The sequence below is a fragment of the Schistocerca nitens genome, chromosome 2, assembly GCF_023898315.1.
Source record: "Schistocerca nitens isolate TAMUIC-IGC-003100 chromosome 2, iqSchNite1.1, whole genome shotgun sequence".
NCBI lineage: Eukaryota > Metazoa > Arthropoda > Insecta > Orthoptera > Acrididae > Schistocerca > Schistocerca nitens.
Window position 1 is genome coordinate 1,145,444,381 of NC_064615.1, and position 144,179 is coordinate 1,145,588,559.

The window sequence follows — 144,179 nt, forward strand, 5'->3', positions numbered from 1 at the left end:
AAGAGGTACTCGGAACCCCAAAGAAAATCCTATCGTTTCCGTAGAAACGTATCTCGATTTAGAAGGACAATGCAGGGAATCCAGAGTATTTCATATGGACGCAAATTGTGTGTTAATTCGTCAATGTGAGGGAGCGAGGGATGCAGTAAAGGAGGAATAATGCATCGGCAAAGAGATACTCGGAACCCCAAAGAAAATCCTATCGATTCCATAGAAACGTATCTCGATTTACAAGGACAATGCAGGGAATCCAGAGTATTTCATATGGACGCAAATTGTGTGTTAATTCGTCAATGTGAGGGAGCGAGGGATGCAGTAAAGGAGGAATAATGCATCGGAAAAGAGATGCTCGGAACCCCAAAGAAAATCCTATCGTTTCCGTAGAAACGAATCCCAATTTAGAAGGACAATGCAGGGAATCCAGAGAATTTCATATGGACGCAAATTGTGTGTTAATTTGTCAATGTGATGGAGCGAGGTATGCAGTAAAGGAGGAATAATGCATCAGAAAAGAGATACTCGGAACCCCAAAGAAAATCCTTTCGTTTCCGTAGAAACATATCTTGATTTAGAAGGGCAATGCAGGGAATCCAGAGTATTTCATATGGACGCAAATTGTGTGTTAATTGGTCAATGTGAGGGAGCGAGGGATGCAGTAAAGGAGGAATAATGTATCGGAAAAGAGATACTTGGAACCCCAAAGAAAATCCTATCGTTTCCGTAGAAACGTATCTCGATTTAGAAGGACAATGCAGGGAATCCAGAGTATTTCATATGGACGTTAATGGTGTGTTAATTCGTCAATGTGAGGCAGCGAGGGATGCAGTAAAGGAGGAATAATGCATCGGAAAAGAGATACTCGGAACCCCAAAGAAAATCCTGTCGTTTCCGTAGAAACGAATCCCGATTTAGAAGGACAATGCAGGGAAACCAGAGTATTTCATATGGACGCAAATTGTGTGTTATTCCGTCAATGTGACGGAGCGAGGGATGCAGTAAAGGAGGAAGTATGCATCGGAAAAGAGATACTCGGAACCCCAAAGAAAATCCTCTCATTTCCGTAGAAACGTATCTCGATGTAGAAGGACAATGCAGGGAATCCAGAGTATTTCATATGGACGCAAATTGTGTGTTAATTCGTCAATGTGAGGGAGCGAGGGATGCAGTGAAGGAGGAATAATGCATCGGAAAAGCGATACTCGGAACCCCAAAGAAAATCCTATCGTTTCCGTAGAAAAGTATCTCGATTTAGGAGTACAATGCAGGGAATCCAGAGTATTTCATATGGACGCAAATTGTGTTAATTCGTCAATGTGAGGGAGCGAGGGATGCAGTAAAGGAGGAATAATGCATCGAAAAAGAGATACTCGGCACCCCAAAGAAAATCCTATCTTTTCCGTAGAAACGTATCTCGATTTAGAAGGACAATGCAGGGAATCCAGAGTATTTCATATGGACGCAAATTGTGTGTTAATTCGTCAATGTGAGGGAGCGAGGGATGCAGTAAAGGAGGAATAATGCATCGGAAAAGAGATACTCGGAACCCCAAAGAAAATCCTATCGTTTCCGTAGAAACGTATCTCGATTTAGAAGGACAATGCAGGGAATCCAGAGTATTTCATATGGACGCAAATTGTGTGTTAATTCGTCAATGTGAGGCAGCGAGGGATGCAGTAAAGGAGGAATAATGCATCGGAATAGAGATACTCGGAACCCCAAAGAAAATCCTATCGTTTCCGTAGAAACGTATCTCGATTTTGAAGGACAATGCAGGGAATCCAGAGTATTTCATATGGACGCAAATTGTGTGTTAATTCGTCAATGTGAGGGAGCGAGGGATGCAGTAAAGGAGGAATAATGCATCGGAAAAGAGATACTCGGAACCCCAAAGAAAATCCTATCGTTTCCGTAGAAACGAATCCCGATTTAGAAGGACAATGCAGGGAACCCAGAGTATTTCATATGGACGCAATTTGTGTGTTAATTCGTCATTGTGAGGGAGCGAGGGATGCAGTAAAGGAGGAATAATGCATCGGAAAGGAGATACTCGGAACCCCAAAGAAAATCCTATCGTTTCCATAGAAACGTATCTCGATTTAGAAGGACAATGCAGAGAATCCAGAGTATTACATATGGACGCAAATTGTGTGTTAATTCGTCAATGTGAGGGAGCGAGGGATGCAGTAAAGGAGGAATAATGCATCGGAAAAGAGATACTCGGAACCCCAAAGAAAATCCTATCGTTTCCGTAGAAACGTATCTCGATTTTGAAGGACAATGCAGGGAAACCAGAGTATTTCATATGGACGCAAATTGTGTGTTAATTCGTCAATGTGAGGGAGCGAGGGATGCAGTAAAGGAGGAATAATGCATCGGAAAAGAGATACTCGGAACCCCAAAGAAAATCTTCCCGTTTCCGTAGAAACGTATCTCGATTTAGAAGGACAATGCAGGGCATCCAGAGTATTTCATATGGACGCAAATTGTGTGTTAATTCGTCAATGTGAGGGAGCGAGGGATGCAGTGAAGGAGGAATAATGCATGGGAAAAGAGATACTCGGAACCCCAAAGAAAATCCTATCGTTTCCGTAGAAACGTATCTCGATTTAGAAGGACAATGCAGGGAATCCAGAGTATTTCATATGGACGCAAATTGTGTGTTAATTCGTTAATGTGAGGGAGCGAGGGATGCAGTAAAGGAGGAATAATGCATCGGAAAAGAGATACACGGAACCCCAAAGAAAATCCTATCGTTTCCGAAGAAATGTATCTCGATTTAGGAGGACAATGCAGGGAATCCACAGTATTTCATATGGACGCAAATTGTGTGTTAATTCGTCAATGTGAGGGAGCGAGGGATGCAGTAAAGGAGGAATAATGTATCGGTAAAGAGATACTCGGAACCCCAAAGAAAATCCTATCGTTTCCGTAGAAACGAATCCCGATGTAGAAGGACAATGCAGTGAACCCAGAGTATTTCATATGGACGTTAATTGTGTGTTAATTCGTCAATGTGAGGGAGCGATGGATGCTGTAAAGGAGGAATAATGCATCGGAAAAGAGATACTCGGAACCCCAAAGAAAATGCTATCGTTTCCATAGAAACGTATCTCGATTTAGAAGGAGAATGCAGGGAATCCAGAGTATTTCATATGGACGCAAATTGTGTGTTAATTCGTCAATGTGAGGGAGCGAGGGTTGCAGTAAAGGAGGAATAATGCATCGGAAAAGAGATACTCGGAACCCCAATGAAAATCCTATCGTTTCCGTAGAAACGAATCCCGATTTAGAAGGACAATGCAGGGAAACCAGAGTATTTCATATGGACGCAAATTGTGTGTTATTTCGTCAATGTGAGGGAGCGAGGGATGCAGTAAAGGAGGAAGTATGATCCGGAAAGGAGATTCTCGGAACCCCAAAGAAAATCCTATCGTTTCCGTAGAAACGTATCTCGATATTGAAGGACAATGCAGGGAAACCAGAGTATTTCATATGGACGCAAATTGTGTGTTAATTCGTCAATGTGAGGGAGCGAGGGATGCAGTAAAGGAGGAATAATGCATCGGAAAGGAGATACTCGGAACCCCAAAGAAAATCCTATCGATTCCATAGAAACGTATCTCGATTTAGAAGGACAATGCAGGGAATCCAGAGAATTTCATATGGACGCAAATTGTGTGTTAATTCGTCAATGTGAGGGAGCGAGGGATGCAGTAAAGGAGGAATAATGCATCGGAAAAGAGATACTCGGAACCCCAAAGAAAATCCTATCGTTTTCGTAGAAACGTATCTCGATTTAGAAGGACAATGCAGGGAAACCAGAGTATTTCATATGGACGCAAATTGTGTGTTAATTCGTCAATGTGAGGGAGCGAGGGATGCAGTAAAGGAGGAATAATGCATCGGAAAAGAGATACTCGGAACCCCAAAGAAAATCTTCCGGTTTCCGTGGAAACGTATCTCGATTTAGAAGGACATTGCAGGGAATCCAGAGTATTTCATATGGACGCAAATTGTGTGTTAATTCGTCAATGTGAGGGAGCGAGGGATGCAGTGAAGGAGGAATAATGCATCGGAAAAGAGATACTCGGAACCCCAAAGAAAATCCTATCGTTTCCGTAGAAACGTATCTCGATTTAGAAGGACAATGCAGGGAATCCAGAGTATTTCATATGGACGCAAATTGTGTGTTAATTCGTTAATGTGAGGGAGCGAGGGATGCAGTAAAGGAGGAATAATGCATCGGAAAAGAGATACTCGGAACTCCAAAGAAAATCCTTTCGTTTCCGTAGAAACGTATCTCGATTTAGGAGGACAATGCAGGGAATCCACAGTATTTCATATGGACGCAAATTGTGTGTTAATTCGTCAATGTGAGGGAGCGAGGGATGCAGTAAAGGAGGAATAATGTATCGGTAAGGAGATACTCGGAACCCCAAAGAAAGTCCTATCGTTTCCGTAGAAACGAATCCCGATTTAGAAGGACAATGCAGGGAACACAGAGTATTTCATATGGACGCAATTTGTGTGTTAATTCGTCAATGTGAGGGAGCGATGGATGCTGTAAAGGAGGAATAATGCATCGGAAAAGAGATACTCGGAACCCCAAAGAAAATGCTATCGTTTCCATAGAAACGTATCTCGATTTAGAAGGAGAATACAGGGAATCCACAGTATTTCATATGGACGCAAATTGTGTGTTAATTCGTCAATGTGAGGGAGCGAGGGATGCAGTAAAGGAGGAATAATGCATCGGAAAAGAGATACTCGGAACCCCAAAGAAAATCCTATCGTTTCCGTAGAAACGAATCCCGATTTAGAAGGACAATGCAGGGAACCAGAGTATTTCATATGGACGCAAATTGTGTGTTATTTCGTCAATGTGAGGGAGCGAGGGATGCAGTAAAGGAGGAAGTATGCATCGGAAAAGAGATACTCGGAACCCCAAAGAAAATCCTCTCGTTTCCGTAGAAACGTATCTCGATTTAGAAGGACAATGCAGGGAATCCAGAGTATTTCATATGGACGCAAATTGTGTGTTAATTCGTCAATGTGAGGGAGCGAGGGATGCAGTGAAGGAGGAATAATGCATCGGAAAAAAGATACTCGGAACCCCAAAGAAAATCCTATCGTTTCCGTAGAAAAGTATCTCGATTTAGGAGTACAATGCAGGGAATCCAGAGTATTTCATATGGACGCAAATTGTGTTAATTCGTCAATGTGAGGGAGCGAGGGATGCAGTAAAGGAGGAATAATGCATCGAAAAAGAGATACTCGGAACCCCAAAGAAAATCCTATCTTTTCCGTAGAAACGTATCTCGATTTAGAAGGACAATGCAGGGAATCCAGAGTATTTCATATGGACGCAAATTGTGTGTTAATTCGTCAATGTGAGGGAGCGAGGGATGCAGTAAAGGAGGAATAATGCATCGGAAAAGAGATACTCGGAACCCCAAAGAAAATCCTATCGTTTCCGTAGAAACGTATCTCGATTTAGAAGGACAATGCAGGGAATCCAGAGAATTTCATATGGACGCAAATTGTGTGTTAATTTGTCAATGTGATGGAGCGAGGTATGCAGTAAAGGAGGAATAATGCATCAGAAAAGAGATACTCGGAACCCCAAAGAAAATCCTTTCGTTTCCGTAGAAACATATCTCGATTTAGAAGGGCAATGCAGGGAATCCAGAGTATTTCATATGGACACAAATTGTGTGTTAATTGGTCAATGTGAGGGAGCGAGGGATGCAGTAAAGGAGGAATAATATATCGGAAACGAGATACTTGGAACCCCAAAGAAAATCCTATCGTTTCTGTAGAAACGTATCTCGATTTAGAAGGACAATGCAGGGAATCCAGAGTATTTCATATGGACGTTAATTGTGTGTTAATTCGTCAATGTGAGGCAGCGAGGGATGCAGTAAAGGAGGAATAATGCATCGGAAAAGAGATACTCGGAACCCCAAAAAAAATCCTATCGTTTCCGTAGAAACGTATCTCGATTTAGAAGGACAATGCAGGGAATCCAGAGTATTTCATATGGACGTTAATTGTGTGATAATTCGTCAATGTGAGGCAGCGAGGGATGCAGTAAAGGAGGAATAATGCATCGGAAAAGAGGTACACGGAACCCCAAAGAAAATCCTATCTTTTCCGTAGAAACGTATCTCGATTTAGAAGGACAATGCAGGGAATCCAGAGTATTTCATATGGACGCAAATTGTGTGTTAATTCGTCAATGTGAGGGAGCGAGGGATGCAGTAAAGGAGGAATAAAGCATCGGAAAAGAGATACACGGAACCCCAAAGGAAATCCTATCGTTTCCGTAGAAACGTATCTCGATTTAGGAGGACAATGCAGGGAATCCACAGTATTTAATATGGACGCAAATTGTGTGTTAATTCGTCAATGTGAGGGAGCGAGGGATGCAGTAAAGGAGGAATAATGTATCGGTAAAGAGATACTCGGAACCCCAAAGAAAATCCTATCGTTTCCGTAGAAACGAATCCCGATTTAGAAGGACAATGCAGGGAACCCAGAGTATTTCATATGGACGCAATTTGTGTGTTAATTTGTCAGTGTGAGTGAGCGATGGATGCTGTAAAGGAGGAATAATGCATCGGAAAAGAGATACTCGGAACCCCAAAGAAAATGCTATCGTTTCCATAGAAACGTATCTCGATTTATAAGGAGAATGCAGGGAATCCAGAGTATTTCATATGGACGCAAATTGTGTGTTAATTCGTCAATGTGAGGGAGCGAGGGATGCAGTAAAGGAGGAATAATGCATCGGAAAAGAGATACTCGGAACCCCAATGAAAATCCTATCGTTTCCGTAGAAACGAATCCCGATTTAGAAGGACAATGCAGGAAAACCAGAGTATTTCATATGGACGCAAATTGTGTGTTATTTCGTCAATGTGAGGGAGCGAGGGATGCAGTAAAGGAGGAAGTATGATCCGGAAAAGAGATACTCGGAACCCCAAAGACAATCCTATCGTTTCCGTAGAAACGTATCTCGATTTAGAAGGACAATGCAGGAAAAGCAGAGTATTTCATATGGACGCAAATTGTGTGTTAATTCGTCAATGTGAGGGAGCGAGGGATGCAGTAAAGGAGGAATAATGCATCGGAAAGGAGATACTCGGAACCCCAAAGAAAATCCTATCGATTCCATAGAAACGTATCTCGATTTAGAAGGACAATGCAGGGAATCCAGAGTATTTCATATGGACGCAAATTGTGTGTTAATTCGTCAATGTGAGGGAGCGAGGGATGCAGTAAAAGAGGAATAATGCATCGGAAAGGAGATACTCGGAACCCCAAAGAAAATCCTATCGATTCCATAGAAACGTATCTCGATTTAGAAGGACAATGCAGGGAATCCAGAGTATTTCATATGGACGCAAATTGTGTGTTAATTCGTCAATGTGAGGGAGCGAGGGATGCAGTAAAGGAGGAATAATGCATCGGAAAAGTGATACTCGGAACCCCAAAGAAAATCTTCCGGTTTCCGTAGAAACGTATCTCGATTTAGAAGGACAATGCAGGGAATCCAGAGTATTTCATATGGACGCAAATTGTGTGTTAATTCGTCAATGTGAGGCAGCGAGGGATGCAGTGAAGGGGGAATAATGCATCGGAAAAGAGATACTCGGAACCCCAAAGAAAATCCTATCGTTTCCGTAGAAACGTATCTCGATTTAGAAGGAGAATACAGGGAATCCCGAGTATTTCATCTGGACGCAAATTGTGTGTTAATTCGTCAATGTGAGGGAGCGAGGGATGCAGTAAAGGAGGAATAATGCATCGGAAAAGAGATACTCGGAACCCCAAAGAAAATCCTATCGTTTCCGTAGAAACGAATCCCGATTTAGAAGGACAATGCAGGGAAACCAGAGTATTTCATATGGACGCAAATTGTGTGTTATTTCGTCAATGTGAGGGAGCGAGGGATGCAGTAAAGGAGGAAGTATGCATCGGAAAAGAGATACTCGGAACCCCAAAGAAAATCCCCTCGTTTCCGTAGAAACGTATCTCGATTTAGAAGGACAATGCAGGGAATCCAGAGTATTTCATATGGACGCAAATTGTGTGTTAATTCGTCAATGTGAGGGAGCGAGGGATGCAGTAAAGGAGGAATAATGCATCGGAAAAGAGATACTCGGAACCCCAAAGACAATGCTATCGTTTCCACAGAAACGTATCTCGATTTAGAAGGAGAATACAGGGAATCCAGAGTATTTCATATGGACGCGAATTGTGTGTTAATTCGTCAATGTGAGGGAGCGAGGGATGCAGTAAAGGAGGAATAATGCATCGGAAAAGAGATACTCTGAACCCCAAAGAAAATCCTATCGTTTCCGTAGAAACGAATCCCGATTTAGAAGGACAATGCAGGGAAACCAGAGTATTTCATATGGACGCAAATTGTGTGTTATTTCGTCAATGTGAGGGAGCGAGGGATGCAGTAAAGGAGGAAGTATGCATCGGAAAAGAGATACTCGGAACCCCAAAGAAAATCCCCTCGTTTCCGTAGAAACGTATCTCGATTTAGAAGGACAATGCAGGGAATCCAGAGTATTTCATATGGACGCAAATTGTGTGTTAATTCGTCAATGTGAGGGAGCGAGGGATGCAGTAAAGGAGGAATAATGCATCGGAAAAGAGATGCTCGGAACCCCAAAGAAAATCCTATCGTTTCCGTAGAAACGAATCCCGATTTAGAAGGACAATGCATGGAATCCAGAGAATTTCATATGGACGCAAATTGTGTGTTAATTTGTCAATGTGATGGAGCGAGGTATGCAGTAAAGGAGGAATAATGCATCAGAAAAGAGATACTCGGAACCCCAAAGAAAATCCTTTCGTTTCCGTAGAAACATATCTCGATTTAGAAGGGCAATGCAGGGAATCCAGAGTATTTCATATGGACGCAAATTGTGTGTTAATTGGTCAATGTGAGGGAGCGAGGGATGCAGTAAAGGAGGAATAATGTATCGGAAAAGAGATACTTGGAACCCCAAAGAAAATCCTATCGTTTCCGTAGAAACGTATCTCGATTTAGAAGGACAATGCAGGGAATCCAGAGTATTTCATATGGACATTAATTGTGTGTTAATTCGTCAATGTGAGGCAGCGAGGGATGCCGTAAAGGAGGAATAATGCATCGGAAAAGAGATACTCGGAACCCCAAAAAAAATCCTATCGTTTCCGTAGAAACGTATCTCGATTTAGAAGGACAATGCAGGGAATCCAGAGTATTTCATATGGACGCAAATTGTGTGTTAATTCGTTAATGTGAGGGAGCGAGGGATGCAGTAAAGGAGGAATAATGCATCGGAAAAGAGATACTCGGAACCCCAAAGAAAATACTTTCGTTTCCGTATAAACGTATCTCGATTTAGGAGGACAATGCAGGTAATCCACAGTATTTCATATGGACGCAAATTGTGTGTTAATTCGTCAATGTGAGGGAGCGAGGGATGCAGTAAAGGAGGAATAATGTATCGGTAAAGAGATACTCGGAACCCCAAAGAAAATCCTATCGTTTCCGTAGAAACGAATCCCGATTTAGAAGGACAATGCAGGGAACACAGAGTATTTCATATGGACCCAATTTGTGTGTTAATTCGTCAATGTGAGGGAGCGATGGATGCTGTAAAGGAGGAATAATGCATCGGAAAAGAGATACTCGGAACCCCAAAGAAAATGCTATCGTTTCCATAGAAACGTATCTCGATTTAGAAGGAGAATGCAGGGAATCCAGAGTATTTCATATGGACGCAAATTGTGTGTTAATTCGTCAATGTGAGGGAGCGAGGGATGCAGTAAAGGAGGAATAATGCATCGGAAAAGAGATACTCGGAACCCCAAAGAAAATCCTATCGTTTCCGTAGAAACGAATCCCGATTTAGAAGGACAATGCAGGGAAACCAGAGTATTTCATATGGACGCAAATTGTGTGTTATTCCGTCAATGTGACGGAGCGAGGGATGCAGTAAAGGAGGAAGTATGCATCGGAAAAGAGATACTCGGAACCCCAAAGAAAATCCTCTCGTTTCCGTAGAAACGTATCTCGATTTAGAAGGACAATGCAGGGAATCCAGAGTATTTCATATGGACGCAAATTGTGTGTTAATTCGTCAATGTGAGGGAGCGAGGGGTGCAGTGAAGGAGGAATAATGCATCGGAAAAGCGATACTCGGAACCCCAAAGAAAATCCTATCGTTTCCGTAGAAAAGTATCTCGATTTAGGAGTACAATGCAGGGAATCCAGAGTATTTCATATGGACGCAAATTGTGTTAATTCGTCAATGTGAGGGAGCGAGGGATGCAGTAAAGGAGGAATAATGCATCGAAAAAGAGATACTCGGCACCCCAAAGAAAATCCTATCTTTTCCGTAGAAACGTATCTCGATTTAGAAGGACAATGCAGGGAATCCAGAGTATTTCATATGGACGCAAATTGTGTGTTAATTCGTCAATGTGAGGGAGCGAGGGATGCAGTAAAGGAGGAATAATGCATCGGAAAAGAGGTACTCGGAACCCCAAAGAAAATCCTATCGTTTCCGTAGAAACGTATCTCGATTTAGAAGGACAATGCAGGGAATCCAGAGTATTTCATATGGACGCAAATTGTGTGTTAATTCGTCAATGTGAGGGAGCGAGGGATGCAGTAAAGGAGGAATAATGCATCGGCAAAGAGATACTCGGAACCCCAAAGAAAATCCTATCGATTCCATAGAAACGTATCTCGATTTACAAGGACAATGCAGGGAATCCAGAGTATTTCATATGGACGCAAATTGTGTGTTAATTCGTCAATGTGAGGGAGCGAGGGATGCAGTAAAGGAGGAATAATGCATCGGAAAAGAGATGCTCGGAACCCCAAAGAAAATCCTATCGTTTCCGTAGAAACGAATCCCAATTTAGAAGGACAATGCAGGGAATCCAGAGAATTTCATATGGACGCAAATTGTGTGTTAATTTGTCAATGTGATGGAGCGAGGTATGCAGTAAAGGAGGAATAATGCATCAGAAAAGAGATACTCGGAACCCCAAAGAAAATCCTTTCGTTTCCGTAGAAACATATCTTGATTTAGAAGGGCAATGCAGGGAATCCAGAGTATTTCATATGGACGCAAATTGTGTGTTAATTGGTCAATGTGAGGGAGCGAGGGATGCAGTAAAGGAGGAATAATGTATCGGAAAAGAGATACTTGGAACCCCAAAGAAAATCCTATCGTTTCCGTAGAAACGTATCTCGATTTAGAAGGACAATGCAGGGAATCCAGAGTATTTCATATGGACGTTAATGGTGTGTTAATTCGTCAATGTGAGGCAGCGAGGGATGCAGTAAAGGAGGAATAATGCATCGGAAAAGAGATACTCGGAACCCCAAAGAAAATCCTGTCGTTTCCGTAGAAACGAATCCCGATTTAGAAGGACAATGCAGGGAAACCAGAGTATTTCATATGGACGCAAATTGTGTGTTATTCCGTCAATGTGACGGAGCGAGGGATGCAGTAAAGGAGGAAGTATGCATCGGAAAAGAGATACTCGGAACCCCAAAGAAAATCCTCTCATTTCCGTAGAAACGTATCTCGATGTAGAAGGACAATGCAGGGAATCCAGAGTATTTCATATGGACGCAAATTGTGTGTTAATTCGTCAATGTGAGGGAGCGAGGGATGCAGTGAAGGAGGAATAATGCATCGGAAAAGCGATACTCGGAACCCCAAAGAAAATCCTATCGTTTCCGTAGAAAAGTATCTCGATTTAGGAGTACAATGCAGGGAATCCAGAGTATTTCATATGGACGCAAATTGTGTTAATTCGTCAATGTGAGGGAGCGAGGGATGCAGTAAAGGAGGAATAATGCATCGAAAAAGAGATACTCGGCACCCCAAAGAAAATCCTATCTTTTCCGTAGAAACGTATCTCGATTTAGAAGGACAATGCAGGGAATCCAGAGTATTTCATATGGACGCAAATTGTGTGTTAATTCGTCAATGTGAGGGAGCGAGGGATGCAGTAAAGGAGGAATAATGCATCGGAAAAGAGATACTCGGAACCCCAAAGAAAATCCTATCGTTTCCGTAGAAACGTATCTCGATTTAGAAGGACAATGCAGGGAATCCAGAGTATTTCATATGGACGCAAATTGTGTGTTAATTCGTCAATGTGAGGGAGCGAGGGATGCAGTAAAGGAGGAATAATGCATCGGCAAAGAGATACTCGGAACCCCAAAGAAAATCCTATCGATTCCATAGAGACGTATCTCGATTTACAAGGACAATGCAGGGAATCCAGAGTATTTCATATGGACGCAAATTGTGTGTTAATTCGTCAATGTGAGGGAGCGAGGGATGCAGTAAAGGAGGAATAATGCATCGGAAAAGAGATGCTCGGAACCCCAAAGAAAATCCTATCGTTTCCGTAGAAACGAATCCCAATTTAGAAGGACAATGCAGGGAATCCAGAGAATTTCATATGGACGCAAATTGTGTGTTAATTTGTCAATGTGATGGAGCGAGGTATGCAGTAAAGGAGGAATAATGCATCAGAAAAGAGATACTCGGAACCCCAAAGAAAATCCTTTCGTTTCCGTAGAAACATATCTCGATTTAGAAGGGCAATGCAGGGAATCCAGAGTATTTCATATGGACGCAAATTGTGTGTTAATTGGTCAGTGTGAGGGAGCGAGGGATGCAGTAAAGGAGGAATAATGTATCGGAAAAGAGATACTTGGAACCCCAAAGAAAATCCTATCGTTTCCGTAGAAACGTATCTCGATTTAGGAGGACAATGCAGGGAATCCAGAGTATTTCATATGGACGTTAATTGTGTGTTAATTCGTCAATGTGAGGCAGCGAGGGATGCAGTAAAGGAGGAATAATGCATCGGAAAAAAGATACTCGGAACCCCAAAAAAAATCCTATCGTTTCCGTAGCAACGTATCTCCATTTAGAAGGACAATGCAGGGAATCCAGAGTATTTCATATGGACGCAAATTGTGTGTTAATTCGTTAATGTGAGGGAGCGAGGGATGCAGTAAAGGAGGAATAATGCATCGGAAAAGAGATACTCGGAAACCCAAAGAAAATCCTTTCGTTTCCGTAGAAACATATCTCGATTTAGGAGGACAATGCAGGGAATTCACAGTATTTCATATGGACGCAAATTGTGTGTTAATTCGTCAATGTGAGGGAGCGAGGGATGCAGTAAAGGAGGAATAATGTATCGGTAAAGAGATACTCGGAACCCCAAAGAAAATCCTATCGTTTCCGTAGAAACGTATCTCGATTTAGAAGGACAATGCAGGGAACCCAGAGTATTTCATATGGACGCAATTTGTGTGTTAATTCGTCAATGTGAGGGAGCGATGGATGCTGTAAAGGAGGAATAATGCATCGGAAAAGAGATACTCGGAACCCCAAAGAAAATGCTATCGTTTCCATAGAAACGTATCTCGATTTAGAAGGAGAATGCAGGGAATCCAGAGTATTTCATATGGACGCAAATTGTGTGTTAATTCGTCAATGTGAGGGAGCGAGGGATGCAGTAAAGGTGGAATAATGCATCGGAAAAGAGATACTCGGAACCCCAAAGAAAATCCTATCTTTTCCGTAGAAACGTATTTCGATTTAGAAGGACAATGCAGGGAATCCAGAGTATTTCATATGGACGCAAATTGTGTGTTAATTCGTCAATGTGAGGGAGCGAGGGATGCAGTAAAGGAGGAATAATGCATCGGAAAAGAGATACTCGGAACCCCAAAGAAAATACTTTCGTTTCCGTAGAAACGTATCTCGATTTAGAAGGACAATGCAGGGAATCCAGAGTATTTCATATGGACGCAAATTGTGTGTTAATTCGTCAATGTGAGGGAGCGAGGGATGCAGTAAAGGAGGAATAATGCATCGGCAAAGAGATACTCGGAACCCCAAAGAAAATCCTATCGATTCCATAGAAACGTATCTCGATTTACAAGGACAATGCAGGGAATCCAGAGTATTTCATATGGACGCAAATTGTGTGTTAATTCGTCAATGTGAGGGAGCGAGGGATGCAGTAAAGGAGGAATAATGCATCGGAAAAGAGATACTCGGAACCCCAAAGAAAATCCTATCGTTTCCGTAGAAACGAATCCCGATTTAGAAGGACAATGCAGGGAATCCAGAGAATTTCATATGGACGCAAATTGTGTGTTAATTTGTCAATGTGATGGAGCGAGGTATGCAGTAAAGGAGGAATAATGCATCAGAAAAGAGATACTCGGAACCCCAAAGAAAATCCTTTCGTTTCCGTAGAAACATATCTCGATTTAGAAGGGCAATGCAGGGAATCCAGAGTATTTCATATGGACGCAAATTGTGTGTTAATTGGTCAATGTGAGGGAGCGAGGGATGCAGTAAAGGAGGAATAATGTATCGGAAAAGAGATACTTGGAACCCCAAAGAAAATCCTTTCGTTTCCGTAGAAACATATCTCCATTTAGGAGGCAATGCAGGGAATCCACAGTATTTCATATGGACGCAAATTGTGTGTTAATTCGTCAATGTGAGGGAGCGAGGGATGCAGTAAAGGAGGAATAATGTATCGGTAAAGAGATACTCGGAACCCCAAAGAAAATCCTATCGTTTCCGTAGAAACGAATCCCGATTTAGAAGGACAATGCAGGGAACACAGAGTATTTCATATGGACGCAAATTGTGTGTTAATTGGTCAATGTGAGGGAGCGAGGGATGCAGTAAAGGAGGAATAATGTATCGGAAAAGAGATACTTGGAACCCCAAAGAAAATCCTATCGTTTCCGTAGAAACGTATCTCGATTTAGAAGGACAATGCAGGGAATCCAGAGTATTTCATATGGACGTTAATTGTGTGTTAATTCGTCAATGTGAGGCAGCGAGGGATGCAGTAAAGGAGGAATAATGCATCGGAAAAGAGATACTCGGAACCCCAAAGAAAATCCTATCGTTTCCGTAGAAACGAATCCCGATTTAGAAGGACAATGCAGGGAAACCAGAGTATTTCATATGGACGCAAATTGTGTGTTATTCCGTCAATGTGACGGAGCGAGGGATGCAGTAAAGGAGGAAGTATGCATCGGAAAAGAGATACTCGGAACCCCAAAGAAAATCCTCTCGTTTCCGTAGAAACGTATCTCGATTTAGAAGGACAATGCAGGGAATCCAGAGTATTTCATATGGACGCAAATTGTGTGTTAATTCGTCAATGTGAGGGAGCGAGGGATGCAGTGAAGGAGGAATAATGCATCGGAAAAGCGATACTCGGAACCCCAAAGAAAATCCTATCGTTTCCGTAGAAAAGTATCTCGATTTAGGAGTACAATGCAGGGAATCCATAGTATTTCATATGGACGCAAATAGTGTTAATTCGTCAATGTGAGGGAGCGAGGGATGCAGTAAAGGAGGAATAATGCATCGGAAAAGAGATACTCGGAACCCCAAAGAAAATCCTATCGTTTCCGTAGAAACGTATCTCGATTTAGAAGGACAATGCAGGGAATCCAGAGTATTTCATATGGACGCAAATTGTGTGTTAATTCGTCAATGTGAGGGAGCGAGGGATGCAGTAAAGGAGGAATAATGCATCGGAAAAGAGATACTCGGAACCCCAAAGAAAATCCTATCGTTTCCGTAGAAACGTATCTCGATTTAGAAGGACAATGCAGGGAATCCAGAGTATTTCATATGGACGCAAATTGTGTGTTAATTCGTCAATGTGAGTGAGCGAGGGATGCAGTAAAGGAGGAATAATGCATCGGAAAAGAGATGCTCGGAACCCCAAAGAAAATCCTATCGTTTCCGTAGAAACGAATCCCAATTTAGAAGGACAATGCAGGGATTCCAGAGAATTTCATATGGACGCAAATTGTGTGTTAATTTGTCAATGTGATGGAGCGAGGTATGCAGTAAAGGAGGAATAATGCATCAGAAAAGAGATACTCGGAACCCCAAAGAAAATCCTTTCGTTTCCGTAGAAACATATCTCGATTTAGAAGGGCAATGCAGGGAATCCAGAGAATTTCATATGGACGCAAATTGTGTGTTAATTTGTCAATGTGATGGAGCGAGGTATGCAGTAAAGGAGGAATAATGCATCAGAAAAGAGATACTCGGAACCCCAAAAAAAATCCTATCGTTTCCGTAGCAACGTATCTCCATTTAGAAGGACAATGCAGGGAATCCAGAGTATTTCATATGGACGCAAATTGTGTGTTAATTCGTTAATGTGAGGGAGCGAGGGATGCAGTAAAGGAGGAATAATGCATCGGAAAAGAGATACTCGGAAACCCAAAGAAAATCCTTTCGTTTCCGTAGAAACGTATCTCGATTTAGGAGGACAATGCAGGGAATCCACAGTATTTCATATGGACGCAAATTGTGTGTTAATTCGTCAATGTGAGGGAGCGAGGGATGCAGTAAAGGAGGAATAATGTATCGGTAAAGAGATACTCGGAACCCCAAAGAAAATCCTATCGTTTCCGTAGAAACGTATCTCGATTTAGAAGGACAATGCAGGGAACCCAGAGTATTTCATATGGACGCAATTTGTGTGTTAATTCGTCAATGTGAGGGAGCGATGGATGCTGTAAAGGAGGAATAATGCATCGGAAAAGAGATACTCGGAACCCCAAAGAAAATGCTATCGTTTCCATAGAAACGTATCTCGATTTAGAAGGAGAATGCAGGGAATCCAGAGTATTTCATATGGACGCAAATTGTGTGTTAATTCGTCAATGTGAGGGAGCGAGGGATGCAGTAAAGGAGGAATAATGCATCGGAAAAGAGATACTCGGAACCCCAAAGAAAATCCTATCTTTTCCGTAGAAACGTATTTCGATTTAGAAGGACAATGCAGGGAATCCAGAGTATTTCATATGGACGCAAATTGTGTGTTAATTCGTCAATGTGAGGGAGCGAGGGATGCAGTAAAGGAGGAATAATGCATCGGAAAAGAGATACTAGGAACCCCAAAGAAAATCCTTTCGTTTCCGTAGATACGTATCTCGATTTAGAAGGACAATGCAGGGAATCCAGAGTATTTCATATGGACGCAAATTGTGTGTTAATTCGTCAATGTGAGGGAGCGAGGGATGCAGTAAAGGAGGAATAATGCATCGGCAAAGAGATACTCGGAACCCCAAAGAAAATCCTATCGATTCCATAGAAACGTATCTCGATTTCCAAGGACAATGCAGGGAATCCAGAGTATTTCATATGGACGCAAATTGTGTGTTAATTCGTCAATGTGAGGGAGCGAGGGATGCAGTAAAGGAGGAATAATGCATCGGAAAAGAGATACTCGGAACCCCAAAGAAAATCCTATCGTTTCCGTAGAAACGAATCCCGATTTAGAAGGACAATGCAGGGAATCCAGAGAATTTCATATGGACGCAAATTGTGTGTTAATTTGTCAATGTGATGGAGCGAGGTATGCAGTAAAGGAGGAATAATGCATCAGAAAAGAGATACTCGGAACCCCAAAGAAAATCCTTTCGTTTCCGTAGAAACATATCTCGATTTAGAAGGACAATGCAGGGAATCCAGAGTATTTCATATGGACGCAAATTGTGTGTTAATTGGTCAATGTGAGGGAGCGAGGGATGCAGTAAAGGAGGAATAATGTATCGGAAAAGAGATACTTGGAACCCCAAAGAAAATCCTATCGTTTCCGTAGAAACGTATCTCGATTTAGAAGGACAATGCAGGGAATCCAGAGTATTTCATATGGACGTTAATTGTGTGTTAATTCGTCAATGTGAGGCAGCGAGGGATGCAGTAAAGGAGGAATAATGCATCGGAAAAGAGATACTCGGAACCCCAAAAAAAATCCTATCGTTTCCGTAGAAACGTATATCGATTTAGAAGGACAATGCAGGGAATCCAGAGTATTTCATATGGACGCAAATTGTGTGTTAATTCGTCAATGTGAGGGAGCGAGGGATGCAGTAAAGGAGGAATAATGCATCGGAAAAGAGATACTCGGAACCCCAAAGAAAATCCTATCGTTTCCGTAGAAACGTATCTCGATTTAGAAGGACAATGCAGGGAATCCAGAGTATTTCATATGGACGCAAATTGTGTGTTAATTCGTCAATGTGAGGGAGCGAGGGATGCAGTAAAGGAGGAATAATGCATCGGAAAAGAGATGCTCGGAACCCCAAAGAAAATCCTATCGTTTCCGTAGAAACGAATCCCAATTTAGAAGGACAATGCAGGGAATCCAGAGAATTTCATATGGACGCAAATTGTGTGTTAATTTGTCAATGTGATGGAGCGAGGTATGCAGTAAAGGAGGAATAATGCATCAGAAAAGAGATACTCGGAACCCCAAAGAAAATCCTTTCGTTTCCGTAGAAACATATCTCGATTTAGAAGGGCAATGCAGGGAATCCAGAGAATTTCATATGGACGCAAATTGTGTGTTAATTTGTCAATGTGATGGAGCGAGGTATGCAGTAAAGGAGGAATAATGCATCAGAAAAGAGATACTCGGAACCCCAAAAAAAATCCTATCGTTTCCGTAGCAACGTATCTCCATTTAGAAGGACAATGCAGGGAATCCAGAGTATTTCATATGGACGCAAATTGTGTGTTAATTCGTTAATGTGAGGGAGCGAGGGATGCAGTAAAGGAGGAATAATGCAACGGAAAAGAGATACTCGGAAACCCAAAGAAAATCCTTTCGTTTCCGTAGAAACGTATCTCGATTTAGGAGGACAATGCAGGGAATCCACAGTATTTCATATGGACGCAAATTGTGTGTTAATTCGTCAATGTGAGGGAGCGAGGGATGCAGTAAAGGAGGAATAATGTATCGGTAAAGAGATACTCGGAACCCCAAAGAAAATCCTATCGTTTCCGTAGAAACGTATCTCGATTTAGAAGGACAATGCAGGGAACCCAGAGTATTTCATATGGACGCAATTTGTGTGTTAATTCGTCAATGTGAGGGAGCGATGGATGCTGTAAAGGAGGAATAATGCATCGGAAAAGAGATACTCGGAACCCCAAAGAAAATGCTATCGTTTCCATAGAAACGTATCTCGATTTAGAAGGAGAATGCAGGGAATCCAGAGTATTTCATATGGACGCAAATTGTGTGTTAATTCGTCAATGTGAGGGAGCGAGGGATGCAGTAAAGGAGGAATAATGCATCGGAAAAGAGATACTCGGAACCCCAAAGAAAATCCTATCTTTTCCGTAGAAACGTATTTCGATTTAGAAGGACAATGCAGGGAATCCAGAGTATTTCATATGGACGCAAATTGTGTGTTAATTCGTCAATGTGAGGGAGCGAGGGATGCAGTAAAGGAGGAATAATGCATCGGAAAAGAGATACTAGGAACCCCAAAGAAAATCCTTTCGTTTCCGTAGATACGTATCTCGATTTAGAAGGACAATGCAGGGAATCCAGAGTATTTCATATGGACGCAAATTGTGTGTTAATTCGTCAATGTGAGGGAGCGAGGGATGCAGTAAAGGAGGAATAATGCATCGGCAAAGAGATACTCGGAACCCCAAAGAAAATCCTATCGATTCCATAGAAACGTATCTCGATTTACAAGGACAATGCAGGGAATCCAGAGTATTTCATATGGACGCAAATTGTGTGTTAATTCGTCAATGTGAGGGAGCGAGGGATGCAGTAAAGGAGGAATAATGCATCGGAAAAGAGATACTCGGAACCCCAAAGAAAATCCTATCGTTTCCGTAGAAACGAATCCCGATTTAGAAGGACAATGCAGGGAATCCAGAGAATTTCATATGGACGCAAATTGTGTGTTAATTTGTCAATGTGATGGAGCGAGGTATGCAGTAAAGGAGGAATAATGCATCAGAAAAGAGATACTCGGAACCCCAAAGAAAATCCTTTCGTTTCCGTAGAAACATATCTCGATTTAGAAGGACAATGCAGGGAATCCAGAGTATTTCATATGGACGCAAATTGTGTGTTAATTGGTCAATGTGAGGGAGCGAGGGATGCAGTAAAGGAGGAATAATGTATCGGAAAAGAGATACTTGGAACCCCAAAGAAAATCCTATCGTTTCCGTAGAAACGTATCTCGATTTAGAAGGACAATGCAGGGAATCCAGAGTATTTCATATGGACGTTAATTGTGTGTTAATTCGTCAATGTGAGGCAGCGAGGGATGCAGTAAAGGAGGAATAATGCATCGGAAAAGAGATACTCGGAACCCCAAAAAAAATCCTATCGTTTCCGTAGAAACGTATCTCGATTTAGAAGGACAATGCAGGGAATCCAGAGTATTTCATATGGACACAAATTGTGTGTTAATCCGTTAATGTGAGGGAGCGAGGGATGCAGTAAAGGAGGAATAATGCATCGGAAAAGAGATACTCGGAACCCCAAAGAAAATACTTTCGTTTCCGTATAAACGTATCTCGATTTAGGAGGACAATGCAGGGAATCCACAGTATTTCATATGGACGCAAATTGTGTGTTATTCCGTCAATGTGACGGAGCGAGGGATGCAGTAAAGGAGGAAGTATGCATCGGAAAAGAGATACTCGGAACCCCAAAGAAAATCCTCTCGTTTCCGTAGAAACGTATCTCGATTTAGAAGGACAATGCAGGGAATCCAGAGTATTTCATATGGACGCAAATTGTGTGTTAATTCGTCAATGTGAGGGAGCGAGGGATGCAGTGAAGGAGGAATAATGTATCGGAAAAGCGATACTCGGAACCCCAAAGAAAATCCTATCGTTTCCGTAGAAAAGTATCTCGATTTAGGAGTACAATGCAGGGAATCCAGAGTATTTCATATGGACGCAAATTGTGTTAATTCGTCAATGTGAGGGAGCGAGGGATGCAGTAAAGGAGGAATAATGCATTGAAAAAGAGATACTCGGCACCCCAAAGAAAATCCTATCTTTTCCGTAGAAACGTATCTCGATTTAGAAGGACAATGCAGGGAATCCAGAGTATTTCATATGGACGCAAATTGTGTGTTAATTCGTCAATGTGAGGGAGCGAGGGATGCAGTAAAGGAGGAATAATGCATCGGAAAAGAGATACTCGGAACCCCAAAGAAAATCCTATCGTTTCCGTAGAAACGTATCTCGATTTAGAAGGACAATGCCGGGAATCCAGAGTATTTCATATGGACGCAAATTGTGTGTTAATTCGTCAATGTGAGGGAGCGAGGGATGCAGTAAAGGAGGAATAATGCATCGGCAAAGAGATACTCGGAACCACAAAGAAAATCCTATCGATTCCATAGAAACGTATCTCTATTTACAAGGACAATGCAGGGAATCCAGAGTATTTCATATGGACGCAAATTGTGTGTTAATTGGTCAATGTGAGGGAGCGAGGGATGCAGTAAAGGAGGAATAATGTATCGGAAAAGAGATACTTGGAACCCCAAAGAAAATCCTATCGTTTACGTAGAAACGTATCTCGATTTAGAAGGACAATGCAGGTAATCCAGAGTATTTCATATGGACGTTAATTGTGTGTTAATTCGTCAATGTGAGGCAGCGAGGGATGCAGTAAAGGAGGAATAATGCATCGGAAAAGAGATACTCGGAACACCAAAGAAAATCCTATCGTTTCCGTAGAAACGTATCTCGATTTAGAAGGACAATGCAGGGAAACCAGAGTATTTCATATGGACGCAAATTGTGTGTTAATTCGTCAATGTGAGGGAGCGAGGGATGCAGTAAAGGAGGAATAATGCATCGGAAAACAGATACTCGGAACCCCAAAGAAAATCTTCCGGTTTCCGTAGAAACGTATCTCGATTTAGAAGGACAATGCAGGGAATCCGGAGAATTTCATATGGACGCAAATTGTGTGTTAATTCGTCAATGTGAGGGAGCGAGGGATGCAGTAAAGGAGGAATAATGCATCGGAAAGGAGATACTCGGAACCCCAAAGAAAATCCTATCGATTCCATAGAAACGTATCTCGATTTAGAAGGACAATGCAGGGAATCCAGAGTATTTCATATGGACGCAAATTGTGTTTTATTTCGTCAATGTGAGGGAGCGAGGGATGCAGTAAAGGAGGAAGTATGATCCGGAAAAGAGATACACGGAACCCCAAAGAAAATCCTATCGTTTCCGTAGAAACGTATCTCGATTTAGAAGGACAATGCAGGGAAACCAGAGTATTTCATATGGACGCAAATTGTGTGTTAATTCGTCAATGTGAGGGAGCGAGGGATGCAGTAAAGGAGGAATAATGCATCGGAAAGGAGATACTCGGAACCCCAAAGAAAATCCTATCGATTCCATAGAAACGTATCTCGATTTACAAGGACAATGCAGGGAATCCAGAGTATTTCATATGGACGCAAATTGTGTGTTAATTCGTCAATGTGAGGGAGCGAGGGATGCAGTAAAGGAGGAATAATGCATAGGAAAAGAGATACTCGGAACCCCAAAGAAAATCATATCGTTTCCGTAGAAACGTATCTCGATTTAGAAGGACAATGCGGGGAAACCAGAGTATTTCATAAGGACGCAAATTGTGTGTTAATTCGTCAATTTGAGGGAGCGAGGGATGCAGTAAAGGAGGAATAATGCATCGGAAAAGAGATACTCGGAACCCCAAAGAAAATCTTCCGGTTTCCGTTGAAACGTATCTCGATTTAGAAGGACAATGCAGGGAATCCAGAGTATTTCATATGGACGCAAATTGTGTGTTAATTCGTCAATGTGAGGGAGCGAGGGATGCAGTGAAGGAGGAATAATGCATCGGAAAAGAGATACTCGGAACCCCAAAGAAAATCCTATCGTTTCCGTAGAAACGTATCTCGATTTAGAAGGACAATGCAGGTAATCCAGAGTATTTCATATGGACACAAGTTGTGTGTTAATTGGTCAATGTGAGGGAGCGAGGGATGCAGTAAAGGAGGAATAATGTATCGGAAAAGAGATACTTGGAACCCCAAAGAAAATCCTATCTTTTCCGTAGAAACGTATCTCGATTTAGAAGGACAATGCAGGGAACCCAGAGTATTTCATATGGACGCAATTTGTGTGTTAATTCGTCAATGTGAGGGAGCGATGGATGCTGTAAAGGAGGAATAATGCATCGGAAAAGAGATACTCGGAACCCCAAAGAAAATGCTATCGTTTCCATAGAAACGTATCTCGATTTAGAAGGAGAATGCAGGGAATCCAGAGTATTTCATATGGACGCAAATTGTGTGTTAATTCGTCAATGTGAGGGAGCGAGGGATGCAGTAAAGGAGGAATAATGCATCGGAAAAGAGATACTCGGAACCCCAAAGAAAATCCTATCTTTTCCGTAGAAACGTATTTCGATTTAGAAGGACAATGCAGGGAATCCAGAGTATTTCATATGGACGCAAATTGTGTGTTAATTCGTCAATGTGAGGGAGCGAGGGATGCAGTAAAGGAGGAATAATGCATCGGAAAAGAGATACTAGGAACCCCAAAGAAAATCCTTTCGTTTCCGTAGATACGTATCTCGATTTAGAAGGACAATGCAGGGAATCCAGAGTATTTCATATGGACGCAAATTGTGTGTTAATTCGTCAATGTGAGGGAGCGAGGGATGCAGTAAAGGAGGAATAATGCATCGGCAAAGAGATACTCGGAACCCCAAAGAAAATCCTATCGATTCCATAGAAACGTATCTCGATTTACAAGGACAATGCAGGGAATCCAGAGTATTTCATATGGACGCAAATTGTGTGTTAATTCGTCAATGTGAGGGAGCGAGGGATGCAGTAAAGGAGGAATAATGCATCGGAAAAGAGATACTCGGAACCCCAAAGAAAATCCTATCGTTTCCGTAGAAACGAATCCCGATTTAGAAGGACAATGCAGGGAATCCAGAGAATTTCATATGGACGCAAATTGTGTGTTAATTTGTCAATGTGATGGAGCGAGGTATGCAGTAAAGGAGGAATAATGCATCAGAAAAGAGATACTCGGAACCCCAAAGAAAATCCTATCGTTTCCGTAGAAACGTATCTCGATTTAGAAGGACAATGCAGGGAATCCAGAGTATTTCATATGGACGCAAATTGTGTGTTAATTCGTCAATGTGAGGGAGCGAGGGATGCAGTGAAGGAGGAATAATGTATCGGAAAAGCGATACTCGGAACCCCAAAGAAAATCCTATCGTTTCCGTAGAAAAGTATCTCGATTTAGGAGTACAATGCAGGGAATCCAGAGTATTTCATATGGACGCAAATTGTGTTAATTCGTCAATGTGAGGGAGCGAGGGATGCAGTAAAGGAGGAATAATGCATTGAAAAAGAGATAGTCGGCACCCCAAAGAAAATCCTATCTTTTCCGTAGAAACGTATCTCGATTTAGAAGGACAATGCAGGGAATCCAGAGTATTTCATATGGACGCAAATTGTGTGTTAATTCGTCAATGTGAGGGAGCGAGGGATGCAGTAAAGGAGGAATAATGCATCGGAAAAGAGATACTCGGAACCCCAAAGAAAATCCTATCGTTTCCGTAGAAACGTATCTCGATTTAGAAGGACAATGCCGGGAATCCAGAGTATTTCATATGGACGCAAATTGTGTGTTAATTCGTCAATGTGAGGGAGCGAGGGATGCAGTAAAGGAGGAATAATGCATCGGCAAAGAGATACTCGGAACCACAAAGAAAATCCTATCGATTCCATAGAAACGTATCTCTATTTACAAGGACAATGCAGGGAATCCAGAGTATTTCATATGGACGCAAATTGTGTGTTAATTGGTCAATGTGAGGGAGCGAGGGATGCAGTAAAGGAGGAATAATGTATCGGAAAAGAGATACTTGGAACCCCAAAGAAAATCCTATCGTTTACGTAGAAACGTATCTCGATTTAGAAGGACAATGCAGGTAATCCAGAGTATTTCATATGGACGTTAATTGTGTGTTAATTCGTCAATGTGAGGCAGCGAGGGATGCAGTAAAGGAGGAATAATGCATCGGAAAAGAGATACTCGGAACACCAAAGAAAATCCTATCGTTTCCGTAGAAACGTATCTCGATTTAGAAGGACAATGCAGGGAAACCAGAGTATTTCATATGGACGCAAATTGTGTGTTAATTCGTCAATGTGAGGGAGCGAGGGATGCAGTAAAGGAGGAATAATGCATCGGAAAACAGATACTCGGAACCCCAAAGAAAATCTTCCGGTTTCCGTAGAAACGTATCTCGATTTAGAAGGACAATGCAGGGAATCCAGAGAATTTCATATGGACGCAAATTGTGTGTTAATTCGTCAATGTGAGGGAGCGAGGGATGCAGTAAAGGAGGAATAATGCATCGGAAAGGAGATACTCGGAACCCCAAAGAAAATCCTATCGATTCCATAGAAACGTATCTCGATTTAGAAGGACAATGCAGGGAATCCAGAGTATTTCATATGGACGCAAATTGTGTGTTATTTCGTCAATGTGAGGGAGCGAGGGATGCAGTAAAGGAGGAAGTATGATCCGGAAAAGAGATACACGGAACCCCAAAGAAAATCCTATCGTTTCCGTAGAAACGTATCTCGATTTAGAAGGACAATGCAGGGAAACCAGAGTATTTCATATGGACGCAAATTGTGTGTTAATTCGTCAATGTGAGGGAGCGAGGGATGCAGTAAAGGAGGAATAATGCATCGGAAAGGAGATACTCGGAACCCCAAAGAAAATCCTATCGATTCCATAGAAACGTATCTCGATTTACAAGGACAATGCAGGGAATCCAGAGTATTTCATATGGACGCAAATTGTGTGTTAATTCGTCAATGTGAGGGAGCGAGGGATGCAGTAAAGGAGGAATAATGCATAGGAAAAGAGATACTCGGAACCCCAAAGAAAATCATATCGTTTCCGTAGAAACGTATCTCGATTTAGAAGGACAATGCAGGGAAACCAGAGTATTTCATAAGGACGCAAATTGTGTGTTAATTCGTCAATTTGAGGGAGCGAGGGATGCAGTAAAGGAGGAATAATGCATCGGAAAAGAGATACTCGGAACCCCAAAGAAAATCTTCCGGTTTCCGTTGAAACGTATCTCGATTTAGAAGGACAATGCAGGGAATCCAGAGTATTTCATATGGACGCAAATTGTGTGTTAATTCGTCAATGTGAGGGAGCGAGGGATGCAGTGAAGGAGGAATAATGCATCGGAAAAGAGATACTCGGAACCCCAAAGAAAATCCTATCGTTTCCGTAGAAACGTATCTCGATTTAGAAGGACAATGCAGGTAATCCAGAGTATTTCATATGGACACAAGTTGTGTGTTAATTGGTCAATGTGAGGGAGCGAGGGATGCAGTAAAGGAGGAATAATGTATCGGAAAAGAGATACTTGGAACCCCAAAGAAAATCCTATCTTTTCCGTAAAAACGTATCTCGATTTAGAAGGACAATGCAGGGAACCCAGAGTATTTCATATGGACGCAATTTGTGTGTTAATTCGTCAATGTGAGGGAGCGATGGATGCTGTAAAGGAGGAATAATGCATCGGAAAAGAGATACTCGGAACCCCAAAGAAAATGCTATCGTTTCCATAGAAACGTATCTCGATTTAGAAGGAGAATGCAGGGAATCCAGAGTATTTCATATGGACGCAAATTGTGTGTTAATTCGTCAATGTGAGGGAGCGAGGGATGCAGTAAAGGAGGAATAATGCATCGGAAAAGAGATACTCGGAACCCCAAAGAAAATCCTATCTTTTCCGTAGAAACGTATTTCGATTTAGAAGGACAATGCAGGGAATCCAGAGTATTTCATATGGACGCAAATTGTGTGTTAATTCGTCAATGTGAGGGAGCGAGGGATGCAGTAAAGGAGGAATAATGCATCGGAAAAGAGATACTAGGAACCCCAAAGAAAATCCTTTCGTTTCCGTAGATACGTATCTCGATTTAGAAGGACAATGCAGGGAATCCAGAGTATTTCATATGGACGCAAATTGTGTGTTAATTCGTCAATGTGAGGGAGCGAGGGATGCAGTAAAGGAGGAATAATGCATCGGCAAAGAGATACTCGGAACCCCAACGAAAATCCTATCGATTCCATAGAAACGTATCTCGATTTACAAGGACAATGCAGGGAATCCAGAGTATTTCATATGGACGCAAATTGTGTGTTAATTCGTCAATGTGAGGGAGCGAGGGATGCAGTAAAGGAGGAATAATGCATCGGAAAAGAGATACTCGGAACCCCAAAGAAAATCCTATCGTTTCCGTAGAAACGAATCCCGATTTAGAAGGACAATGCAGGGAATCCAGAGAATTTCATATGGACGCAAATTGTGTGTTAATTTGTCAATGTGATGGAGCGAGGTATGCAGTAAAGGAGGAATAATGCATCAGAAAAGAGATACTCGGAACCCCAAAGAAAATCCTTTCGTTTCCGTAGAAACATATCTCGATTTAGAAGGACAATGCAGGGAATCCAGAGTATTTCATATGGACGCAAATTGTGTGTTAATTGGTCAATGTGAGGGAGCGAGGGATGCAGTAAAGGAGGAATAATGTATCGGAAAAGAGATACTTGGAACCCCAAAGAAAATCCTATCGTTTCCGTAGAAACGTATCTCGATTTAGAAGGACAATGCAGGGAATCCAGAGTATTTCATATGGACGTTAATTGTGTGTTAATTCGTCAATGTGAGGCAGCGAGGGATGCAGTAAAGGAGGAATAATGCATCGGAAAAGAGATACTCGGAACCCCAAAAAAAATCCTATCGTTTCCGTAGAAACGTATCTCGATTTAGAAGGACAATGCAGGGAATCCAGAGTATTTCATATGGACACAAATTGTGTGTTAATCCGTTAATGTGAGGGAGCGAGGGATGCAGTAAAGGAGGAATAATGCATCGGAAAAGAGATACTCGGAACCCCAAAGAAAATACTTTCGTTTCCGTATAAACGTATCTCGATTTAGGAGGACAATGCAGGGAATCCACAGTATTTCATATGGACGCAAATTGTGTGTTATTCCGTCAATGTGACGGAGCGAGGGATGCAGTAAAGGAGGAAGTATGCATCGGAAAAGAGATACTCGGAACCCCAAAGAAAATCCTCTCGTTTCCGTAGAAACGTATCTCGATTTAGAAGGACAATGCAGGGAATCCAGAGTATTTCATATGGACGCAAATTGTGTGTTAATTCGTCAATGTGAGGGAGCGAGGGATGCAGTGAAGGAGGAATAATGTATCGGAAAAGCGATACTCGGAACCCCAAAGAAAATCCTATCGTTTCCGTAGAAAAGTATCTCGATTTAGGAGTACAATGCAGGGAATCCAGAGTATTTCATATGGACGCAAATTGTGTTAATTCGTCAATGTGAGGGAGCGAGGGATGCAGTAAAGGAGGAATAATGCATTGAAAAAGAGATACTCGGCACCCCAAAGAAAATCCTATCTTTTCCGTAGAAACGTATCTCGATTTAGAAGGACAATGCAGGGAATCCAGAGTATTTCATATGGACGCAAATTGTGTGTTAATTCGTCAATGTGAGGGAGCGAGGGATGCAGTAAAGGAGGAATAATGCATCGGAAAAGAGATACTCGGAACCCCAAAGAAAATCCTATCGTTTCCGTAGAAACGTATCTCGATTTAGAAGGACAATGCCGGGAATCCAGAGTATTTCATATGGACGCAAATTGTGTGTTAATTCGTCAATGTGAGGGAGCGAGGGATGCAGTAAAGGAGGAATAATGCATCGGCAAAGAGATACTCGGAACCACAAAGAAAATCCTATCGATTCCATAGAAACGTATCTCTATTTACAAGGACAATGCAGGGAATCCAGAGTATTTCATATGGACGCAAATTGTGTGTTAATTGGTCAATGTGAGGGAGCGAGGGATGCAGTAAAGGAGGAATAATGTATCGGAAAAGAGATACTTGGAACCCCAAAGAAAATCCTATCGTTTACGTAGAAACGTATCTCGATTTAGAAGGACAATGCAGGTAATCCAGAGTATTTCATATGGACGTTAATTGTGTGTTAATTCGTCAATGTGAGGCAGCGAGGGATGCAGTAAAGGAGGAATAATGCATCGGAAAAGAGATACTCGGAACACCAAAGAAAATCCTATCGTTTCCGTAGAAACGTATCTCGATTTAGAAGGACAATGCAGGGAAACCAGAGTATTTCATATGGACGCAAATTGTGTGTTAATTCGTCAATGTGAGGGAGCGAGGGATGCAGTAAAGGAGGAATAATGCATCGGAAAACAGATACTCGGAACCCCAAAGAAAATCTTCCGGTTTCCGTAGAAACGTATCTCGATTTAGAAGGACAATGCAGGGAATCCAGAGAATTTCATATGGACGCAAATTGTGTGTTAATTCGTCAATGTGAGGGAGCGAGGGATGCAGTAAAGGAGGAATAATGCATCGGAAAGGAGATACTCGGAACCCCAAAGAAAATCCTATCGATTCCATAGAAACGTATCTCGATTTAGAAGGACAATGCAGGGAATCCAGAGTATTTCATATGGACGCAAATTGTGTGTTATTTCGTCAATGTGAGGGAGCGAGGGATGCAGTAAAGGAGGAAGTATGATCCGGAAAAGAGATACATGGAACCCCAAAGAAAATCCTATCGTTTCCGTAGAAACGTATCTCGATTTAGAAGGACAATGCAGGGAAACCAGAGTATTTCATATGGACGCAAATTGTGTGTTAATTCGTCAATGTGAGGGAGCGAGGGATGCAGTAAAGGAGGAATAATGCATCGGAAAGGAGATACTCGGAACCCCAAAGAAAATCCTATCGATTCCATAGAAACGTATCTCGATTTACAAGGACAATGCAGGGAATCCAGAGTATTTCATATGGACGCAAATTGTGTGTTAATTCGTCAATGTGAGGGAGCGAGGGATGCAGTAAAGGAGGAATAATGCATAGGAAAAGAGATACTCGGAACCCCAAAGAAAATCATATCGTTTCCGTAGAAACGTATCTCGATTTAGAAGGACAATGCAGGGAAACCAGAGTATTTCATAAGGACGCAAATTGTGTGTTAATTCGTCAATTTGAGGGAGCGAGGGATGCAGTAAAGGAGGAATAATGCATCGGAAAAGAGATACTCGGAACCCCAAAGAAAATCTTCCGGTTTCCGTTGAAACGTATCTCGATTTAGAAGGACAATGCAGGGAATCCAGAGTATTTCATATGGACGCAAATTGTGTGTTAATTCGTCAATGTGAGGGAGCGAGGGATGCAGTGAAGGAGGAATAATGCATCGGAAAAGAGATACTCGGAACCCCAAAGAAAATCCTATCGTTTCCGTAGAAACGTATCTCGATTTAGAAGGACAATGCAGGTAATCCAGAGTATTTCATATGGACACAAGTTGTGTGTTAATTGGTCAATGTGAGGGAGCGAGGGATGCAGTAAAGGAGGAATAATGTATCGGAAAAGAGATACTTGGAACCCCAAAGAAAATCCTATCTTTTCCGTAGAAACGTATCTCGATTTAGAAGGACAATGCAGGGAATCCAGAGTATTTCATATGGACGTTAATTGTGTGTTAATTCGTCAATATGAGGCAGCGAGGGATGCAGTAAAGGAGGAATGATGCATCGGAAAAGAGATACTCGGAACCCCCAAAAAAATCCTATCGTTTCCGTAGAATCGTATCTCGATTTAGAAGGACAATGCAGGGAATCCAGAGTATTTCATATGGACGCAAATTGTGTGTTAATTCGTTAATGTGAGGGAGCGAGGGATGCAGTAAAGGAGGAATAATGCATCGGAAAAGAGATACTCGGAACCCCAAAGAAAATCCTTTCGTTTCCGTAGAAACGTATCTCGATTTAGGAGGACAATGCAGGGAATCCACAGTATTTCATATGGACGCAAATTGTGTGTTAATTCGTCAATGTGAGGGAGCGAGGGATGCAGTAAAGGAGGAATAATGCATCGGAAAAGAGATACTCGGAACCCCAAAGAAAATCCTATCGTTTCCGTAGAAACGAATCCCGATTTAGAAGGACAATGCAGGGAAACCAGAGTATTTCATATGGACGCAAATTGTGTGTTATTTCGTCAATGTGAGGGAGCGAGGGATGCAGTAAAGGAGGAAGTATGCATCGGAAAAGAGATACTCGGAACCCCAAAGAAAATCCTCTCGTTTCCGTAGAAACGTATCTCGATTTAGAAGGACAATGCAGGGAATCCAGAGTATTTCATATGGACGCAAATTGTGTGTTAATTCGTCAATGTGAGGGAGCGAGGGATGCAGTGAAGGAGGAATAATGCATCGGAAAAGAGATACTCGGAACCCCAAAGAAAATCCTATCGTTGCCGTAGAAAAGTATCTCGATTTAGGAGTACAATGCAGGGAATCCAGAGTATTTCATATGGACGCAAATTGTGTTAATTCGTCAATGTGAGGGAGCGAGGGATGCAGTAAAGGAGGAATAATGCATTGAAAAAGAGATACTCGGCACCCCAAAGAAAATCCTATCTTTTCCGTAGAAACGTATCTCGATTTAGAAGGACAATGCAGGGAATCCAGAGTATTTCATATGGACGCAAATTGTGTGTTAATTCGTCAATGTGAGGGAGCGAGGGATGCAGTAAAGGAGGAATAATGCATCGGAAAAGAGATACTCGGAACCCCAAAGAAAATCCTATCGTTTCCGTAGAAACGTATCTCGATTTAGAAGGACAATGCCGGGAATCCAGAGTATTTCATATGGACGCAAATTGTGTGTTAATTCGTCAATGTGAGGGAGCGAGGGATGCAGTAAAGGAGGAATAATGCATCGGCAAAGAGATACTCGGAACCACAAAGAAAATCCTATCGATTCCATAGAAACGTATCTCTATTTACAAGGACAATGCAGGGAATCCAGAGTATTTCATATGGACGCAAATTGTGTGTTAATTGGTCAATGTGAGGGAGCGAGGGATGCAGTAAAGGAGGAATAATGTATCGGAAAAGAGATACTTGGAACCCCAAAGAAAATCCTATCGTTTACGTAGAAACGTATCTCGATTTAGAAGGACAATGCAGGTAATCCAGAGTATTTCATATGGACGTTAATTGTGTGTTAATTCGTCAATGTGAGGCAGCGAGGGATGCAGTAAAGGAGGAATAATGCATCGGAAAAGAGATACTCGGAACACCAAAGAAAATCCTATCGTTTCCGTAGAAACGTATCTCGATTTAGAAGGACAATGCAGGGAAACCAGAGTATTTCATATGGACGCAAATTGTGTGTTAATTCGTCAATGTGAGGGAGCGAGGGATGCAGTAAAGGAGGAATAATGCATCGGAAAACAGATACTCGGAACCCCAAAGAAAATCTTCCGGTTTCCGTAGAAACGTATCTCGATTTAGAAGGACAATGCAGGGAATCCAGAGAATTTCATATGGACGCAAATTGTGTGTTAATTCGTCAATGTGAGGGAGCGAGGGATGCAGTAAAGGAGGAATAATGCATCGGAAAGGAGATACTCGGAACCCCAAAGAAAATCCTATCGATTCCATAGAAACGTATCTCGATTTAGAAGGACAATGCAGGGAATCCAGAGTATTTCATATGGACGCAAATTGTGTGTTATTTCGTCAATGTGAGGGAGCGAGGGATGCAGTAAAGGAGGAAGTATGATCCGGAAAAGAGATACACGGAACCCCAAAGAAAATCCTATCGTTTCCGTAGAAACGTATCTCGATTTAGAAGGACAATGCAGGGAAACCAGAGTATTTCATATGGACGCAAATTGTGTGTTAATTCGTCAATGTGAGGGAGCGAGGGATGCAGTAAAGGAGGAATAATGCATCGGAAAGGAGATACTCGGAACCCCAAAGAAAATCCTATCGATTCCATAGAAACGTATCTCGATTTACAAGGACAATGCAGGGAATCCAGAGTATTTCATATGGACGCAAATTGTGTGTTAATTCGTCAATGTGAGGGAGCGAGGGATGCAGTAAAGGAGGAATAATGCATAGGAAAAGAGATACTCGGAACCCCAAAGAAAATCATATCGTTTCCGTAGAAACGTATCTCGATTTAGAAGGACAATGCAGGGAAACCAGAGTATTTCATAAGGACGCAAATTGTGTGTTAATTCGTCAATTTGAGGGAGCGAGGGATGCAGTAAAGGAGGAATAATGCATCGGAAAAGAGATACTCGGAACCCCAAAGAAAATCTTCCGGTTTCCGTTGAAACGTATCTCGATTTAGAAGGACAATGCAGGGAATCCAGAGTATTTCATATGGACGCAAATTGTGTGTTAATTCGTCAATGTGAGGGAGCGAGGGATGCAGTGAAGGAGGAATAATGCATCGGAAAAGAGATACTCGGAACCCCAAAGAAAATCCTATCGTTTCCGTAGAAACGTATCTCGATTTAGAAGGACAATGCAGGTAATCCAGAGTATTTCATATGGACACAAGTTGTGTGTTAATTGGTCAATGTGAGGGAGCGAGGGATGCAGTAAAGGAGGAATAATGTATCGGAAAAGAGATACTTGGAACCCCCAAAAAAATCCTATCGTTTCCGTAGAATCGTATCTCGATTTAGAAGGACAATGCAGGGAATCCAGAGTATTTCATATGGACGCAAATTGTGTGTTAATTCGTTAATGTGAGGGAGCGAGGGATGCAGTAAAGGAGGAATAATGCATCGGAAAAGAGATACTCGGTACCCCAAAGAAAATCCTTTCGTTTCCGTAGAAACGTATCTCGATTTAGGAGGACAATGCAGGGAATCCACAGTATTTCATATGGACGCAAATTGTGTGTTAATTCGTCAATGTGAGGGAGCGAGGGATGCAGTAAAGGAGGAATAATGCATCGGAAAAGAGATACTCGGAACCCCAAAGAAAATCCTATCGTTTCCGTAGAAACGAATCCCGATTTAGAAGGACAATGCAGGGAAACCAGAGTATTTCATATGGACGCAAATTGTGTGTTATTTCGTCAATGTGAGGGAGCGAGGGATGCAGTAAAGGAGGAAGTATGCATCGGAAAAGAGATACTCGGAACCCCAAAGAAAATCCTCTCGTTTCCGTAGAAACGTATCTCGATTTAGAAGGACAATGCAGGGAATCCAGAGTATTTCATATGGACGCAAATTGTGTGTTAATTCGTCAATGTGAGGGAGCGAGGGATGCAGTGAAGGAGGAATAATGCATCGGAAAAGAGATACTCGGAACCCCAAAGAAAATCCTATCGTTGCCGTAGAAAAGTATCTCGATTTAGGAGTACAATGCAGGGAATCCAGAGTATTTCATATGGACGCAAATTGTGTTAATTCGTCAATGTGAGGGAGCAAGGGATGCAGTAAAGGAGGAATAATGCATCGAAAAAGAGATACTCGGAACCCCAAAGAAAATCCTATCTTTTCCGTAGAAACGTATCTCGATTTAGAAGGACAATGCAGGGAATCCAGAGTATTTCATATGGACGCAAATTGTGTGTTAATTCGTCAATGTGAGGGAGCGAGGGATGCAGTAAAGGAGGAATAATGCATCGGAAAAGAGATACTCGGAACCCCAAAGAAAATCCTTTCGTTTCCGTAGAAACGTATCTCGATTTAGAAGGGCAATGCAGGGAATCCTGAGTATTTCATATGGACGCAAATTGTGTGTTAATTCGTCAATGTGAGGGAGCGAGGGATGCAGTAAAGGAGGAATAATGCATCGGCAAAGAGATACTCGGAACCCCAAAGAAAATCCTATCGATTCCATAGAAACATATCTCCATTTACAAGGACAATGCAGGGAATCCAGAGTATTTCATATGGACGCAAATTGTGTGTTAATTCGTCAATGTGAGGGAGCGAGGGATGCAGTAAAGGAGGAATAATGCATCGGAAAAGAGATGCTCGGAACCCCAAAGAAAATCCTATCGTTTCCGTAGAAACGAATCCCGATTTAGAAGGACAATGCAGGGAATCCAGAGAATTTCATATGGACGCAAATTGTGTGTTAATTTGTCAATGTGAGGGAGCGAGGTATGCTGTAAAGGAGGAATAATGCATCAGAAAAGGGATACTCGGAACCCCAATGAAAATCCTTTCGTTTCCGTAGAAACATATCTCGATTTAGAAGGGCAATGCAGGGAATCTAGAGTATTTCATATGGACGCAAATTGTGTGTTGATTGGTCAATGTGAGGGAGCGAGGGATGCAGTAAAGGAGGAATAATGTATCGGAAAAGAGATACTTGGAACCCCAAAGAAAATCCTATCGTTTACGTAGAAACGTATCTCGATTTAGAAGGACAATGCAGGGAATCCAGAGTATTTCATATGGACGTTAATTGTGTGTTAATTCGTCAATGTGAGGCAGCGAGGGATGCAGTAATGGAGGAATAATGCATCGGAAAAGAGATACTCGGAACCCCAAAGAAAATCCTATCGTTTCCGTAGAAACGTATCTCGATTTAGAAGGACAATGCAGGGAATCCAGAGTATTTCATATGGACGCAAATTGTGTGTTAATTCGTCAATGTGAGGGAGCAAGGGATGCAGTAAAGGAGGAATAATGCATCGGAAAAGAGATACTCGGAACCCCAAAGAAAATCCTATCGTTTCCGTAGAAACGAATCCCGATTTAGAAGGTCAATGCAGGGAACCCAGTTTATTTCAGATGGACGCAATTTGTGTGTTAATTCGTCAATGTGAGGGAGCGAGGGATGCAGTAAAGGAGGAATAATGCATCGGAAAAGAGATACTCGGAACCCCAAAGAAAATCCTATCGTTTCCATAGAAACGTATCTCGATTTAGAAGGACAATGCAGGGAATCCACAGTATTTCATATGGACGCAAATTGTGTGTTAATTCGTCAATGTGAGGGAGCGAGGGATGCAGTAAAGGAGGAATAATGCATCGGAAAAGAGATACTCGGAACCCCAAAGAAAATCCTATCGTTTCCGTAGAAACGTATCTCGATTTAGAAGGACAATGCAGGGAAACCAGAGTATTTCATATGGACGCAAATTGTGTGTTAATTCGTCAATGTGAGGGAGCGAGGGATGCAGTAAAGGAGGAATAATGCATCGGAAAAGAGATACTCGAACCCCAAAGAAAATCTTCCCGTTTCCGTAGAAACGTATCTCGATTTAGAAGGACAATGCAGGGAATCCAGAGTATTTCATATGGACGCAAATTGTGTGTTAATTCGTCAATGTGAGGGAGCGAGGGATGCAGTGAAGGAGGAATAATGCATCGGAAAAGAGATAGTCGGAACCCCAAAGAAAGTCCTATCGTTTCCGTAGAAACGTATCTCGATTTAGAAGGACAATGCAGGGAAACCAGAGTATTTCATATGGACGCAAATTGTGTGTTAATTCGTCAATGTGAGGGAGCGAGGGATGCAGTAAAGGAGGAATAATGCTTCGGAAAAGAGATACTCGGAACCCCAAAGAAAATCCTCTCGTTTCCTGAGAAACGTATCTCGATTTAGAAGGACAATGCAGGGAAACCAGAGTATTTCATATGGACGCAAATTGTGTGTTAATTCGTCAATGTGAGGGAGCGAGGGATGCAGTAAAGGAGGAATAATGCTTCGGAAAAGAGATACTCGGAACCCCAAAGAAAATCCTCTCGTTTCCTGAGAAACGTATCTCGATTTAGAAGAACAATGCAGGGAATCCAGAGTATTTCATATGGACGCAAATTGTGTGTTACTTCGTCAATGTGAGGGAGCGAGGGATGCAGTGAAGGAGGAATAATGCATCGGAAAATAGATACTCGGAACCCCAAAGAAAATCCTATCGTTTCCGTAGAAACGTATCTCGATTTAGAAGGACAATGCAGGGAATCCAGAGTATCTCATATGGACGCAAATTGTGTGTTAATTCGTCAATGTGAGGGAGCGAGGGATCCAGTAAAGGAGGAGTAATGCATCGGAAAAGAGATACTCGGAACCCCAAAGAAAATCCTATCGTATCCATAGAAACGTATCTCGATTTAGAAGGACAATGCAGGGAATCCAGAGTATTTCATATGGACGCAAATTGTGTGTTAATTCGTCAATGTGAGGGAGCGAGGGATGCAGTAAAGGAGGAATAATGCATCGGAAAAGAGTTACCCGGAACCCCAAAGAAAATCCTATCGTTTCCGTAGAAACGTATCTCGATTTAGAAGGACAGTGCAGGGAATCCAGAGTATTTCGTATGGACGTAAATTGTGTGTTAATTCGTCAATGTGAGGGAGCGAGGGATGCAGTAAAGGGGGAATAATGCATCGGAAATGAGATACTCGGAACCCCAAAGAAAATCCTGTCGTTTCTGTAGAAACGAATCTCGATTTAGAAGGACAATGCAGGGAATCCAGAGTATTCCATATGGACGCAAATTGTGTGTTAATTCGTCAATGTGAGGGAGCGAGGGATGCAGTAAAGGAGGAAAAATGCATCGGATAAGCGATACACGGAACCCCAAAGAAAATCCTATCGTTTCCGTAGAAACGTATCAGATTTAGAAGGACAATGCAGGGAATCCAGAGTATTTCATATGGACGCAAATTGTGTGTTAATTCGTCAATGTGAGGAAGCAAGAAATGCAGTAAAGGAGGAATAATGCATTGGAAAAGAGATACTCGGAACCCCAAAGAAAATCCTATCGTTTCTGTTGAAACGTATCTCAATTTAGAAGGACAATGCAGGGAATCCAGACTATATCATATGGACGCAAATTGTGTGTTAATTCGTCAATGTGAGGGAGCGAGGGATGCAGTAAAGGCGGAATAATGCATCGGAAAAGAGATACTCGACTCCCAAAAGAAAATCCTATAGTTTTCGTAGAAACGTATCTCGCTTTAGAAATATAATGCACGGAACCCAGAGTATTACATATGGACGCAAATTGTGTGGTAATTCGTCAATGTGAGGGAGCGAGGGATGCAGTAAAGGAGGAATAATGCATCGGAAAAGAGATACTCGGAACCCCAAAGAAAATCCTATCGTTTCCGTAGAAACGTATCTCGATTTAGAAGGACAATGCAGGGAAACCAGAGTATTTCATATGGACGCAAATTGTGTGTTAATTCGTCAATGTGAGGGAGCGAGGGATGCAGTAAAGGAGGAATAATGCATCGGAAAAGAGATACTCGAACCCCAAAGAAAATCTTCCCGTTTCCGTAGAAACGTATCTCGATTTAGAAGGACAATGCAGGGAATCCAGAGTATTTCATATGGACGCAAATTGTGTGTTAATTCGTCAATGTGAGGGAGCGAGGGATGCAGTGAAGGAGGAATAATGCATCGGAAAAGAGATACTCGGAACCCCAAAGAAAATCCTATCCTTTCCGTAGAAACGTATCTCGATTTAGAAGGACAATGCAGGGAATCCAGAGTATTTCATATGGACGCAAATTGTGTGTTAATTCGTCAATGTGAGGGAGGGGGGGATGCAGTAAAGGAGGAATAATGCATCGGAAAAGAGATGCTCGGAACCCCAAAGAAAATCCTATCGTTTCCGTAGAAACGTGTCTCGATTAAGAGGGACAATGCAGGGAATATAGAGTAATTCATATGGACGCAAATTGTGTGTTAATTCGTCAATGTGAGGGAGCGAGGGATGCAGTAAAGGAGGAATAATGCATCGGAAAAGAGATAGTCGGAACCCCAAAGAAAATCCTATCGTTTCCGTAGAAACGTATCTCGATTTAGAAGGACAATGCAGGGAAACCAGAGTATTTCATATGGACGCAAATTGTGTGTTAATTCGTCAATGTGAGGGAGCGAGGGATGCAGTAAAGGAGGAATAATGCATCGGAAAAGAGTTACCCGGAACCCCAAAGAAAATCCTATCGTTTCCGTAGAAACGTATCTCGATTTAGAAGGACAATGCAGGGAATCCAGAGTATTTCGTATGGACGTAAATTGTGTGTTAATTCGTCAATGTGAGGGAGCGAGGGATGCAGTAAAGGGGGAATAATGCATCGGAAATGAGATACTCTTAACCCCAAAGAAAATCCTGTCGTTTCTGTAGAAACGAATCTCGATTTAGAAGGACAATGCAGGGAATCCAGAGTATTCCATATGGACGCAAATTGTGTGTTAATTCGTCAATGTGAGGGAGCGAGGGATGCAGTAAAGGAGGAAAAATGCATCGGATAAGCGATACACGGAACCCCAAAGAAAATCCTATCGTTTCCGTAGAAACGTATCTCGATTTCGAAGGACAATGCAGGGAATCCAGAGTATTTCATATGGACGCAAATTGTGTGTTAATTCGTCAATGTGAGGAAGCAAGAAATGCAGTAAAGGAGGAATAATGCATTGGAAAAGAGATACTCGGAACCCCAAAGAAAATCCTATCGTTTCCGTTGAAACGTATCTCAATTTAGAAGGACAATGCAGGGAATCCAGACTATATCATATGGACGCAAATTGTGTGTTAATTCGTCAATGTGAGGGAGCGAGGGATGCAGTAAAGGAGGAATAATGCATCGGAAAAGAGATACTCGACTCCCAAAAGAAAATCCTATAGTTTCCGTAGAAACGTATCTCGCTTTAGAAATATAATGCACGGAACCCAGAGTATTACATATGGACGCAAATTGTGTGGTAATTCGTCAATGTGAGGGAGCGAGGGATGCAGTAAAGGAGGAATAATGCATCGGAAAAGAGATACTCGGAACCCCAAAGAAAATCCTATCGTTTCCGTAGAAACGTATCTCGATTTAGAAGGACAATGCAGGGAATCCAGACTATATCATATGGACGCAAATTGTGTGTTAATTCGTCAATGTGAGGGAGCGAGGGATGCAGTAAAGGAGGAATAATGCATTGGAAAAGAGATACTCGGAACCCCAAAGAAAATCCTATCGTTTCCGTTGAAACGTATCTCAATTTAGAAGGACAATGCAGGGAATCCAGACTATATCATATGGACGCAAATTGTGTGTTAATTCGTCAATGTGAGGGAGCGAGGGATGCAGTAAAGGAGGAATAATGCATCGGAAAAGAGATACTCGACTCCCAAAAGAAAATCCTATAGTTTCCGTAGAAACGTATCTCGCTTTAGAAATATAATGCACGGAACCCAGAGTATTACATATGGACGCAAATTGTGTGGTAATTCGTCAATGTGAGGGAGCGAGGGATGCAGTAAAGGAGGAATAATGCATCGGAAAAGAGATACTCGGAACCCCAAAGAAAATCCTATCGTTTCCGTAGAAACGTATCTCGATTTAGAAGGACAATGCAGGGAAACCAGAGTATTTCATATGGACGCAAATTGTGTGTTAATTCGTCAATGTGAGGGAGCGAGGGATGCAGTAAAGGAGGAATAATGCATCGGAAAAGAGATACTCGAACCCCAAAGAAAATCTTCCCGTTTCCGTAGAAACGTATCTCGATTTAGAAGGACAATGCAGGGAATCCAGAGTATTTCATATGGACGCAAATTGTGTGTTAATTCGTCAATGTGAGGGAGCGAGGGATGCAGTGAAGGAGGAATAATGCATCGGAAAAGAGATACTCGGAACCCGAAAGAAAATCCTATCGTTTCCGTAGAAACGTATCTCGATTTAGAAGGACAATGCAGGGAATCCAGAGTATTTCATATGGACGCAAATTGTGTGTTAATTCGTCAATGTGAGGGAGCGAGGGATGCAGTAAAGGAGGAATAATGCATCGGAAAAGAGATGCTCGGAACCCCAAAGAAAATCCTATCGTTTCCGTAGAAACGTGTCTCGATTAAGAGGGACAATGCAGGGAATATAGAGTATTTCATATGGACGCAAATTGTGTGTTAATTCGTCAATGTGAGGGAGCGAGGGATGCAGTAAAGGAGGAATAATGCATCGGAAAAGAGATAGTCGGAACCCCAAAGAAAGTCCTATCGTTTCCGTAGAAACGTATCTCGATTTAGAAGGACAATGCAGGGAAACCAGAGTATTTCATATGGACGCAAATTGTGTGTTAATTCGTCAATGTGAGGGAGCGAGGGATGCAGTAAAGGAGGAATAATGCTTCGGAAAAGAGATACTCGGAACCCCAAAGAAAATCCTCTCGTTTCCTGAGAAACGTATCTCGATTTAGAAGAACAATGCAGGGAATCCAGAGTATTTCATATGGACGCAAATTGTGTGTTACTTCGTCAATGTGAGGGAGCGAGGGATGCAGTGAAGGAGGAATAATGCATCGGAAAATAGATACTCGGAACCCCAAAGAAAATCCTATCGTTTCCGTAGAAACGTATCTCGATTTAGAAGGACAATGCAGGGAATCCAGAGTATCTCATATGGACGCAAATTGTGTGTTAATTCGTCAATGTGAGGGAGCGAGGGATCCAGTAAAGGAGGAATAATGCATCGGAAAAGAGATACTCGGAACCCCAAAGAAAATCCTATCGTTTCCATAGAAACGTATCTCGATTTAGAAGGACAATGCAGGGAATCCAGAGTATTTCATATGGACGCAAATTGTGTGTTAATTCGTCAATGTGAGGGAGCGAGGGATGCAGTAAAGGAGGAATAATGCATCGGAAAAGAGTTACCCGGAACCCCAAAGAAAATCCTATCGTTTCCGTAGAAACGTATCTCGATTTAGAAGGACAGTGCAGGGAATCCAGAGTATTTCGTATGGACGTAAATTGTGTGTTAATTCGTCAATGTGAGGGAGCGAGGGATGCAGTAAAGGGGGAATAATGCATCGGAAATGAGATACTCGGAACCCCAAAGAAAATCCTGTCGTTTCTGTAGAAACGTGTCTCGATTAAGAGGGACAATGCAGGGAATATAGAGTATTTCATATGGACGCAAATTGTGTGTTAATTCGTCAATGTGAGGAAGCAAGAAATGCAGTAAAGGAGGAATAATGCATTGGAAAAGACATACTCGGAACCCCAAAGAAAATCCTATCGTTTCTGTTGAAACGTATCTCAATTTAGAAGGACAATGCAGGGAATCCAGACTATATCATATGGACGCAAATTGTGTGTTAATTCGTCAATGTGAGGGAGCGAGGGATGCAGTAAAGGCGGAATAATGCATCGGAAAAGAGATACTCGGAACCCCAAAGAAAATCCTATCGTTTCCGTTGAAACGTATCTCAATTTAGAAGGACAATGCAGGGAATCCAGACTATATCATATGGACGCAAATTGTGTGTTAATTCGTCAATGTGAGGGAGCGAGGGATGCAGTAAAGGAGGAATAATGCATCGGAAAAGAGATACTCGGAACCCCAAAGAAAATCCTATCGTTTCCATAGAAACGTATCTCGATTTAGAAGGACAATGCAGGGAATCCACAGTATTTCATATGGACGCAAATTGTGTGTTAATTCGTCAATGTGAGGGAGCGAGGGATGCAGTAAAGGAGGAATAATGCATCGGAAAAGAGATACTCGGAACCCCAAAGAAAATCCTATCGTTTCCGTAGAAACGTATCTCGATTTAGAAGGACAATGCAGGGAAACCAGAGTATTTCATATGGACGCAAATTGTGTGTTAATTCGTCAATGTGAGGGAGCGAGGGATGCAGTAAAGGAGGAATAATGCATCGTAAAAGAGATACTCGAACCCCAAAGAAAATCTTCCCGTTTCCGTAGAAACGTATCTCGATTTAGAAGGACAATGCAGGGAATCCAGAGTATTTCATATGGACGCAAATTGTGTGTTAATTCGTCAATGTGAGGGAGCGAGGGATGCAGTGAAGGAGGAATAATGCATCGGAAAAGAGATACTCGGAACCCCAAAGAAAATCCTATCGTTTCCGTAGAAACGTGTCTCGATTAAGAGGGACAATGCAGGGAATATAGAGTATTTCATATGGACGCAAATTGTGTGTTAATTCGTCAATGTGAGGGAGCGAGGGATGCAGTAAAGGAGGAATAATGCATCGGAAAAGAGATAGTCGGAACCCCAAAGAAAGTCCTATCGTTTCCGTAGAAACGTATCTCGATTAAGAGGGACAATGCAGGGAATATAGAGTATTTCATATGGACGCAAATTGTGTGTTAATTCGTCAATGTGAGGGAGCGAGGGATGCAGTAAAGGAGGAATAATGCATCGGAAAAGAGATACTCGAACCCCAAAGAAAATCTTCCCGTTTCCGTAGAAACGTATCTCGATTTAGAAGGACAATGCAGGGAATCCAGAGTATTTCATATGGACGCAAATTGTGTGTTAATTCGTCAATGTGAGGGAGCGAGGGATGCAGTGAAGGAGGAATAATGCATCGGAAAAGAGATACTCGGAACCCGAAAGAAAATCCTATCGTTTCCGTAGAAACGTATCTCGATTTAGAAGGACAATGCAGGGAATCCAGAGTATTTCATATGGACGCAAATTGTGTGTTAATTCGTCAATGTGAGGGAGCGAGGGATGCAGTAAAGGAGGAATAATGCATCGGAAAAGAGATGCTCGGAACCCCAAAGAAAATCCTATCGTTTCCGTAGAAACGTGTCTCGATTAAGAGGGACAATGCAGGGAATATAGAGTATTTCATATGGACGCAAATTGTGTGTTAATTCGTCAATGTGAGGGAGCGAGGGATGCAGTAAAGGAGGAATAATGCATCGGAAAAGAGATAGTCGGAACCCCAAAGAAAGTCCTATCGTTTCCGTAGAAACGTATCTCGATTTAGAAGGACAATGCAGGGAAACCAGAGTATTTCATATGGACGCAAATTGTGTGTTAATTCGTCAATGTGAGGGAGCGAGGGATGCAGTAAAGGAGGAATAATGCTTCGGAAAAGAGATACTCGGAACCCCAAAGAAAATCCTCTCGTTTCCTGAGAAACGTATCTCGATTTAGAAGAACAATGCAGGGAATCCAGAGTATTTCATATGGACGCAAATTGTGTGTTACTTCGTCAATGTGAGGGAGCGAGGGATGCAGTGAAGGAGGAATAATGCATCGGAAAATAGATACTCGGAACCCCAAAGAAAATCCTATCGTTTCCGTAGAAACGTATCTCGATTTAGGAGGACAATGCAGGGAATCCAGAGTATCTCATATGGACGCAAATTGTGTGTTAATTCGTCAATGTGAGGGAGCGAGGGATCCAGTAAAGGAGGAATAATGCATCGGAAAAGAGATACTCGGAACCCCAAAGAAAATCCTATCGTTTCCATAGAAACGTATCTCGATTTAGAAGGACAATGCAGGGAATCCAGAGTATTTCATATGGACGCAAATTGTGTGTTAATTCGTCAATGTGAGGGAGCGAGGGATGCAGTAAAGGAGGAATAATGCATCGGAAAAGAGTTACCCGGAACCCCAAAGAAAATCCTATCGTTTCCGTAGAAACGTATCTCGATTTAGAAGGACAGTGCAGGGAATCCAGAGTATTTCGTATGGACGTAAATTGTGTGTTAATTCGTCAATGTGAGGGAGCGAGGGATGCAGTAAAGGGGGAATAATGCATCGGAAATGAGATACTCGGAACCCCAAAGAAAATCCTGTCGTTTCTGTAGAAACGTGTCTCGATTAAGAGGGACAATGCAGGGAATATAGAGTATTTCATATGGACGCAAATTGTGTGTTAATTCGTCAATGTGAGGAAGCAAGAAATGCAGTAAAGGAGGAATAATGCATTGGAAAAGACATACTCGGAACCCCAAAGAAAATCCTATCGTTTCTGTTGAAACGTATCTCAATTTAGAAGGACAATGCAGGGAATCCAGACTATATCATATGGACGCAAATTGTGTGTTAATTCGTCAATGTGAGGGAGCGAGGGATGCAGTAAAGGCGGAATAATGCATCGGAAAAGAGATACTCGGAACCCCAAAGAAAATCCTATCGTTTCCGTCGAAACGTATCTCAATTTAGAAGGACAATGCAGGGAATCCAGACTATATCATATGGACGCAAATTGTGTGTTAATTCGTCAATGTGAGGGAGCGAGGGATGCAGTAAAGGAGGAATAATGCATCGGAAAAGAGATACTCGGAACCCCAAAGAAAATCCTATCGTTTCCATAGAAACGTATCTCGATTTAGAAGGACAATGCAGGGAATCCACAGTATTTCATATGGACGCAAATTGTGTGTTAATTCGTCAATGTGAGGGAGCGAGGGATGCAGTAAAGGAGGAATAATGCATCGGAAAAGAGATACTCGGAACCCCAAAGAAAATCCTATCGTTTCCGTAGAAACGTATCTCGATTTAGAAGGACAATGCAGGGAAACCAGAGTATTTCATATGGACGCAAATTGTGTGTTAATTCGTCAATGTGAGGGAGCGAGGGATGCAGTAAAGGAGGAATAATGCATCGGAAAAGAGATACTCGAACCCCAAAGAAAATCTTCCCGTTTCCGTAGAAACGTATCTCGATTTAGAAGGACAATGCAGGGAATCCAGAGTATTTCATATGGACGCAAATTGTGTGTTAATTCGTCAATGTGAGGGAGCGAGGGATGCAGTGAAGGAGGAATAATGCATCGGAAAAGAGATACTCGGAACCCCAAAGAAAATCCTATCGTTTCCGTAGAAACGTGTCTCGATTAAGAGGGACAATGCAGGGAATATAGAGTATTTCATATGGACGCAAATTGTGTGTTAATTCGTCAATGTGAGGGAGCGAGGGATGCAGTAAAGGAGGAATAATGCATCGGAAAAGAGATAGTCGGAACCCCAAAGAAAGTCCTATCGTTTCCGTAGAAACGTATCTCGATTTAGAAGGACAATGCAGGGAAACCAGAGTATTTCATATGGACGCAAATTGTGTGTTAATTCGTCAATGTGAGGGAGCGAGGGATGCAGTAAAGGAGGAATAATGCTTCGGAAAAGAGATACTCGGAACCCCAAAGAAAATCCTCTCGTTTCCTGAGAAACGTATCTCGATTTAGAAGAACAATGCAGGGAATCCAGAGTATTTCATATGGACGCAAATTGTGTGTTACTTCGTCAATGTGAGGGAGCGAGGGATGCAGTGAAGGAGGAATAATGCATCGGAAAATAGATACTCGGAACCCCAAAGAAAATCCTATCGTTTCCGTAGAAACGTATCTCGATTTAGAAGGACAATGCAGGGAATCCAGAGTATCTCATATGGACGCAAATTGTGTGTTAATTCGTCAATGTGAGGGAGCGAGGGATCCAGTAAAGGAGGAGTAATGCATCGGAAAAGAGATACTCGGAACCCCAAAGGAAATCCTATCGTATCCATAGAAACGTATCTCGATTTAGAAGGACAATGCAGGGAATCCAGAGTATTTCATATGGACGCAAATTGTGTGTTAATTCGTCAATGTGAGGGAGCGAGGGATGCAGTAAAGGAGGAATAATGCATCGGAAAAGAGTTACCCGGAACCCCAAAGAAAATCCTATCGTTTCCGTAGAAACGTATCTCGATTTAGAAGGACAGTGCAGGGAATCCAGAGTATTTCGTATGGACGTAAATTGTGTGTTAATTCGTCAATGTGAGGGAGCGAGGGATGCAGTAAAGGGGGAATAATGCATCGGAAATGAGATACTCGGAACCCCAAAGAAAATCCTATCGTTTCCGTAGAAACGTATCTCGATTTAGAAGGACAATGCAGGGAATCCAGAGTATTTCATATGGACGCAAATTGTGTGTTAATTCGTCAATGTGAGGAAGCAAGAAATGCAGTAAAGGAGGAATAATGCATTGGAAAAGAGATACTCGGAACCCCAAAGAAAATCCTATCGTTTCTGTTGAAACGTATCTCAATTTAGAAGGACAATGCAGGGAATCCAGACTATATCATATGGACGCAAATTGTGTGTTAATTCGTCAATGTGAGGGAGCGAGGGATGCAGTAAAGGCGGAATAATGCATCGGAAAAGAGATACTCGACTCCCAAAAGAAAATCCTATAGTTTTCGTAGAAACGTATCTCGCTTTAGAAATATAATGCACGGAACCCAGAGTATTACATATGGACGCAAATTGTGTGGTAATTCGTCAATGTGAGGGAGCGAGGGATGCAGTAAAGGAGGAATAATGCATCGGAAAAGAGATACTCGGAACCCCAAAGAAAATCCTATCGTTTCCGTAGAAACGTATCTCGATTTAGAAGGACAATGCAGGGAAACCAGAGTATTTCATATGGACGCAAATTGTGTGTTAATTCGTCAATGTGAGGGAGCGAGGGATGCAGTAAAGGAGGAATAATGCATCGGAAAAGAGATACTCGAACCCCAAAGAAAATCTTCCCGTTTCCGTAGAAACGTATCTCGATTTAGAAGGACAATGCAGGGAATCCAGAGTATTTCATATGGACGCAAATTGTGTGTTAATTCGTCAATGTGAGGGAGCGAGGGATGCAGTGAAGGAGGAATAATGCATCGGAAAAGAGATACTCGGAACCCCAAAGAAAATCCTATCGTTTCCGTAGAAACGTATCTCGATTTAGAAGGACAATGCAGGGAATCCAGAGTATTTCATATGGACGCAAATTGTGTGTTAATTCGTCAATGTGAGGGAGGGGGGGATGCAGTAAAGGAGGAATAATGCATCGGAAAAGAGATGCTCGGAACCCCAAAGAAAATCCTATCGTTTCCGTAGAAACGTGTCTCGATTAAGAGGGACAATGCAGGGAATATAGAGTAATTCATATGGACGCAAATTGTGTGTTAATTCGTCAATGTGAGGGAGCGAGGGATGCAGTAAAGGAGGAATAATGCATCGGAAAAGAGATAGTCGGAACCCCAAAGAAAATCCTATCGTTTCCGTAGAAACGTATCTCGATTTAGAAGGACAATGCAGGGAAACCAGAGTATTTCATATGGACGCAAATTGTGTGTTAATTCGTCAATGTGAGGGAGCGAGGGATGCAGTAAAGGAGGAATAATGCATCGGAAAAGAGTTACCCGGAACCCCAAAGAAAATCCTATCGTTTCCGTAGAAACGTATCTCGATTTAGAAGGACAATGCAGGGAATCCAGAGTATTTCGTATGGACGTAAATTGTGTGTTAATTCGTCAATGTGAGGGAGCGAGGGATGCAGTAAAGGGGGAATAATGCATCGGAAAAGAGATACTCGGAACCCCAAAGAAAATCCTGTCGTTTCTGTAGAAACGAATCTCGATTTAGAAGGACAATGCAGGGAATCCAGAGTATTCCATATGGACGCAAATTGTGTGTTAATTCGTCAATGTGAGGGAGCGAGGGATGCAGTAAAGGAGGAAAAATGCATCGGATAAGCGATACACGGAACCCCAAAGAAAATCCTATCGTTTCCGTAGAAACGTATCTCGATTTCGAAGGACAATGCAGGGAATCCAGAGTATTTCATATGGACGCAAATTGTGTGTTAATTCGTCAATGTGAGGAAGCAAGAAATGCAGTAAAGGAGGAATAATGCATTGGAAAAGAGATACTCGGAACCCCAAAGAAAATCCTATCGTTTCCGTTGAAACGTATCTCAATTTAGAAGGACAATGCAGGGAATCCAGACTATATCATATGGACGCAAATTGTGTGTTAATTCGTCAATGTGAGGGAGCGAGGGATGCAGTAAAGGAGGAATAATGCATCGGAAAAGAGATACTCGACTCCCAAAAGAAAATCCTATAGTTTCCGTAGAAACGTATCTCGCTTTAGAAATATAATGCACGGAACCCAGAGTATTACATATGGACGCAAATTGTGTGGTAATTCGTCAATGTGAGGGAGCGAGGGATGCAGTAAAGGAGGAATAATGCATCGGAAAAGAGATACTCGGAACCCCAAAGAAAATCCTATCGTTTCCGTAGAAACGTATCTCGATTTAGAAGGACAATGCAGGGAAACCAGAGTATTTCATATGGACGCAAATTGTGTGTTAATTCGTCAATGTGAGGGAGCGAGGGATGCAGTAAAGGAGGAATAATGCATCGGAAAAGAGATACTCGAACCCCAAAGAAAATCTTCCCGTTTCCGTAGAAACGTATCTCGATTTAGAAGGACAATGCAGGGAATCCAGAGTATTTCATATGGACGCAAATTGTGTGTTAATTCGTCAATGTGAGGGAGCGAGGGATGCAGTGAAGGAGGAATAATGCATCGGAAAAGAGATACTCGGAACCCGAAAGAAAATCCTATCGTTTCCGTAGAAACGTATCTCGATTTAGAAGGACAATGCAGGGAATCCAGAGTATTTCATATGGACGCAAATTGTGTGTTAATTCGTCAATGTGAGGGAGCGAGGGATGCAGTAAAGGAGGAATAATGCATCGGAAAAGAGATGCTCGGAACCCCAAAGAAAATCCTATCGTTTCCGTAGAAACGTGTCTCGATTAAGAGGGACAATGCAGGGAATATAGAGTATTTCATATGGACGCAAATTGTGTGTTAATTCGTCAATGTGAGGGAGCGAGGGGTGCAGTAAAGGAGGAATAATGCATCGGAAAAGAGATAGTCGGAACCCCAAAGAAAGTCCTATCGTTTCCGTAGAAACGTATCTCGATTTAGAAGGACAATGCAGGGAAACCAGAGTATTTCATATGGACGCAAATTGTGTGTTAATTCGTCAATGTGAGGGAGCGAGGGATGCAGTAAAGGAGGAATAATGCTTCGGAAAAGAGATACTCGGAACCCCAAAGAAAATCCTCTCGTTTCCTGAGAAACGTATCTCGATTTAGAAGAACAATGCAGGGAATCCAGAGTATTTCATATGGACGCAAATTGTGTGTTACTTCGTCAATGTGAGGGAGCGAGGGATGCAGTGAAGGAGGAATAATGCATCGGAAAATAGATACTCGAAACCCCAAAGAAAATCCTATCGTTTCCGTAGAAACGTATCTCGATTTAGAAGGACAATGCAGGGAATCCAGAGTATCTCATATGGACGCAAATTGTGTGTTAATTCGTCAATGTGAGGGAGCGAGGGATCCAGTAAAGGAGGAATAATGCATCGGAAAAGAGATACTCGGAACCCCAAAGAAAATCCTATCGTTTCCATAGAAACGTATCTCGATTTAGAAGGACAATGCAGGGAATCCAGAGTATTTCATATGGACGCAAATTGTGTGTTAATTCGTCAATGTGAGGGAGCGAGGGATGCAGTAAAGGAGGAATAATGCATCGGAAAAGAGTTACCCGGAACCCCAAAGAAAATCCTATCGTTTCCGTAGAAACGTATCTCGATTTAGAAGGACAGTGCAGGGAATCCAGAGTATTTCGTATGGACGTAAATTGTGTGTTAATTCGTCAATGTGAGGGAGCGAGGGATGCAGTAAAGGGGGAATAATGCATCGGAAATGAGATACTCGGAACCCCAAAGAAAATCCTGTCGTTTCTGTAGAAACGTGTCTCGATTAAGAGGGACAATGCAGGGAATATAGAGTATTTCATATGGACGCAAATTGTGTGTTAATTCGTCAATGTGAGGAAGCAAGAAATGCAGTAAAGGAGGAATAATGCATTGGAAAAGACATACTCGGAACCCCAAAGAAAATCCTATCGTTTCTGTTGAAACGTATCTCAATTTAGAAGGACAATGCAGGGAATCCAGACTATATCATATGGACGCAAATTGTGTGTTAATTCGTCAATGTGAGGGAGCGAGGGATGCAGTAAAGGCGGAATAATGCATCGGAAAAGAGATACTCGGAACCCCAAAGAAAATCCTATCGTTTCCGTTGAAACGTATCTCAATTTAGAAGGACAATGCAGGGAATCCAGACTATATCATATGGACGCAAATTGTGTGTTAATTCGTCAATGTGAGGGAGCGAGGGATGCAGTAAAGGAGGAATAATGCATCGGAAAAGAGATACTCGGAACCCCAAAGAAAATCCTATCGTTTCCGTAGAAACGTATCTCGATTTAGAAGGACAATGCAGGGAAACCAGAGTATTTCATATGGACGCAAATTGTGTGTTAATTCGTCAATGTGAGGGAGCGAGGGATGCAGTAAAGGAGGAATAATGCATCGGAAAAGAGATACTCGAACCCCAAAGAAAATCTTCCCGTTTCCGTAGAAACGTATCTCGATTTAGAAGGACAATGCAGGGAAACCAGAGTATTTCATATGGACGCAAATTGTGTGTTAATTCGTCAATGTGAGGGAGCGAGGGATGCAGTGAAGGAGGAATAATGCATCGGAAAAGAGATACTCGGAACCCCAAAGAAAATCCTATCGTTTCCTTAGAAACGTATCTCGATTTAGAAGGACAATGCAGGGAATCCAGAGTATTTCATATGGACGCAAATTGTGTGTTAATTCGTCAATGTGAGGGAGGGGGGTATGCAGTAAAGGAGGAATAATGCATCGGAAAAGAGATGCTCGGAACCCCAAAGAAAATCCTATCGTTTCCGTAGAAACGTGTCTCGATTAAGAGGGACAATGCAGGGAATATAGAGTATTTCATATGGACGCAAATTGTGTGTTAATTCGTCAATGTGAGGGAGCGAGGGATGCAGTAAAGGAGGAATAATGCATCGGAAAAGAGATAGTCGGAACCCCAAAGAAAATCCTATCGTTTCCGTAGAAACGTATCTCGATTTAGAAGGACAATGCAGGGAAACCAGAGTATTTCATATGGACGCAAATTGTGTGTTAATTCGTCAATGTGAGGGAGCGAGGGATGCAGTAAAGGAGGAATAATGCATCGGAAAAGAGTTACCCGGAACCCCAAAGAAAATCCTATCGTTTCCGTAGAAACGTATCTCGATTTAGAAGGACAATGCAGGGAATCCAGAGTATTTCGTATGGACGTAAATTGTGTGTTAATTCGTCAATGTGAGGGAGCGAGGGATGCAGTAAAGGGGGAATAATGCATCGGAAATGAGATACTCGGAACCCCAAAGAAAATCCTGTCGTTTCTGTAGAAACGAATCTCGATTTAGAAGGACAATGCAGGGAATCCAGAGTATTCCATATGGACGCAAATTGTGTGTTAATTCGTCAATGTGAGGGAGCGAGGGATGCAGTAAAGGAGGAAAAATGCATCGGATAAGCGATACACGGAACCCCAAAGAAAATCCTATCGTTTCCGTAGAAACGTATCTCGATTTCGAAGGACAATGCAGGGAATCCAGAGTATTTCATATGGACGCAAATTGTGTGTTAATTCGTCAATGTGAGGAAGCAAGATATGCAGTAAAGGAGGAATAATGCATTGGAAAAGAGATACTCGGAACCCCAAAGAAAATCCTATCGTTTCCGTTGAAACGTATCTCAATTTAGAAGGACAATGCAGGGAATCCAGACTATATCATATGGACGCAAATTGTGTGTTAATTCGTCAATGTGAGGGAGCGAGGGATGCAGTAAAGGAGGAATAATGCATCGGAAAAGAGATACTCGACTCCCAAAAGAAAATCCTATAGTTTCCGTAGAAACGTATCTCGCTTTAGAAATATAATGCGCGGAACCCAGAGTATTACATATGGACGCAAATTGTGTGGTAATTCGTCAATGTGAGGGAGCGAGGGATGCAGTAAAGGAGGAATAATGCATCGGAAAAGAGATACTCGGAACCCCAAAGAAAATCCTATCGATTCCGTAGAAAGGTATCTCGATTAAGAAGGACAATGTAGGGAATCCAGAGTATTTCATATGGACGCAAATTGTGTGTTAATTCGTCAATGTGAGGGAGCAAGGGATGCAGTAAAGGAGGAATAATGCATCGGAAAAGAGATACTCGGAACCCCAAAGAAAATCCTGTCGTTTCCATACAAACGTATCTCGATTTAGGAGGACAATGCAGGGAAACCAGAGTATTTCATATGGACGCAAATTGTGTGTTAATTCGTCAATGTGAGGGAGCGAGGGATGCAGTAAGGGAGGAATAATGCATCGGAAAAGAGATACTCGGAAACCCAAAGAAAATCCTCTCGTTTCCGTAGAAACGTATCTCGATTTAGAAGGACAATGCATGGAATCCAGAGTATTTCATATGGACGCAAATTGTGTGTTAATTCGTCAATGTGAGGGAGCGAGGGATGCAGTAAAGGAGGAATAATGCATCGGAAAATAGATACTCGGAACCCCAAAGAAAATCCTATCGTTTCCGTAGAAACGTATCTCGATTTAGAAGGACAATGCAGGGAATCCAGAGTATTTCATATGGACGCAAATTGTGTGTTAATTCGTCAATGTGAGGGAGCGAGGGATGCAGTGAAGGAGGAATAATGCATCGGAAAAGAGATACTCGGAACCCCAAAGAAAATCCCATCGTTTCCTTAGAAACGTATCTCGATTTAGAAGGACAATGCAGGGAATCCAGAGTATTTCATATGGACGCAAATTGTGTGTTAATTCGTCAATGTGAGGGAGGGGGGTATGCAGTAAAGGAGGAATAATGCATCGGAAAAGAGATGCTCGGAACCCCAAAGAAAATCCTATCGTTTCCGTAGAAACGTGTCTCGATTAAGAGGGACAATGCAGGGAATATAGAGTATTTCATATGGACGCAAATTGTGTGTTAATTCGTCAATGTGAGGGAGCGAGGGATGCAGTAAAGGAGGAATAATGCATCGGAAAAGAGATAGTCGGAACCCCAAAGAAAATCCTATCGTTTCCGTAGAAACGTATCTCGATTTAGAAGGACAATGCAGGGAAACCAGAGTATTTCATATGGACGCAAATTGTGTGTTAATTCGTCAATGTGAGGGAGCGAGGGATGCAGTAAAGGAGGAATAATGCATCGGAAAAGAGTTACCCGGAACCCCAAAGAAAATCCTATCGTTTCCGTAGAAACGTATCTCGATTTAGAAGGACAATGCAGGGAATCCAGAGTATTTCGTATGGACGTAAATTGTGTGTTAATTCGTCAATGTGAGGGAGCGAGGGATGCAGTAAAGGGGGAATAATGCATCGGAAATGAGATACTCGGAACCCCAAAGAAAATCCTGTCGTTTCTGTAGAAACGAATCTCGATTTAGAAGGACAATGCAGGGAATCCAGAGTATTCCATATGGACGCAAATTGTGTGTTAATTCGTCAATGTGAGGGAGCGAGGGATGCAGTAAAGGAGGAAAAATGCATCGGATAAGCGATACACGGAACCCCAAAGAAAATCCTATCGTTTCCGTAGAAACGTATCTCGATTTCGAAGGACAATGCAGGGAATCCAGAGTATTTAATATGGACGCAAATTGTGTGTTAATTCGTCAATGTGAGGAAGCAAGATATGCAGTAAAGGAGGAATAATGCATTGGAAAAGAGATACTCGGAACCCCAAAGAAAATCCTATCGTTTCCGTTGAAACGTATCTCAATTTAGAAGGACAATGCAGGGAATCCAGACTATATCATATGGACGCAAATTGTGTGTTAATTCGTCAATGTGAGGGAGCGAGGGATGCAGTAAAGGAGGAATAATGCATCGGAAAAGAGATACTCGACTCCCAAAAGAAAATCCTATAGTTTCCGTAGAAACGTATCTCGCTTTAGAAATATAATGCGCGGAACACAGAGTATTACATATGGACGCAAATTGTGTGGTAATTCGTCAATGTGAGGGAGCGAGGGATGCAGTAAAGGAGGAATAATGCATCGGAAAAGAGATACTCGGAACCCCAAAGAAAATCCTATCGTTTCCGTAGAAAGGTATCTCGATTAAGAAGGACAATGTAGGGAATCCAGAGTATTTCATATGGACGCAAATTGTGTGTTAATTCGTCAATGTGAGGGAGCAAGGGATGCAGTAAAGGAGGAATAATGCATCGGAAAAGAGATACTCGGAACCCCAAAGAAAATCCTGTCGTTTCCATACAAACGTATCTCGATTTAGGAGGACAATGCAGGGAAACCAGAGTATTTCATATGGACGCAAATTGTGTGTTAATTCGTCAATGTGAGGGAGCGAGGGATGCAGTAAGGGAGGAATAATGCATCGGAAAAGAGATACTCGGAAACCCAAAGAAAATCCTCTCGTTTCCGTAGAAACGTATCTCGATTTAGAAGGACAATGCATGGAATCCAGAGTATTTCATATGGACGCAAATTGTGTGTTAATTCGTCAATGTGAGGGAGCGAGGGATGCAGTAAAGGAGGAATAATGCATCGGAAAGTAGATACTCGGAACCCCAAAGAAAATCCTATCGTTTCCGTAGAAACGTATCTCGATTTAGAAGGACAATGCAGGGAATCCAGAGTATCTCATATGGACGCAAATTGTGTGTTAATTCGTCAATGTGAGGGAGCGAGGGATCCAGTAAAGGAGGAATAATGCATCGGAAAAGAGATACTCGGAACCCCAAAGAAAATCCTATCGTTTCCATAGAAACGTATCTCGATTTAGAAGGACAATGCAGGGAATCCAGAGTATTTCATATGGACGCAAATTGTGTGTTAATTCGTCAATGTGAGGGAGCGAGGGATGCAGTAAAGGAGGAATAATGCATCGGAAAAGAGTTACCCGGAACCCCAAAGAAAATCCTATCGTTTCCGTAGAAACGTATCTCGATTTAGAAGGACAGTGCAGGGAATCCAGAGTATTTCGTATGGACGTAAATTGTGTGTTAATTCGTCAATTTGAGGGTGCGAGGGATGCAGTAAAGGGGGAATAATGCATCGGAAATGAGATACTCGGAACCCCAAAGAAAATCCTGTCGTTTCTGTAGAAACGAATCTCGATTTAGAAGGACAATGCAGGGAATCCAGAGTATTCCACATGGACGCAAATTGTGTGTTAATTCGTCAATGTGAGGGAGCGAGGGATGCAGTAAAGGAGGAAAAATGCATCGGATAAGCGATACACGGAACCCCAAAGAAAATCCTATCGTTTCCGTAGAAACGTATCTCGAATTAGAAGGACAATGCAGGGAATCCAGAGTATTTCATATGGACGCAAATTGTGTGTTAATTCGTCAATGTGAGGAAGCAAGAAATGCAGTAAAGGAGGAATAATGCATTGGAAAAGAGATACTCGGAAGCCCAAAGAAAATCCTATCGTTTCTGTTGAAACGTATCTCAATTTAGAAGGACAATGCAGGGAATCCAGACTATATCATATGGACGCAAATTGTGTGTTAATTCGTCAATGTGAGGGAGCGAGGGATGCAGTAAAGGCGGAATAATGCATCGGAAAAGAGATACTCGACTCCCAAAAGAAAATCCTATAGTTTTCGTAGAAACGTATCTCGCTTTAGAAATATAATGCACGGAACCCAGAGTATTACATATGGACGCAAATTGTGTGGTAATTCGTCAATGTGAGGGAGCGAGGGATGCAGTAAAGGAGGAATAATGCATCGGAAAAGAGATACTCGGAACCCCAAAGAAAATCCTATCGTTTCCGTAGAAACGTATCTCGATTTAGAAGGACAATGCAGGGAAACCAGAGTATTTCATATGGACGCAAATTGTGTGTTAATTCGTCAATGTGAGGGAGCGAGGGATGCAGTAAAGGAGGAATAATGCATCGGAAAAGAGATACTCGAACCCCAAAGAAAATCTTCCCGTTTCCGTAGAAACGTATCTCGAATTAGAAGGACAATGCAGGGAATCCAGAGTATTTCATATGGACGCAAATTGTGTGTTAATTCGTCAATGTGAGGGAGCGAGGGATGCAGTGAAGGAGGAATAATGCATCGGAAAAGAGATACTCGGAACCCCAAAGAAAATCCTATCGTTTCCTTAGAACCGTATCTCGATTTAGAAGGACAATGCAGGGAATCCAGAGTATTTCATATGGACGCAAATTGTGTGTTAATTCGTCAATGTGAGGGAGCGAGGGATGCAGTAAAGGAGGAATAATGCATCGGAAAAGAGATGCTCGGAACCCCAAAGAAAATCCTATCGTTTCCGTAGAAACGTGTCTCGATTAAGAGGGACAATGCAGGGAATATAGAGTATTTCATATGGACGCAAATTGTGTGTTAATTCGTCAATGTGAGGGAGCGAGGGATGCAGTAAAGGAGGAATAATGCATCGGAAAAGAGATAGTCGGAACCCCAAAGAAAATCCTATCGTTTCCGTAGAAACGTGTCTCGATTAAGAGGGACAATGCAGGGAATATAGAGTATTTCATATGGACGCAAATTGTGTGTTAATTCGTCAATGTGAGGGAGCGAGGGATGCAGTAAAGGAGGAATAATGCATCGGAAAAGAGATACTCGAACCCCAAAGAAAATCTTCCCGTTTCCGTAGAAACGTATCTCGATTTAGAAGGACAATGCAGGGAAACCAGAGTATTTCATATGGACGCAAATTGTGTGTTAATTCGTCAATGTGAGGGAGCGAGGGATGCAGTGAAGGAGGAATAATGCATCGGAAAAGAGATACTCGGAACCCCAAAGAAAATCCTATCGTTTCCTTAGAAACGTATCTCGATTTAGAAGGACAATGCAGGGAATCCAGAGTATTTCATATGGACGCAAATTGTGTGTTAATTCGTCAATGTGAGGGAGGGGGGTATGCAGTAAAGGAGGAATAATGCATCGGAAAAGAGATGCTCGGAACCCCAAAGAAAATCCTATCGTTTCCGTAGAAACGTGTCTCGATTAAGAGGGACAATGCAGGGAATATAGAGTATTTCATATGGACGCAAATTGTGTGTTAATTCGTCAATGTGAGGGAGCGAGGGATGCAGTAAAGGAGGAATAATGCATCGGAAAAGAGATAGTCGGAACCCCAAAGAAAATCCTATCGTTTCCGTAGAAACGTATCTCGATTTAGAAGGACAATGCAGGGAAACCAGAGTATTTCATATGGACGCAAATTGTGTGTTAATTCGTCAATGTGAGGGAGCGAGGGATGCAGTAAAGGAGGAATAATGCATCGGAAAAGAGTTACCCGGAACCCCAAAGAAAATCCTATCGTTTCCGTAGAAACGTATCTCGATTTAGAAGGACAATGCAGGGAATCCAGAGTATTTCGTATGGACGTAAATTGTGTGTTAATTCGTCAATGTGAGGGAGCGAGGGATGCAGTAAAGGGGGAATAATGCATCGGAAATGAGATACTCGGAACCCCAAAGAAAATCCTGTCGTTTCTGTAGAAACGAATCTCGATTTAGAAGGACAATGCAGGGAATCCAGAGTATTCCATATGGACGCAAATTGTGTGTTAATTCGTCAATGTGAGGGAGCGAGGGATGCAGTAAAGGAGGAAAAATGCATCGGATAAGCGATACACGGAACCCCAAAGAAAATCCTATCGTTTCCGTAGAAACGTATCTCGATTTCGAAGGACAATGCAGGGAATCCAGAGTATTTCATATGGACGCAAATTGTGTGTTAATTCGTCAATGTGAGGAAGCAAGATATGCAGTAAAGGAGGAATAATGCATTGGAAAAGAGATACTCGGAACCCCAAAGAAAATCCTATCGTTTCCGTTGAAACGTATCTCAATTTAGAAGGACAATGCAGGGAATCCAGACTATATCATATGGACGCAAATTGTGTGTTAATTCGTCAATGTGAGGGAGCGAGGGATGCAGTAAAGGAGGAATAATGCATCGGAAAAGAGATACTCGACTCCCAAAAGAAAATCCTATAGTTTCCGTAGAAACGTATCTCGCTTTAGAAATATAATGCGCGGAACCCAGAGTATTACATATGGACGCAAATTGTGTGGTAATTCGTCAATGTGAGGGAGCGAGGGATGCAGTAAAGGAGGAATAATGCATCGGAAAAGAGATACTCGGAACCCCAAAGAAAATCCTATCGTTTCCGTAGAAAGGTATCTCGATTAAGAAGGACAATGTAGGGAATCCAGAGTATTTCATATGGACGCAAATTGTGTGTTAATTCGTCAATGTGAGGGAGCAAGGGATGCAGTAAAGGAGGAATAATGCATCGGAAAAGAGATACTCGGAACCCCAAAGAAAATCCTGTCGTTTCCATACAAACGTATCTCGATTTAGGAGGACAATGCAGGGAAACCAGAGTATTTCATATGGACGCAAATTGTGTGTTAATTCGTCAATGTGAGGGAGCGAGGGATGCAGTAAGGGAGGAATAATGCATCGGAAAAGAGATACTCGGAAACCCAAAGAAAATCCTCTCGTTTCCGTAGAAACGTATCTCGATTTAGAAGGACAATGCATGGAATCCAGAGTATTTCATATGGACGCAAATTGTGTGTTAATTCGTCAATGTGAGGGAGCGAGGGATGCAGTAAAGGAGGAATAATGCATCGGAAAATAGATACTCGGAACCCCAAAGAAAATCCTATCGTTTCCGTAGAAACGTATCTCGATTTAGAAGGACAATGCAGGGAATCCAGAGTATTTCATATGGACGCAAATTGTGTGTTAATTCGTCAATGTGAGGGAGCGAGGGATGCAGTGAAGGAGGAATAATGCATCGGAAAAGAGATACTCGGAACCCCAAAGAAAATCCCATCGTTTCCTTAGAAACGTATCTCGATTTAGAAGGACAATGCAGGGAATCCAGAGTATTTCATATGGACGCAAATTGTGTGTTAATTCGTCAATGTGAGGGAGGGGGGTATGCAGTAAAGGAGGAATAATGCATCGGAAAAGAGATGCTCGGAACCCCAAAGAAAATCCTATCGTTTCCGTAGAAACGTTTCTCGATTAAGAGGGACAATGCAGGGAATATAGAGTATTTCATATGGACGCAAATTGTGTGTTAATTCGTCAATGTGAGGGAGCGAGGGATGCAGTAAAGGAGGAATAATGCATCGGAAAAGAGATAGTCGGAACCCCAAAGAAAATCCTATCGTTTCCGTGGAAACGTATCTCGATTTAGAAGGACAATGCAGGGAAACCAGAGTATTTCATATGGACGCAAATTGTGTGTTAATTCGTCAATGTGAGGGAGCGAGGGATGCAGTAAAGGAGGAATAATGCATCGGAAAAGAGTTACCCGGAACCCCAAAGAAAATCCTATCGTTTCCGTAGAAACGTATCTCGATTTAGAAGGACAATGCAGGGAATCCAGAGTATTTCGTATGGACGTAAATTGTGTGTTAATTCGTCAATGTGAGGGAGCGAGGGATGCAGTAAAGGGGGAATAATGCATCGGAAATGAGATACTCGGAACCCCAAAGAAAATCCTGTCGTTTCTGTAGAAACGAATCTCGATTTAGAAGGACAATGCAGGGAATCCAGAGTATTCCATATGGACGCAAATTGTGTGTTAATTCGTCAATGTGAGGGAGCGAGGGATGCAGTAAAGGAGGAAAAATGCATCGGATAAGCGATACACGGAACCCCAAAGAAAATCCTATCGTTTCCGTAGAAACGTATCTCGATTTCGAAGGACAATGCAGGGAATCCAGAGTATTTAATATGGACGCAAATTGTGTGTTAATTCGTCAATGTGAGGAAGCAAGATATGCAGTAAAGGAGGAATAATGCATTGGAAAAGAGATACTCGGAACCCCAAAGAAAATCCTATCGTTTCCGTTGAAACGTATCTCAATTTAGAAGGACAATGCAGGGAATCCAGACTATATCATATGGACGCAAATTGTGTGTTAATTCGTCAATGTGAGGGAGCGAGGGATGCAGTAAAGGAGGAATAATGCATCGGAAAAGAGATACTCGACTCCCAAAAGAAAATCCTATAGTTTCCGTAGAAACGTATCTCGCTTTAGAAATATAATGCGCGGAACACAGAGTATTACATATGGACGCAAATTGTGTGGTAATTCGTCAATGTGAGGGAGCGAGGGATGCAGTAAAGGAGGAATAATGCATCGGAAAAGAGATACTCGGAACCCCAAAGAAAATCCTATCGTTTCCGTAGAAAGGTATCTCGATTAAGAAGGACAATGTAGGGAATCCAGAGTATTTCATATGGACGCAAATTGTGTGTTAATTCGTCAATGTGAGGGAGCGAGGGATGCAGTAAGGGAGGAATAATGCATCGGAAAAGAGATACTCGGAAACCCAAAGAAAATCCTCTCGTTTCCGTAGAAACGTATCTCGATTTAGAAGGACAATGCATGGAATCCAGAGTATTTCATATGGACGCAAATTGTGTGTTAATTCGTCAATGTGAGGGAGCGAGGGATGCAGTAAAGGAGGAATAATGCATCGGAAAGTAGATACTCGGAACCCCAAAGAAAATCCTATCGTTTCCGTAGAAACGTATCTCGATTTAGAAGGACAATGCAGGGAATCCAGAGTATCTCATATGGACGCAAATTGTGTGTTAATTCGTCAATGTGAGGGAGCGAGGGATCCAGTAAAGGAGGAATAATGCATCGGAAAAGAGATACTCGGAACCCCAAAGAAAATCCTATCGTTTCCATAGAAACGTATCTCGATTTAGAAGGACAATGCAGGGAATCCAGAGTATTTCATATGGACGCAAATTGTGTGTTAATTCGTCAATGTGAGGGAGCGAGGGATGCAGTAAAGGAGGAATAATGCATCGGAAAAGAGTTACCCGGAACCCCAAAGAAAATCCTATCGTTTCCGTAGAAACGTATCTCGATTTAGAAGGACAGTGCAGGGAATCCAGAGTATTTCGTATGGACGTAAATTGTGTGTTAATTCGTCAATTTGAGGGTGCGAGGGATGCAGTAAAGGGGGAATAATGCATCGGAAATGAGATACTCGGAACCCCAAAGAAAATCCTGTCGTTTCTGTAGAAACGAATCTCGATTTAGAAGGACAATGCAGGGAATCCAGAGTATTCCATATGGACGCAAATTGTGTGTTAATTCGTCAATGTGAGGGAGCGAGGGATGCAGTAAAGGAGGAAAAATGCATCGGATAAGCGATACACGGAACCCCAAAGAAAATCCTATCGTTTCCGTAGAAACGTATCTCGAATTAGAAGGACAATGCAGGGAATCCAGAGTATTTCATATGGACGCAAATTGTGTGTTAATTCGTCAATGTGAGGAAGCAAGAAATGCAGTAAAGGAGGAATAATGCATTGGAAAAGAGATACTCGGAAGCCCAAAGAAAATCCTATCGTTTCTGTTGAAACGTATCTCAATTTAGAAGGACAATGCAGGGAATCCAGACTATATCATATGGACGCAAATTGTGTGTTAATTCGTCAATGTGAGGGAGCGAGGGATGCAGTAAAGGCGGAATAATGCATCGGAAAAGAGATACTCGACTCCCAAAAGAAAATCCTATAGTTTTCGTAGAAACGTATCTCGCTTTAGAAATATAATGCACGGAACCCAGAGTATTACATATGGACGCAAATTGTGTGGTAATTCGTCAATGTGAGGGAGCGAGGGATGCAGTAAAGGAGGAATAATGCATCGGAAAAGAGATACTCGGAACCCCAAAGAAAATCCTATCGTTTCCGTAGAAACGTATCTCGATTTAGAAGGACAATGCAGGGAAACCAGAGTATTTCATATGGACGCAAATTGTGTGTTAATTCGTCAATGTGAGGGAGCGAGGGATGCAGTAAAGGAGGAATAATGCATCGGAAAAGAGATACTCGAACCCCAAAGAAAATCTTCCCGTTTCCGTAGAAACGTATCTCGAATTAGAAGGACAATGCAGGGAATCCAGAGTATTTCATATGGACGCAAATTGTGTGTTAATTCGTCAATGTGAGGGAGCGAGGGATGCAGTGAAGGAGGAATAATGCATCGGAAAAGAGATACTCGGAACCCCAAAGAAAATCCTATCGTTTCCTTAGAACCGTATCTCGATTTAGAAGGACAATGCAGGGAATCCAGAGTATTTCATATGGACGCAAATTGTGTGTTAATTCGTCAATGTGAGGGAGCGAGGGATGCAGTAAAGGAGGAATAATGCATCGGAAAAGAGATGCTCGGAACCCCAAAGAAAATCCTATCGTTTCCGTAGAAACGTGTCTCGATTAAGAGGGACAATGCAGGGAATATAGAGTATTTCATATGGACGCAAATTGTGTGTTAATTCGTCAATGTGAGGGAGCGAGGGATGCAGTAAAGGAGGAATAATGCATCGGAAAAGAGATAGTCGGAACCCCAAAGAAAATCCTATCGTTTCCGTAGAAACGTGTCTCGATTAAGAGGGACAATGCAGGGAATATAGAGTATTTCATATGGACGCAAATTGTGTGTTAATTCGTCAATGTGAGGGAGCGAGGGATGCAGTAAAGGAGGAATAATGCATCGGAAAAGAGTTACCCGGAACCCCATAGAAAATCCTATCGTTTCCGTAGAAACGTATCTCGATTTAGAAGGACAATGCAGGGAATCCAGAGTATTTCGTATGGACGTAAATTGTGTGTTAATTCGTCAATGTGAGGGAGCGAGGGATGCAGTAAAGGGGGAATAATGAATCGGAAATGAGATACTCGGAACCCCAAAGAAAATCCTGTCGTTTCTGTAGAAACGAATCTCGATTTAGAAGGACAATGCAGGGAATCCAGAGTATTCCATATGGACGCAAATTGTGTGTTAATTCGTCAATGTGAGGGAGCGAGGGATGCAGTAAAGGAGGAAAAATGCATCGGATAAGCGATACACGGAACCCCAAAAAAATCCTATCGTTTCCGTAGAAACGTATCTCGATTTCGAAGGACAATGCAGGGAATCCAGAGTATTTCATATGGACGCAAATTGTGTGTTAATTCGTCAATGTGAGGAAGCAAGAAATGCAGTAAAGGAGGAATAATGCATTGGAAAAGAGATACTCGGAACCCCAAAGAAAATCCTATCGTTTCCGTTGAAACGTATCTCAATTTAGAAGGACAATGCAGGGAATCCAGACTATATCATATGGACGCAAATTGTGTGTTAATTCGTCAATGTGAGGGAGCGAGGGATGCAGTAAAGGAGGAATAATGCATCGGAAAAGAGATACTCGACTCCCAAAAGAAAATCCCATAGTTTCCGTAGAAACGTATCTCGCTTTAGAAATATAATGCACGTAACCCAGAGTATTACATATGGACGCAAATTGTGTGGTAATTCGTCAATGTGAGGGAGCGAGGGATGCAGTAAAGGAGGAATAATGCATCGGAAAAGAGATACTCGGAACCCCAAAGAAAATCCTATCGTTTCCGTAGAAAGGTATCTCGATTAAGAAGGACAATGTAGGGAATCCAGAGTATTTCATATGGACGCAAATTGTGTGTTAATTCGTCAATGTGAGGGAGCAAGGGATGCAGTAAAGGAGGAATAATGCATCGGAAAAGAGATACTCGGAACCCCAAAGAAAATCCTGTCGTTTCCATACAATTGTATGTCGATTTAGGAGGACAATGCAGGGAAACCAGAGTATTTCATATGGACGCAAATTGTGTGTTAATTCGTCAATGTGAGGGAGCGAGGGATGCAGTAAGGGAGGAATAATGCATCGGAAAAGAGATACTCGGAACCCCAAAGAAAATCCTCTCGTTTCCGTAGAAACGTATCTCGATTTAGAAGGACAATGCATGGAATCCAGAGTATTTCATATGGACGCAAATTGTGTGTTAATTCGTCAATGTGAGGGAGCGAGGGATGCAGTAAAGGAGGAATAATGCATCGGAAAATAGATACTCGGAACCCCAAAGAAAATCCTATCGTTTCCGTAGAAACGTATCTCGATTTAGAAGGACAATGCAGGGAATCCAGAGTATCTCATATGGACGCAAATTGTGTGTTAATTCGTCAATGTGAGGGAGCGAGGGATCCAGTAAAGGAGGAATAATGCATCGGAAACGAGATACTCGGAACCCCAAAGAAAATCCTATCGTTTCCATAGAAACGTATCTCGATTTAGAAGGACAATGCAGGGAATCCAGAGTATTTCATATGGACGCAAATTGTGTGTTAATTCGTCAATGTGAGGGAGCGAGGGATGCAGTAAAGGAGGAATAATGCATCGGAAAAGAGTTACCCGGAACCCCAAAGAAAATCCTATCGTTTCCGTAGAAACGTATCTCGATTTAGAAGGACAGTGCAGGGAATCCAGAGTATTTCGTATGGACGTAAATTGTGTGTTAATTCGTCAATGTGAGGGAGCGAGGGATGCAGTAAAGGGGGAATAATGCATCGGAAATGAGATACTCGGAACCCCAAAGAAAATCCTGTCGTTTCTGTAGAAACGAATCTCGATTTAGAAGGACATTGCAGGGAATCCAGAGTATTCCATATGGACGCAAATTGTGTGTTAATTCGTCAATGTGAGGGAGCGAGGGATGCAGCAAAGGAGGAAAAATCCATCGGATAAGCGATACACGGAACCCCAAAGAAAATCCTATCGTTTCCGTAGAAACGTATCTCGATTTAGAAGGACAATGCAGGGAATCCAGAGTATTTCATATGGACGCAAATTGTGTGTTAATTCGTCAATGTGAGGAAGCAAGAAATGCAGTAAAGGAGGAATAATGCATTGGAAAAGAGATACTCGGAACCCCAAAGAAAATCCTATCGTTTCTGTTGAAACGTATCTCAATTTAGAAGGACAATGCAGGGAATCCAGACTATATCATATGGACGCAAATTGTGTGTTAATTCGTCAATGTGAGGGAGCGAGGGATGCAGTAAAGGCGGAATAATGCATCGGAAAAGAGATACTCGACTCCCAAAAGAAAATCCTATAGTTTTCGTAGAAACGTATCTCGCTTTAGAAATATAATGCACGGAACCCAGAGTATTACATATGGACGCAAATTGTGTGGTAATTCGTCAATGTGAGGGAGCGAGGGATGCAGTAAAGGAGGAATAATGCATCGGAAAAGAGATACTCGGAACCCCAAAGAAAATCCTATCGTTTCCGTAGAAACGTATCTCGATTTAGAAGGACAATGCAGGGAAACCAGAGTATTTCATATGGACGCAAATTGTGTGTTAATTCGTCAATGTGAGGGAGCGAGGGATGCAGTAAAGGAGGAATAATGCATCGGAAAAGAGATACTCGAACCCCAAAGAAAATCTTCCCGTTTCCGTAGAAACGTATCTCGATTTAGAAGGACAATGCAGGGAATCCAGAGTATTTCATATGGACGCAAATTGTGTGTTAATTCGTCAATTTGAGGGAGCGAGGGATGCAGTGAAGGAGGAATAATGCATCGGAAAAGAGATACTCGGAACCCCAAAGAAAATCCTATCGTTTCCGTAGAAACGTATCACGATTTAGAAGGACAATGCAGGGAATCCAGAGTATTTCATATGGACGCAAATTGTGTGTTAATTCGTCAATGTGAGGGAGCGAGGGATGCAGTAAAGGAGGAATAATGCATCGGAAAAGAGATGCTCGGAACCCCAAAGAAAATCCTATCGTTTCCGTAGAAACGTGTCTCGATTAAGAGGGACAATGCAGGGAATATAGAGTATTTCATATGGACGCAAATTGTGTGTTAATTCGTCAATGTGAGGGAGCGAGGGATGCAGTAAAGGAGGAATAATGCATCGGAAAAGAGATAGTCGGAACCCAAAAGAAAATCCTATCGTTTCCGTAGAAACGTATCTCGATTTAGAAGGACAATGCAGGGAAACCAGAGTATTTCATATGGACGCAAATTGTGTGTTAATTCGTCAATGTGAGGGAGCGAGGGATGCAGTAAAGGAGGAATAATGCATCGGAAAAGAGTTACCCGGAACCCCATAGAAAATCCTATCGTTTCCGTAGAAACGTATCTCGATTTAGAAGGACAATGCAGGGAATCCAGAGTATTTCGTATGGACGTAAATTGTGTGTTAATTCGTCAATGTGAGGGAGCGAGGGATGCAGTAAAGGGGGAATAATGCATCGGAAATGAGATACTCGGAACCCCAAAGAAAATCCTGTCGTTTCTGTAGAAACGAATCTCGATTTAGAAGGACAATGCAGGGAATCCAGAGTATTCCATATGGACGCAAATTGTGTGTTAATTCGTCAATGAGAGGGAGCGAGGGATGCAGTAAAGGAGGAAAAATGCATCGGATAAGCGATACACGGAACCCCAAAGAAAATCCTATCGTTTCCGTAGAAACGTATCTCGATTTCGAAGGACAATGCAGGGAATCCAGAGTATTTCATATGGACGCAAATTGTGTGTTAATTCGTCAATGTGAGGAAGCAAGAAATGCAGTAAAGGAGGAATAATGCATTGGAAAAGAGATACTCGGAACCCCAAAGAAAATCCTATCGTTTCCGTTGAAACGTATCTCAATTTAGAAGGACAATGCAGGGAATCCAGACTATATCATATGGACGCAAATTGTGTGTTAATTCGTCAATGTGAGGGAGCGAGGGATGCAGTAAAGGAGGAATAATGCATCGGAAAAGAGATACTCGACTCCCAAAAGAAAATCCTATAGTTTCCGTAGAAACGTATCTCGCTTTAGAAATATAATGCACGGAACCCAGAGTATTACATATGGACGCAAATTGTGTGGTAATTCGTCAATGTGAGGGAGCGAGGGATGCAGTAAAGGAGGAATAATGCATCGGAAAAGAGATACTCGGAACCCCAAAGAAAATCCTATCGTTTCCGTAGAAAGGTATCTCGATTAAGAAGGACAATGTAGGGAATCCAGAGTATTTCATATGGACGCAAATTGTGTGTTAATTCGTCAATGTGAGGGAGCAAGGGATGCAGTAAAGGAGGAATAATGCATCGGAAAAGAGATACTCGGAACCCCAAAGAAAATCCTGTCGTTTCCATACAAACGTATCTCGATTTAGGAGGACAATGCAGGGAATACAGAGTATTTCATATGGACGCAAATTGTGTGTTAATTCGTCAATGTGAGGGAGCGAGGGATGCAGTAAGGGAGGAATAATGCATCGGAAAAGAGATACTCGGAACCCCAAAGAAAATCCTCTCGTTTCCGTAGAAACGTATCTCGATTTAGAAGGACAATGCATGGAATCCAGAGTATTTCATATGGACGCAAATTGTGTGTTAATTCGTCAATGTGAGGGAGGGAGGGATGCAGTAAAGGAGGAATAATGCATCGGAAAAGAGATACTCGGAACCCCAAAGAAAATCCTATCGTTTCCGTAGAAACGTACCTCGATATAGAAGGACAATGCAGGGAATCCGGAGTATATCATATGGTTGCAAATTGTGTGTTAATTCGTCAATGTGAGGGAGCGAGGGATGCAGTAAAGGAGGAATAGATGCAGTAAAGGAGGAATAATGCATCGGAAAAGAGATACTCGACTCCCAAAAGAAAATCCTATCGTTTCCGTAGAAACGTATCTCGTTTTAGAAAGATAATGCAGGGAACACAGAGTATTTCATGTGGACGCAAATTGTGTGTTAATTCGTCAATGTGAGGGTGCGAGGGATGCAGTAAAGGAGGAATAATGCATCGGAAAAGAGAAACTCGGAACCCCACAGAAAATCCTATCGTTTCCGTAGAAACGTATCTCGATTTAGAAGGACAATGCAGGGAATCCAGAGTATTTCATATGGACGCAAATTGTGTGTTAATTCGTCAATGTGAGGAAGCGAGGGATGCAGTAAAGGAGGAATAATGCATCGGAAAAGAGATACGTGGAACCCCAAAGAAAATCCTATCGTTTCCGTAGAAACGTATCTCGATTTAGAAGGACAATGCAGGGAATCCAGAGTATTTCATATGGACGCAAATTGTGTGTTAATTCGTCAATGTGAGGGAGCGAGGGATGCAGTAAAGGAGGAATAATGCATCGGAAAAGAGATACTCGACTCCCAAAAGCAAATCCTATCGTTTCCGTAGAAACGTATCTCGATTTAGAAAGATAATGCAGGGAACCCAGAGTATTTCATATGGACGCAATTTGTGTGGTAATTCGGCAATATGAGGGAGCGAGGGATGCAGTAAAGGAGGAATAATGCATCGGAAAAGAGATACTCGGAACCCCAAAGAAAATCCTATCGTTTCCGTAGAAACGTATCTCGATTTAGATGGACAATGCTGGGAATCCTGAGTATTTCATATGGACGCAAATTGTGTGTTAATTCGTCAATGTGAGGGAGCGAGGGATGCAGTAAAGGGGGAATAATGCATCGGAAAAGAGATACTCGCAGCCCCAAAGAAAATCCTTTCGTTTCCGTTGAAACGTATCTCGATTTAGAAGGACAATGCAGGGAATCCAGAGTATTTCATATGGACGCAAATTGTGTGTTAATTCGTCAATGTGAGGGAGCGAGAAATGCAGTAAAGGAGGAATAATGCATTGGAAAAGAAATACTCGGAACCCCAAAGAAAATCCTATCGTTTCCGTAGAAACGTATCTCAATTTAGAAGGACAATGCAGGGAATCCAGACTATATCATATGGACGCAAATTGTGTGTTAATTCGTCAATGTGAGGGAGCGAGGGATGCAGTAAAGGAGGAATAGATGCAGTAAAGGAGGAATAATGCATCGGAAAAGAGATACTCGACTCCCAAAAGAAAATCCTATCGTTTCCGTAGAAACGTATCTCGTTTTAGAAAGATAATGCAGGGAACACAGAGTATTTCATGTGGACGCAAATTGTGTGTTAATTCGTCAATGTGAGGGTGCGAGGGATGCAGTAAAGGAGGAATAATGCATCGGAAAAGAGAAACTCGGAACCCCACAGAAAATCCTATCGTTTCCGTAGAAACGTATCTCGATTTAGAAGGACAATGCAGGGAATCCAGAGTATTTCATATGGACGCAAATTGTGTGTTAATTCGTCAATGTGAGGAAGCGAGGGATGCAGTAAAGGAGGAATAATGCATCGGAAAAGAGATACGTGGAACCCCAAAGAAAATCCTATCGTTTCCGTAGAAACGTATCTCGATTTAGAAGGACAATGCAGGGAATCCAGAGTATTTCATATGGACGCAAATTGTGTGTTAATTCGTCAATGTCAGGGAGCGAGGGATGCAGTAAAGGAGGAATAATGCATCGGAAAAGAGATACTCGACTCCCAAAAGAAAATCCTATCGTTTCCGTAGAAACGTATCTCGATTTAGAAAGATAATGCAGGGAACCCAGAGTATTTCATATGGACGCAATTTGTGTGGTAATTCGGCAATGTGTGGGAGCGAGGGATGCAGTAAAGGAGGAATAATGCATCGGAAAAGAGATACTCGGAACCCCAAAGAAAATCCTATCGTTTCCGTAGAAACGTATCTCGATTTAGAAGGACAATGCAGGGAATCCTGAGTATTTCATATGGACGCAAATTGTGTGTTAATTCGTCAATGTGAGGGAGCGAGGGATGCAGTAAAGGGGGAATAATCCATCGGAAAAGAGATACTCGGAGCCCCAAAGAAAATCCTTTCGTTTCCGTTGAAACGTATCTCGATTTAGAAGGACAATGCAGGGAATCCAGAGTATTCCATATGGACGCAAATTGTGTGTTAATTCGTCAATGTGAGGGAGCTAGGGATGCAGTAAAGGAGGAAAAATACATCGGATAAGCGATACACGGAACCCCAAAGAAAATCCTATCGTTTCCGTAGAAACGTATCTCGATTTAGAAGGACAATGCAGGGAATCCAGAGTATTTCATATGGACGCAAATTGTGTGTTAATTCGTCAATGTGAGGGAGCGAGAAATGCAGTAAAGGAGGAATAATGCATTGGAAAAGAAATACTCGGAACCCCAAAGAAAATCCTATCGTTTCCGTAGAAACGTATCTCAATTTAGGAGGACAATGCAGGGAATCCAGACTATATCATATGGACGCAAATTGCGTGTTAATTCGTCAATGTGAGGGAGCGAGGGATGCAGTAAAGGATGAATAATGCATCGGAAAAGAGATACTAGACTCCCAAATGAAAATCCTATCGTTGCTGTAGAAACGTATCTCGTTTTAGGAAGATAATGCAGGGACCCAGAGTATTTCATATGGACGCAAATTGGGTGTTAATTCGTCAGTGTGAGGGAGCGAGGGATGCAGTAAAGGAGGAATAATGCATCGGAAAAGAGATACTCGGAATCCCAAAGATAATTCTATCGTTTCCGTAGAAACGTATCTCGATTAAGGAGGACAATGCAGGGAATCCAGAGTATTTCATATGGACGCAAATTGTGTGTTAATTCGTCATTGTGAGGGAGCGAGGGATGCAGTAAAGGAGGAATAGATGCAGTAAAGGAGGAATAATGCATCGGAAAAGAGATACTCGACTCCCAAAAGAAAATCGTATCGTTTCCGTAGAAACGTATCTCTTTTTAGAAAGATAATGCAGGGAAGCCAGAGTATTTCATATGGACGCAAATTGTCTGTTAATTCGTCAATGTGAGGGAGCGAGGGATGCAGTAACGGAGGAATAATGCATCGGAAAAGAGATACTCGGATCCCCACAGAAAATCCTATCGTTTCCGTATAAACGTATCTCGATTTAGAAGGACAATGCAAGGAATCCAGAGTATTTCATATGGACGCAAATTGTGTGTTAATTCGTCAATGTGTGGGAGCGAGGAATGCAGTAAAGGAGGAATAATGCATCGGAAAATAGATACTCGAAACCCAAAAGAAAATCCTATCGTTTCCGTAGAAACGTATCTCGATTTAGAAGGACAATGCAGGGAATCCACAGTATTTCATATGGACGCAAATTGTGTGTTAATTCGTCAATGTGAGGAAGCAAGAAATGCAGTAAATGAGGAATAATGCATTGGAAAAGAGATACTCGGAACCCCAAAGAAAATCCTATCGTTTCCGTTGAAACGTATCTCAATTTAGAAGGGCAATGCAGGGAATCCAGACTATATCATATGGACGCAAATTGTGTGTTAATTCGTCAATGTGAGGGAGCGAGGGATGCAGTAAAGGAGGAATAATGCATCGGAAAAGAGATACTCGACTCCCAAAAGAAAATCCAATAGTTTCCGTAGAAACGTATCTCGCTTTAGAAATATAATGCACGGAACCCAGAGTATTACATATGGACGCAAATTGTGTGGTAATTCGTCAATGTGAGGGAGCGAGGGATGCAGTAAAGGAGGAATAATGCATCGGAAAAGAGATACTCGGAACCCCAAAGAAAATCCTATCGTTTCCGTAGAATGGTATCTCGATTAAGAAGGACAATGTAGGGAATCCAGAGTATTTCATATGGACGCAAATTGTGTGTTAATTCGTCAATGTGAGGGAGCAAGGGATGCAGTAAAGGAGGAATAATGCATCGGAAAAGAGATACTCGGAACCCCAAAGAAAATCCTGTCGTTTCCATACAAACGTATCTCGATTTAGGAGGACAATGCAGGGAAACCAGAGTATTTCATATGGACGCAAATTGTGTGTTAATTCGTCAATGTGAGGGAGCGAGGGATGCAGTAAGGGAGGAATAATGCATCGGAAAAGAGATACTCGGAACCCCAAAGAAAATCCTCCGTTTCCGTAGAAACGTATCTCGATTTAGAAGGACAATGCATGGAATCCAGAGTATTTCATATGGACGCAAATTGTGTGTTAATTCGTCAATGTGAGGGAGCGAGGGATGCAGTAAAGGAGGAATAATGCATCGGAAAAGAGATACTCGGAACCCCAAAGAAAATCCTATCGTTTCCGTAGAAACGTACCTCGATATAGAAGGACAATGCAGGGAATCCGGAGTATATCATATGGACGCAAATTGTGTGTTAATTCGTCAATGTGAGGGAGCGAGGGATGCAGTAAAGGAGGAATAGATGCAGTAAAGGAGGAATAATGCATCGGAAAAGAGATACTCGACTCCCAAAAGAAAATCCTATCGTTTCCGTAGAAACGTATCTCGTTTTTGAAAGATAATGCAGGGAACACAGAGTATTTCATGTGGACGCAAATTGTGTGTTAATTCGTCAATGTGAGGGTGCGAGGGATGCAGTAAAGGAGGAATAATGCATCGGAAAAGAGAAACTCGGAACCCAGAAAATCCTATCGTTTCCGTAGAAACGTATCTCGATTTAGAAGGACAATGCAGGGAATCCAGAGTATTTCATATGGACGCAAATTGTGTGTTAATTCGTCAATGTGAGGAAGCGAGGGATGCAGTAAAGGAGGAATAATGCATCGGAAAAGAGATACGTGGAACCCCAAAGAAAATCCTATCGTTTCCGTAGAAACGTATCTCGATTTAGAAGGACAATGCAGGGAATCCAGAGTATTTCATATGGACGCAAATTGTGTGTTAATTCGTCAATGTGAGGGAGCGAGGGATGCAGTAAAGGAGGAATAATGCATCGGAAAAGAGATACTCGGAACCCGAAAGAAAATCCTATCGTTTCCGTAGAAACGTATCTCGATTTATAATATCAATGCAGGGAATCCAGAGTATTTCATATGGACGCAATTTGTGTGGTAATTCGGCAATATGAGGGAGCGAGGGATGCAGTAAAGGCGGAATAATGCATCGGAAAAGAGATACTCGGAACCCCAAAGAAAATCCTATCGTTTCCGTAGAAACGTATCTCGATTTAGAAGGACAATGCAGGGAATCCTGAGTATTTCATATGGACGCAAATTGTGTGTTAATTCGTCAATGTGAGGGAGCGAGGGATGCAGTAAAGGGGGAATAATGCATCGGAAAAGAGATACTCGCAGCCCCAAAGAAAATCCTTTCGTTTCCGTTGAAACGTATCTCGATTTAGAAGGACAACGCAGGGAATCCAGAGTATTTCATATGGACGCAAATTGTGTGTTAATTCGTCAATGTGAGGGACCGAGAAATGCAGTAAAGGAGGAATAATGCATTGGAAAAGAAATACTCGGAACCCCAAAGAAAATCCTATCGTTTCCGTAGAAACGTATCTCAATTTAGAAGGACAATGCAGGGAATCCAGACTATATCATATGGACGCAAATTGTGTGTTAATTCGTCAATGTGAGGGAGCGAGGGATGCAGTAAAGGAGGAATAGATGCAGTAAAGGAGGAATAATGCATCGGAAAAGAGATACTCGACTCCCAAAAGAAAATCCTATCGTTTCCGTAGAAACGTATCTCGTTTTAGAAAGATAATGCAGGGAACACAGAGTATTTCATGTGGACGCAAATTGTGTGTTAATTCGTCAATGTGAGGGTGCGAGGGATGCAGTAAAGGAGGAATAATGCATCGGAAAAGAGAAACTCGGAACCCCACAGAAAATCCTATCGTTTCCGTAGAAACGTATCTCGATTTAGAAGGACAATGCAGGGAATCCAGAGTATTTCATATGGACGCAAATTGTGTGTTAATTCGTCAATGTGAGGAAGCGAGGGATGCAGTAAAGGAGGAATAATGCATCGGAAAAGAGATACGTGGAACCCCAAAGAAAATCCTATCGTTTCCGTAGAAACGTATCTCGATTTAGAAGGACAATGCAGGGAATCCAGAGTATTTCATATGGACGCAAATTGTGTGTTAATTCGTCAATGTCAGGGAGCGAGGGATGCAGTAAAGGAGGAATAATGCATCGGAAAAGAGATACTCGACTCCCAAAAGAAAATCCTATCGTTTCCGTAGAAACGTATCTCGATTTAGAAAGATAATGCAGGGAACCCAGAGTATTTCATATGGACGCAATTTGTGTGGTAATTCGGCAATGTGTGGGAGCGAGGGATGCAGTAAAGGAGGAATAATGCATCGGAAAAGAGATACTCGGAACCCCAAAGAAAATCCTATCGTTTCCGTAGAAACGTATCTCGATTTAGAAGGACAATGCAGGGAATCCTGAGTATTTCATATGGACGCAAATTGTGTGTTAATTCGTCAATGTGAGGGAGCGAGGGATGCAGTAAAGGGGGAATAATGCATCGGAAAAGAGATACTCGGAGCCCCAAAGAAAATCCTTTCGTTTCCGTTGAAACGTATCTCGATTTAGAAGGACAATGCCGGGAATCCAGAGTATTCCATATGGACGCAAATTGTGTGTTAATTCGTCAATGTGAGGGAGCTAGGGATGCAGTAAAGGAGGAGAAATGCATCGGATAAGCGATACACGGAACCCCAAAGAAAATCCTATCGTTTCCGTAGAAACGTATCTCGATTTAGAAGGACAATGCAGGGAATCCAGAGTATTTCATATGGACGCAAATTGTGTGTTAATTCGTCAATGTGAGGGAGCGAGAAATGCAGTAAAGGAGGAATAATGCAATGGAAAAGAAATACTCGGAACCCCAAAGAAAATCCTATCGTTTCCGTAGAAACGTATCTCAATTTAGGAGGACAATGCAGGGAATCCAGACTATATCATATGGACGCAAATTGCGTGTTAATTCGTCAATGTGAGGGAGCGAGGGATGCAGTAAAGGATGAATAATGCATCGGAAAATAGATACTAGACTCCCAAAAGAAAATCCTATCGTTTCTGTAGAAACGTATCTCGTTTTAGGAAGATAATGCAGGGACCCAGAGTATTTCATATGGACGCAAATTGGGTGTTAATTCGTCAATGTGAGGGAGCGAGAAATGCAGTAAAGGAGGAATAATGCAATGGAAAAGAAATACTCGGAACCCCAAAGAAAATCCTATCGTTTCCGTAGAAACGTATCTCGATTTAGAAGGACAATGCCGGGAATCCAGAGTATTCCATATGGACGCAAATTGTGTGTTAATTCGTCAATGTGAGGGAGCGAGGGATGCAGTAAAGGAGGAATAATGCATCGGAAAAGAGATACTCGGAATCCCAAAGATAATTCTATCGTTTCCGTAGAAACGTATCTCGATTAAGGAGGACAATGCAGGGAATCCAGAGTATTTCATATGGACGCAAATTGTGTGTTAATTCGTCATTGTGAGGGAGCGAGGGATGCAGTAAAGGAGGAATAGATGCAGTAAAGGAGGAATAATGCATCGGAAAAGAGATACTCGACTCCCAAAAGAAAATCGTATCGTTTCCGTAGAAACGTATCTCTTTTTAGAAAGATAATGCAGGGAACCCAGAGTATTTCATATGGACGCAAATTGTCTGTTAATTCGTCAATGTGAGGGAGCGAGGGATGCAGTAACGGAGGAATAATGCATCGGAAAAGAGATACTCGGAACCCCACAGAAAATCCTATCGTTTCCGTATAAACGTATCTCGATTTAGAAGGACAATGCAAGGAATCCAGAGTATTTCATATGGACGCAAATTGTGTGTTAATTCGTCAATGTGTGGGAGCGAGGAATGCAGTAAAGGAGGAATAATGCATCGGAAAATAGATACTCGGAACCCCAAAGAAAATCCTATCGTTTCCGTAGAAACGTATCTCGATTTAGAAGGACAATGCAGGGAATCCACAGTATTTCATATGGACGCAAATTGTGTGTTAATTCGTCAATGTGAGGGAGAGAGGGATGCAGTGAAGGAGGAATAATGCATCGGAAAAGAGATACTCGGAACCCCAAAGAAAATCCTATCGTTTCCGTAGAAACGTATCTCGATTTAGAAGGACAATGCAGGGAATCCAGAGTATTTCATATGGACGCAAATTGTGTGTTAATTCGTCAATGTGAGGAAGCGAGGGATGCAGTAAAGGAGGAATAATGCATCGGAAAAGAGATACGTGGAACCCCAAAGAAAATCCTATTGTTTCCGTAGAAACGTATCTCGATTTAGAAGGACAATGCAGGGAATCCAGAGTATTTCATATGGACGCAAATTGTGTGTTAATTCGTCAATGTGAGGGAGCGAGGGATGCAGTAAAGGAGGAATAATGCATCGGAAAAGAGATACTCGGAACCCCAAAGAAAATCCTATCGTTTCCGTAGAAACGTATCTCCATTTAGATGGACAAAGCAGGGAATCGAGAGTATTTCATATGGACGCAAATTGTGTGTTAATTCGTCAATGTGAGGGAGCGAGGGATGCAGTAAAGGAGGAATAATGCATCGGAAAAGAGATACTCGACTCCCAAAAGAAAATCCTATCGTTTCCGTAAAAACGTATCTCGATTTAGAAAGATAATGCAGGGAACCCAGAGTATTTCATATGAACGCAATTTGTGTGTTAATTCGGCAATGTGAGGGAGCGAGGGATGCAGTAAAGGAGGAATAATGCATCGGAAAAGAGATACTCGGAACCCCAAAGAAAATCCTGTCGTTTCCGTAGAAACGTATCTCGATTTAGAAGGACAATGCAGGGAATCCAGAGTATTTCATGTTGACGCAAATTGTGAGTTAATTCGTCAATGTGAGGGAGCGAGGGATGCAGTAAAGGAGGAATAATGCATCGGAAAAGAGATACTCGGAACCCCAAAGAAAATCCTATCGTTTCCGTAGAAACGTATCTTGATTTAGAAGGAAAATGCAGGGAATCCAGAGTATTTCATATGGACGCAAATTGTGTGTTAATTCGTCAATGTGAGTTAGCGAGGGATGCAGTAAAGGAGGAATAATGCATCGGAAAAGAGATACTCGGAACCCCAAAGAGAATCCAATCGTTTCCGTAGAAACATATCTCGATTTAGAAGGACAATGCAGGGAATCCAGAGTATTCCATATGGACGCAAATTGTGTGTTAATTCGTCAATGTGAGGGAGCGAGGGATGCAGTAAAGGAGGAAAAATGCATCGGATACGCGATACACGGAACCCCAAAGAAAATCCTATCGTTTCCGTAGAAATGTATCTCGATTTAGAAGGACAATGCAGGGAATCCAGAGTATTTCATATGGATGCAAATTGTGTGTTAATTTGTCAATGTGAGGGAGCGAGAAATGCAGTAAAGGAGGAATAATGCATCGGAAAAGAGATACTCGGAACCCCAAAGAAAATCCTATCGTTTCCGTAGAAACGTATCTCAATTTAGAAGGACAATGCAGGAAATCGAGACTATATCATATGGACGCAAATTGTGTGTTAATTCGTCAATGAGAGGGAGCGAGGGATGCAGTAAAGGAGGAATAATGCATCGGAAAAGAGATACTCGACTCAAAAAGTAAATCCTATCGTTTCCGTAGAAACGCATCTCGTTTTAGAAAGATAATGCAGGGAACCCAGAGTATTTCATATGGACGCAAATTGTGTGTTAATTCGTCAATGTGAGGGAGCGAGGGATGCAGTAAAGGAGGAATAGATGCAGTAAAGGAGGAATAATGCATCGGAAAAGAGATACTCGACTCCCAAAAGAAAATCCTATCGTTTCCGTAGAAACGTATCTCGTTTTAGAAAGATAATGCAGGGAACACAGAGTATTTCATATGGACGCAAATTGTGTGTTAATTCGTCAATGTGAGGGTGCGAGGGATGCAGTAAAGGAGGAATAATGCGTCGGAAAAGAGAAACTCGGAACCCCAAAGAGAATCCAATCGTTTCCGTAGAAACATATCTCGATTTAGAAGGACAATGCAGGGAATCCAGAGTATTCCATATGGACGCAAATTGTGTGTTAATTCGTCAATGTGAGGGAGCGAGGGATGCAGTAAAGGAGGAAAAATGCATCGGATACGCGATACACGGAACCCCAAAGAAAATCCTATCGTTTCCGTAGAAATGTATCTCGATTTAGAAGGACAATGCAGGGAATCCAGAGTATTTCATATGGATGCAAATTGTGTGTTAATTTGTCAATGTGAGGGAGCGAGAAATGCAGTAAAGGAGGAATAATGCATCGGAAAAGAGATACTCGGAACCCCAAAGAAAATCCTATCGTTTCCGTAGAAACGTATCTCAATTTAGAAGGACAATGCAGGAAATCGAGACTATATCATATGGACGCAAATTGTGTGTTAATTCGTCAATGAGAGGGAGCGAGGGATGCAGTAAAGGAGGAATAATGCATCGGAAAAGAGATACTCGACTCAAAAAGTAAATCCTATCGTTTCCGTAGAAACGCATCTCGTTTTAGAAAGATAATGCAGGGAACCCAGAGTATTTCATATGGACGCAAATTGTGTGTTAATTCGTCAATGTGAGGGAGCGAGGGATGCAGTAAAGGAGGAATAGATGCAGTAAAGGAGGAATAATGCATCGGAAAAGAGATACTCGACTCCCAAAAGAAAATCCTATCGTTTCCGTAGAAACGTATCTCGTTTTAGAAAGATAATGCAGGGAACACAGAGTATTTCATATGGACGCAAATTGTGTGTTAATTCGTCAATGTGAGGGTGCGAGGGATGCAGTAAAGGAGGAATAATGCGTCGGAAAAGAGAAACTCGGAACCCCACAGAAAATCCTATCGTTTCCGTAGAAACGTATCTCGATTTAGAAGGACAATGCAGGGAATCCACAGTATTTCATATGGACGCAAATTGTGTGTTAATTCGTCAATGTGAGGAAGCGAGGGATGCGGTAAAGCAGGAATAATGCATCGGAAAAGAGATACGTGGAACCCCAAAGAAAATCCTATCGTTTCCGTAGAAACGTATCTCGATTTAGAAGGACAATGCAGGGAATCCAGAGTATTTCATATGGACGCAAATTGTGTGTTAATTCGTCAATGTGAGGGAGCGAGGGATGCAGTAAAGGAGGAATAATGCATCGGAAAAGAGATACTCGACTCCCAAAAGAAAATCCTATCGTTTCCGTAGAAACGTATCTCGATTTAGAAAGATAATGCAGGGAACCCAGAGTATTTCATATGGACGCAATTTGTGTGGTAATTCGGCAATATGAGGGAGCGAGGGATGCAGTAAAGGAGGAATAATGCATCGGAAAAGAGATACTCGGAACCCGAAAGAAAATCCTATCGTTTCCGTAGAAACGTATCTCCATTTAGAAGGACAATGCAGGGAATCCTGAGTATTTCATATGGACGCAAATTGTGTGTTAATTCGTCAATGTGAGGGAGCGAGGGATGCAGTAAAGGGGGAATAATGCATCGGAAAAGAGATACTCGGAGCCCCAAAGAAAATCCTATCGTTTCCGTTGAAACGTATCTCGATTTAGAAGGACAATGCAGGGAATCCAGAGTATTCCATATGGACGCAAATTGTGTGTTAATTCGTCAATGTGAGGGAGCTAGGGATGCAGTAAAGGAGGAAAAATTCATCGGATAAGCGATACACGGAACCCCAAAGAAAATCCTATCGTTTCCGTAGAAACGTATCTCGATTTAGAAGGACAATGCAGGGAATCCAGAGTATTTCATATGGACGCAAATTGTGTGTTAATTCGTCAATGTAAGGGAGCGAGAAATGCAGTAAAGGAGGAATAATGCATTGGAAAAGAAATACTCGGAACCCCAAAGAAAATCCTGTCGTTTCCATACAAACGTATCTCGATTTAGGAGGACAATGCAGGGAAACCAGAGTATTTCATATGGACGCAAATTGTGTGTTAATTCGTCAATGTGAGGGAGCGAGGGATGCAGTAAGGGAGGAATAATGCATCGGAAAAGAGATACTCGGAACCCCAAAGAAAATCCTCCGTTTCCGTAGAAACGTATCTCGATTTAGAAGGACAATGCATGGAATCCAGAGTATTTCATATGGACGCAAATTGTGTGTTAATTCGTCAATGTGAGGGAGCGAGGGATGCAGTAAAGGAGGAATAATGCATCGGAAAAGAGATACTCGGAACCCCAAAGAAAATCCTATCGTTTCCGTAGAAACGTACCTCGATATAGAAGGACAATGCAGGGAATCCGGAGTATATCATATGGACGCAAATTGTGTGTTAATTCGTCATTGTGAGGGAGCGAGGGATGCAGTAAAGGAGGAATAGATGCAGTAAAGGAGGAATAATGCATCGGAAAAGAGACACTCGACTCCCAAAAGAAAATCCTATCGTTTCCGTAGAAACGTATCTCTTTTTAGAAAGATAATGCAGGGAACCCAGAGTATTTCATATGGACGCAAATTGTGTGTTAATTCGTCAATGTGAGGGAGCGACGGATGCAGTAAAGGAGGAATAATGCATCGGAAAAGAGATACTCGGAACCCCAAAGAAAATCCTGTCGTTTCCATAGAAACGTATCTCGATTTAGAAGGACAATGCAGGGAATACAGAGTATTTCATATGGACGCAAATTGTGTGTTAATTCGTCAATGTGGGGGAGCGAGGGATGCAGTAAAGGAGGAATAATGCATCGGAAAAGAGATACTCGGAACCCCAAAGAAAATCCTATCGTTTCCGTAGAAACGTATCTCGATATAGAAGGACAATGCAGGGAATCCGGAGTATATCATATGGACGCAAATTGTGTGTTAATTCGTCAATGTGAGGGAGCGAGGGATGCAGTAAAGGGGGAATAATGCATCGGAAAAGAGATACACGGAACCCCAAAGAAAATCCTATCGTTTCCGTAGAAACGTATCTCGATTTAGAAGGACAATGCAGGGAATCCAGAGTATTTCATATGGACGCAAATTGTGTATTAATTCGTCAATGTGAGGGAGCGAGAAATGCAGTAAAGGAGGAATAATGCATTGGAAAAGAAATACTCGGAACCCCAAAGAAAATCCTATCGTTTCCGTAGAAACGTATCTCAATTTAGAAGGACAATGCAGGGAATCCAGACTATATCATATGGACGCTAATTGTGTGTTATTTCGTCAATGTGAGGGAGCGAGGGATGCAGTAAAGGAGGAATAATGCATCGGAAAAGAGATACTAGACTCCCAAAAGAAAATCCTATCGTATCTGTAGAAACGTATCTCGTTTTAGGTAGATAATGCAGGGACCCAGAGTATTTCATATGGACGCAAATTGGGTGTTAATTCGTCAATGTGAGGGAGCGAGGGATGCAGTAAAGGAGGAATAATGCATCGGAAAAGAGATACTCGGAACCCCAAAGATAATCCTATCGTTTCCGTAGAAACGTATCCTGATTAAGGAGGACAATGCAGGGAATCCATAGTATTTCATATGGACGCAAATTGTGTGTTAATTCGTCATTGTGAGGGAGCGAGGGATGCAGTAAACTAGGAATAGATGCAGTAAAGGAGGAATAATGCATCGGAAAAGAGATACTCGACTCCCAAAAGAAAATCCTATCGTTTCCGTAGAAACGTATCTCTTTTTAAAAAGATAATGCAGGGAACCCAGAGTATTTCATATTGACGCAAATTGTCTGTTAATTCGTCAATGTGAGGGAGCGAGGGATGCAGTAAAGGAGGAATAATGCATCGGAAAAGAGATACTCGGAACCCCACAGAAAATCCTATCGTTTCCGTATAAACGTATCTCGATTTAGAAGGACAATGCAAGGAATCCAGAGTATTTCATATGGACGCAAATTGTGTGTTAATTCGTCAATGTGAGGGAGCGAGGGATGCAGTAAAGGAGGAATAATGCATCGGAAAATAGATACTCGGAACCCCAAAGAAAATCCTATCGTTTCCGTAGAAACGTATCTCGATTTAGAAGGACAATGCAGGGAATCCACAGTATTTCATATGGACGCAAATTGTGTGTTAATTCGTTAATGTGAGGGAGAGAGGGATGCAGTAAAGGAGGAATAATGCAACGGAAAAGAGATACTCGGAACCCCAAAGAAAATCCTGTCGTTTCCGTAGAAACGTATCTCGATTTAGAAGGACAGTGCAGGGAATCCAGAGTATTTCATGTGGACGCAAATTGTGAGTTAATTCGTCAATGTGAGGGAGCGAGGGATGCAGTAAAGGAGGAATAATGCATCGGAAAAGAGATACTCGGAACCCCAAAGAAAATCCTATCGTTTCCGTAGAAACGTATCTCGATTTAGAAGGAAAATGCAAGGAATCCAGAGTATTTCATATGGACGCAAATTGTGTGTTAATTCGTCAATGTGAGTTAGCGAGGGATGCAGTAAAGGAGGAATAATGCATCGGAAAAGAGATACTCGGAACCCCAAAGAGAATCCTATCGTTTCCGTAGAAACATATCTCGATTTAGAAGGACAATGCAGGGAATCCAGAGTATTCCATATGGACGCAAATTGTGTGTTAATTCGTCAATGTGAGGGAGCGAGGGATGCAGTAAAGGAGGAAAAATGCATCGGATAAGCGATACACGGAACCCCAAAGAAAATCCTATCGTTTCCGTAGAAATGTATCTCGATTTAGAAGGACAATGCAGGGAATCCAGAGTATTTCATATGGACGCAAATTGTGTGATAATTTGTCAATGTGAGGGAGCGAGAAATGCAGTAAAGGAGGAATAATGCATCGGAAAAGAGATACTCGGAACCCCAAAGAAAATCCTATCGTTTCCGTAGAAACGTATCTCAATTTAGAAGGACAATGCAGGAAATCCAGACTATATCATATGGACGCAAATTGTGTGTTAATTCGTCAATGTGAGGGAGCGAGGGATGCAGTAAAAGAGGAATAATGCATCGGAAAAGAGATACTCGACTCCCAAAAGTAAATCCTATCGTTTCCGTAGAAACGCATCTCGTTTTCGAAAGATAATGCAGGGAACCCAGAGTATTTCATAGGGACGCAAATTGTGTGTTAATTCGACAATGTGAGGGAGCGAGGGATGCAGTAAAGGAGGAATAATGCATCGGAAAATAGATACTCGGAACCCCAAAGAAAATCCTATCGTTTCCGTAGAAATGTATCTCGATATAGAAGGACAATGCAGGGAATCCGGAGTATATCATATGGACGCAAATTGTGTGTTAATTCGTCAATGTGAGGGAGCGAGGGATGCAGTAAAGGAGGAATAGATGCAGTAAAGGAGGAATAATGCATCGGAAAAGAGATACTCGACTCCCAAAAGAAAATCCTGTAGTTTCCGTAGAAACGTATCTCGTTTTAGAAAGATAATGCAGGGAACCCAGAGTATTTCATATGGACGCAAATTGTGTGTTAATTCGTCAATGTGAGGGAGCGAGGGATGCAGTAAAGGAGGAATAATGCATCGGAAAAGAGATACTCGGAACCCCACAGAAAATCCTATCGTTTCCGTAGAAAGGTATCTCGATTTAGAAGGACCATGCAAGGAATCCAGAGTATTTCATATGGACGCAAATTGTGTGTTAATTCGTCAATGTGAGGGAGCGAGGGATGCAGTAAAGGAGGAATAATGCATCGGAAAATAGATACTCGGAACCCCATAGAAAATCCTACCGTTTCCGTAGAAACGTATCTCGATTTAGAAGGACAATGCAGGGAATCCACAGTATTTCATATGGACGCAAATTGTGTGTTAATTCGTCAATGTAAGGGAGCGAGGGATGCAGTTAAGGAGGAATAATGCATCGGAAAATAGATACTCGGAACCCCAAAGAAAATCCTATCGTTTCCGTAGAAACGTATCTCGATTTAGAAGGACAATGCAGGGAATCCAGAGTATTTCATATGGACGCAAATTGTGTGTTAATTCGTCAATGTGAGGAAGCGAGGGATGCAGTAAAGGAGGAATAATGCATCGGAAAAGAGATACTCGACTCCCAAAGGAAAATCCTATCGTTTCTGTAGAAACGCATCTCGTTTTAGAAAGATAATGCAGGGAACCCAGATTATTTCATATGGACGCAAATTGTGTGTAAATTCGTCAATGTGAGGGAGCGAGGGATGCAGTAAAGGAGGAATAATGCATCGGAAAATAGATACTCGGAACCCCAAAGAAAATCCTATCGTTTCCGTAGAAACGTATCTCGATTAAGAAGGACAATGCAGGGAATCCAGGGTATTTCATATGGACGCAAATTGTGTGATAATTCGTCAATGTGAGGGAGCGAGGGATTCAGTAAAGGAGGAATAATGCTTCGGAAAAGAGATTCACGGAACCCCAAAGAAAATCCTATCGTTTCCGTAGAAACGTATCTCGATTTAGAAGGAGAATTCAGGGAAACCAGAGTATTTCATATGGACGCAAATTGTGTGTTAATTCGTCAGTGTGAGGGAGCGAGAGATGCAGTAAAGGAGGAATAATGCATCGGAAAAGAGATACTCGGAACCCCAAAGAAAATCCTCTCGTTTCCGTAGAAACGTATCTCGATTTAGAAGGACAATGCAGGGAATCCAGAGTATTTCATATGGACGCAAATTGTGTGTTAATTCGTCAATGTGAGTGAGCGAGGGATGCAGTAAAGGAGGAATAATGCATCGGAAAAGAGATACTCGGAACCCCAAAGAAAATCCTATCGTTTCCATAGTAACGTATCTCGATTTAGAAGGACAATGCAGGGAATACAGAGTATTTCATATGGACGCAAATTGTGTGCTAATTCGTCAAAGTGAGGGAGCGAGGGATGCAGTAAAGGAGGAATAATGCATCGGAAAAGAGATACTCGGAACCCCAAAGAAAATCCTATCGTTTCCGTAGAAATGTATCTCGATGTAGAAGGACAATGCAGGGAATCCGGAGTATATCATATGGACGCAAATTGTGTGTTAATTCGTCAATGTGAGGGAGCGAGGGATGCAGTAAAGGAGGAAATGATGCAGTAAAGGAGGAATAATGCATCGGAAAAGAGATACTCGACTCCCAAAAGAAAATCCTATAGTTTCCGTAGAAACGTATCTCGTTCTAGAAAGATAATGCAGGGAACCCAGAGTATTTCATATGGACGCAAATTGTGTGTTAATTCGTCAATGTGAGGGAGCGAGGGGTGCAGTAAAGGAGGAATAATGCATCGGAAAAGAGATACTCGGAACCCCACAGAAAATCCTATCGTTTCCGTAGAAAGGTATCTCGATTTAGAAGGACAATGCAAGGAATCCAGAGTATTTCATATGGACGCAAATTGTGTCTTAATTCGTCAATGTGAGGGAGCGAGGGATGCAGTAAAGGAGGAATAATGCATCGGAAAAGAGATACTCGACTCCCAAAAGTAAATCCTATCGTTTCCGTAGAAACGCATCTCGTTTTAGAAAGATAATGCAGGGAACCCAGAGTATTTCATATGGACGCAAATTGTGTGTTAATTCGTCAATGTGAGGGAGCGAGGGATGCAGTAAAGGAGGAATAATGCATCGGAAAATAGATACTCGGAACCCCAAAGAAAATACTATCGTTTCCGTAGAAATGTATCTCGATATAGAAGGACAATGCAGGGAATCCGGAGTATATCATATGGACGCAAATTGTGTGTTAATTCGTCAATGTGAGGGAGCGAGGGATGCAGTAAAGGAGGAATAGATGCAGTAAAGGAGGAATAATGCATCGGAAAAGAGATACTCTACTCCCAAAAGAAAATCCTATAGTTTCCGTAGAAACGTATTTCGTTTTAGAAAGATAATGCAGGGAACCCAGAGTATTTCATATGGACGCAAATTGTGTGTTAATTCGTCAATGTGAGGGAGCGAGTAATGCAGTAAAGGAGGAATAATGCATCGGAAAAGAGATACTCGGAACCCCACAGAAAATCCTATCGTTTCCGTAGAAAGGTATCTCGATTTAGAAGGACAATGCAGGGAATCCAGAGTATTTCATATGGACGCAAATTGTGTGATAATTTGTCAATGTGAGGGAGCGAGAAATGCAGTAAAGGAGGAATAATGCATCGGAAAAGAGATACTCGGAACCCCAAAGAAAATCCTATCGTTTCCGTAGAAACGTATCTCAATTTAGAAGGACAATGCAGGAAATCCAGACTATATCATATGGAGGCAAATTGTGTGTTAATTCGTCAATGTGAGGGAGCGAGGGATGCAGTAAAAGAGGAATAATGCATCGGAAAAGAGATACTCGACTCCCAAAAGTAAATCCTATCGTTTCCGTAGAAACGCATCTCGTTTTCGAAAGATAATGCAGGGAACCCAGAGTATTTCATAGGGACGCAAATTGTGTGTTAATTCGACAATGTGAGGGAGCGAGGGATGCAGTAAAGGAGGAATAATGCATCGGAAAATAGATACTCGGAACCCCAAAGAAAATCCTATCGTTTCCGTAGAAATGTATCTCGATATAGAAGGACAATGCAGGGAATCCGGAGTATATCATATGGACGCAAATTGTGTGTTAATTCGTCAATGTGAGGGAGCGAGGGATGCAGTAAAGGAGGAATAGATGCAGTAAAGGAGGAATAATGCATCGGAAAAGAGATACTCGACTCCCAAAAGAAAATCCTGTAGTTTCCGTAGAAACGTATCTCGTTTTAGAAAGATAATGCAGGGAACCCAGAGTATTTCATATGGACGCAAATTGTGTGTTAATTCGTCAATGTGAGGGAGCGAGGGATGCAGTAAAGGAGGAATAATGCATCGGAAAAGAGATACTCGGAACCCCACAGAAAATCCTATCGTTTCCGTAGAAAGGTATCTCGATTTAGAAGGACCATGCAAGGAATCCAGAGTATTTCATATGGACGCAAATTGTGTGTTAATTCGTCAATGTGAGGGAGCGAGGGATGCAGTAAAGGAGGAATAATGCATCGGAAAATAGATACTCGGAACCCCATAGAAAATCCTACCGTTTCCGTAGAAACGTATCTCGATTTAGAAGGACAATGCAGGGAATCCACAGTATTTCATATGGACGCAAATTGTGTGTTAATTCGTCAATGTAAGGGAGCGAGGGATGCAGTTAAGGAGGAATAATGCATCGGAAAATAGATACTCGGAACCCCAAAGAAAATCCTATCGTTTCCGTAGAAACGTATCTCGATTTAGAAGGACAATGCAGGGAATCCAGAGTATTTCATATGGACGCAAATTGTGTGTTAATTCGTCAATGTGAGGAAGCGAGGGATGCAGTAAAGGAGGAATAATGCATCGGAAAAGAGATACTCGACTCCCAAAGGAAAATCCTATCGTTTCTGTAGAAACGCATCTCGTTTTAGAAAGATAATGCAGGGAACCCAGATTATTTCATATGGACGCAAATTGTGTGTAAATTCGTCAATGTGAGGGAGCGAGGGATGCAGTAAAGGAGGAATAATGCATCGGAAAATAGATACTCGGAACCCCAAAGAAAATCCTATCGTTTCCGTAGAAACGTATCTCGATTAAGAAGGACAATGCAGGGAATCCAGGGTATTTCATATGGACGCAAATTGTGTGTTAATTCGTCAATGTGAGGGAGCGAGGGATTCAGTAAAGGAGGAATAATGCTTCGGAAAAGAGATTCACGGAACCCCAAAGAAAATCCTATCGTTTCCGTAGAAACGTATCTCGATTTAGAAGGAGAATTCAGGGAAACCAGAGTATTTCATATGGACGCAAATTGTGTGTTAATTCGTCAGTGTGAGGGAGCGAGAGATGCAGTAAAGGAGGAATAATGCATCGGAAAAGAGATACTCGGAACCCCAAAGAAAATCCTCTCGTTTCCGTAGAAACGTATCTCGATTTAGAAGGACAATGCAGGGAATCCAGAGTATTTCATATGGACGCAAATTGTGTGTTAATTCGTCAATGTGAGTGAGCGAGGGATGCAGTAAAGGAGGAATAATGCATCGGAAAAGAGATACTCGGAACCCCAAAGAAAATCCTATCGTTTCCATAGTAACGTATCTCGATTTAGAAGGACAATGCAGGGAATACAGAGTATTTCATATGGACGCAAATTGTGTGCTAATTCGTCAAAGTGAGGGAGCGAGGGATGCAGTAAAGGAGGAATAATGCATCGGAAAAGAGATACTCGGAACCCCAAAGAAAATCCTATCGTTTCCGTAGAAATGTATCTCGATGTAGAAGGACAATGCAGGGAATCCGGAGTATATCATATGGACGCAAATTGTGTGTTAATTCGTCAATGTGAGGGAGCGAGGGATGCAGTAAAGGAGGAAATGATGCAGTAAAGGAGGAATAATGCATCGGAAAAGAGATACTCGACTCCCAAAAGAAAATCCTATAGTTTCCGTAGAAACGTATCTCGTTCTAGAAAGATAATGCAGGGAACCCAGAGTATTTCATATGGACGCAAATTGTGTGTTAATTCGTCAATGTGAGGGAGCGAGGGGTGCAGTAAAGGAGGAATAATGCATCGGAAAAGAGATACTCGGAACCCCACAGAAAATCCTATCGTTTCCGTAGAAAGGTATCTCGATTTAGAAGGACAATGCAAGGAATCCAGAGTATTTCATATGGACGCAAATTGTGTCTTAATTCGTCAATGTGAGGGAGCGAGGGATGCAGTAAAGGAGGAATAATGCATCGGAAAAGAGATACTCGTCTCCCAAAAGTAAATCCTATCGTTTCCGTAGAAACGCATCTCGTTTTAGAAAGATAATGCAGGGAACCCAGAGTATTTCATATGGACGCAAATTGTGTGTTAATTCGTCAATGTGAGGGAGCGAGGGATGCAGTAAAGGAGGAATAATGCATCGGAAAATAGATACTCGGAACCCCAAAGAAAATACTATCGTTTCCGTAGAAATGTATCTCGATATAGAAGGACAATGCAGGGAATCCGGAGTATATCATATGGACGCAAATTGTGTGTTAATTCGTCAATGTGAGGGAGCGAGGGATGCAGTAAAGGAGGAATAGATGCAGTAAAGGAGGAATAATGCATCGGAAAAGAGATACTCTACTCCCAAAAGAAAATCCTATAGTTTCCGTAGAAACGTATTTCGTTTTAGAAAGATAATGCAGGGAACCCAGAGTATATCATATGGACGCAAATTGTGTGTTAATTCGTCAATGTGAGGGAGCGAGTAATGCAGTAAAGGAGGAATAATGCATCGGAAAAGAGATACTCGGAACCCCACAGAAAATCCTATCGTTTCCGTAGAAAGGTATCTCGATTTAGAAGGACCATGCAAGGAATCCAGAGTATTTCATATGGACGCAAATTGTGTGTTAATTCGTCAATGTGAGGGAGCGAGGGATGCAGTAAAGGAGGAATAATGCATCGGAAAATAGATACTCGGAACCCCATAGAAAATCCTACCGTTTCCGTAGAAACGTATCTCGATTTAGAAGGACAATGCAGGGAATCCACAGTATTTCATATGGACGCAAATTGTGTGTTAATTCGTCAATGTGAGGGAGCGAGGGATGCAGTAAAGGAGGAATAATGCATCGGAAAATAGATACTCGGAACCCCAAAGAAAATCCTATCGTTTCCGTAGAAACGTATCTCGATTAAGAAGGACAATGCAGGGAATCCAGGGTATTTCATATGGACGCAAATTGTGTGTTAATTCGTCAATGTGAGGGAGCGAGGGATTCAGTAAAGGAGGAATAATGCTTCGGAAAAGAAATTCTCGGAACCCCAAAGAAAATCCTATCGTTTCCGTAGAAACGTATCTCGATTTAGAAGGAGAATTCAGGGAAACCAGAGTATTTCATATGGACGCAAATTGTGTGTTAATTCGTCAGTGTGAGGGAGCGAGAGATGCAGTAAAGGAGGAATAATGCATCGGAAAAGAGATACTCGGAACCCCAAAGAAAATCCTCTCGTTTCCGTAGAAACGTTTCTCGATTTAGAAGGACAATGCAGGGAATCCAGAGTATTTCATATGGACGCAAATTGTGTGTTAATTCGTCAATGTGAGGGAGCGAGGGATGCAGTAAAGGAGGAATAATGCATCGGAAAAGAGATACTCGGAACCCCAAAGAAAATCCTATCGTTTCCATAGTAACGTATCTCGATTTAGAAGGACAATGCAGGGAATCCGGAGTATATCATATGGACGCAAATTGTGTGTTAATTCGTCAATGTGAGGGAGCGAGGGATGCAGTAAAGGAGGAATAGATGCAGTAAAGGAGGAATAATGCATCGGAAAAGAGATACTCGACTCCCAAAAGAAAATCCTGTAGTTTCCGTAGAAACGTATCTCGTTTTAGAAAGATAATGCAGGGAACCCAGAGTATTTCATATGGACGCAAATTGTGTGTTAATTCGTCAATGTGAGGGAGCGAGGGATGCAGTAAAGGAGGAATAATGCATCGGAAAAGAGATACTCGGAACCCCACAGAAAATCCTATCGTTTCCGTAGAAAGGTATCTCGATTTAGAAGGACCATGCAAGGAATCCAGAGTATTTCATATGGACGCAAATTGTGTGTTAATTCGTCAATGTGAGGGAGCGAGGGATGCAGTAAAGGAGGAATAATGCATCGGAAAATAGATACTCGGAACCCCATAGAAAATCCTACCGTTTCCGTAGAAACGTATCTCGTTTTAGGTAGATAATGCAGGGACCCAGAGTATTTCATATGGACGCAAATTGGGTGTTAATTCGTCAATGTGAGGGAGCGAGGGATGCAGTAAAGGAGGAATAATGCATCGGAAAAGAGATACTCGGAACCCCAAAGATAATCCTATCGTTTCCGTAGAAACGTATCCTGATTAAGAAGGACAATGCAGGGAATCCATAGTATTTCATATGGACGCAAATTGTGTGTTAATTCGTCATTGTGAGGGAGCGAGGGATGCAGTAAACTAGGAATAGATGCAGTAAAGGAGGAATAATGCATCGGAAAAGAGATACTCGACTCCCAAAAGAAAATCCTATCGTTTCCGTAGAAACGTATCTCTTTTTAAAAAGATAATGCAGGGAACCCAGAGTATTTCATATTGACGCAAATTGTCTGTTAATTCGTCAATGTGAGGGAGCGAGGGATGCAGTAAAGGAGGAATAACGCATCGGAAAAGAGATACTCGGAACCCCACAGAAAATCCTATCGTTTCCGTATAAACGTATCTCGATTTAGAAGGACCATGCAAGGAATCCAGAGTATTTCATATGGACGCAAATTGTGTGTTAATTCGTCAATGTGAGGGAGCGAGGGATGCAGTAAAGGAGGAATAATGCATCGGAAAATAGATACTCGGAACCCCAAAGAAAATCCTATCGTTTCCGTAGAAACGTATCTCGATTTAGAAGGACAATGCAGGGAATCCACAGTATTTCATATGGACGCAAATTGTGTGTTAATTCGTTAATGTGAGGGAGAGAGGGATGCAGTAAAGGAGGAATAATGCAACGGAAAAGAGATACTCGGAACCCCAAAGAAAATCCTATCGTTTCCGTAGAAACGTATCTCGATTTAGAAGGACAATGCAGGGAATCCAGAGTATTTCATATGGACGCAAATTGTGTGTTAATTCGTCAATGTGAGGAAGCGAGGGATGCAGTAAAGGAGGAATAATGCATCGGAAAAGAGATACGTGGAACCCCAAAGAAAATCCTCTCGTTTCCGTAGAAACGTATCTCGATTTAGAAGGACAATGCAGGGAATCCAGAGTATTTCATATGGACGCAAATTGTGTGTTAATTCGTCAATGTGAGGGAGCGAGGGATGCAGTAAAGGAGGAATAATGCATCGGAAAAGAGATACTCGGAACCCCAAAGAAAATCCTATCGTTTCCATAGAAACGTATCTCCATTTAGAAGGACAAAGCAGGGAATCGAGAGTATTTCATATGGACGCAAATTGTGTGTTAATTCGTCAATGTGAGGGAGCGAGGGATGCAGTAAAGGAGGAATAATGCATCGGAAAAGAGATACTCGACTCCCAAAAGAAAATCCTATCGTTTCCGTAAAAACGTATCTCGATTTAGAAAGATAATGCAGGGAACCCAGAGTATTTCATATGAACGCAATTTGTGTGTTAATTCGGCAATGTGAGGGAGCGAGGGATGCAGTAAAGGAGGAATAATGCATCGGAAAAGAGATACTCGGAACCCCAAAGAAAATCCTGTCGTTTCCGTAGAAACGTATCTCGATTTAGAAGGACAATGCAGGGAATCCAGAGTATTTCATGTGGACGCAAATTGTGAGTTAATTCGTCAATGTGAGGGAGCGAGGGATGCAGTAAAGGAGGAATAATGCGTCGGAAAAGAGATACTCGGAACCCCAAAGAAAATCCTATCGTTTCCGTAGAAACGTATCTCGATTTAGAAGGAAAATGCAAGGAATCCAGAGTATTTCATATGGACGCAAATTGTGTGTTAATTCGTCAATGTGAGTTAGCGAGGGATGCAGTAAAGGAGGAATAATGCATCGGAAAAGAGATACTCGGAACCCCAAAGAGAATCCTATCGTTTCCGTAGAAACATATCTCGATTTAGAAGGACAATGCAGGGAATCCAGAGTATTCCATATGGACGCAAATTGTGTGTTAATTCGTCAATGTGAGGGAGCGAGGGATGCAGTAAAGGAGGAAAAATGCATCGGATAAGCGATACACGGAACCCCAAAGAAAATCCTATCGTTTCCGTAGAAATGTATCTCGATTTAGAAGGACAATGCAGGGAATCCAGAGTATTTCATATGGACGCAAATTGTGTGATAATTTGTCAATGTGAGGGAGCGAGAAATGCAGTAAAGGAGGAATAATGCATCGGAAAAGAGATACTCGGAACCCCAAAGAAAATCCTATCGTTTCCGTAGAAACGTATCTCAATTTAGAAGGACAATGCAGGAAATCCAGACTATATCATATGGACGCAAATTGTGTGTTAATTCGTCAATGTGAGGGAGCGAGGGATGCAGTAAAGGAGGAATAGATGCAGTAAAGGAGGAATAATGCATCGGAAAAGAGATACTCGACTCCCAAAAGTAAATCCTATCGTTTCCGTAGAAACGCATCTCGTTTTCGAAAGATAATGCAGGGAACCCAGAGTATTTCATATGGACGCAAATTGTGTGTTAATTCGACAATGTGAGGGAGCGAGGGATGCAGTAAAGGAGGAATAATGCATCGGAAAATAGATACTCGGAACCCCAAAGAAAATCCTATCGTTTCCGTAGAAATGTATCTCGATATAGAAGGACAATGCAGGGAATCCGGAGTATATCATATGGACGCAAATTGTGTGTTAATTCGTCAATGTGAGGGAGCGAGGGATGCAGTAAAGGAGGAATAGATGCAGTAAAGGAGGAATAATGCATCGGAAAAGAGATACTCGACTCCCAAAAGAAAATCCTGTAGTTTCCGTAGAAACGTATCTCGTTTTAGAAAGATAATGCAGGGAACCCAGAGTATTTCATATGGACGCAAATTGTGTGTTAATTCGTCAATGTGAGGGAGCGAGGGATGCAGTAAAGGAGGAATAATGCATCGGAAAAGAGATACTCGGAACCCCACAGAAAATCCTATCGTTTCCGTAGAAAGGTATCTCGATTTAGAAGGACCATGCAAGGAATCCAGAGTATTTCATATGGACGCAAATTGTGTGTTAATTCGTCAATGTGAGGGAGCGAGGGATGCAGTAAAGGAGGAATAATGCATCGGAAAATAGATACTCGGGACACCATAGAAAATCCTACCGTTTCCGTAGAAACGTATCTCGATTTAGAAGGACAATGCAGGGAATCCACAGTATTTCATATGGACGCAAATTGTGTGTTAATTCGTCAATGTAAGGGAGCGAGGGATGCAGTTAAGGAGGAATAATGCATCGGAAAATAGATACTCGGAACCCCAAAGAAAATCCTATCGTTTCCGTAGAAACGTATCTCGATTTAGAAGGACAATGCAGGGAATCCAGAGTATTTCATATGGACGCAAATTGTGTGTTAATTCGTCAATGTGAGGAAGCGAGGGATGCAGTAAAGGAGGAATAATGCATCGGAAAAGAGATACTCGACTCCCAAAGGAAAATCCTATCGTTTCTGTAGAAACGCATCTCGTTTTAGAAAGATAATGCAGGGAACCCAGATTATTTCATATGGACGCAAATTGTGTGTAAATTCGTCAATGTGAGGGAGCGAGGGATGCAGTAAAGGAGGAATAATGCATCGGAAAATAGATACTCGGAACCCCAAAGAAAATCCTATCGTTTCCGTAGAAACGTATCTCGATTAAGAAGGACAATGCAGGGAATCCAGGGTATTTCATATGGACGCAAATTGTGTGTTAATTCGTCAATGTGAGGGAGCGAGGGATTCAGTAAAGGAGGAATAATGCTTCGGAAAAGAGATTCACGGAACCCCAAAGAAAATCCTATCGTTTCCGTAGAAACGTATCTCGATTTAGAAGAAGAATTCAGGGAAACCAGAGTATTTCATATGGACGCAAATTGTGTGTTAATTCGTCAGTGTGAGGGAGCGAGAGATGCAGTAAAGGAGGAATAATGCATCGGAAAAGAGATACTCGGAACCCCAAAGAAAATCCTCTCGTTTCCGTAGAAACGTATCTCGATTTAGAAGGACAATGCAGGGAATCCAGAGTATTTCATATGGACGCAAATTGTGTGTTAATTCGTCAATGTGAGTGAGCGAGGGATGCAGTAAAGGAGGAATAATGCATCGGAAAAGAGATACTCGGAACCCCAAAGAAAATCCTATCGTTTCCATAGTAACGTATCTCGATTTAGAAGGACAATGCAGGGAATACAGAGTATTTCATATGGACGCAAATTGTGTGCTAATTCGTCAAAGTGAGGGAGCGAGGGATGCAGTAAAGGAGGAATAATGCATCGGAAAAGAGATACTCGGAACCCCAAAGAAAATCCTATCGTTTCCGTAGAAATGTATCTCGATGTAGAAGGACAATGCAGGGAATCCGGAGTATATCATATGGACGCAAATTGTGTGTTAATTCGTCAATGTGAGGGAGCGAGGGATGCAGTAAAGGAGGAAATGATGCAGTAAAGGAGGAATAATGCATCGGAAAAGAGATACTCGACTCCCAAAAGAAAATCCTATAGTTTCCGTAGAAACGTATCTCGTTCTAGAAAGATAATGCAGGGAACCCAGAGTATTTCATATGGACGCAAATTGTGTGTTAATTCGTCAATGTGAGGGAGCGAGGGGTGCAGTAAAGGAGGAATAATGCATCGGAAAAGAGATACTCGGAACCCCACAGAAAATCCTATCGTTTCCGTAGAAAGGTATCTCGATTTAGAAGGACAATGCAAGGAATCCAGAGTATTTCATATGGACGCAAATTGTGTCTTAATTCGTCAATGTGAGGGAGCGAGGGATGCAGTAAAGGAGGAATAATGCATCGGAAAAGAGATACTCGACTCCCAAAAGTAAATCCTATCGTTTCCGTAGAAAGGCATCTCGTTTTAGAAAGATAATGCAGGGAACCCAGATTATTTCATATGGACGCAAATTGTGTGTTAATTCGTCAATGTGAGGGAGCGAGGGATGCAGTAAAGGAGGAATAATGCATCGGAAAATAGATACTCGGAACCCCAAAGAAAATACTATCGTTTCCGTAGAAATGTATCTCGATATAGAAGGACAATGCAGGGAATCCGGAGTATATCATATGGACGCAAATTGTGTGTTAATTCGTCAATGTGAGGGAGCGAGGGATGCAGTAAAGGAGGAATAGATGCAGTAAAGGAGGAATAATGCATCGGAAAAGAGATACTCTACTCCCAAAAGAAAATCCTATAGTTTCCGTAGAAACGTATTTCGTTTTAGAAAGATAATGCAGGGAACCCAGAGTATTTCATATGGACGCAAATTGTGTGTTAATTCGTCAATGTGAGGGAGCGAGTAATGCAGTAAAGGAGGAATAATGCATCGGAAAAGAGATACTCGGAACCCCACAGAAAATCCTATCGTTTCCGTAGAAAGGTATCTCGATTTAGAAGGACCATGCAAGGAATCCAGAGTATTTCATATGGACGCAAATTGTGTGTTAATTCGTCAATGTGAGGGAGCGAGGGATGCAGTAAAGGAGGAATAATGCATCGGAAAATAGATACTCGGAACCCCATAGAAAATCCTACCGTTTCCGTAGAAACGTATCTCGATTTAGAAGGACAATGCAGGGAATCCACAGTATTTCATATGGACGCAAATTGTGTGTTAATTCGTCAATGTGAGGGAGCGAGGGATGCAGTAAAGGAGGAATAATGCATCGGAAAATAGATACTCGGAACCCCAAAGAAAATCCTATCGTTTCCGTAGAAACGTATCTCGATTAAGAAGGACAATGCAGGGAATCCAGGGTATTTCATATGGACGCAAATTGTGTGTTAATTCGTCAATGTGAGGGAGCGAGGGATTCAGTAAAGGAGGAATAATGCTTCGGAAAAGAAATTCTCGGAACCCCAAAGAAAATCCTATCGTTTCCGTAGAAACGTATCTCGATTTAGAAGGAGAATTCAGGGTTACCAGAGTATTTCATATGGACGCAAATTGTGTGTTAATTCGTCAGTGTGAGGGAGCGAGAGATGCAGTAAAGGAGGAATAATGCATCGGAAAAGAGATACTCGGAACCCCAAAGAAAATCCTCTCGTTTCCGTAGAAACGTTTCTCGATTTAGAAGGACAATGCAGGGAATCCAGAGTATTTCATATGGACGCAAATTGTGTGTTAATTCGTCAATGTGAGGGAGCGAGGGATGCAGTAAAGGAGGAATAATGCATCGGAAAAGAGATACTCGGAACCCCAAAGAAAATCCTATCGTTTCCATAGTAACGTATCTCGATTTAGTAGGACAATGCAGGGAATACAGAGTATTTCATATGGACGCAAATTGTGTGTTAATTCGTCAATGTGAGGGAGCGAGGGATGCAGTAAAGGAGGAATAATGCATCGGAAAAGAGATACTCGGAACCCCAAAGAAAATCCTATCGTTTCCGCAGAAATGTATCTCGATATAGAAGGACAATGCAGGGAATCCGGAGTATATCATATGGACGCAAATTGTGTGTTAATTCGTCAATGTGAGGGAGCGAGGGATGCAGTAAAGGAGGAATAGATGCAGTAAAGGAGGAATAATGCATCGGAAAAGAGATACTCGACTCCCAAAAGAAAATCCTATAGTTTCCGTAGAAACGTATCTCGTTTTAGAAAGATAATGCAGGGAACCCAGAGTATTTCATATGGACGCAAATTGTGTGTTAATTCGTCAATGTGAGGGAGCGAGGGGTACAGTAAAGGAGGAATAATGCATCGGAAAAGAGATACTCGGAACCCCACAGAAAATCCTATCGTTTCCGTAGAAAGGTATCTCGATTTAGAAGGACAATGCAAGGAATCCAGAGTATTTCATATGGACGCAAATTGTGTGTTAATTCGTCAATGTGAGGGAGCGAGGGATGCAGTAAAGGAGGAATAATGCATCGCAAAAGAGATACTCGGAGCCCCAAAGAAAATCCTATCGTTTCCGTAGAAATGTATCTCGATATAGAAGGACAATGCAGGGAATCCGGAGTATATCATATGGACGCAAATTGTGTGTTAATTCGTCAATGTGAGGGAGCGAGGGATGCAGTAAAGGAGGAATAGATGCAGTAAAGGAGGAATAATGCATCGGAAAAGAGATACTCGACTCCCAAAAGAAAATCCTATCTTTTCCGTAGAAACGTATCTCGATTTAGAAAGATAATGCAGGGAACCCAGAGTATTTCATATGGACGCAAATTGTGTGTTAATTCGTCAATGTGAGGGAGCGAGGGGTGCAGTAAAGGAGGAATAATGCATCGGAAAAGAGATACTCGGAACCCCACAAAAAATCCTATCGTTTCCGTAGAAAGGTATCTCGATTTAGAAGGACAATGCAAGGAATCCAGAGTATTTCATATGGACGCAAATTGTGTGTTAATTCGTCAATGTGAGGGAGCGAGGGATGCAGTAAAGGAGGAATAATGCATCGGAAAATAGATACTCGGAACCCCAAAGAAAATCCTTCAGTTTCCGTAGAAACGTATCTCGATTTAGAAGGACAATGCAGGGAATCCACAGTATTTCATATGGACGCAAATTGTGTGTTAATTCGTCAATGTGAGGGAGCGAGGGATGCAGTAAAGGAGGAATAATGCATCGGAAAATAGATACTCGGAACCCCAAAGAAAATCCTATCGTTTCCGTAGAAACGTATCTCGATTTAGAAGGACAATGCAGGGAATCCAGAGTATTTCATATGGACGCAAATTGTGTGTTAATTCGTCAATGTGAGGAAGCGAGGGATGCAGTAAAGGAGGAATAATGCATCGGAAAAGAGATACGTGGAACCCCAAAGAAAATCCTATCGTTTCCGTAGAAACGTATCTCGATTTAGAAGGACAATGCAGGGAATCCAGAGTATTTCATTTGGACGCAAATTGTGTGTTAATTCGTCAATGTGAGGGAGCGAGGGATGCAGTAAAGGAGGAATAATGCATCGGAAAAGAGATACTCGGAACCCCAAAGAAAATCCTATCGTTTCTGTAGTAACATGTCTCCATTTAGAAGGACAAAACAGGGAATCCAGAGTATTTCATATGGACGCAAATTGTGTGTTAATTCGTCAATGTGAGGGAGCGAGGGATGCAGTAAAGGAGGAATAATGCATCGGAAAAGAGATACTCGACTCCCAAAAGAAAATCCTATCGTTTCCGTAGAAACGTATCTCGATTTAGAAAGATAATGCAGGGAACCCAGAGTATTTCATATGGACGCAATTTGTGTGTTAATTCGGCAATGTGAGGGAGCGACGGTTGCAGTAAAGGAGGAATAATGCATCGGAAAAGAGATACTCGGAACCCCACAGTAAATCCTGGCGTTTCCGTAGAAACGTATCTCGATTTAGAAGGACAAAATTCAGGGAATCCAGAGTATTTCATGTGGACGCAAATTGTGAGTTAATTCGACAATGTGAGGGAGCGAGGGATGCAGTAAAGGAGGAATAATGCATCGGAAAAGAGATACTCGGAACCCCAAAGAAAATCCTATCGTTTCCGTAGAAACGTATCTCGATTTTGAAGGACAATTCAGGGAATCCAGAGTATTTCATATGGACGCAAATTGTGTGTTAATTCGTCAATGTGAGTTAGCGAGGGATGCAGTAAAGGAGGAATAATGCATCGGAAAAGAGATACTCGGAACCCCAAAGAAAATCCTATCGTTTCCGTAGAAACGTATCTCGATGTAGAAGGACAATGCAGGGAATCCGGAGTATATCATATGGACGCAAATTGTGTGTTAATTCGTCAATGTGAGGGAGCGAGGGATGCAGTAAAGGAGGAAATGATGCAGTAAAGGAGGAATAATGCATCGGAAAAGAGATACTCGACTCCCAAAAGAAAATCCTATAGTTTCCGTAGAAACGTATCTCGTTCTAGAAAGATAATGCAGGGAACCCAGAGTATTTCATATGGACGCAAATTGTGTGTTAATTCGTCAATGTGAGGGAGCGAGGGGTGCAGTAATGGAGGAATAATGCATCGGAAAAGAGATACTCGGAACCCCACAGAAAATCCTATCGTTTCCGTAGAAAGGTATCTCGATTTAGAAGGACAATGCAAGGAATCCAGAGTATTTCATATGGACGCAAATTGTGTGTTAATTCGTCAATGTGAGGGAGCGAGGGATGCAGTAAAGGAGGAATAATGCATCGGAAAAGAGATACTCGACTCCCAAAAGTAAATCCTATCGTTTCCGTAGAAACGCATCTCGTTTTAGAAAGATAATGCAGGGAACCCAGAGTATTTCATATGGACGCAAATTGTGTGTTAATTCGTCAATGTGAGGGAGCGAGGGATGCAGTAAAGGAGGAATAATGCATCTGAAAATAGATACTCGGAACCCCAAAGAAAATACTATCGTTTCCGTAGAAATGTATCTCGATATAGAAGGACAATGCAGGGAATCCGGAGTATATCATATGGACGCAAATTGTGTGTTAATTCGTCAATGTGAGGGAGCGAGGGATGCAGTAAAGGAGGAATAGATGCAGTAAAGGAGGAATAATGCATCGGAAAAGAGATACTCGACTCCCAAAAGAAAATCCTATAGTTTCCGTAGAAACGTATTTGGTTTAGAAAGATAATGCAGGGAACCCAGAGTATTTCATATGGACGCAAATTGTGTGTTAATTCGTCAATGTGAGGGAGCGAGTTATGTAGTAAAGGAGGAATAATGCATCGGAAAAGAGATACTCGGAACCCCACAGAAAATCCTATCGTTTCCGTAGAAAGGTATCTCGATTTAGAAGGACCATGCAAGGAATCCAGAGTATTTCATATGGACGCAAATTGTGTGTTAATTCGTCAATGTGAGGGAGCGAGGGATGCAGTAAAGGAGGAATAATGCATCGGAAAATAGATACTCGGAACCCCATAGAAAATCCTACCGTTTCCGTAGAAACGTATCTCGATTTAGAAGGACAATGCAGGGAATCCACAGTATTTCATATGGACGCAAATTGTGTGTTAATTCGTCAATGTGAGGGAGCGAGGGATGCAGTAAAGGAGGAATAATGCATCGGAAAATAGATACTCGGAACCCCAAAGAAAATCCTATCGTTTCCGTGGAAACGTATCTCGATTAAGAAGGACAATGCAGGGAATCCAGGGTATTTCATATGGACGCAAATTGTGTGTTAATTCGTCAATGTGAGGGAGCGAGGGATTCAGTAAAGGAGGAATAATGCTTCGGAAAAGAGATTCTCGGAACCCCAAAGAAAATCCTATCGTTTCCGTAGAAACGTATCTCGATTTAGAAGGAGAATTCAGGGAAACCAGAGTATTTCATATGGACGCAAATTGTGTGTTAATTCGTCAGTGTGAGGGAGCGAGAGATGCAGTAAAGGAGGAATAATGCATCGGAAAAGAGATACTCGGAACCCCAAAGAAAATCCTCTCGTTTCCGTAGAAACGTTTCTCGATTTAGAAGGACAATGCAGGGAATCCAGAGTATTTCATATGGACGCAAATTGTGTGTTAATTCGTCAATGTGAGGGAGCGAGGGATGCAGTAAAGGAGGAATAATGCATCGGAAAAGAGATACTCGGAACCCCAAAGAAAATCCTATCGTTTCCATAGTAACGTATCTCGATTTAGAAGGACAATGCAGGGAATACAGAGTATTTCATATGGACGCAAATTGTGTGTTAATTCGTCAATGTGAGGGAGCGAGGGATGCAGTAAAGGAGGAATAATGCATCGGAAAAGAGATACTCGGAACCCCAAAGAAAATCCTATCGTTTCCGCAGAAATGTATCTCGATATAGAAGGACAATGCAGGGAATCCGGAGTATATCATATGGACGCAAATTGTGTGTTAATTCGTCAATGTGAGGGAGCGAGGGATGCAGTAAAGGAGGAATAGATGCAGTAAAGGAGGAATAATGCATCGTAAAAGAGATACTCGACTCCCAAAAGAAAATCCTATAGTTTCCGTAGAAACGTATCTCGTTTTAGAAAGATAATGCAGGGAACCCAGAGTATTTCATATGGACGCAAATTGTGTGTTAATTCGTCAATGTGAGGGAGCGAGGGGTGCAGTAAAGGAGGAATAATGCATCGGAAAAGAGATACTCGGAACCCCACAGAAAATCCTATCGTTTCCGTAGAAAGGTATCTCGATTTAGAAGGACAATGCAAGGAATCCAGAGTATTTCATATGGACGCAAATTGTGTGTTAATTCGTCAATGTGAGGGAGCGAGGGATGCAGTAAAGGAGGAATAATGCATCGGAAAAGAGATACTCGGAACCCCAAAGAAAATCCTATCGTTTCCGTAGAAATGTATCTCGATATAGAAGGACAATGCAGGGAATCCGGAGTATATCATATGGACGCAAATTGTGTGTTAATTCGTCAATGTGAGGGAGCGAGGGATGCAGTAAAGGAGGAATAGATGCAGTAAAAGAGGAATAATGCATCGGAAAAGAGATACTCGACTCCCAAAAGAAAATCCTATCTTTTCCGTAGAAACGTATCTCGATTTAGAAAGATAATGCAGGGAACCCAGAGTATTTCATATGGACGCAAATTGTGTGTTAATTCGTCAATGTGAGGGAGCGAGGGGTGCAGTAAAGGAGGAATAATGCATCGGAAAAGAGATACTCGGAACCCCACAAAAAATCCTATCGTTTCCGTAGAAAGGTATCTCGATTTAGAAGGACAATGCAAGGAATCCAGAGTATTTCATATGGACGCAAATTGTGTGTTAATTCGTCAATGTGAGGGAGCGAGGGATGCAGTAAAGGAGGAATAATGCATCGGAAAATAGATACTCGGAACCCCAAAGAAAATCCTTCAGTTTCCGTAGAAACGTATCTCGATTTAGAAGGACAATGCAGGGAATCCACAGTATTTCATATGGACGCAAATTTTGTGTTAATTCGTCAATGTGAGGGAGCGAGGGATGCAGTAAAGGAGGAATAATGCATCGGAAAATAGATACTCGGAACCCCAAAGAAAATCCTATCGTTTCCGTAGAAACGTATCTCGATTTAGAAGGACAATGCAGGGAATCCAGAGTATTTCATATGGACGCAAAATGTGTGTTAATTCGTCAATGTGAGGAAGCGAGGGATGCAGTAAAGGAGGAATAATGCATCGGAAAAGAGATACGTGGAACCCCAAAGAAAATCCTATCGTTTCCGTAGAAACGTATCTCGATTTAGAAGGACAATGCAGGGAATCCAGAGTATTTCATTTGGACGCAAATTGTGTGTTAATTCGTCAATGTGAGGGAGCGAGGGATGCAGTAAAGGAGGAATAATGCATCGGAAAAGAGACACTCGGAACCCCAAAGAAAATCCTATCGTTACTGTAGTAACATGTCTCCATTTAGAAGGACAAAACAGGGAATCCAGAGTATTTCATATGGACGCAAATTGTGTGTTAATTCGTCAATGTGAGGGAGCGAGGGATGCAGTAAAGGAGGAATAATGCATCGGAAAAGAGATACTCGACTCCCAAAAGAAAATCCTATCGTTTCCGTAGAAACGTATCTCGATTTAGAAGGACAAAATTCTGGGAATCCAGAGTATTTCATGTGGACGCAAATTGTGAGTCAATTCGTCAATGTGAGGGAGCGAGGGATGCAGTAAAGGAGGAATAATGCATCGGAAAAGAGATACTCGGAACCCCAAAGAAAATCCTATCGTTTCCGCAGAAACGTATCTCGATTTAGAAGGACAATGCAGGGAATCCAGAGTATTTCATATGGACGCAAATTGTGTGTTAATTCGTCAATGTGAGTTAGCGAGGGATGCAGTAAAGGAGGAATAATGCATCGGAAAAGAGATACTCGGAACCCCAAAGAAAATCCTATCGTTTCCGTATAAACGTATCTCGGTTTAGAAGGACAATGCAGGGAATACAGAGTATTTCATATGGACGCAAATTGTATGTTAATTCGTCAATGTGAGGGAGCGAGGGATGCAGTAAAGGAGGAATAATGCATCGGAAAAGAGATACTCGGAACCCCAAAGAAAATCCTATCGTTTCCGTAGAAACGTATCTCGATTTAGGAGGACAATGCAGGGAATACAGAGTATTACATATGGACGCAAATTGTGTGTTAATTCGTCAATGTGAGGGAGCGAGGGATGCAGTGAAGGAGGAATAATGCATCGGAAAAGAGATACTCGGAACCCCAAAGAAAATCCTATCGTTTCCGTAGAAACGTATCTCGATTTAGAAGGACAATGCAGGTAATCCAGAGTATTCCATATGGACGCAAATTGTGTGTTAATTCGTCAATGTGAGGGAGCGAGGGATGCAGTAAAGGAGGAAAAATGCATCGGATAAGCGATACACGGAACCCCAAAGGAAATCCTATCGTTTCCGTAGAAATGTTTCTCGATTTAGAAGGACAATGCAGGGAATCCAGAGTATTTCATATGGACGCAAATTGTGTGTTAATTTGTCAATGTGAGGGAGCGAGAAATGCAGTAAAGGAGGAATAATGCATCGGAAAAGAGATACTCGGAACCCCAAAGAAAATTCTATCGTTTCCGTAGAAACGTATCTCAATTTAGAAGGACAATGCAGGAAATCCAGACTATATCATATGGACGCAAATTGTGTGTTAATTCGTCAATGTGAGGGAGCGAGGGATGCAGTAAAGGAGGAATAATGCATCGGAAAAGAGATACTCGACTCCCAAAAGTAAATCCTATCGTTTCCGTAGAAACGCATCTCGTTTTAGAAAGATAATGCAGGGAACCCTGAGTATTTCATATGGACGCAAATTGTGTGTTAATTCGTCAATGTGAGGGAGCGAGGGATGCAGTAAAGGAGGAATAATGCATCGGAAAATAGATACTCGGAACCCCAAAGAATATCCTATCGTTTCCGTAGAAACGTATCTCAATTAAGAAGGACAATGCAGGGAATCCAGGGTATTTCATATGGACGCAAATTGTGTGTTAATTCGTCAATGTGAGGGAGCGAGGGATGCAGTAAAGGAGGAATAATGCTTCGGAAAAGAGATACTCGGAACCCCAAAGAAAATCCTATCGTTTCCGTAGAAACGTATCTCGATTTAGAAGGAGAATTCAGGGAAACCAGAGTATTTCATATGGACGCAAATTGTGTGTTAATTCGTCAGTGTGAGGGAGCGAGAGATGCAGTAAAGGAGGAATAATGCATCGGAAAAGAGATACTCGGAACCCCAAAGAAAATCCTCTCATTTCCGTAGAAACGTATCTCGATTTAGAAGGACAATGCAGGGAATCCAGAGTATTTCATATGGACGCAAATTGTGTGTTAATTCGTCAATGTGAGGGAGCGAGGGATGCAGTGAAGGAGGAATAATGCATCGGAAAAGAGATACTCGGAACCCCAAAGAAAATCCTATCGTTTCCGTATAAACGTTTCTCGATTTAGAAGGACAATGCAGGGAATGCAGAGTATTTCATATGGACGCAAATTGTGTGTTAATTCGTCAATGTGAGGGAGCGAGGGATGCAGTAAAGGAGGAATAATGCATCGGAAAAGAGATACTCGGAACCCCAAAGGAAATCCTATCGTTTGCATAGAAACGTATCTCGATTTAGAAGGACAATGCAGGGAATACAGAGTATTTCATATGGACGCAAATTGTGTGTTAATTCGTCAATGTGAGGGAGCGAGGGATGCAGTAAAGGAGGAATAATGCATCGGAAAAGAGATACTCGGAACCCCAAGGAAAATCCTATCATTTCCGTAGAAATGTATCTCGATATAGAAGGACAATGCAGGCAATCCGGAGTATATCATATGGACGCAAATTGTGTGTTAATTCGTCAATGTGAGGGAGCGAGGGATGCAGTAAAGGAGGAATAGATGCAGTAAAGGAGGAATAATGCATCGGAAAAGAGATACTCGACTCCCAAAAGAAAATCCTATAGTTTCCGTAGAAACGTATCTCGTTTTAGAAAGATAATGCCGGGAACCCAGAGTATTTCATATGGACGCAAATTTTGTGTTAATTCGTCAGTGTGAGGGAGCGAGGGATGCAGTAAAGGAGGAATAATGCATCGGAAAAGAGATACTCGGAACCCCACAGAAAATCCTATCGTTTCCGTAGAAAGGTATCTCGATTTAGAAGGACAATGCAAGGAATCCAGAGTATTTCATATGGACGCAAATTGTGTGTTAATTCGTCAATGTGAGGGAGCGAGGGATGTAGTAAAGGAGGAATAATGCATCGGAAAATAGATACTCGGAACCCCAAAGAAAATCCTACCGTTTCCGTAGAAACGTATCTCGATTTAGAAGGACAATGCAGGGAATCCACAGTATTTCATATGGACGCAAATTGTGTGTTAATTCGTCAATGTGAGGGAGCGAGGGATGCAGTAAAGGAGGAATAATGCATCGGAAAATAGATACTCGGAACCCCAAAGAAAATCCTATCGTTTCCGTAGAAACGTATCTCGATTTAGAAGGACAATGCAGGGAATCCAGAGTATTTCATATGGACGCAAATTGTGTGTTAATTCGTCAATGTGAGGAAGCGAGGGATGCAGTAAAGGAGGAATAATGCATCGGAAAAGAGACACGTGGAACCCCAAAGAAAATCCTATCGTTTCCGTAGAAACGTATCTCGATTTAGAAGGACAATGCAGGGAATCCAGAGGATTTCATTTGGACGCAAATTGTGTGTTAATTCGTCAATGTGAGGGAGCGAGGGATGCAGTAAAGGAGGAATAATGCATCCGAAAAGAGACACTCGGAACCCCAAAGAAAATCCTATCGTTTCCGTAGTAACATGTCTCCATTTAGAAGGACAAAACAGGGAATCCAGAGTATTTCATATGGACGCAAATTGTGTGTTAATTCGTCAATGTGAGGGAGCGAGGGATGCAGTAAAGGAGGAATAATGCATCGGAAAAGAGATACTCGACTCCCAAAAGAAAATCCTATCGTTTCCGTAGAAACGCATCTCGATTCAGAAAGATAATGCAGGGAACCCAGAGTATTTCATATGGACGCAATTTGTGTGTTAATTCGGCAATGTGAGGGAGCGAGGGATGCAGTAAAGGAGGAATAATGCATCGGAAAAGAGATACTCGGAACCCCACAGAAAATCCTGTCGTTTCCGTAGAAACATATCTCGATTTAGAAGGACAAAATTCAGGGAATCCAGAGTATTTCATGTTGACGCAAATTGTGAGTTAATTCGTCAATGTGAGGGAGCGAGGGATGCAGTAAAGGAGGAATAATGCATCGGAAAAGAGATACTCGGAACCCCAAAGAAAATCCTATCGTTTCTGTAGAAACGTATCTCGATTTAGAAGGACAATGCAGGGAATCCAGAGTATTTCATATGGACGCAAATTGTGTGTTAATTCGTCAGTGTGAGTTAGCGAGGGATGCAGTAAAGGAGGAATAATGCATCGGAAAAGAGATACTCGGAACCCCCAAAGAAAATCCTATCGTTTCCGTATAAACGTATCTTGGTTTAGAAGGACAATGCAGGGAAACCAGAGTATTTCATATGGACGCAAATTGTGTGTTAATTCGTCAGTGTGAGGGAGCGAGAGATGCAGTAAAGGAGGAATAATGCATCGGAAAAGAGATACTCGGAACTCCAAAGAAGATCCTCTCGTTTCCGTAGAAACGTATCTCGATTTAGAAGGACAATGCAGGGAATCCAGAGTATTTCATATGGACGCAAATTGTGTGTTAATTCGTCAATGTGAGGGAGCGAGGGATGCAGTGAAGGAGGAATAATGCATCGGAAAAGAGATACTCGGAACCCCAAAGAAAATCCTATCGTTTCCGTAGAAACGTATCTCGATTTAGAAGGACAATGCAGGTAATCCAGAGTATTCCATATGGACGCAAATTGTGTGTTAATTCGTCAATGTGAGGGAGCGAGGGATGCAGTAAAGGAGGAAAAATGCATCGGATAAGCGATACACGGAACCCCAAAGGAAATCCTATCGTTTCCGTAGAAATGTTTCTCGATTTAGAAGGACAATGCAGGGAATCCAGAGTATTTCATATGGACGCAAATTGTGTGTTAATTTGTCAATGTGAGGGAGCGAGAAATGCAGTAAAGGAGGAATAATGCATCGGAAAAGAGATACTCGGAACCCCAAAGAAAATTCTATCGTTTCCGTAGAAACGTATCTCAATTTAGAAGGACAATGCAGGAAATCCAGACTATATCATATGGACGCAAATTGTGTGTTAATTCGTCAATGTGAGGGAGCGAGGGATGCAGTAAAGGAGGAATAATGCATCGGAAAAGAGATACTCGACTCCCAAAAGTAAATCCTATCGTTTCCGTAGAAACGCATCTCGTTTTAGAAAGATAATGCAGGGAACCCTGAGTATTTCATATGGACGCAAATTGTGTGTTAATTCGTCAATGTGAGGGAGCGAGGGATGCAGTAAAGGAGGAATAATGCATCGGAAAATAGATACTCGGAACCCCAAAGAATATCCTATCGTTTCCGTAGAAACGTATCTCAATTAAGAAGGACAATGCAGGGAATCCAGGGTATTTCATATGGACGCAAATTGTGTGTTAATTCGTCAATGTGAGGGAGCGAGGGATGCAGTAAAGGAGGAATAATGCTTCGGAAAAGAGATACTCGGAACCCCAAAGAAAATCCTATCGTTTCCGTAGAAACGTATCTCGATTTAGAAGGAGAATTCAGGGAAACCAGAGTATTTCATATGGACGCAAATTGTGTGTTAATTCGTCAGTGTGAGGGAGCGAGAGATGCAGTAAAGGAGGAATAATGCATCGGAAAAGAGATACTCGGAACCCCAAAGAAAATCCTCTCATTTCCGTAGAAACGTATCTCGATTTAGAAGGACAATGCAGGGAATCCAGAGTATTTCATATGGACGCAAATTGTGTGTTAATTCGTCAATGTGAGGGAGCGAGGGATGCAGTGAAGGAGGAATAATGCATCGGAAAAGAGATACTCGGAACCCCAAAGAAAATCCTATCGTTTCCGTATAAACGTTTCTCGATTTAGAAGGACAATGCAGGGAATGCAGAGTATTTCATATGGACGCAAATTGTGTGTTAATTCGTCAATGTGAGGGAGCGAGGGATGCAGTAAAGGAGGAATAATGCATCGGAAAAGAGATACTCGGAACCCCAAAGGAAATCCTATCGTTTGCATAGAAACGTATCTCGATTTAGAAGGACAATGCAGGGAATACAGAGTATTTCATATGGACGCAAATTGTGTGTTAATTCGTCAATGTGAGGGAGCGAGGGATGCAGTAAAGGAGGAATAATGCATCGGAAAAGAGATACTCGGAACCCCAAGGAAAATCCTATCATTTCCGTAGAAATGTATCTCGATATAGAAGGACAATGCAGGCAATCCGGAGTATATCATATGGACGCAAATTGTGTGTTAATTCGTCAATGTGAGGGAGCGAGGGATGCAGTAAAGGAGGAATAGATGCAGTAAAGGAGGAATAATGCATCGGAAAAGAGATACTCGACTCCCAAAAGAAAATCCTATAGTTTCCGTAGAAACGTATCTCGTTTTAGAAAGATAATGCCGGGAACCCAGAGTATTTCATATGGACGCAAATTTTGTGTTAATTCGTCAGTGTGAGGGAGCGAGGGATGCAGTAAAGGAGGAATAATGCATCGGAAAAGAGATACTCGGAACCCCACAGAAAATCCTATCGTTTCCGTAGAAAGGTATCTCGATTTAGAAGGACAATGCAAGGAATCCAGAGTATTTCATATGGACGCAAATTGTGTGTTAATTCGTCAATGTGAGGGAGCGAGGGATGTAGTAAAGGAGGAATAATGCATCGGAAAATAGATACTCGGAACCCCAAAGAAAATCCTACCGTTTCCGTAGAAACGTATCTCGATTTAGAAGGACAATGCAGGGAATCCACAGTATTTCATATGGACGCAAATTGTGTGTTAATTCGTCAATGTGAGGGAGCGAGGGATGCAGTAAAGGAGGAATAATGCATCGGAAAATAGATACTCGGAACCCCAAAGAAAATCCTATCGTTTCCGTAGAAACGTATCTCGATTTAGAAGGACAATGCAGGGAATCCAGAGTATTTCATATGGACGCAAATTGTGTGTTAATTCGTCAATGTGAGGAAGCGAGGGATGCAGTAAAGGAGGAATAATGCATCGGAAAAGAGACACGTGGAACCCCAAAGAAAATCCTATCGTTTCCGTAGAAACGTATCTCGATTTAGAAGGACAATGCAGGGAATCCAGAGGATTTCATTTGGACGCAAATTGTGTGTTAATTCGTCAATGTGAGGGAGCGAGGGATGCAGTAAAGGAGGAATAATGCATCCGAAAAGAGACACTCGGAACCCCAAAGAAAATCCTATCGTTTCCGTAGTAACATGTCTCCATTTAGAAGGACAAAACAGGGAATCCAGAGTATTTCATATGGACGCAAATTGTGTGTTAATTCGTCAATGTGAGGGAGCGAGGGATGCAGTAAAGGAGGAATAATGCATCGGAAAAGAGATACTCGACTCCCAAAAGAAAATCCTATCGTTTCCGTAGAAACGCATCTCGATTCAGAAAGATAATGCAGGGAACCCAGAGTATTTCATATGGACGCAATTTGTGTGTTAATTCGGCAATGTGAGGGAGCGAGGGATGCAGTAAAGGAGGAATAATGCATCGGAAAAGAGATACTCGGAACCCCACAGAAAATCCTGTCGTTTCCGTAGAAACATATCTCGATTTAGAAGGACAAAATTCAGGGAATCCAGAGTATTTCATGTTGACGCAAATTGTGAGTTAATTCGTCAATGTGAGGGAGCGAGGGATGCAGTAAAGGAGGAATAATGCATCGGAAAAGAGATACTCGGAACCCCAAAGAAAATCCTATCGTTTCTGTAGAAACGTATCTCGATTTAGAAGGACAATGCAGGGAATCCAGAGTATTTCATATGGACGCAAATTGTGTGTTAATTCGTCAGTGTGAGTTAGCGAGGGATGCAGTAAAGGAGGAATAATGCATCGGAAAAGAGATACTCGGAACCCCCAAAGAAAATCCTATCGTTTCCGTATAAACGTATCTTGGTTTAGAAGGACAATGCAGGGAAACCAGAGTATTTCATATGGACGCAAATTGTGTGTTAATTCGTCAGTGTGAGGGAGCGAGAGATGCAGTAAAGGAGGAATAATGCATCGGAAAAGAGATACTCGGAACTCCAAAGAAGATCCTCTCGTTTCCGTAGAAACGTATCTCGATTTAGAAGGACAATGCAGGGAATCCAGAGTATTTCATATGGACGCAAATTGTGTGTTAATTCGTCAATGTGAGGGAGCGAGGGATGCAGTGAAGGAGGAATAATGCATCGGAAAAGAGATACTCGGAACCCCAAAGAAAATCCTATCGTTTCCGTAGAAACGTATCTCGATTTAGAAGGACAATGCAGGGAATCCAGAGTATTTCATATGGACGCAAATTGTGTGTTAATTCGTCAATGTGAGGGAGCGAGGGATGCAGTAAAGGAGGAATAATGCATCGGAAAAGAGATACTCGGAACCCCAAAGAAAATCCTATCGTTTCCATAGAAACGTATCTCGATTTAGAAGGACAATGCAGGGAATCCAGAGTATTTCATATGGACGCAAATTGTGTGTTAATTCGTCAATGTGAGGGAGCGAGGGATGCAGTAAAGGACGAATAATGCATCGGAAAAGAGATACTCGGAACCCCAAAAAAAATCCTATCGTTTCCGTAGAAATGTATCTCGATATAGAAGGACAGTGCAGGGAATCCGGAGTATATCATATGGACGCATATTGTGTGTTAATTCGTCAATGTGAGGGAGCGAGGGATGCAGTAAATGAGGAATAGATGCAGTAAAGGAGGAATAATGCATCGGAAAAGAGATACTCGACTCCCAAAAGAAAATCCTATAGTTTCCGTAGAAACGTATCTCGTTTTAGAATGATAATGCAGGGAACCCAGAGTATTTCATATGGACGCAAATTGTGTGTTAATTCGTCAATGTGAGGGAGCGAGGGATGCAGTAAAGAAGGAATAATGCATCGGAAAAGAGATACTCGGAACCCCACAGAAAATCCTATCGTTTCCGTAGAAAGGTATCTCGATTTAGAAGGACAATGCAAGGAATCCAGAGTATTTCATATGGACGCAAATTGTGTGTTAATTCGTCAATGTGAGGGAGCGAGGGATGCAGTAAAGGACGAATAATGCATCGGAAAATAGATACTCGGAACCCCAAAGAAAATCCTACCGTTTCCGTAGAAACGTATCTCGATTTAGAAGGACAATGCAGGGAATCCACAGTATTTCATATGGACGCAAATTGTGTGTTAATTCGTCAATGTGAGGAAGCGAGGGATGCAGTAAAGGAGGAATAATGCATCGGAAAGTAGATACTCGGAACCCCAAAGAAAATCCTATCGTTTCCATAGAAACGTATCTCGATTTAGAAGGACAATGCAGGGAATCCAGAGTATTTCATATGGACGCAAATTGTGTGTTAATTCGTCAATGTGAGGAAGCGAGGAATGCAGTAAAGGAGGAATAATGCATCGGAAAAGAGATACGTGGAACCCCGAAGAAAATCCTATCGTTTCCGTAGAAACGTATCTCGATTTAGAAGGACAATGCAGGGAATCCAGAGTATTTCATTTGGACGCAAATTGTGTGTTAATTCGTCAATGTGAGGGAGCGGGGGATGCAGTAACGGAGGAATAATGCATCGGAAAAGAGATACTCGGAACCCCAAAGAAAATCCTATCGTTTCCGTAGTAACATGTCTCCATTTAGAAGGACAAAACAGGGAATCCAGAGTATTTCATATGGACGCAAATTGTGTGTTAATTCGTCAATGTGAGGGAGCGAGGGATGCAGTAAAGGTGGAATAATGCATCGGAAAAGAGATACTCGACTCCCAAAAGAAAATCCTATCGTTTCCGTAGAAACGTATCTCGATTTAGAAAGATAATGCAGGGAACCCAGAGTATTTCATATGGACGCAATTTGTGTGTTAATTCGGCAATGTGAGGGAGCGAGGGATGCAGTAAAGGAGGAATAATGCATCGGAAAAGAGATACTCGGAACCCCACAGAAAATCCTGTCGTTTCCGTAGAAACGTATCTCGATTTAGAAGGACAATGCAGGGAATCCAGAGGATTTCATATGGACGCAAATTGTGTGTTAATTCGTCAATGTGAGTTAGCGAGGGATGCAGTAAAGGAGGAATAATGCATCGGAAAAGAGATACTCGGAACCCCAAAGAAAATCCTATCGTTTCCGTATACACGTATCTCGGTTTAGAAGGACAATGCAGGGAATCCAGAGTATTTCATATGGACGCAAATTGTATGTTAATTCGTCAATGTGAGGGAGCGAGGGATGCAGTAAAGGAGGAATAATGCATCGGAAAAGAGATACTCGACTCCCAAAAGAAAATCCTATCGTTTCCGTAGAAACGTATCTCGATTTAGAAAGATAACGCAGGGAACCCAGAGTATTTCATATGGACGCAATTTGTGTGTTAATTCGGCAATGTGAGGGAGCGAGGGATGCAGTAAAGGAGGAATAATGCATCGGAAAAGAGATACTCGGAACCCCACAGAAAATCCTGTCGTTTCCGTAGAAACGTATCTCGATTTAGAAGGACAAAATTCAGGGAATCCAGAGTATTTCATGTTGACGCAAATTGTGAGTTAATTCGTCAATGTGAGGGAGCGAGGGATGCAGTAAAGGAGGAATAATGCATCGGAAAAGAGATACTCGGAACCCCAAAGAAAATCCTATCGTTTCCGTAGAAACGTATCTCGATTTAGAAGGACAATGCAGGGAATCCAGAGTATTTCATATGGACGCAAATTGTGTGTTAATTCGTCAGTGTGAGTTAACGAGGGATGCGATAAAGGAGGAATAATGCATCGGAAAAGAGATACTCGGAACCCCAAAGAAAATCCTATCGTTTCCGTATAAACGTATCTTGGTTTAGAAGGACAATGCAGGGAATCCAGAGTATTTCATATGGACGCAAATTGTATGTTAATTCGTCAATGTGAGGGAGCGAGGGATGCAGTAAAGGAGGAATAATGCATCGGAAAAGAGATACTCGGAACCCCAAAGAAAATCCTATCGTTTCCGTAGAAACGCATCTCGTTTTAGAAAGATAATGCAGGGAACCCAGAGTATTTCATATGGACGCAAATTGTGTGTTAATTCGTCAATGTGAGGGAGCGAGGGATGCAGTAAAGGAGGAATAATGCATCGGAAAATAGATACTCGGAACCCCAAAGAAAATCTTATCGTTTCCGTAGAAACGTATCTCGATTAAGAAGGACAATGCAGGGAATCCAGAGTATTTCATATGGACGCAAATTGTGTGTTAATTCGTCAATGTGAGGGAGCGAGGGATGCAGTAAAGGAGGAATAATGCTTCGGAAAAGAGATTCTCGGAACCCCAAAGAAAATCCTATCGTTTCCGTAGAAACGTATCTCGATTTAGAAGGAGAATTCAGGGAAACCAGAGTATTTCATATGGACGCAAATTGTGTGTTAATTCGTCAGTGTGAGGGAGCGAGAGATGCAGTAAAGGAGGAATAATGCATCGGAAAAGAGATACTCGGAACCCCAAAGAAGATCCTCTCGTTTTCGTAGAAACGTATCTCGATTTCGAAGGACAATGCAGGGAATCCAGAGTATTTCATATGGACGCAAATTGTGTGTTAATTCGTCAATGTGAGGGAGCGAGGGATGCAGTGAAGGAGGAAGAATGCATCGGAAAAGAGATACTCGGAACACCAAAGAAAATCCTATCGTTTCCGTAGAAACATATCTCGATTTAGAAGGACAATGCAGGGAATCCAGAGTATTTCATATGGACGCAAATTGTGTGTTAATTCGTCAATGTGAGGGAGCGAGGGATGCAGTAAAGGAGGAATAATGCATCGGAAAAGAGATACTCGGAACCCCAAAGAAAATCCTATCGTTTCCATAGAAACGTATCTCGATTTAGAAGGACAATGCAGGGAATACAGAGTATTTCATATGGACGCAAATTGTGTGTTAATTCGTCAATGTGAGGGAGCGAGGGATGCAGTAAAGGAGGAATAATGCATCGGAAAAGAGATACTCGGAACCCCAAAGAAAATCCTATCGTTTCCGTAGAAATGTATCTCGATATAGAAGGACAATGCAGGGAATCCGGAGTATATCATATGGACGCAAATTGTGTGTTAATTCGTCAATGTGAGGGAGCGAGGGATGCAGTAAAGGAGGAATAGATGCAGTAAAGGAGGAATAATGCATCGGAAAAGAGATACTCGTCTCCCAAAAGAAAATCCTATAGTTTCCGTAGAAACGTATCTCGTTTTAGAAAGATAATGCAGGGAATCCAGTGTATTTCATATGGACGCAAATTGTGTGTTAATTCGTCAATGTGAGTTAGCGAGGGATGCAGTAAAGGTGGAATAATGCATCGGAAAAGAGATACTCGGAACCCCAAAGAAAAACCTATCGTTTCCGTATAAACGTATCTCGGTTTAGAAGGACAATGTAGGGAATCCAGAGTATTTCATATGGACGCAAATTGTATGTTAATTCGTCAATGTGTGGGAGCGAGGGATGCAGTAAAGGAGGAATAATGCATCGGAAAAGAGATACTCGGAACCCCAAAGAAAATCCTATCGTTTCCGTAGAGACGTATCTCGATTTAGGAGGACAATGCAGGGAATAAAGAGTATTACATATGGACGCAAATTGTGTGTTAATTCGACAATGTGAGGGAGCGAGGGATGCAGTGAAGTAGGAATAATGCATCGGAAAAGAGATACTCGGAACCCCAAAGAAAATCCTATCGTTTCCGTAGTAACATGTGTCCATTTAGAAGGACAAAACAGGGAATCCAGAGTATTTCATATGGACGCAAATTGTGTGTTAATTCGTCAATGTGAGGGAGCGAGGGATGCAGTAAAGGAGGAATAATGCATCGGAAAAGAGATACTCGACTCCCAAAAGAAAATCCTATCGTTTCCGTAGAAACGTATCTCGATTTAGAAAGATAACGCAGGGAACCCAGAGTATTTCATATGGACGCAATTTGTGTGTTAATTCGGCAATGTGAGGGAGCGAGGGATGCAGTAAAGGAGGAATAATGCATCGGAAAAGAGATACTCGGAACCCCACAGAAAATCCTGTCGTTTCCGTAGAAACGTATCTCGATTTAGAAGGACAAAATTCAGGGAATCCAGAGTATTTCATGTTGACGCAAATTGTGAGTTAATTCGTCAATGTGAGGGAGCGAGGGATGCAGTAAAGGAGGAATAATGCATCGGAAAAGAGATACTCGGAACCCCAAAGAAAATCCTATCGTTTCCGTAGAAACGTATCTCGATTTAGAAGGACAGTGCAGGGAATCCGGAGTATATCATATGGACGCAAATTGTGTGTTAATTCGTCAATGTGAGGGAGCGAGGGATGCAGTAAATGAGGAATAGATGCAGTAAAGGAGGAATAATGCATCGGAAAAGAGATACTCGACTCCCAAAAGAAAATCCTATAGTTTCCGTAGAAACGTATCTCGTTTTAGAAAGATAATGCAGGGAACCCAGAGTATTTCATATGGACGCAAATTGTGTGTTAATTCGTCAATGTGAGGGAGCGAGGGATGCAGTAAAGGAGGAATAATGCATCGGAAAAGAGATACTCGGAACCCCACAGAAAACCCTATCGTTTCCGTAGAAAGGTATCTCGATTTAGAAGGACAATGCAAGGAATCCAGAGTATTTCATATGGACGCAAATTGTGTGTTAATTCGTCAATGTGAGGGAGCGAGGGATGCAGTAAAGGACGAATAATGCATCGGAAAATAGATACTCGGAACCCCAAAGAAAATCCTACCGTTTCCGTAGAAACGTATCTCGATTTAGAAGGACAATGCAGGGAATCCACAGTATTTCATATGGACGCAAATTGTGTGTTAATTCGTCAATGTGAGGAAGCGAGGGATGCAGTAAAGGAGGAATAATGCATCGGAAAGTAGATACTCGGAACCCCAAAGAAAATCCTATCGTTTCCATAGAAACGTATCTCGATTTAGAAGGACAATGCAGGGAATCCAGAGTATTTCATATGGACGCAAATTGTGTGTTAATTCGTCAATGTGAGGAAGCGAGGAATGCAGTAAAGGAGGAATAATGCATCGGAAAAGAGATACGTGGAACCCCGAAGAAAATCCTATCGTTTCCGTAGAAATGTATCTCGATTTAGAAGGACAATGCAGGGAATCCAGAGTATTTCATTTGGACGCAAATTGTGTGTTAATTCGTCAATGTGAGGGAGCGGGGGATGCAGTAAAGGAGGAATAATGCATCGGAAAAGAGATACTCGGAACCCCAAAGAAAATCCTATCGTTTCCGTAGTAACATGTCTCCATTTAGAAGGACAAAACAGGGAATCCAGAGTATTTCATATGGACGCAAATTGTGTGTTAATTCGTCAATGTGAGGGAGCGAGGGATGCAGTAAATGAGGAATAGATGCAGTAAAGGAGGAATAATGCATCGGAAAAGAGATACTCGACTCCCAAAAGAAAATCCTATAGTTTCCGTAGAAACGTATCTCGTTTTAGAAAGATAATGCAGGGAACCCAGAGTATTTCATATGGACGCAAATTGTGTGTTAATTCGTCAATGTGAGGGAGCGAGGGATGCAGTAAAGGAGGAATAATGCATCGGAAAATAGATACTCGGAACCCCAAAGAAAATCTTATCGTTTCCGTAGAAACGTATCTCGATTAAGAAGGACAATGCAGGGAATCCAGAGTATTTCATATGGACGCAAATTGTGTGTTAATTCGTCAATGTGAGGGAGCGAGGGATGCAGTAAAGGAGGAATAATGCTTCGGAAAAGAGATTCTCGGAACCCCAAAGAAAATCCTATCGTTTCCGTAGAAACGTATCTCGATTTAGAAGGAGAATTCAGGGAAACCAGAGTATTTCATATGGACGCAAATTGTGTGTTATTTCGTCAGTGTGAGGGAGCGAGAGATGCAGTAAAGGAGGAATAATGCATCGGAAAAGAGATACTCGGAACCCCAAAGAAGATCCTCTCGTTTTCGTAGAAACGTATCTCGATTTCGAAGGACAATGCAGGGAATCCAGAGTATTTCATATGGACGCAAATTGTGTGTTAATTCGTCAATGTGAGGGAGCGAGGGATGCAGTAAAGGAGGAATAATGCTTCGGAAAAGAGATTCTCGGAACCCCAAAGAAAATCCTATCGTTTCCGTAGAAACGTATCTCGATTTAGAAGGAGAATTCAGGGAAACCAGAGTATTTCATATGGACGCAAATTGTGTGTTAATTCGTCAGTGTGAGGGAGCGAGAGATGCAGTAAAGGAGGAATAATGCATCGGAAAAGAGATACTCGGAACCCCAAAGAAGATCCTCTCGTTTTCGTAGAAACGTATCTCGATTTCGAAGGACAATGCAGGGAATCCAGAGTATTTCATATGGACGCAAATTGTGTGTTAATTCGTCAATGTGAGGGAGCGAGGGATGCAGTGAAGGAGGAAGAATGCATCGGAAAAGAGATACTCGGAACACCAAAGAAAATCCTATCGTTTCCGTAGAAACATATCTCGATTTAGAAGGACAATGCAGGGAATCCAGAGTATTTCATATGGACGCAAATTGTGTGTTAATTCGTCAGTGTGAGTTAACGAGGGATGCAGTAAAGGAGGAATAATGCATCGGAAAAGAGATACTCGGAACCCCAAAGAAAATCCTATCGTTTCCGTATAAACGTATCTTGGTTTAGAAGGACAATGCAGGGAATCCAGAGTATTTCATATGGACGCAAATTGTATGTTAATTCGTCAATGTGAGGGAGCGAGGGATGCAGTAAAGGAGGAATAATGCATCGGAAAAGAGATACTCGGAACCCCAAAGAAAATCCAATCGTTTCCGTAGAAACGCATCTCGTTTTAGAAAGATAATGCAGGGAACCCAGAGTATTTCATATGGACGCAAATTGTGTGTTAATTCGTCAATGTGAGGGAGCGAGGGATGCAGTAAAGGAGGAATAATGCATCGGAAAATAGATACTCGGAACCCCAAAGAAAATCTTATCGTTTCCGTAGAAACGTATCTCGATTAAGAAGGACAATGCAGGGAATCCAGAGTATTTCATATGGACGCAAATTGTGTGTTAATTCGTCAATGTGAGGGAGCGAGGGATGCAGTAAAGGAGGAATAATGCTTCGGAAAAGAGATTCTCGGAACCCCAAAGAAAATCCTATCGTTTCCGTAGAAACGTATCTCGATTTAGAAGGAGAATTCAGGGAAACCAGAGTATTTCATATGGACGCAAATTGTGTGTTAATTCGTCAGTGTGAGGGAGCGAGAGATGCAGTAAAGGAGGAATAATGCATCGGAAAAGAGATACTCGGAACCCCAAAGAAGATCCTCTCGTTTTCGTAGAAACGTATCTCGATTTCGAAGGACAATGCAGGGAATCCAGAGTATTTCATATGGACGCAAATTGTGTGTTAATTCGTCAATGTGAGGGAGCGAGGGATGCAGTGAAGGAGGAAGAATGCATCGGAAAAGAGATACTCGGAACACCAAAGAAAATCCTATCGTTTCCGTAGAAACATATCTCGATTTAGAAGGACAATGCAGGGAATCCAGAGTATTTCATATGGACGCAAATTGTGTGTTAATTCGTCAATGTGAGGGAGCGAGGGATGCAGTAAAGGAGGAATAATGCATCGGAAAAGAGATACTCGGAACCCCAAAGAAAATCCTATCGTTTCCATAGAAACGTATCTCGATTTAGAAGGACAATGCAGGGAATACAGAGTATTTCATATGGACGCAAATTGTGTGTTAATTCGTCAATGTGAGGGAGCGAGGGATGCAGTAAAGGAGGAATAATGCATCGGAAAAGAGATACTCGGAACCCCAAAGAAAATCCTATCGTTTCCGTAGAAATGTATCTCGATATAGAAGGACAATGCAGGGAATCCGGAGTATATCATATGGACGCAAATTGTGTGTTAATTCGTCAATGTGAGGGAGCGAGGGATGCAGTAAAGGAGGAATAGATGCAGTAAAGGAGGAATAATGCATCGGAAAAGAGATACTCGTCTCCCAAAAGAAAATCCTATAGTTTCCGTAGAAACGTATCTCGTTTTAGAAAGATAATGCAGGGAATCCAGAGTATTTCATATGGACGCAAATTGTGTGTTAATTCGTCAATGTGAGTTAGCGAGGGATGCAGTAAAGGAGGAATAATACATCGGAAAAGAGATACTCGGAACCCCAAAGAAAAACCTATCGTTTCCGTATAAACGTATCTCGGTTTAGAAGGACAATGCAGGGAATCCAGAGTATTTCATATGGACGCAAATTGTATGTTAATTCGTCAATGTGAGGGAGCGAGGGATGCAGTAAAGGAGGAATAATGCATCGGAAAAGAGATACTCGGAACCCCAAAGAAAATCCTATCGTTTCCGTAGAAACGTATCTCGATTTAGGAGGACAATGCAGGGAATAAAGAGTATTACATATGGACGCAAATTGTGTGTTAATTCGACAATGTGAGGGAGCGAGGGATGCAGTGAAGTAGGAATAATGCATCGGAAAAGAGATACTCGGAACCCCAAAGAAAATCCTATCGTTTCCGTAGTAACATGTGTCCATTTAGAAGGACAAAACAGGGAATCCAGAGTATTTCATATGGACGCAAATTGTGTGTTAATTCGTCAATGTGAGGGAGCGAGGGATGCAGTAAAGGAGGAATAATGCATCGGAAAAGAGATACTCGACTCCCAAAAGAAAATCCTATCGTTTCCGTAGAAACGTATCTCGATTTAGAAAGATAACGCAGGGAACCCAGAGTATTTCATATGGACGCAATTTGTGTGTTAATTCGGCAATGTGAGGGAGCGAGGGATGCAGTAAAGGAGGAATAATGCATCGGAAAAGAGATACTCGGAACCCCACAGAAAATCCTGTCGTTTCCGTAGAAACGTATCTCGATTTAGAAGGACAAAATTCAGGGAATCCAGAGTATTTCATGTTGACGCAAATTGTGAGTTAATTCGTCAATGTGAGGGAGCGAGGGATGCAGTAAAGGAGGAATAATGCATCGGAAAAGAGATACTCGGAACCCCAAAGAAAATCCTATCGTTTCCGTAGAAACGTATCTCGATTTAGAAGGACAATGCAGGGAATCCAGAGTATTTCATATGGACGCAAATTGTGTGTTAATTCGTCAGTGTGAGTTAACGAGGGATGCAGTAAAGGAGGAATAATGCATCGGAAAAGAGATACTCGGAACCCCAAAGAAAATCATATCGTTTCCGTATAAACGTATCTTGGTTTAGAAGGACAATGCAGGGAATCCAGAGTATTTCATATGGACGCAAATTGTATGTTAATTCGTCAATGTGAGGGAGCGAGGGATGCAGTAAAGGAGGAATAATGCATCGGAAAAGAGATACTCGGAACCCCAAAGAAAATCCTATCGTTTCCGTAGAAACGCATCTCGTTTTAGAAAGATAATGCAGGGAACCCAGAGTATTTCATATGGACGCAAATTGTGTGTTAATTCGTCAATGTGAGGGAGCGAGGGATGCAGTAAAGGAGGAATAATGCATCGGAAAATAGATACTCGAAACCCCAAAGAAAATCTTATCGTTTCCGTAGAAACGTATCTCGATTAAGAAGGACAATGCAGGGAATCCAGAGTATTTCATATGGACGCAAATTGTGTGTTAATTCGTCAATGTGAGGGAGCGAGGGATGCAGTAAAGGAGGAATAATGCTTCGGAAAAGAGATTCTCGGAACCCCATAGAAAATCCTATCGTTTCCGTAGAAACGTATCTCGATTTAGAAGGAGAATTCAGGGAAACCAGAGTATTTCATATGGACGCAAATTGTGTCTTAATTCGTCAGTGTGAGGGAGCGAGAGATGCAGTAAAGGAGGAATAATGCATCGGAAAAGAGATACTCGGAACCCCAAAGAAGATCCTCTCGTTTCCGTAGAAACGTATCTCGATTTAGAAGGACAATGCAGGGAATCCAGAGTATTTCATATGGACGCAAATTGTGTGTTAATTCGTCAATGTGAGGGAGCGAGGGATGCAGTGAAGGAGGAATAATGCATCGGAAAAGAGATACTCGGAACCCCAAAGAAAATCCTATCGTTTCCGTAGAAACGTATCTCGATTTAGAAGGACAATGCAGGGAATCCAGAGTATTTCATATGGACGCAAATTGTGTGTTAATTCGTCAATGTGAGGGGGCGAGGGATGCAGTAAAGGAGGAATAGATGCAGTAAAGGAGGAATAATGCATCGGAAAAGAGATACTCGTCTCCCAAAAGAAAATCCTATAGTTTCCGTAGAAACGTATCTCGTTTTAGAAAGATAATGCAGGGAACCCAGAGTATTTCATATGGACGCAAATTGTGTGTTAATTCGTCAATGTGAGGGAGCGAGGGATGCAGTAAAGGAGGAATAATGCATCGGAAAAGAGATACTCGGAACCCCACAGAAAATCCTATCGTTTCCGTAGAAAGGTATCTCGATTTAGAAGGACAATGCAAGGTATCCAGAGTATTTCATATGGACGCAAATTGTGTGTTAATTCGTCAATGTGAAAGAGCGAGGGATGCAGTAAAGGAGGAATAATGCATCGGAAAATAGATACTCGGAACCCCAAAGAAAATCCTACCGTTTCCGTAGAAACGTATCTCGATTTAGAAGGACAATGCAGGGAATCCACAGTATTTCATATGGACGCAAATTGTGTGTTAATTCGTCAATGTGAGGGAGCGAGGGATGCAGTAAAGGAGGAATAATGCATCGGAAAATAGATACTCGGAACCCCAAAGAAAATCCTATCGTTTCCGTAGAAACGTATCTCGATTTAGAAGGACAATGCAGGGAATCCAGAGTATTTCATAAGGACGCAAATTGTGTGTTAATTCGTCAATGTGAGGAAGCGAGGGATGCAGTAAAGGAGGAATAATGCATCGGAAAAGAGATACGTGGAACCCCAAAGAAAATCCTATCGTTTCCGTAGAAACGTATCTCGATTTAGAAGGACAATGCAGGGAATCCAGAGTATTTCATTTGGACGCAAATTGTGTGTTAATTCGTCAATGTGAGGGAGCGAGGGATGCAGTAAAGGAGGAATAATGCATCGGAAAAGAGATACTCGGAACCCCAAAGAAAATCCTATCGTTTCCGTAGTAACATGTCTCCATTTAGAAGGACAAAACAGGGAATCCAGAGTATTTCATATGGACGCAAATTGTGTGTTAATTCGTCAATTTGAGGGAGTGAGGGATGCAGTAAAGGAGGAATAATGCATCGGAAAAGAGATACTCGACTCCCAAAACAAAATCCTATCGTTTCCGTAGAAATGTATCTCGATTTAGAAAGATAATGCAGGGAACCCAGAGTATTTCATATGGACGCAATTTGTGTGTTAATTCGGCAATGTGAGGGAGCGAGGGATGCAGTAAAGGAGGAATAATGCATCGGAAAAGAGATACTCGGAACCCCACAGAAAATCCTGTCGTTTCCGTAGAAACGTATCTCGATTTAGAAGGACAAAATTCAGGGAATCCAGAGTATTTCATGTTGACGCAAATTGTGAGTTAATTCGTCAATGTGAGGGAGCGAGGGATGCAGTAAAGGAGGAATAATGCATCGGAAAAGAGATACTCGGAACCCCAAAGAAAATCCTATCGTTTCCGTAGAAACGTATCTCGATTTAGAAGGACAATGCAGGGAATCCAGAGTATTTCATATGGACGCAAATTGTGTGTTATTTCGTCAGTGTGAGTTAGCGAGGGATGCAGTAAAGGAGGAATAATGCATCGGGAAAGAGATACTTGGAACCCCAAAGAAAATCCTATCGTTTCCGTATTAACGTATCTTGGTTTAGAAGGACAATGCAGGGAATCCAGAGTATTTCATATGGACGCAAATTGTATGTTAATTCGTCAATGTGAGGGAGCGAGGGATGCAGTAAAGGAGGAATAATGCATCGGAAAAGAGATACTCGGAACCCCAAAGAAAATCCTATCGTTTCCGTAGAAACGCATCTCGTTTTAGAAAGATAATGCAGGGAACCCAGAGTTTTTCATATGGACGCAAATTGTGTGTTAATTCGTCAATGTGAGGGAGCGAGGGATGCAGTAAAGGAGGAATAATGCATCGGAAAATAGATACTCGGAACCCCAAAGAAAATCTAATCGTTTCCGTAGAAACGTATCTCGATTAAGAAGGACAATGCAGGGAATCCAGAGTATTTCATATGGACGCAAATTGTGTATAATTCGTCAATGTGAGGGAGCGAGGGATGCAGTAAAGGAGGAATAATGCTTCGGAAAAGAGATTCTCGGAACCCAAAAGAAAATCCTATCGTTTCTGTAGAAACGTATCTCGATTTAGAAGGAGAATTCAGAGAAACCAGAGTATTTCATATGGACGCAAATTGTGTGTTAATTCGTCAGTGTGAGGGAGCGAGAGATGCAGTAAAGGAGGAATAATGCATCGGAAAAGAGATACTCGGAACCCCAAAGAAGATCCTCTCGTTTCCGTAGAAACGTATCTCGATTTAGAAGGACAATGCAGGGAATCCAGAGTATTTCATATGGACGCAAATTGTGTGTTAATTCGTCAATGTGAAGGAGCGAGGGATGCAGTGAAGGAGGAATAATGCATCGGAAAATAGATACTCGGAACCCCAAAGAAAATCCTATCGTTTCCGCAGAAACGTATCTCGATTTAGAAGGACAATGCAGGGAATCCAGAGTATTTCATATGGACGCAAATTGTGTGTTAATTCGTCAATGTGAGGGAGCGAGGGATGCAGTAAAGGAGGAATAATGCATCGGAAAAGAGATACTCGGAACCCCAAAGAAAATCCTATCGTTTCCATAGAAACGTATCTCGATTTAGAAGGACAATGCAGGGAATACAGAGTATTTCATATGGACGCAAATTGTGTGTTAATTCGTCAATGTGAGGGAGCGAGGGATGCAGTAAAGGAGGAATAATGCATCGGAAAAGAGATACTCGGAACCCCAAAGAAAATCCTATCGTTTCCGTAGAAATGTATATCGATATAGAAGGACAATGCAGGGAATCCGGAGTATATCATATGGACGCAAATTGTGTGTTAATTCGTCAATGTGAGGGAGCGAGGGATGCAGTAAAGGTGGAATAGATGCAGTAAAGGAGGAATAATGCATCGGAAAAGAGATACTCGACTCCCAAAAGAAAATACTATAGTTTCCGTAGAAACGTATCTCGTTTTAGAAAGATAATGCAGGGAACCCAGAGTATTTCATATGGACGCAAATTGTGTGTTAATTCGTCAATGTGAGGGAGCGAGGGATGCAGTAAAGGAGGAATAATGCATCGGAAAAGAGATACTCGGAACCCCACAGAAAATCCTATCGTTTCCGTAGAAAGGTATCTCGATTTAGAAGGACAATGCAAGGAATCCAGAGTATTTCATATGGACGCAAATTGTGTGTTAATTCGTCAATGTGAGGGAGCGAGGGATGCAGTAAAGGAGGAATAATGCATCGGAAAAGAGATACTCGGAACCCCACAGAAAATCCTATCGTTTCCGTAGAAAGGTATCTCGATTTAGAAGGACAATGCAAGGAATCCAGAGTATTTCATATGGACGCAAATTGTGTGTTAATTCGTCAATGTGAGGGAGCGAGGGATGCAGTAAAGGAGGAATAATGCATCGGAAAAGAGATACTCGGAACCCCAAAGAAAATCCTATCGTTTCCGTAGAAACGTATCTCGATTTAGAAGGACAATGCAGGGAATCCACAGTATTTCATATGGACGCAAATTGTGTGTTAATTCGTCAATGTGAGGAAGCGAGGGATGCAGTAAAGGAGGAATAATGCATCGGAAAATAGAAACTCGGAACCCCAAAGATAATCCTATCGTTTCCGTAGAAACGTATCTCGATTTAGAAGGACAATGCAGGGAATCCAGAGTATTTCATATGGACGCAAATTGTGTGTTAATTCGTCAATGTGAGGAAGCGAGGAATGCAGTAAAGGAGGAATAATGCATCGGAAAAGAGATACTCGGAACCCCAAAGAAAATCCTTTCGTTTCCGTATAAACGTATCTCGGTTTAGAAGGACAATGCAGGGAATCCAGAGTATTTCATATGGACGCAAATTGTATGTTAATTCGTCAATGTGAGGGAGCGAGGGATGCAGTAAAGGAGGAATAATGCATCGGAAAAGAGATACTCGGAACCCCAAAGAAAATCCTATAGTTTCCGTAGAAACGTATCTCGATTTAGGAGGACAATGCAGGGAATAAAGAGTATTACATATGGACGCAAATTGTGTGTTAATTCGTCAATGTGAGGGAGCGAGGGATGCAGTGAAGGAGGAATAATGCATCGGAAAGAGATACTCGGAACCCCAAAGAAAATCCTATCGTTTCCGTAGAAACGTATCTCGATTTAGAAGGACAATGCAAGGAATCCAGAGTATTTCATATGGACGCAAATTGTGTGTTAATTCGTCAATGTGAGGGAGCGAGGGATGCAGTAAAGGAGGAATAATGCATCGGAAAAGAGATGCTCGGAACCCCAAAGAAAATCCTTTCGTTTCCGTAGAAACGTATCTCGATTAAGAGGGACAATGCAGGGAATATAGAGTATTTCATATGGACGCAAATTGTGTGTTAATTCGTTAATGTGAGGGAGCGAGGGATGCAGTAAAGGAGGAATAATGCATCGGAAAAGAGATACTCGGAACCCCAAAGAAAATCCTATCGTTTCCGTAGAAACGTATCTCGATTTAGAAGGACAATGCAGGGAATCCAGAGTATTTCATATGGACGCAAATTGTGTGTTAATTCGTCAATGTGAGGGAGCGAGGGATGCAGTGAAGGAGGAATAATGCATCGGAAAAGAGATACTCGGAACCCCAAAGAAAATCCTATCGTTTCCGTAGAAACGTATCTCGATTTAGAAGGACAATGCAGGGAATCCAGAGTATTTCATATGGACGCAAATTGTGTGTTAATTCGTCAATGTGAGGGAGCGAGGGATGCAGTAAAGGAGGAATAATGCATCGGAAAAGAGATACTCGGAACCCCAAAGAAATTCCTATCGTTTCCATAGAAACGTATCTCGATTTAGAAGGACAATGCAGGGAATACAGAGTATTTCATATGGACGCAAATTGTGTGTTAATTCGTCAATGTGAGGGAGCGAGGGATGCAGTAAAGGAGGAATAATGCATCGGAAAAGAGATACTCGGAACCCCAAAGAAAATCCTATCGTTTCCGTAGAATCGTATCTCGATTTAGAAGGACAATGCAGGGAATCCAGAGTATTTCATATGGACGCAAATTGTGTGTTAATTCGTCAATGTGAGGGAGCGAGGGATGCAGTAAAGGGGGAATAATGCATCGGAAAAGAGATACTCGGAACCCCAAAGAAAATCCTATCGTTTCCGTAGAAACGTATCTCGATTTAGAAGGACAATGCAGGGAATCCAGAGTATTCCATATGGACGCAAATTGTGTGTTAATTCGTCAATGTGAGGGAGCGAGGGATGCAGTACAAGAGGAAAAATGCATCGGATAAGCGATACACGGAACCCCTAAGGAAATCCTATCGTTTCCGTAGAAACGTATCTCGATTTAGAAGGACAATGCAGGGAATCCACAGTATTTCATATGGACGCAAATTGAGTGTTAATTCGTCAATGTGAGGGAGCGAGAAATGCAGTAAAGGAGGAATAATGCATCGGAGAAGAGATACTCGGAACCCCAAGGAAAATCCGATCGTTTCCGTAGAAACGTATCTCGATTTAGAAGGACAATGCAGGGAATCCAGTGTATTTGATATGGACGCAAATTGTGTGTTAATTCGTCAATGTGAGGGAGCGAGGGATGCAGTAAAGGAGGAATAATGCATCGGAAAAGAGATACGCGGAACCCCAAAGAAAATCCTATCGTTTCCGTAGAAACGTATCTCGATTTAGAAGGACAATGCAGGGAATCCAGAGTATTTCATATGGACGCAAATTGTGTGTTAATTCGTCAATGTGAGGGAGCGAGGGATGCAGTAAAGGAGGAATAATGCATCGGAAAAGAGATACTCGGAACCCCAAAGAAAATCCTATCGTTTCCGTAGAAACGTATCTCGATTAAGAAGGACAATGTAGGGAATCCAGAGTATTTCATATGGACGCAAATTGTGTGTTAATTCGTCAATGTGAGGGAGCGAGGGATGCAGTAAAGGAGGAATAATGCATCGCAAAAGAGATACTCGGAACCCCAAAGATTATTCTATCGTTTCCGTAGAAACGTATCTCGATTTAGAAGGACAATGCAGGGAAACCAGAGTATTTCATATGGACGCAAATTGTGTGTTAATTCGTCAATGTGAGGGAGCGAGGGATGCAGTAAAGGAGGAATAATGCATCGGAAAAGAGATACTCGGAACCCCAAAGAAAATCCTCTCGTTTCCGTAGAAACGTATCTCGATTTAGAAGGACAATGCAGGGAATCCAGAGTATTTCATATGGACGCAAATTGTGTGTTAATTCGTCAATGTGAGGGAGCGAGGGATGCAGTAAAGGAGGAATAATGCATCGGAAAAGAGATACTCGGAACCCCAAGGAAAATCCTATCGTTTCCGTAGAAATGTATCTCGATATAGAAGGACAATGCAGGGAATCCACAGTATTTCATATGGACGCAAATTGTGTGTTAATTCGTCAATGTGAGGAAGCGAGGGATGCAGTAAAGTAGGAATAATGCATCGGAAAAGAGATACGTGGAACCCCAAAGAAAATCCTATCGTTTCCGTAGAAACGTATCTCGAATTAGAAGGACAAGGCAGGGAATCCAGAGTATTTCATATGGACGCAAATTGTGTGTTAATTCGTCAATGTGAGGGAGCGAGGGATACAGTAAAGGAGGAATAATGCATCGGAAAAGAGATACTCGACTCCCAAAAGAAAATCCTATCGTTTCCGTAGAAACGTATCTCAATTTAGAAAGATAATGCAGGGAACCTAGAGTATTTCATATGGACGCAATTTGTGTGTTAATTCGGCAATGTGAGGGAGCGTGGGATGCAGTAAAGGATTAATAATGCATCGGAAAAGAGATACTCGGAACCCCAAAGAAAATCCTATCGTTTCCGTAGAAACGTATCTCGATTTAGAAGGACAATGCAGGGAATCCAGAGTATTTCATATGGACGCAAATTGTGTGTTAATTCGTCAATGTGAGGGAGCTAGGGATGCAGTAAAGGAGGAAAAATGCATCGGATAAGCGATACACGGAACCCCAAAGAAAATCCTATCGTTTCCGTAGAAACGTATCTCGATTTAGAAGGACAATGCAGGGAATCCAGAGTATTTCATATGGACGCAAATTGTGTGTTAATTCGTCAATGTGAGGGAGCGAGATATGCAGTAAAGGAGGAATATTGCATTGGAAAAGAGATACTCAGAACCCCAAAGAAATTCCTATCGTTTCCGTAGAAACGTATCTCAATTTAGAAGGAAAATGCAGGGAATCCAGACTATATCATATGGACGCAAATTGTGTGTTAATTCGTCAATGTGAGGGAGCGAGGGATGCAGTAAAGGAGGAATAATGCATCGGAAAAGAGATACTAGACTCCCAAAAGAAAATCCTATCGTTTCCGTAGAAACGTATCTCGTTTTAGAAAGATAATGCAGGGACCCAGAGTATTTCATATGGACGCAAATTGTGTGTTAATTCGTCAATGTGAGGGAGCGAGGGATGCAGTAAAGGAGGAATAATGCATCGGAAAAGAGATACTCGGAACCCCAAAGATAATCCTATCGTTTCCGTACAAACGTATCTCGATTAAGAAGGACAATGCAGGGAATCCAGAGTATTTCATATGGACGCAAATTGTGTGTTAATTCGTCAATGTGAGGGAGCGAGGGATGCAGTAAAGGAGGAATAGATGCAGTAATGGAGGAACAATGCATCGGAAAAGAGATACTCGACTCCCAAAAGAAAATCCTATCGTTTCCGTAGAAACGTATCTCGTTTTAGAAAGATAATGCAGGGAACCCAGAGTATTTCATATGGACGCAAATTGTGTGTTAATTCGTCAATGTGAGGGAGCGAGGGATGCAGTAAAGGAGGAATAATGCATCGGAAAAGAGAAACTCGGAACCCCACAGAAAATCCTATCGTTTCCGTATAAACGTATCTCGATTTAGAAGGACAATGCAAGGAATCCAGAGTATTTCATATGGACGCAAATTGTGTGTTAATTCGTCAATGTGAGGGAGCGAGGGATGCAGTATAGGAGGAATAATGCATCGGAAAATAGATACTCGGAACCCCAAAGAAAATCCTATCGTTTCCGTCGAAACGTATCTCGATTTAGAAGGACAATGCAGGGAATCCAGAGTATTTCATATGGACGCAAATTGTGTGTTAGTTCGTCAATGTGAGGAAGCGAGGGATGCAGTAAAGGAGGAATAATGCATCGGAAAAGAGATACGTGGAACCCCAAAGAAAATCCTATCGTTTCAGTAGAAACGTATCTCGATTAAGAGGGACAATGCAGGGAATATAGAGTATTTCATATGGACGCAAATTGTGTGTTAATTCGTCAATGTGAGGGAGCGAGGGATGCAGTAAAGGAGGAATAATGCATCGGAAAAGAGATACTCGGAACCCCAAAGAAAATCCTATCGTTTCCGTAGAAACGTATCTCGTTTTAGAAAGATAATGCAGGGACCCAGAGTATTTCATATGGACGCAAATTGTGTGTTAATTCGCCAATGTGAGGGAGCGAGGGATGCAGTAAAGGAGGAATAATGCATCGGGAAAGAGATACTCGGAACCCCAAAGATAATCCTATCGTTTCCGTACAAACGTATCTCGATTAAGAAGGACAATGCAGGGAATCCAGAGTATTTCATATGGACGCAAATTGTGTGTTAATTCGTCAATGTGAGGGAGCGAGGGATGCAGTAAAGGAGGAATAGATGCAGTAAAGGAGGAACAATGCATCGGAAAAGAGATACTCGACTCCCAAAAGAAAATCCTATCGTTTCCGTAGAAACGTATCTCGTTTTAGAAAGATAATGCAGGGAACCCAGAGTATTTCATATGGACGCAAATTGTGTGTTAATTCGTCAATGTGAGGGAGCGAGGGATGCAGTAAAGGAGGAATAATGCATCGGAAAAGAGAAACTCGGAACCCCACAGAAAATCCTATCGTTTCCGTATAAACGTATCTCGATTTAGAAGGACAATGCAAGGAATCCAGAGTACTTCATATGGACGCAAATTGTGTGTTAATTCGTCAATGTGAGGGAGCGAGGGATGCAGTATAGGAGGAATAATGCATCGGAAAATAGATTCTCGGAACCCCAAAGAAAATCCTATCGTTTCCGTCGAAACGTATCTCGATTTAGAAGGACAATGCAGGGAATCCAGAGTATTTCATATGGACGCAAATTGTGTGTTAGTTCGTCAATGTGAGGAAGCGAGGGATGCAGTAAAGGAGGAATAATGCATCGGAAAAGAGATACGTGGAACCCCAAAGAAAATCCTATCGTTTCAGTAGAAACGTATCTCGATTAAGAGGGACAATGCAGGGAATGTAGAGTATTTCATATGGACGCAAATTGTGTGTTAATTCGTCAATGTGAGGGAGCGAGGGATGCAGTAAAGGAGGAATAATGCATCGGAAAAGAGATACTCGGAACCCCAAAGAAAATCCTATCGTTTCCGTAGAAACGTATCTCGATTTAGAAGGACAATGCAGGGAATCCAGAGTATTTCATATGGACGCAAATTGTGTGTTAATTCGTATATGTGAGGGAGCGAGGGATGCAGTGAAGGAGGAATAATGCATCGGAAAAGAGATACTCGGAACCCCAAAGAAAATCCTATCGTTTCCGTAGAAACGTATCTCGATTTAGAAGGACAATGCAGGGAATCCAGAGTATTTCATATGGACGCAAATTGTGTGTTAATTCGTCAATATGAGGGAGCAAGGGATGCAGTAAAGGAGGAATAATGCATCGGAAAAGAGATACTCGGAACCCCAAAGAAAATCCTATCGTTTCCGTAGAAACGTATCTCGATTTAGAAGGACAATGCAGGGAATCCAGAGTATTCCATATGGACGCAAATTGTGTGTTAATTCGTCAATGTGAGGGAGCGAGGGATGCAGTAAAGGAGGAACAATGCATCGGATAAGCGATACACGGAACCCCAAAGAAAATCCTATCGTTTCCGTAGAAACGTATCTCGATTTAGAAGGACAATGCAGGGAATCCAGAGTATTTCATATGGACGCAAATTGTGTGTTAATTCGTCAATGTGAGGGAGCGAGGGATGCAGTAAAGGAGGAATAATGCATCGGAAAAGAGATACTAGACTCCCAAAAGAAAATCCTATCGTTTCCGTAGAAACGTATCTCGTTTTAGAAAGATAATGCAGGGACCCAGAGTATTTCATATGGACGCAAATTGTGTGTTAATTCGTCAATGTGAGGGAGCGAGGGATGCAGTAAAGCAGGAATAATGCATCGGAAAAGAGATACTCGGAACCCCAAAGATAATCCTATCGTTTCTGTACAAACGTATCTCGATTAAGAAGGACAATGCAGGGAATCCAGAGTATTTCATATGGACGCAAATTGTGTGTTAATTCGTCAATGTGAGGGAGCGAGGGATGCAGTAAAGGAGGAATAGATGCAGTAAAGGAGGAACAATGCATCGGAAAAGAGATACTCGACTCCCAAAAGAAAATCCTATCGTTTCCGTAGAAACGTATCTCGTTTTAGAAAGATAATGCAGGGAACCCAGAGTATTTCATATGGACGCAAATTGTGTGTTAATTCGTCAATGTGAGGGAGCGAGGGATGCAGTAAAGGAGGAATAATGCATCGGAAAAGAGAAACTCGGAACCCCACAGAAAATCTTATCGTTTCCGTATAAACGTATCTCGATTTAGAAGGACAATGCAAGGAATCCAGAGTATTTCATATGGACGCAAATTGTGTGTTAATTCGTCAATGTGAGGGAGCGAGGGATGCAGTATAGGAGGAATAATGCATCGGAAAATAGATACTCGGAACCCCAAAGAAAATCCTATCGTTTCCGTAGAAACGTATCTCGATTTAGAAGGACAATGCAGGGAATCCAGAGTATTTCATATGGACGCAAATTGTGTGTTAGTTCGTCAATGTGAGGAAGCGAGGGATGCAGTAAAGGAGGAATAATGCATCGGAAAAGAGATACGTGGAAAACCAAAGAAAATCCTATCGTTTCAGTAGAAACGTATCTCGATTAAGAGGGACAATGCAGGGAATATAGAGTATTTCATATGGACGCAAATTGTGTGTTAATTCGTCAATGTGAGGGAGCGAGGGATGCAGTAAAGGAGGAATAATGCGTCGGAAAAGAGATACTCGGAACCCCAAAGAAAATCCTATCGTTTCCGTAGAAACGTATCTCGATTTAGAAGGACAATGCAGGGAATCCAGAGTATTTCATATGGACGCAAATTGTGTGTTAATTCGTATATGTGAGGGAGCGAGGGATGCAGTGAAGGAGGAATAATGCATCGGAAAAGAGATACTCGGAACCCCAAAGAAAATCCTATCGTTTCCGTAGAAACGTATCTCGATTTAGAAGGACAATGCAGGGAATCCAGAGTATTTCATATGGACGCAAATTGTGTGTTAATTCGTCAATATGAGGGAGCGAGGGATGCAGTAAAGGAGGAATAATGCATCGGAAAAGAGATACTCGGAACCCCAAAGAAAATCCTATCGTTTCCGTAGAAACGTATCTCGATTTAGAAGGACAATGCAGGGAATCCAGAGTATTCCATATGGACGCAAATTGTGTGTTAATTCGTCAATGTGAGGGAGCGAGGGATGCAGTAAAGGAGGAAAAATGCATCGGATAAGCGATACACGGAACCCCAAAGAAAATCCTATCGTTTCCGTAGAAACGTATCTCGATTTAGAAGGACAATGCAGGGAATCCAGAGTATTTCATATGGACGCAAATTGTGTGTTAATTCGTCAATGTGAGGGAGCGAGAAATGCAGTAAAGGAGGAATAATGCATTGGAAAAGAGATACTCGGAACCCCAAAGAAATTCCTATCGTTTCCGTAGAAACGTATCTCAATTTAGAAGGACAATGCAGGGAATCCAGACTATATCATATGGACGCAAATTGTGTGTTAATTCGTCAATGTGAGGGAGCGAGGGATGCAGTAAAGGAGGAATAATGCATCGGAAAAGAGATACACGACTCCCAAAAGAAAATCCTATCGTTTCCGTAGAAACGTATCTCGTTTTAGAAAAATAATGCAGGGAACCCAGAGTATTTCATATGGACACAAATTGTGTGTTAATTCGTCAATGTGAGGGAGCGAGGGATGCAGTAAAGGAGGAATAATGCATCAGAAAAGAGAACTCGGAACCCCAAAGAAAATCCTATCGTTTCCGTAGAAGCGTATCTCGATTAAGGAGGACAATGTAGGGAATCCAGAGAATTTCATATGGACGCAAATTGTGTGTTAATTCGTCAATGTGAGGGAGCGAGGGATGCAGTAAAGGAGGAATAATGCATCGGAAAAGAGATACTCGGAACCCCAAAGAAAATCCTATCGTTTCCGTAGAAACGTATCTCGATTTAGAAGGACAATGCAGGGAAACCAGAGTATTTCATATGGACGCAAGTTGTGTGTTAATTCGTCAATGTGAGGGAGCGAGGGATGCAGTAAAGGAGGAATAATGCATCGGAAAAGAGATACTCGGAACCCCAAAGAAAATCCTCTCGCTTCCGTAGAAACGTATCTCGATTTAGAAGGACAATGCAGGGAATCCAGAGTATTTCATATGGACGCAAATTGTGTGTTAATTCGTCAATGTGAGGGAGCGAGGGATGCAGTGAAGGAGGAATAATGCATCGGAAAAGAGATACTCGGAACCCCAAAGAAAATCCTTTCGTTTCCGTAGAAACGTATCTCGATTTAGAAGGACAATGCAGGGAATCCAGAGTATTTCATATGGACGCAAATTGTGTGTTAATTCGTCAATGTGAGGGAGCGACGGATGCAGTAAAGGAGGAATAATGCATCGGAAAAGAGATACTCGGAACCCCAAAGAAAATCCTATCGTTTCCATAGAAACGTATCTCGATTTAGAAGGACAATGCAGGGAATACAGAGTATTTCATATGGACGCAAATTGTGTGTTAATTCGTCAATGTGAGGGAGCGAGGGATGCAGTAAAGGAGGAATAAAGCATCGGATAAGAGATACTCGGAACCCCAAGGAAAATCCTATCGTTTCCGTAGAAATGTATCTCGATATAGAAGGACAATGCAGGGAATCCGGAGTATATCATATGGACGCAAATTGTGTGTTAATTCGTCAATGTGAGGGAGCGAGGGATGCAGTAAAGGAGGAATAGATGCAGTAAAGGAGGAATAATGCATCGGAAAAGAGATACTCGTCTCCCAAAAGAAAATCCTATCGTTTCCGTAGAAACGTATCTCGTTTTAGAAAGATAATGCAGGGAACCCAGAGTATTTCATATATACGCAAATTGTGTGTTAATTCGTCAATGTGAGGGAGCGAGGGATGCAGTAAAGGAGGAATAATGCATCGGAAAAGAGAAACTCGGAACCCCACGGAAAATCCTATCGTTTCCGTATAAACGTATCTCGATTTAGAAGGACAATGCAAGGAATCCAGAGTATTTCATATGGACGCAAATTGTGTGTTAATTCGTCAATGTGAGGGAGCGAGGGATGCAGTAAAGGAGGAATAATGCATCGGAAAATAGATACTCGGAACCCCAAAGAAAATCCTATCGTTTCCGTAGAAACGTATATCGATTTAGAAGGACAATGCAGGGAATCCACAGTATTTCATATGGACGCAAATTGTGTGTTAATTCGTCAATGTGAGGGAGAGAGGGATGCAGTAAAGGAGGAATAATGCATCGGAAAAGAAGAAACTCGGAACCCCACAGAAAATCCTATCGTTTCCGTATAAACGTATCTCGATTTAGAAGGACAATGCAGGGAATCCAGAGTATTTCATATGGACGCAAATTGTGTGTTAGTTCGTCAATGTGAGGAAGCGAGGGATGCAGTAAAGGAGGAATAATGCATCGGAAAAGAGATACGTGGAACCCCAAAGAAAATCCTATCGTTTCCGTAGAAACGTATCTCGATTTAGAAGGACAATGCAGGGAATCCAGAGTATTTCATATGGACGCAAATTGTGTGTTAATTCGTCAATGTGAGGGAGCGAGGGATGCAGTAAAGGAGGAATAATGCATCGAAAAAGAGATACTCGGAACCCCAAAAAAATCCTATCGTTTCCGTAGAAACGTATCTCCATTTAGAAGGACAAAGCAGGGAATCGAGAGTATTTCATATGGACGCAAATTGTGTGTTAATTCGTCAATGTGAGGGAGCGAGGGATGCAGTAAAGGAGGAATAATGCATCGGAAAAGAGATACTCGACTCCCAAAAGAAAATCCAATCGTTTCCGTAGAAACGTATCTCGATTTAGAAAGATAATGCAGGGAACCCAGAGTATTTCACATGGACGCAATTTGTGTGTTAATTCGGCAATGTGAGGGAGCGAGGGATGCAGTAAAGGAGGAATAATGCATCGGAAAAGAGATACTCGGAACCCCAAAGAAATGCCTGTCGTTTCCGTAGAAACGTATCTCGATTTAGAAGGACAATGCAGGGAATCCAGAGTATTCCATGTGGACGCAAATTGTGAGTTAATTCGTCAATGTGAGGAAGCGAGGGATGCAGTAAAGGAGGAATAATGCATCGGAAAAGAGATACTCGGAACCCCAAAGAAAATCCTATCGTTTCCGTAGAAACGTATTTCGATTTAGAAGGACAATGCAGGGAATCCAGAGTATTTCATATGGACGCAAATTGTGTGTTAATTCGTCAATGTGAGGGAGCGAGAAATGCAGTAAAGGAGGAATAATGCATCGGAAAAGAGATACTCGGAACCCCAAAGAAAATCCTATCGTTTCCGTAGAAACGTATCTCAATTTAGAAGGACAATGCAGGGAATCCAGACTATATCATATGGACGCAAATTGTGTGTTAATTCGTCAATGTGAGGGAGCGAGGGATGCAGTAAAGGAGGAATAATGCATCGGAAAAGAGATACTCGACTCCCAAAAGAAAATCCTATCGTTTCCGTAGAAACGTATCTCGTTTTAGAAAAATAATGCAGGGAACCCAGAGTATTTCATATGGACGCAAATTGTGTGTTAATTCGTCAATGTGAGGGAGCGAGGGATGCAGTAAAGGAGGAATAATGCATCGGAAAAGAGATACTCGGAACCCCAAAGAAAATCCTATCGTTTCCGTAGAAACGTATTTCGATTAAGAAGGACAATGTAGGGAATCCAGAGTATTTCATATGGACGCAAATTGTGTGTTAGTTCGTCAATGTAAGGAAGCGAGGGATGCAGTAAAGGAGGAATAATGCATCGGAAAAGAGATACGTGGAACCCCAAAGAAAATCCTATCGTTTCCGTAGAAACGTATCTCGATTTAGAAGGACAATGCAGGGAAACCAGAGTATTTCATATGGACGCAAATTGTGTGTTAATTCGTCAATGTGAGGGAGCGAGGGATGCAGTAAAGGAGGAATAATGCATCGGAAAAGAGATACCAGGAACCCCAAAGAAAATCCTCACGTTTCCGTAGAAACGTATCTCGATTTAGAAGGACAATGCAGGGAATCCAGAGTATTTCATATGGACGCAAATTGTGTGTTAAATCGTCAATGTGAGGGAGCGAGGGATGCAGTGAAGGAGGAATAATGCATCGGAAAAGAGATACTCGGAACCCCAAAGAAAATCCTTTCGTTTCCGTAGAAACGTATCTCGATTTAGAAGGACAATGCAGGGAATCCAGAGTATTTCATATGGACGCAAATTGTGTGTTAATTCGTCAATGTGAGGGAGCGAGGGATGCAGTAAAGGAGGAATAATGCATCGGAAAAGAGATAATCGGAACCCCAAAGAAAATCCTATCGTTTACATAGAAACGTATCTCGATTTAGAAGGACAATGCAGGGAATACAGAGTATTTCATATAGACGCAAATTGTGTGTTAATTCGTCAATGTGAGGGAGCGAGGGATGCAGTAAAGGAGGAATAATGCATCGGAAAAGAGATACTCGGAACCCCAAGGAAAATCCTATCGTTTCCGTAGAAATGTATCTCGATATAGAAGGACAATGCAGCGAATCCGGAGTATATCATATGGACGCAAATTGTGTGTTAATTCGTCAATGTGAGGGAGCGAGGGATGCAGTAAAGGAGGAATAGATGCAGTAAAGGAGGAATAATGCATCGGAAAAGAGATACTCGACTCCCAAAAGAAAATCCTATCGTTTCCGTAGAAACGTATCTCGATTTAGAAAGATAATGCAGGGAACCTAGAGTATTTCATATAGACGCAATTTGTGTGTTAATTCGGCAATGTGAGGGAGCGAGGGATGCAGTAAAGGAGGAATAATGCATCGGAAAAGAGATACTCGGAACCCCAAAGAAAATCCTATCGTTTCCGTAGAAACGTATCTCGATTTAGAAGGACAATGCAGGGAATCCAGAGTATTTCATATGGACGCAAATTGTGTGTTAATTCGTCAATGTGAGGGAGCGAGGGATGCAGTAAAGGTGGAATAATGCATCGGAAAAGAGATACTCGGAACCCCAAAGAAAATCCTATCGTTTCCGTTGAAACGTATCTCGATTTAGAAGGACAATGCAGGGAATCCAGAGTATTCCATATGGACGCAAATTGTGTGTTAATTCGTCAATGTGAGGGAGCGAGGGATGCAGTAAAGGAGGAAAAATGCATCGGATAAGCGATACACGGAACCCCAAAGAAAATCCTATCGTTTCCGTAGAAACGTATCTCGATTTAGAAGGACAATGCAGGGAATCCAGAGTATTTCATATGGACGCAAATTGTGTGTTAATTCGTCAATGTGAGGGAGCGAGAAATGCAGTAAAGGAGGAATAATGCATTGGAAAAGAGATACTCGGAACCCCAAAGAAATTCCTATCGTTTCCGTAGAAACGTATCTCAATTTAGAAGGACAATGCAGGGAATCCAGACTATATCATATGGACGCAAATTGTGTGTTAATTCGTCAATGTGAGGGAGCGAGGGATGCAGTAAAGGAGGAATAATGCATCGGAAAAGGGATACTACACTCCCAAAAGAAAATCCTATCGTTTCCGTAGAAACGTATCTCGTTTTAGAAAGATAATGCAGGGAACCCAGAGTATTTCATATGGACGCAAATTGTGTGTTAATTCGTCAATGTGAGGGAGCGAGGGATGCAGTAAAGGAGGAATAATGCATCGGAAAAGAGAAACTCGTAACCCCACAGAAAATCCTATCATTTCCGTATAAACGTATCTCGATTTAGAAGGACAATGCAAGGAATCCAGAGTATTTCATATGGACGCAAATTGTGTGTTAATTCGTCAATGTGAGGGAGCGAGGGATGCAGTAAAGGAGGAATAATGCATCGGAAAATAGATACTCGGACCCCCAAAGAAAATCCTATCGTTTCCGTAGAAACGTATCTCGATTTAGAAGGACAATGCAGGGAATCCACAGTATTTCATATGGACGCAAATTGTGTGTTAATTCGTCAATGTGAGGGAGAGAGGGATGCAGTAAAGGAGGAATAATGCATCGGAAAAGAGATACTCGGAACCCCAAAGAAAATCCTATCATTTCCGTAGAAACGTATCTCGATTTAGAAGGACAATGCAGGGAATCCACAGTATTTCATATGGACGCAAATTGTGTGTTAATTCGTCAATGTGAGGGAGAGAGGGATGCAGTAAAGGAGGAATAATGCATCGGAAAAGAGATACTCGGAACCCCAAAGAAAATCCTATCGTTTCCGTAGAAACGTATCTCGATTTAGAAGGACAATGCAGGGAATCCAGAGTATTTCATATGGACGCAAATTGTGTGTTAGTTCGTCAATGTGAGGAAGCGAGGGATGCAGTAAAGGAGGAATAATGCATCGGAAAAGAGATACGTGGAACCCCAAAGAAAATCCTATCGTTTCCGTAGAAACGTATCTCGATTTAGAAGGACAATGCAGGGAATCCAGAGTATTTCATATGGACGCAAATTGTGTGTTAATTCGTCAATGTGAGGGAGCGAGGGATGCAGTAAAGGAGGAATAATGCATCGGAAAAGAGATACTCGGAACCCCAAAGAAAATCCTATCGTTTCCGTAGAAACGTATCTCCATTTAGAAGGACAAAGCAGGGAAACCTAGAGTATTTCATATGGACGCAAATTGTGTGTTAATTCGTCAATGTGAGGGAGCGAGGGATGCAGTAAAGGAGGAATAATGCATCGGAAAAGAGATACTCGACTCCCAAAAGAAAATCCGATCGTTTCCGTAGAAACGTATCTCGATTTAGAAAGATAATGCAGGGAACCCAGAGTATTTCACATGGACGCAATTTGTGTGTTAATTCGGCAATGTGAGGGAGCGAGGGATGCAGTAAAGGAGGAATAATGCATCGGAAAAGAGATACTCGGAACCCCAAAGAAAATCCAGTCGTTTCCGTAGAAACGTATCTCGATTTAGAAGGACAATGCAGGGAATCCAGAGTATTCCATGTGGACGCAAATTGTGAGTTAATTCGTCAATGTGAGGAAGCGAGGGATGCAGTAAAGGAGGAATAATGCATCGGGAAAGAGATACTCGGAACCCCAAAGAAAATCCTATCGTTTCCGTAGAAACGTATTTCGATTTAGAAGGACAATGCAGGGAATACAGAGTATTCAATATGGACGCAAATTGTGTGTGAATTCGTCAATGTGAGGGAGCGAGGGATGCAGTAAAGGAGGAATAATGCATCGGAAAAGAGATACTCGACTCCCAAAAGTAAATCCTATCGTTTCCGTAGAAACGTATCTCGTTTTAGAAAGGTAATGCAGGGAACCCAGAGTATTTCATATGGACGCAAATTGTGTGTTAATTTGTCAATGTGAGGGAGCGAGGGATGCAGTAAAGGAGGAATAATGCATCGGAAAATAGATACTCGGAACCCCAAAGAAAATCCTATCGTTTCCGTAGAAACGTATCTCGATTAAGAAGGACAATGCAGGGAATCCAGAGTATTTCATATGGACGCAAATTGTGTGTTAATTCGTCAATGTGAGGGAGCGAGGGATGCAGTAAAGGAGGAATAATGCTTCGGAAAAGAGATACTCGGAACCCCAAAGAAAATCCTGTCGTTTACATAGAAACGTATCTCGATTTAGAAGGACAATGCAGGGAATACAGAGTATTCCATATAGACGCAAATTGTGTGTTAATTCGTCAATGTGAGGGAGCGAGGGATGCAGTAAAGGAGGAATAATGCATCGGAAAAGAGATACTAGGAACCCCAAGGAAAATCCTATCGTTTCCGTAGAAATGTATCTCGATATAGAAGGACAATGCAGCGAATCCGGAGTATATCATATGGACGCAAATTGTGTGTTAATTCGTCAATGTGAGGGAGCGAGGGATGCAGTAAAGGAGGAATAGATGCAGTAAAGGAGGAATAATGCATCGGAAAAGAGATACTCGACTCCCAAAAGAAAATCCAATCGTTTCCGTAGAAACGTATCTCGATTTAGAAAGATAATGCAGGGAACCTAGAGTATTTCATATGGACGTATTTTGTGTGTTAATTCGGCAATGTGAGGGAGCGAGGGATGCAGTAAAGGTGGAATAATGCATCGGAAAAGAGATACTCGGAACCCCAAAGAAAATCCTATCGTTTCCGTTGAAACGTATCTCGATTTAGAAGGACAATGCAGGGAATCCAGAGTATTCCATATGGACGCAAATTGTGTGTTAATTCGTCAATGTGAGGGAGCGAGGGATGCAGTAAAGGAGGAAAAATGCATCGGATAAGCGATACACGGAACCCCAAAGAAAATCCTATCGTTTCCGTAGAAACGTATCTCGATTTAGAAGGACAATGCAGGGAATCCAGAGTATTTCATATGGACGCAAATTGTGTGTTAATTCGTCAATGTGAGGGAGCGAGGGATGCAGTAAAGGAGGAAAAATGCATCGGATAAGCGATACACGGAACCCCAAAGAAAATCCTATCGTTTCCGTAGAAACGTATCTCGATTTAGAAGGACAATGCAGGGAATCCAGAGTATTTCATATGGACGCAAATTGTGTGTTAATTCGTCAATGTGAGGGAGCGAGGGATGCAGTAAAGGTGGAATAATGCATCGGAAAAGAGATACTCGGAACCCCAAAGAAAATCCAATCGTTTCCGTTGAAACGTATCTCGATTTAGAAGGACAATGCAGGGAATCCAGAGTATTCCATATGGACGCAAATTGTGTGTTAATTCGTCAATGTGAGGGAGCGAGGGATGCAGTAAAGGAGGAAAAATGCATCGGATAAGCGATACACGGAACCCCAAAGAAAATCCTATCGTTTCCGTAGAAACGTATCTCGATTTAGAAGGACAATGCAGGGAATCCAGAGTATTTCATATGTACGCAAATTGTGTGTTAATTCGTCAATGTGAGGGAGCGAGAAATGCAGTAAAGGAGGAATAATGCATTGGAAAAGAGATACTCGGAACCCCAAAGAAATTCCTATCGTTTCCGTAGAAACGTATCTCAATTTAGAAGGACAATGCAGGGAATCCAGACTATATCATATGGACGCAAATTGTGTGTTAATTCGTCATTTTGAGGGAGCGAGGGATGCAGTAAAGGAGGAATAATGCATCGGAAAAGAGATACTAGACTCCCAAAAGAAAATCCTATCGTTTCCGTAGAAACGTATCTCGTTTTAGAAAGATAATGCAGGGACCCAGAGTATTTCATATGGACGCAAATTGTGTGTTAATTCGTCAATGTGAGGGAGCGAGGGATGCAGTAAAGGAGGAATAATGCATCGGAAAAGAGATACTCGGAACCCCAAAGATAATCCTATCGTTTCCGCACAAACGTATCTCGATTAAGAAGGACAATGCAGGGAATCCAGAGTATTTCATATGGACGCAAATTGTGTGTTATTTCGTCAATGTGAGGGAGCGAGAAATGCAGTAAAGGAGGAATAATGCATTGGAAAAGAGATACTCGGAACCCCCAAGAAATTCCTATCGTTTCCGTAGAAACGTATCTCAATTTAGAAGGACAATGCAGGGAATCCAGACTATATCATATGGACGCAAATTGTGTGTTAATTCGTCAATGTGAGGGAGCGAAGGATGCAGTAAAGGAGGAATAATGCATCGGAAAAGAGATACTAGACTCCCAAAAGAAAATCCTATCGATTCCGTAGAAACGTATCTCGTTTTAGAAAGATAATGCAGGGACCCAGAGTATTTCATATGGACGCAAATTGTGTGTTAATTCGTCAATGTGAGGGATCGAGGGATGCAGTAAAGGAGGAATTATGCATCGGAAAAGAGATACTCGGAACCCCAAAGATAATCCTATCGTTTCCGTACAAACGTATCTCGATTAAGAAGGACAATGCAGGGAATCCAGAGTATTTCATATGGACGCAAATTGTGTGTTAATTCGTCAATGTGAGGGAGCGAGGGATGCAGTAAAGGAGGAATAGATGCAGTAAAGGAGGAACAATGCATCGGAAAAGAGATACTCGACTCCCAAAAGAAAATCCTATCGTTTCCGTAGAAACGTATCTCGTTTTAGAAAGATAATGCAGGGAACCCAGAGTATTTCATATGGACGCAAATTGTGTGTTAATTCGTCAATGTGAGGGAGCGAGGGATGCAGTAAAGGAGGAATAATGCATCGGAAAAGAGAAACTCGGAACCCCCACAGAAAATCCTATCGTTTCCATATAAATGTATCTCGATTTAGAAGGACAATCCAAGGAATCCAGAGTATTTCATATGGACGCAAATTGTGTGTTAGTTCGTCAATGTGAGGGAGCGAGGGATGCAGTAAAGGAGGAATAATGCATCGGAAAATAGATACTCGGAACCCCAAAGAAAATCCTATCGTTTCCGTAGAAACGTATCTCGATTTAGAAGGACAATGCAGGGGATCCACAGTATTTCATATGGATGCAAATTGTGTGTTAATTCGTCAATGTGAGGGAGGGAGGGATGCAGTAAAGGAGGAATAATGCATCGGAAAAGAGATACTCGGAACCCCAAAGAAAATCCTATTGTTTCCGTAGAAACGTATCTCGATTTAGAAGGACAATGCAGGGAATCCAGAGTATTTCATATGGACGCAAATGGTGTGTTAGTTCGTCAATGTGAGGAAGCGAGGGATGCAGTATAGGAGGAATAATGCATCGGAAAAGAGATACGTGGAACCCCAAAGAAAATCCTATCGTTTCCGTAGAAACGTATCTCGATTTAGAAGGACAATGCAGGGAATCCAGAGTATTTCATATGGACGCAAATTGTGTGTTAATTCGTCAATGTGAGGGAGCGAGGGATGCAGTAAAGGAGGAATAATGCATCGGAAAAGAGATACTAGACTCCCAAAAGAAAATCCTATCGTTTCCGTAGAAACGTATCTCATTTTAGAAAGATAATGCAGGGACCCAGAGTATTTCATATGGACGCAAATTGTGTGTTAATTCGTCAATGTGAGGGAGCGAGGGATGCAGTAAAGGAGGAATAATGCATCGGAAAAGAGATACTCGGAACCCCAAAGATAA